This window comes from Pholis gunnellus (assembly GCF_910591455.1).
Source record: "Pholis gunnellus genome assembly, chromosome: 2".
Classification (NCBI taxonomy): Eukaryota; Metazoa; Chordata; class Actinopteri; order Perciformes; family Pholidae; genus Pholis; species Pholis gunnellus.
Window position 1 is genome coordinate 25,752,165 of NC_136536.1, and position 144,179 is coordinate 25,896,343.

Consider the following 144,179-nt stretch of genomic DNA (forward strand, 5'->3'; position numbering starts at 1 on the left):
TTTGTCAGTCCAAGAATCCCAAACCATATTCAATATACAATGATACAAAACAGGTCAAAGTAGCAAGCTGGAACCAGGGAAGGTTTGACATTGATTGATTGATTACCCAACATTTCAGCACTGAGGAGGAGCCATGGTTTAGTCTGTAGATGATTCATGAAACTTGGAACATTCACTGATCTTTTCTGTGCAATACACACTGAGTAGGGTGCCCAGCGTTTGCTACACACTGCGTCAACTTGCAGCCCAGTTGCCAAAATGTTGGCTTTGTTCGTTTCTGCAAACCACAGATATGTAGAATGACGACGTTTATGCATTCGGTCAAAGCGAGTAACGGAGTATAATGAGCGTCCGAAAGTTATGCGGTATAATAACGAGTACAACAACCGAAGAATCCACTACAGCAGCGTTCGTGTGAAACCAAAAGTAATCCTTGACTTTACGCTTGTTATGGAATGCCACTTAAGAAACTCTGCAATTGTTTTTTATTTATGCTAGTTGAGTGTTACGGTTGTTAGATTACGTTTGGGTATCTGTTATGTTGTGATGTTACATTATGACCTTGTTAAATTGTTATAATGTTACGTTGTGATGTAAGTAATCCTTGACTTTACGCTTGTTATGGAATGCCACTTAAGAAAGTATGCTAAGGGAGGTTATTATTTCTTTATGCTCGTTAAGTGTTACGGTTGTGACATCATCACGTTGTGACATTGTTACATTGTTTTATGTTGTCATGCTGTTACGTTGTATTGTACGTTCCAGTGTTGTATCTTTTTTTAAATATTTTTTTCATATTAAGTAAGTAGTTGTGTTCCTTACATCTAACTGATTGTGTCACGTTAACCATGTGACAACTTGTAAACATCTATAGACTGACACAATTACAAATGAATAAATAATTATTAACAAATGTCTTTTTACCAAAGGTATTTACTGGCACACTTTTTTTTTAAACAATAAACTTGGTCCAAAAGCAACCAGAAGACAGTCCGACCCAATTAAATATGTGATTGACCCAAACAGAACTAGATCTTGTTGGCCTGTATAGAGAGTACATCAACACTAGTCAAGTTTCCATCCAAATGTTGTGCAAATTGCAGCCGAATTTCCAGAAAATGTAATGAATAATGAATGTATTACCATCCATTGCTGTTGGGTTAGGTCGATGGTTAAAACCTCAACATGAGTTTCCTGACTGAACTATTTATTATATTTCATTTAAAAAAACAAATTTACTGGTTTTGCTATTTCCTCAAACATAACAAACTCCTCAGTGCATTATGATGACCTTCTTGCTGTCTAGAAGATGGTATGAACAACAATATAGAAGCCATATGAATGAAGTCAGTCTCCATATAAAGATGAAGTTTGATTGTGCCTGTGTGTGTGTGTGTGTGTGTGTGTGTGTGTGTGTGTGTGTGTGTGTGTGTGTGTGTGTGTGTGTGTGTGTGTGTGTGTGTACACACAAAAGCATCTGCAAGATTGAGATCAGGCTTTCAAAGAGAAACCGTTCCATGCGTGTGCGGGATGGGTTATTGTGTGTTTGCGTGCACATTAGAAGGTTTCCAGGGATTCTGCTGCAGCTAATCTTCTGTATCGACGCCACACAAACACACACTCAGGCACCCGCCGCGGTGGTTGTCGTGCCCCTGCAGAGGTGAGCAGCAGGCCTTGGCTTCCTCTGTGCCACGGTGCCATCTGGCAGCTTCAGATGGTTTGGTAACTCCACACCAGGGTCCTGCTCTTTCATCCAGCGGGACCGAGTCAACTGAGGCAACGGAAACGAATGACTCCACTGAAAACACATGAGTCCCACGGTCCGCATGCAGCCATGGAGGAACTATTTCTACTGAAATAGCATTTATTTATTGATTCTTCTTGCTCAGAAACGCAGGATTTTTCTTTCTTGTGATGGTGAAATTCTCAGCTGATTTCTCAATAGACAATCTGGGATATGGCCGTATATATACTGTAAGGTATAAATCAAATAACGTACTATATATGATGATACATGTGAAACATGTTTATACAAACATATATTGTCTTATGTTTAGAAATCTTGTATATTGAATACATATGTTTAGAAATCTTGGCCAAATATGAATATATAAAACAGTATATACTATGTTTTAACATATATGGATGACTATTTTGATCACATATCTGTTAATTACATATATTAAACGAAACTTTATCTATATATATATATCGCAGAAATATTTATGTTCTACATGTGTGATATTATTTATGTCGGCATACATGTATTTCCAATATATGATGTTTCAATATACAGTGAGATTCAAACACAAAAGTTCCAACTATAAAGATATAGTTGACATGAATTTATTAGGTTCTAAATGTTTTAGGTAATAAATATACTAGTGCTGGGCAAGTTAACGCGTTATTATCGCGTTAACACATTAACTGATTAATGCCGACAATTATTTTATCGCGCGTAACACAGTTTTTTTATTATTATTAAGGGGACATTTTTAACACAAGAACCGGGCAGCGAACGGTGAACAGCTGTTTTTGTGGCGTCTCTTCCTGTTTCCTTCACCTAGTAGTCCTTCTCCTTCCCAAGTCCCTCCAGCTTCTTATCACCCTCTATGTACCAACGTACATTTATAACAAATCCCACACATATTATCGTAATCAGCGTTGCATATGTGACCAAAATACCAAAAAAGAAATGATTCATTCGTTTGCAATATGTATAATAAGCATATCATTTAGTTATCGCCACTGAGAATTTAACAAACATGACGTAGATATAGAACTGTATTTTAACTGCTACTGTTTAAGGGAATACTGCTGTTAAAAGGCACCTTATTTGTTTAAAGTGTTTGCAAACTAAATGTTATTGCACTTTTGTTCATATAGCAGTACTTTTAAAATAAAATTGCACAATACTCTACTTTTTAATTCATCATTGAATTTTGCACATAATGCGATTAATCGAAGAAAAATCATGAGATTAAAAATTGTAATCGTTGCCCGGCACTAAAATATACATTACTTAATAATGGTATGGGAAAATAAGTCTGCTCTTTCTATTTTTAGAACAAGCCTCTGTTTTGTTGCTATTTTAATCCTTCAAAAATGGTACAAAAGACAGCAGAGTGAAAAGCAAAAAGAAGAGCCTCTTTGTCTTGTGGTGTTTGTTTTGGCCAGCTCTTTCCTCACCGTTTCTCCTTCTATAAATGGACGGTAATATGTTGTTTCTTCATTTGACTCTGGCAGAGAGGATAAGAAAGGAAGGAGGAGGCAGGATGGAGTTTCTTTCTCTTTTTTCTTGTTAAAAGTGTGGGCAGCAGAAGAAGTGTCCCCTCTTGTTTCTGTGTAATGCACGTTGGCTGGAAGAAGCCATAATCCACACTGAGGGAATGTGGGTGGAGTGCGTACACGCACACACAAACACATGAATGTGTGAAAGTGGCAGTGGCGGGCCGTGCATTTTATACCTGGGCCTTCAGTGCTGTCCTACTACAGTTGAACCACCTCCTAATAACCTCATTATGACGCCACAGCTACGAGTTATTTGTTTCTAGGGGTGTAACACGTATTAAATTAAACCGTTCGGTACGAGGCTTACAAACCGACCAATACGTTTGAATAATACTAGTGCATTTGGAATATGCAGAAGCTTAAATTGTGGGAAATATAATGTTTTCGGTGGCCTACGCTCAACCTGGCAACATGCTGTCTGACACTCCCACCCCGGAACCACAACATTGTACTCTGGTGAGGCGCATGTGTTCTGGGAGGCACACTATGCTAAATTAGCTTAGCAGGAAAACAACAGCAGCACACAAGCTACACACTTTCCCTGCAGTGTTTAGCTGTTCCCTACTGATTCAAACTAAAGCAATCACAACACAATCCAGACCATAATTCTTGCTTTGTAAAAGAAAACAGATACATGAACGGACAATGCATATAGTCAAAATCAACGTAATTAACACAATGACAAGAACAAACTCACAAGAACCAGTCACATATATTTATATGACAACAAAGCATGACAAATCAATCCAGCAAACCTGAGGAGCTAATACACGTATTCCACTGAAACTGTTGTAACAAATATGATACAAATGGCTTTACAGGGTGAACAGCAGCTTTGGTAAGAGAACTGCTTTGTTTTTACATCTGCAGTAGCATTACTACTGTGTTAATTTGTTTTGGTTAATATTGTTCTCTCTGATGTGAATACTATTTGAATGGCTCGTGCTCTTCAGTGTTCGGAGACCTTTATGTAATTAACATGAGCAATACTTTCCTGGAAAAACGTATTGTATACAATCCTATACATGTCTGCTGCCATCTGGTGGATTTTCAATGCACTGCAGGCAGTAGCAGGCATTTCAATTCCATTTCCAAAATGGCAGCCGTCATGACGTGACTCGTTCCGTTTTCGGCAGGGTAATCGTTGCTAATTTTGAAACAGTTACGGTAAGAATAAAATTTATAGTGTTACTAATATTTCAATATGAATATTTACTGTATTGAAGCAACCTATAATTAATTAATGTTTCATTATTTTTTTACAGTAAAATCATGTTGAAAATATAGGTATCAAATATGAGACAGCAGGTACATAAAAATAATTCACCTGTAAATCCTTGTATTGTATTTCATCATGCAATCTGGATTATGCCATATCACAATGCCAAATACACTGTTTTGATCATTTAATTAAACTAATTAAGGTAGAAATGTCATAGTAAGATATGAGTGGAAATTTATGTTTTATATATATATATAATAACAAATCCTTGGCTATCATAATCTCTTGTTATATTGCTTGTTTTAAAAAAAGAAACTCAGAGTAAACAATTTTTTTGTTTTTACTTTTAGATGGCAAAAAGGTAGTGTTGTGGGACATGTGTGACGACCCTCTCTGCCCTGTCTGCCTGTTCGTTTGGCTGCCTTCCTTGCAGGTGTGGCAGAGGGTCGTCAGGCAGAGTGGAAACACCTGAGGCCATTAGCAACACTGGCCCTGTGTGCCAGAGCACCCAATATAAAAACATTCTGGACTCTCAGTTGGCTTCTCAGTTGTTCCAAATGTTCAAAAAGCAATGAACATCATTTGTTATTGTTTGTAAAGTAAAAATTGTTGTGATAAATAAATTGCTAAATATGCCTGATGTAGCAAATGTGATACAAAAATATCAAGATATCAAAGATATCATATAGGTAAATAAAAAAAAAATATTTCTTTTCTTTTTTTTGGACTAAAGGTCCAATAAACACTTAAATATCAAAAACTCTGAATTTTTTGAATATTATTTGATGGTTCAGGCTTCACAGGGTTTTAAAGACAAAAGTCCATCCTCCTTTCTTTGTTAACAAAGAGTTGACGCGGTTGTACAGAACATCGGTGCGGTTCAGTTCCAGTCAGAGGTCCTCCTGTGAACACTCAGGTCTCAGCAAAAGTTTTCAAAAGCACCGTAGCTTGTACGTGTCCTGTCGTGCTATGGTGTCTTGTTGCTGCCTTGGTTAGCAAATCTAGCGTAGCTCCAAACACCCAAGACGCTCAGTCGCTAATAAAATGCATTCTTAGCCATAATATGTGCAACGCTTCTCTGACGCTGTTAGTCAGAAATAGTGTTCATACATATCGTTTTCCTGGCCGGGTCACAGCTGGAGCTATGGGGTTGTCCGACCCTTTCTTATGATGTCCAGCTTTTCTGGAAATGTCCTTCCCCAGAAAGGTGTTGCCAGTAACTCCCAAATCCGTTTCTCCTCCTTCAGCCATTGAGTGTTAAAAAAAACAAAGCTACAGCAAGCAAAACGCTAAAAATGTCATGTCAATGTCATAACTTCTTATATATATATATATATATCTTTCAACTTGAACTACTCTAACTGTGATCAGCTGTGATCAGCTGTGATCAACAGCCGTCGTCATCAGAAACAGACGTCGCTTCACGTGATGCAACTGAGGAAAGGACGTCTCATCTCTCTCAAAAAATATTTCCTTGTTTCCTGTCTCCTAGCATGGTTTCCTTGCGTCTCTCCATGCATCCCTGGCAGGAGGGACTAAGACACAAGGAAAGGACACAAGTGAGGGAAACGGGGATGCAATTAAGAGACTTGGGATGTACCCGATGACTATGTCCACTTCTTATATACAGTCTATTGTGTCAATAAGGTGTAGGTCCAACCACGACCCCCCCACACCAGCTTCAGGGGCTCCTGGATATCGATTTGCCAAGTAAATGAAACTCAACGGGACGGGTGAACAACATTCTTCCAAAACATTCCCTCATTTGGTGTTTTGATGATGATGGTGGAGAGCGCTGTCCAGTATGTGGCTCCAGAATCTAACAGAGGTGTCATAAGGTCACGGCACATGATTCACATTGTGGCCATCATCAGATCGTTCGGTGAGCCACTGAGACCTTTTATGGACAAGAGGATCGTTGTCTTTTATTATAAACTACAGAATGATACGCTAAGTCCTTGGCAGAGCAGCAGATACAGCAGGCAGAGTTAATCAGAGTCAGGAACAGAAGGCTGGTGGGTTTACCGGAAGTCAGGCAAGACGGGTAGACCAGGGGCAGGCAGGGTCGGTAACAGGAGATCAGTCCGTGAGAGCGTGCTGGAGAGTCTGGCTTTGAAAAGCAAAGAACAATCTGGCAATGTGTGTCTGGGAGGCAGGAGTCTATATAGTGGCTTGATTAGTGAACAGAGACAGGTGAGTGAACAGGTGTTAGACCAGGGGTCGGCAACCCGCGGCTCCGGAGCCGCATGCGGCTCTTCGGCCCGTCTGCTGCGGCTCCCTGAGGCTGTGGCTCCCTGAGGCTACATCCACACTAATACGTTTAATATGAGTTTTAACAAACAAAAACTATCTCCGTCCATATGGCGCTTCAGCATTGTTTTCGAGATCCAGACTTAAATGCCTGAAAACGAATATTACGTGACTATTCACGTACACTGGGCATGCAGTGGGTGCCGGTCCTACTGGTTTTCAAACCTACTGGTTTCCTTCCGTGCGTCTTGTGTTCGTGTAACAGCAGCAGCTGTTTTCTGCCTCTGTTGCCAGATTCGTCACACATTCACAAACATATTGCTGGAGATCTAAAGGCCACATCTCATATATATTGCGGGGATTACGATTGTATAAGTGAGCACTACATCACAGCCACGTATGAAGAAATACATTGAAGAAAATATATTTATGGAAAGATCGCATCAACCTGGATTCGAACCCTATCAAGCAAAATGTTAGTTTATACAAAAACGGCCGTGCTACGCGATTTGCCACTTGCATCTTACGCCGCACTGCGCCTTTCCTTGTAACTTGGTGATCATGATTTGCAGACCTCCGCACTCGGTTCGCCCTCGGTAAACTATCAATGGATGAATCCAAAAGAAGAAAAGTCACGGAGGAAAATAGAGAGTTTAATTCTGCGTGGACGTATTAATTTGCTTTCACTGCCAACGATGCTGGCTTAACTGAATGCTTGATATGTGGCGAGAAATTTGACATCAAATAGCTTTTGCGGCTCCAGACGAATTTTATTTGGTGGAAAATAGGGCAAAATGGCTCTTTGGAGAGTAAAGGTTGCCGACCCCTGAGTTAGACTGATGAGGAGGGAGTGGCTGACAGGTCGAGTGAGGAGGGTGTGGAGCTGAACTGTGACAACATGTGTAGTCAGGTTTTCAGCCAAGCTAGCGAGGCAATAGCAGGTCGACCGTTCAACCACTTTTTTGTTTATTAATCGACATGCATGTCCCCCAAAGATGAATCCTACTAACTTTGGATATTTCCTGACTTTCTTTATTCAACATCATCATCTGGTCAACATTTTAACTAGTCCAACACATGATATTCCCATCAGTCTTTAGCTGTGCTTAGCGCATTTGCTCACTGCTGTGCCTCAGAGAGTCACTAAAGTGTGTTCAGACGGAGATATTTTTCTTTTTAAATTATTTAAACTACTACTAATTTAAAAATGAAAAAAGACCAAACCTGCAAACCTCATATGACAACTTTGTGACATGTCGGATTTAGTTGGTGCATGCACTTTGTAACGGATCCACATTCTGACTGCTGAAACCTATAAACACAATAAGCAGTAATAATGCTAAGCGCACTAGGGCATTATGAACTCCAGTCTGGCCTTAATATGATCTGTGGCCACGCAGAGGTTGATGTAATATCCCGCTCCTGTTATTTATAGCTACCAAGAGGGAGTTGATTACTCTTTCTGTTTTTTTTCTTTTTCTCTCTCTCCATCTCTCTCTCTCTCTTTCTCTCTCTCTCTCTCTCTCTCTCTCTCTCTCTCTCTCTCTCTCTCTCTCTCTCACAGACACACACCTACACACACACACACAACACAAACTGCTTCTCTTTCCATCTTTCTTCTTTTAATCTGGAAACTTTTGAGACTGAGTTTGTTTTTTTTAGAGTTAAATCTCATCTGACTATTGGTGCATCTTTCTCTGGGCTGGCTTTCACCTTGAATTGGAATCTCAGTATGAAGTGAGGCTGTTGCGTGGTTCCACCCTCACACTAATCCCTTACAGCAACCACCCAAGATGTGGATTCCTGTGCGCGCTGTATCGCTTTTGGAATCAAAGACTGGGTTCTGTGACCCTCCTGCAAATGCTCTTCCATTATTATGTTTCATTATTTCTCCTACCTGCTGGTTCCGACTTTACCAGTCTACAGGGAGGGATTGCATTCGTTACTTAGCCTGCAGGATGCCCAAATGAGACCAAATGATATAGCAGGTCATGGCGGAGGAATACAGTGAAGTATCATTACGTGGATCTACCTGTATTCTCACACGCTGTAGTGCCTGAGGCTACTTCATAAACTTTGCAGTCCAATCATTTACCGTGAACAAACCATATTGTCCTCCTAGTATGACATTTATTATTCTGTCACTAACAGAGAATGTTAGATAACGGTAGTGAACATACTGGTTCTTTTTCTTTGTGGGGCATGCTGCTCTGTATCTTTAGCTGTGGTTGATGGTCTCGCTCGTTGAAAAGCAATGGAACGTATTCATTTTTTGCAGTTCAGGCAGTAACAACAGATACACATTTTGTAACTGACAGCACTGAAGACATCACAACTCAAAATGTGTTCTACCAAATGATCGAGAAGACCATTATAGGGTTAAACATGAAGTTAAGTGTGCCGTTATGGTCCTGAATACAGTTTTTTCTACACAATTATCCATATTATTTTGTGTTTCACACCAAATCAACACTGGATCAAATCATTTTTGACGTTGTTGTGATAACATTAAAATAGCACAAAATAATAGCAGGGGATATATAAAAATATGAAACAAAACTACAGATATATTGACAGATGGGTGATTGATTAGCATACAGACCCTGACAAAGCATTCAATCATTTCTTGACTAAATCTATAAATGTGTACAACCTCTTTGATGAGGGTCAAGTGACTCCCTCTAGACTTAGATTATATCCCCTTCACATCTTCAATTGTAATAGTGTTGTGGACACACCAGACTAGAATTAAACACACCACTATAGATAAATATACTGTTTATATAGATCACTTCATGGCCAACTATAATAATGACTATTGTGGCTAAAGGGGCCTTCAGCATTTCAGCACCACGGCCAGCACACCTCCACTGAGCCTGAAGCAGAAGCTAGGCCACAGCAAACAGGTTGCTCTCTGTAAATAGTAAGTGCATGACAAACTGCTGAGATCCCAGAATCCCTCGGGGAGTGTTCCCACCGCTTGTCAACAGTAATAAGACCTGAAGGTCACACAAGTGTCTCCACTTTAATGGTCAAAGTGACGATGCCCCCTCACTGACTGCGTGACTCCAGAAGCAGTTATCACTATCACAGACCGACAACACAATGTAAGGAGACATGTCCCCCAGTCAAATTAGCCACCTGGGCTTTGGCTTACTTTCAAATAGCCTACTTATACCTAATGGGCATTATACAGTCTACTCTGCTGTGTAGGATTATGACTTGATTTATTGTCTCGAGGTCCAAAGTGCTCTTGAGGTCACTGGTGAGGTCCAGTAGTTCAACTTTTGTTCTACTAATATACTGCAATGTTGTAATTTTACATAGTGGAAGATTATAAAACAGACATCTACTGTCTATAGCTTGGCCATATTCTATATTTTCACTTGTTGGAACATCCACATCCAAAATCTTTACATTTTTTCTTCACATTTCTTGTTATGCAATTTCACATCTTGTAAAACCAAGGGGAAATAATTATTGGCCAGTTCTCAGATGTTGTACTTATTAAAGCGACCTGGGCCCTATTCCTCGTACGTGGCTAAGTGAGTTAGCCGGATAATTTCCAGGATGAGATTACATAAGTGAGGCTTTTCGGTTCCTCGAAGCAAGTTTGGAAAAATCACCATAGCAACGCATCCATAAGCCCAAACCTGCTCCAGAGCAGGCTTGAGCTAGATCCGCTGGATACGCTGCCACTCCCCCGGGGAAAAGTGTCAGCTCCCTTCCTCAGAGATCCATCGATGAGGAAGCGATATTAGTCAGATTAGCGTTTTATAGGGATGGAGTTCTTCGAGATCGCCAAGATCCGTTATCACATCATGATGACTTCCTGTACGAGCGCTATCAATTCTACCGACAAGGAAGCATTTATTTAAAGACCTTCTCGAGCCGTACATTGAACACCACACGCCATCTACTGTCTCACGGACTGTATCACAGCCTCGCGCTTTTTTGTGAGTGGTTCATGTTTGTACAGTGTCGGTGACGTGGAGAACATCGGGAAAGCCGCTGCATGCCGTGCTGTTCATAACGTTTATTTGGCGATTAAGAAACTTATGGATGTGTTCATTACATCACCATTGCACATATTGTACTGACTCACCATTCTAAATAATGTTTGTGTGCTTAGTGTTTACTTGCTCCCGTGTCCTCTTGATGGCTGGTTGAACTACATGATGGTTGAAAGCACTCATAATGATATGACAGTATTATTAGTACACCATAGATATCATTATTGTAGAACATGATTAAGGTGGACTCATGATAAGAATAGAGAGAATTACACTTAATTTATTTTTACTGCTTATTATGAATAATACACACACACTGATCCGCCCATACACAGATTCACACACACATATTCAAACTCCTATTCTATATGGTAATTTACACATACATGTATATACACACATATATATATATATAGTACATGATACATACGTGCATACACCTACATATATCCTCATAAGTATCTATTAATTCGTATCAGTTAGATTCTCTTTGGGCTTGTTTTTATCTACTTATTCTGAAAGAGTTGATATAATTATTTTCGCTATAGATCTCATTGGATGATGCGTTCCATTAAGCCTAAAAAGAAGCTCTTTCTTTGCGTTTATTTGCCGTTGTACTGTTAGAAAATCATGGTTTCGGTGATCGACGCTTCCCCCTTTTGAAGTAGGACGGACACGCGCAACGATCCTGTTGTCTGACATCTAGTTCAAATTAACGAGACTGTTTGAGCGGATCAGCCTTTGAGGAACCGAGATAGCCTGATGTCAATCATCGAGTTAATTTAAGCTGGATAATAGGACATTTGATCGACTTAGTTCAACCACGTACGAGGAATAGGGCCCTGGAACTTTCATTTTGTGTTGATTTTGGCGGTCACTGTGGACAAAAGACATCGTGTTTTTGAGCACCAGAGTTCCTTTAGAAAACCTCTTGGTTTACTGCAGCAGGGTCTGCTTCATAAGCAATTTAAAGTTCCTCACAGTAAGTTTAACAGTTCCATTGAGGACAATGGAGTTTTGCTGGGCAAAATTACATTCCGGAAAAACAAACAAAAAGAAAATATATAAAGAAGGCATTGTACCAGCATTTACCAGTGTTGGGATATACAATTCAAAGAAAACACTGGGTTTTTTTTACTGTTAACTGTATGAATAATATGACAAATTCAAATAAATAAAACGTTTTGATTGTTTGTTTTTTTGTTAGTATATGGTTAAGTTTCTGGAAGTGGGGGGTTGGGACCTCATTGCCTCATTCATTAGCATTTTTTTATATACATGACGTATTACAACATATCCCATGAGTAGCAGAAGCGCTGTCACGGTCTCCCAGGAGAGGTTGATAATTGGTCTTTGATAAAACGATTTTATTATCAAAATATTTTCATTATTTTTCCCCCCAAAATGGAGAAAATATCTTTGATAAATTACAGTGAACAATAAAAGCTATTGGAAAGGCGGGACTATGCGTTTAGTGTTTAAAGGACGTATTTCAAGCATAAAGAGAGAATAGGCGACTGTTTTTTATCGTAGTTGTCACATTCCCCATATTCTAACGCGTGCCCGAATGCGACACGGATGTGTGCAGGTGCGTGCTACCTGAGTAATGAGATCCAGCAAAATGTCCCCTTGTGATTTCACGTATTTCCGACGTGTTGCTATTTATGAACCCAATTTAAGACTCCACTGTAACATATCTATTGTTAATACCTTCATTATTGTTACATGAATGTTACCCTGAAGCGCTTTGCCGCTTTCGTTTTTCACTGTTTTTAATGAGAGTCCAGAGAGTTGAGTTGTTATGCCACAGATCGCGAGTTTCCACGACTCCGCTCATCTTTGGTATCTCAATGACAATTCGTCGAAAATTCTCATTTACGCCACTTGGACCCGGGTGCTAAAACGACACAGTAAACCCAACTTACTGTTTGAGGACTGCGGTTTAAAATGTCTGCCTCGCAAACGAATGAAAAAATACAGATCCCGGGGCCATGGTAAGTTTTTATTTGTACTCCTTCCCTTTGCTTTCATGTCCACACATGCGTTTCCTGTCCTCTGCCAATGATTTACCAAACTGCTTTAAGAATTCCGTCAGCTGAGTGAGTCCCTTCTCGTTTGCGTATGCGTCTGAGATAGTGACGTATGCAACTCATATTTTGTTCTAAAACGATCTTCTCATTAAATCGGCACTGAATTGATCCATCAAGTAGCACTTATTACATTGAAATGTTAGCTATATGGTTTACAATCCTTACCATGCTCTCTCTCTCTGTCTCTCTCTCTCTGTCTCTCTCTGTCTCTCTCTGTCTCTCTCTCTCTCTCTCTCTCTCTCTCTGTCTCTCTCTCTCTGTCTCTCTCTGTCTCTCTCTCTCTCTCTCTCTGTCTCTCTCTCTCTCTCTCTCTCTCTCTCTCTCTCTCTCTCTGTCTCTCTCTGTCTCTCTCTCTCTCTCTGTCTCTCTCTCTCTCTCTCTCTCTCTCTCTCTCTCTCTCTCTCTCTCTCTCTCTCTCTCTCTCTCTCTCTCTCTCTCTCTCTCTCTCTCTCTCTCTCTGTCTCTCTCTGTCTCTCTCTGTCTCTCTCTCTCTCTCTCTCTCTCTCTCTCTCTCTCTCTCTCTCTCTCTCTCTCTCTCTCCTTGCAAGGTGTCATTGTAGAGACTTTGTTAACGAGCTCTTGTATCAGATGAATGTTAACAAAGATATTCCGAGTTGAAGAGTGCACCTCGACGATTCAATGATGTGCTGCAGTCAGTGGGTACAGCAGCGGGTGTTGTCATGATGCATGGGGGTCTGGTTCGGATCCCTCCACACAGTGTTAGGTGAGGCGCTTCATTATAGAGAGCACAGTGGGAAGGTAAAGGTTTAACATCCTGCATTGGAAGTTGTTTAAGCTTCAGCAATGGGCGGAAGTTCCAAATTAGAGGCAACGTTCAGGATTATTACTGTAGCAGGGGGAAGGGACAAACAGATACACGTATATATCATTTGATTTAAGATGATCTAGCTGACTGGTTTGGTGACCCGTTGGATGTATTACCTATGGGCATTGCTGCACATGCAATGTAAGATAAACTGTGGTTGTATGGAAGTCAGTGGCCGTAAATATATACATGACACATTTGAATCAAATTGACATTTCAATTTCTCTTTGTGTGTGAATGATGCATGACTCCATTATAAGCTTTCAAAGCAATTACTGCCAAAATTAAAATGAAAGCTCCATTTACAAATAATTAGGTTTTGTATACTCCTAAACACAACACTACCACAGTGACAATGATACGTGGATGTGAAGTGGTCTTGTTGTTTTCTTTAAATGTTTTTCTTCTGCACAATATAACTAACCAGGAACCGTTGTTTCATGTCACCTCGCTCGGCTTTGCCCCTCCTCTTCTCTGTTAGGGAGCATCTCTGTCCTTCAAAAGCTCATGGCAGTCCAGCGTTAGCACTGCACACTCAGTGTTTCACGCCGCCTGTTGGTGTGTTGGTGGGCACAGAGGTGATCGGGTTTCTGTAGAGCAGAACTTCCTCTCATTGTGTGTGTGTGTGTATGTGAGCCGTACCCTGGCTTCTGCTGCTGCCGCCTCGCATTTAACTTTGGGCTTATCGGTGAGCGCATCATTTTTCTGTATTTGACATCCTAAAACCCAAGTCAGAATGTTGTGTTCAAGTACATGTGCTGTTACTTTTAAGGAATTTCAAGTAATGGCAATACTTTTCTACTACTAGTTTCTACTAATACAACTACCTTGCTGAGGTACAATGATTACACAGTGGTGGACTTCAAATTTAGACACAGCATACATTGTCTTTTCTTTACAATTCCAGCATTTTGATTCTTTTTCCAATACTATTGTATTTGTCTTAAGAGTTTTAAACCTGCTTTCTTTCTAATGTTCATCAGATTGTATAGAAGTCTATGAGATCTTGATTTATTACCTCAGTAAACATGAGTTTATGGTCTCAATCTCTAGTTAAGTCTTCTTCAATACAGCATGATGTTCATTTAGTAAATGATGGTCCATTTAGAGTCAAACAGACCATAATGCAGGGGATGCTTTAGGGCGGGGCTACACGGTGATTGACAGGGTGGGCGTTGTCTGGTCTGGGAGTTGTCTGTGTTTTTCTTGGAACTTTAACCCTTTCACAGTGTGTTTTCACTTCATTAGAGTTCATTGTAATATTTGAGTCTTTTCTTTGCTCCACCCTCTCGTGTCACTTCTGGTTCCAAAAAAACAAAACGGCATAGCTACGGCCAACATGTGGAACTCGAGAGTTCAAAACTTAACCCACAAACCAATGGGTGACGTCACTGACTAAGTCCACTTCTTATATACAGTCTATTCTTTTGAGTCCCTTCCATTGATTATTGGCTCACGTCCATAATGTGATGTTAAATGCAGTTTTCTTAAACCCCCCCCAAGAAGTTGTGCTTTGCCTCTGGTTCTCTGCGGTGGACAGATTTGTGTTGGCTCGTTGTCAGACTGCATCGGCTCCGTTAGAGAAACCGTTCTATATTCAGTGCCTGGCACCTTGTTTTGTCAAGCAGAGATCCAGGTCCTGAGGCCTGACACCGTTTGACACCGCTCCACGTGCTCAGACTCCAGAGTCGGCCTGAAACTCTATTTTCAGTCCACAGCTCTGCGTGGTTTCGGAGGTGGTGTTGTGATGGGAGTTTTTCAGCAGCCGGGGCAGATTTGACAAATGCATTGAAGGTTTGTTAGTCATAAAAAGGAACATAGTATATCGGCATCAACATTTGAGCACAGGGGGAAATAATGAGATGCTCGTGCAGTTAAATGATTTAGAAACAGTCGGTTCCAATCGGTACTAATAACGTAGAGCCAGATATAAAGAGAGGGTGCAGGGTAAATGAGGAGAGGATTGTTTCATGTGGAGCTGGGCTGCAGACAGGTGTGGGAATATCAGAGCTGCGTTGGCCCGGAGCCCTCCGAGGAAACGCCTTGTGACATCAAACGGACTCTTTAATTGGTCCTGGAGCATGAAAGAAGCCAGGTCTTTATTAGGGCTCTATCGTGTCCTACCAGCCTCCCTGTCCCTCTTTTTCTCTCTCTGGGTCATCGTGTTTCACTCCACACACGTAGCAAATCTCCTCGGCCCGGATTACTGCTTCGTAGGGATTTGGGATTTCCGCCCAACACATGTTGCACAGTTACCGTGTCTGTTGTACTTCCATGTGTTTTCTGCTCTTCCACCGGTCTTTGATGAGAAGCCAATCCGTTTCCAGCACCGCTGATGAAGAAATAAAGAAGTGATGGCACAGCATGAAGAGAAATTGTGGCTCTGAAAACCTGCATCTTTTTGGTCCGTGAGATGGAAGGAGACTCGCAGTAAGCAGGTTTGCCGGGGCAACGGCAGCACAAGATTATTGACCAACTGTTGATACCATTCAGAGGCTGAGAGGAATTCTTCCCTTTGCTTTTTTCATTTACTCCAAAGTACTTGAGGTGGATGTGTATTTTTTGCATCCGTAATTAACTCTAGAAACATTATTTTCCTGAAATGCAATTAGTTATTTTAGGCAGAAACTTGTAATCTCAGTCATTCTTAATGGACACAACCAAGAGGAGCAGTTTTTTCCCCATCGGCTCGGTGTCTTCAGCCCTGATGTGTTCCACCGCCACCGGAGATAAGCCCGGACCTCCGCCCAGAGGGGCTTTCTCCCCAGAGGGGGACGGGGACAAACCGAAGGAGGTGGCTGAGTGTAAGAGCCAGCAGCAGCAGCCCCCTCTGTCCCACGCAGTGGAGGAGCTCTTCTGGATAGGCAGCAGCATTGTGGCCTTCTCCAAGTGGAGGCTTGGCTACGTGGGTAAGCTCTGTCAGATAGTCTGAGTAGAGTTCCACTGGCTGATATCAGAGATATCAGCCTTTAGATGTGTGTTTGAGGGTGAGATCACAAGGTTTTATTTAGATCTGACAGCTGTTGTTGTTGAGGTGTTGGGTCATCGCTAAATAGAATGTTGATTAGAGAAGTTAAGAGACTCTCTGCCTTGATATGTACCATTAAAGTGTTATTGGTCATTTCTGACAAAAAAATCCAAACTTTTCTATTTTTCATCAGACAAAGTTCTGTCTTCATTGTGTTAGTGCAAGTGTTGAACTACCTGCTCGCTTTCAGTACTCGGCTGTGAATATTTTGCAACAAAGCTATTTAAAGCAGCAGTGATGCGAATCTGCTACAGTAGCAGCACTTTTTCCAACAGATGGACGCAAGCAGAGGACCAACTACCAGGGTCCTATCGACCCAGGGCAGCGTGTGACAGTAAACTGTTGTATAGCCTAAGATGCTATAAGATATTTTATTGAGTTAAATGCTGTGAGTGAATTTGAGTTCCCTCCAATAAACCGTTACATAGTGCATATGTCTAGGGCTTTTATTGTGAAAGGTAGTAGTCGATGAGGACAATGAGGGTGCCATTCCTTCCCCCAACTGTCAAAGTGTCTTTGTGTGTTTAACCTTTACACCAACATCAGTGTTCATTAGGTTGCCACTTTAACGTCAGCTAAACGGCCATCTGCACCATGGAATGACCTTTGTTTGTGTGTGTGGGGGGGGGGGGGGGGCTGCGACATATGGCCTCCAGACAATCCCTCTGGCTTAATTTGGTGCCCTGACCTGACAGTAGCTGGCTGATTCGGCTCGGCCCACATCGTGGCTGTAGCAGCAGGTTAGCCTGCCACGTCACTGAGGTGACACCCGCTCATCTCACCTGGACTCAGCCACCTCATAGCTCTCCTTATATGCCAAATATATGTAAAAAAAAGTAAAACGGTTTCAAATGTTTGACTCACAGTGCCTTTGTAGCTCTGTATAGCGTAAGCCCGCCCACTTTCTAGAGGTCCAATCAAATGCCCCAGATTTGATCTAAATGCCTCTTAAACCATCGTCACTGTACAGAAGATGAAGACTGCTAATGCTGTTAAGTACTGCAGCGATGATGTAGGTCAGCCCCTTACATGGCAACCGCGTCCTGCCAGGAAGTTCAGGTCGGGACATGGACAAGCCTGAACATTAGTGTTGACTATAACGGGTGTGGTTGAAAACATTTACATTCCTCACCAAACATATTAAGAGTTTGAGATGTGAAGGCAGTATTTCCAAACAGAGTGGTTCTTAACACTTAAGTATTAAGTCTATGTTTCAAGTGGTGTAACATTTTTATAGTGGGACCGGAGCATTTTGGCACCCTTCATCAGGGTCTGACCTTTCCCTCACCCTGCACCTTGAAAGTAGGTGAAGTTGTGCCCGAAATCCTTATGCTGCGGAGTACACAAGAGTACGCCAAGTTCAGGACAGACACAGAATAATATTATTCAGATCATCTAATTAGCCATAATCTGAACTGGCTAACCATTTCTGCAATGGAAAATAATTTCATGATTCAAATTATAATCTCCCTCATGTTATCTACCTCTTGGGTAGAATATCTAAGGGCAGCCATGAGTTTGCTGTTTCTGTCCATTTTAAGTTAATATCAAGTGCTACCTACCTTCACCATGATTCATTTGCAATAGCCATCATCTGTTGTTAAAAATGTAGTTATTGAATGTGATCTGGGGTTTTGCAGATTGGGCCGTGTTGTTGTTTTCTTTAATCTCTGTAGTATTAAGTCATAATTAACTGGATCAGATGCAAAGTTATTAACAGTGCTTTACGTGGTGGTTGCATTATTGAATGTGTTAAAAGTCCATGCTGCTAAATCAGAAACAATTTAACATCAGGTTTAGTAAAGAAAACATCGTGGTTTGGGCTAAAAGAACTACGCCTGTTACATGAAGTGTTACATAGCCAACGTAACTGAAAATAGATCCGCCTAGACTTCTGCTTTCATTGGGACACGGACTCCGGTATCCTGGGTGAAAGTCTTGTACTTTTAAAACATCCTGTGAGAAAGGATGGATCAGGCGCTCCACTGCGTTGTTCAGATGAAAATATTGTCTGTCAAACTATTTGCGATTTAAATGGGCACAATATTGCACATGCACCACTCTGAGTGTGATCTCCGTTTGAGATTTGTTGATTAGTTAGATTAGAATTAATCACTCTCGATGAGACTCTCATTAATGGAGCTGAATACCCAGTTAACGTTCAGTGTTTCTCCACGTCCACTCATGCTTTAAATCTGATGTTGTAACCACGGCAACGAGCCTAGACCCCCACAGTACTAGAGAGTACTGCCTCTCTGTGCCTCATGCTCCACTCTCTCTCTCTCTGTCTCTCTCTCCACACACAAAAGAATGCACTGATTTGACTTTGGGTGTTGGCTGATACAGAGTAGCATGACGTCCATAAGCAACAAGTTCCTCAAAAGTCTTCTAGTCCAATGAGTTCCTCAAAGGGTTCTGAGTCCAATGAGTTCCTCAAAGGGTTCTGAGTCCAATGAGTTCCTCAAAGGGTTCTAGTCCCTGGGGTAAGTTCTTGCAGTCAAAAGGGGCCTTAAGGGTGTAGAGAACCAAAGAAAATTGCCTACAGGACCAAACTGTGTGGACCAGCTGAGGATTTGTGAGAGTGAGGGATCCAGCCTAGACGTGGGATCAAAAGGCAACCTGTAACCTAGAGTCAGTCTGTGGGCACTTTCTAACACTAGCTAGTACTAATGACTAGATTTGATCAATACAATCTTTTATTTCCTAATCATTTGAATAGTGTTTTTTGTTGTTGCAGATAATCACTATAGATGACAATAACCACAAATGAAAGGATAACTTTTATATTTTGGACGGTTTGCACTGACTTTTGGACGGTTGAAATGATTTTTTTGGGATGGTGATAATAAATAAATAAAAATTGTCTGGAGCCTTGGACTCCAGTTGCTATAACAAAGCAACTAAGGTCTGTATCGGCCGATGCATCTCAGCAGAGAAACATGATCAGGTATCCAATCAGTGACTCAAAACAGTGATATAATACCTAAATGTGACCACAATTACTAAAAAGATGTCAGATTGCCGTACTTTTCACAATACACGTTCATCTTATAGCCAAGTGATTTACGTTGATGTGGTTTCTAAATTACTTGAGCGTATGAAATGATCAAGAATGAAAGAAGAGAGAAGTAGAGAAGTTGAAACTCTGGCTCCTTTCTCACCAAACAGCCGACTCATCACGGCGTGAGGTGGGTGTGAATGCTGGTTTGCAGATTTCAAAATGCTGTAGAAATGGTCAGACCCCCCCCCCCCATCGACCATCAGACAAGCAGCTCAGAAGACACATTACTCAGTGCTTCTTTTGCTCATCTCTGTCTTTGAAAATGGAAAACCTGGTCAGAGGTCTTAAGAGCTAAATGTTGACGGCCACAATCTGCACTTTCCTCCAGTGTTTCATAAAGTACAGTTTAAGTACTGCTACTTTTCCTCGAATATATCAGTGGTTTAGGATCAAAACGCATCTTTACATATTTAGTATTTAGATTTCAAAGATGCTCTGATTAGCCTGCTCTGCCCAAAAGGACTGCTTTCATTTATAGAACACAGAGCACACTGTATCAGGCCAGTGTTGTGTTGGCTCGTATTGTTATCCTAACATTGCTCTGGTCGTTTGTGGAGTTGTGCACTTTGCTGATTTGCTTCTGAGCAGGAGTTCGATAGCAGAGGTTAGCGGAACAAAACTGAACTACATTAACAATACCCTGAGGGGCGGGCTCTCCACAGCCGGCCAGAATCAATGCTCAGTAAAGGCAATCCATCACTGCTGGTTTACTCACCCACACAGCAGATAGTTTTGCATGTAGCATTCAGGTCAAATGAGTCAAAATGTGATCCAGGTTATAACTGTCAAGGTCCCATTCTCAGTGTTTTCAGCCTCATCAAACCTGATGAAAACCATCTGAACCCCAAACAGTTTTGGGGTGTTTTTGCTCGAGTCACATTTCACTCTCTGTAAGTCCTGCACCTCTATGGAAACAGCACAGTCATGGCTAGAAGTAGAGGGAACTCAAACATTGTCTTTTGTGCAGCATAACACAGATACAATGCCATAAATCCTTAAGAAGAAAGTTGGAAAGAAAGAAAATTGGAAAGCACTGGAATCTATATATCTAGCATATCACCACCTGCCCACAAATGTTAGCAATGTTGAAAACCTAATTGGAGGCTCTATGTTATATATTTATTGAACAATTTTACAGCCTCTCCTGTCCTGTCTGCTCTGCTCTGTGTGTTTTTGGTCACGTGACTGTTGGTCACAGGTGAACCAATCATGGCTTCCTAGTTACACTGAGAAGTGCAGAATTTAATGTTTTCTACAAGATCTGGTTAAAGCAAATGGTTTGTTCGGGGCGAGATTCTAAACGAGACATGTAGAACAAAATGTTTTTGATGAAATATCAACATTTTAGGCTTCGTTTTGGTTGCTTTTTAGATGGAAGCGTTCGTCACACATGATGTGTTTAAGGACCATCACAGATGAAAATCTGACAATAATGACGGCTTTTACAGCTCCTGGATGTGATAAACAGTGTAGTTTTAGTTGTTTAAAGAAAATATGCCTTTCAGAGTTAAATTCATGTAGTGTTGATACGATACGTTTGACTCTTAATGTAGGGTAGTGGAATGAAGGCTAAGAACTTCACCCACTCCTTACAGTGCAAGCTCAAAACATGCTCCATCTCTGCCTGTTGTCTGGATAAATTCAGTATAGCGTACATTTCCACTGCACTCAGTCCTTCAGTACAACAGAGTCCTGTCATACTCAACACAATGTCTGTTCGGGCTTTAGCAGGTTCAATTTGAGCATTTTCAGGAGTTAAGTATGTAATCTTCTCTGCAGCTAAGAATATTTCAAGTCCTTCACTCATCACAATTTTTTTCTTCGATAGATATATATCACGAGACGATATAAATCTCATCTGCTCAAGGGAGTGAGCAACAAGCCTCTTATCTGGGGCTGTCAGCGCGTGGAAAACCAGGGCTAAGATCATGTATCCTAATACATAATTCAAAGCATTATTTGTCGGTATGTTGTCGCTCATGACCCCAAGGAAGTTGAGAAGAGTTCGGTTAGGTTTCATTCCTACCGAGACGCGTCACCCGCAAAACATTTGTTTTCCTATGGGACGGTGCGCCCTGCGTGCCCTTCTGTCTTACACCGCATGCTGCTTTTTAGACACGCATACAAGTTAAAACCTTTTACTGCCAGAAGTCAATATCACACTTGACCGAGGCAGCCAATCAAATCAAGCAAGAGGCTACTTCACCTTTTTCTCCCTATTATTTATGTTTCATCACCTGGTTGCGCAAGCACCAGCTTTAATTGAAACTTATGTAAATCCTTTCTCTAGAGTTGAACTATTTGAGCTGCTGAGAAACTTGTGCTCAGCAGCAGACGTGTTGACAGTCATGTGTGCTGAGTTGGCCTGATTTCCTGCATGTTGCGTGGAAATAGTTTGATAGGATGTGACACACCGCTTGATGATTGATATTAGGGCCACATGGGGTGTAACCGCTGCCCAGGGGCATGTGTCTGTCCTCACCATGAGCTTCCTGTGCAGGAACTTTCAAATTCTGCCCCCAAAATAAAGGCAAGGACAATGGCTGTATTTTAGGTGCCACCGTTCGTCTCATTAAAGCCAACCTTATTTCCTAGGTGTTGGTTTGTTACTAGAAGGTATAGAATCATTTCAATTAAATGTAGGCCACTATAGAGATCCTCGCATCTAAAAAGAGCGCCTGGTTTTATTGATTTCCATCGTACTTGTTATGTCATAGTCCACAGTGTGAAGTAGAGATCTTGTTAAGGGGCTTTTGGTGGAGAAATTGCCTCTCGCTGTCGCCATCTTCTCTCCCTTTCTCTTCCTCCCACGGGACAAGCAGAACCCCTGTCAGCGGTGACAGGCATATCCAAAGCATTTGCTTTGCATTGCCGTGTGTTCATGTGAGTGTATGAGTAAATAACCGTGGTCAGAACGAGAGCCCAGATGGAATTTTGTGGAAAATTGCTCAGACGCTCAATTTGTTGAATGAACATGTCACGTATGCACATTTATTTTTATTTTTTTCAGTTGCACTGCACACACCATCAGTTTTCCCTTTTGACAACTTTGCAACCCTTCTTTTCTTTTTCTTCTCCTTCTGTCTGGCTTGTTCTCTCGCCTCCAGTGGAGAAATGTATGAGCTCCATGCAGATGGGGACCCAGATGGTGAAGCTCCGCGGCGGCTCCAAGGGACTGGTGCGGTTCTTCTTCCTGGACGAACACAAGTCGTGCATCCGCTGGAGGCCCTCGCGCAAGAACGAAAAGGCCAAGAGTGAGTGTCTTCTTCTTTGTTCTTCCAGTCACCAGGGAACAGCATATCAAATGTCTCTTTAATCCTGAGGATACTTGTGTTCATGGTTCAAACCTATGGAAAGCTGTTTATTTCAGCTCCCATGTGACGGGCAGAGGGCTCATTCAGTGTTGCCGGGCGTCCCATGAGCATCCTCTGAATCTTCATGTGTCGTCTTTCTAAGATGCTCCACCTAAACACACGTGTACGCATTTTCTTGCTTTTATTCAAAGGAAATGGTGACTCATTAATGGAAGAAAACATGCCCTCGCTCCGGTTGTTTGCTTCCTCTCTGTCTGATGTGGCCAGTAGCTTCTGTTAGCAAACAGTGGATACATTCTAATGCTGTTGAACTGATGCCACTGAGTCCATTTGCTGCCTTTGAATCTACTTGTATTATAGTTTGAGCATGTCCCAGGTAAATATTTCCATAATTTATTCACCAAAGGAAAAACACCTTCACTGAGTCTACATATTGGTGACCCGGGACAAGTCTTATTCAGCTGGTATTCAGCTGGCTCTTTTAGTTCTTGCTCCTAAACATTCCCTTTTTCTGTTCTTTAGACCTGGACATTTATTTCCTCCAGCACTCTGTATGAGCAATGAGCAGAACCAAACTGTTTCCCGCAGTGTTTTAGAATAAAGGGAGGCAGCTCTGGGGGTCTCATGGGGACTTAAGGGCTCAGTTTCCTGTTGCTCTCCCTCCTCTGTAGCCCTGGATGTAATAAGCTTCTTAAGTCGACTTAATTATTCATCAGCTTCAATCTGCCCAAACAGTGTCTTACACACACTTGCCGCTTAAATGAAAATGACAGGGGAGGGGGGCTTTCTGCAAAGATGCTGAAAACCAAGTCACAGAATTGATGCTATATCTCAAACCTTTTACGGTTGGATGAGTAAAACATGAACTCAAATAGTGCAATCTAGACTTTCTTCAGCTGATTGCATCTGAGAAGCGCCATTGTTTTTTTGGTGTGAAGGCACTCCTGTTTAAGCTGCTTTATCACAGCGGAGCGGGGGCCCTCCTCACAGAGCATTTATCTTAATCCAGCTTCCACACACATCGGATAATCTGACATTCAAGTAGGAGTGATGCGCTGTCTTCTCTTTGCTCTGCACCTGTAAATAGATGGTGACAGAGTCGAGCCTTCTGTTGAGCAGACGAATGCATGTTCCCAGCGTTTAGTCCCACCCAGAAGGACACTGTGTGTGTGTGTGTGTGTGTGTGTGTGTGTGTGTGTGTGTGTGTGTGTGTCCGTCGCCTGCATTCTTGACAGGTCTCCGTCACTGAAGAAGAAGACTGTTGTCTGGCAGCTCTCTGTGAGGCGTCTCACTAAGCGCACACTGGGACAGACTGGCAGACAGGAAGCACTGCAGGCTTCATGTCTGCTCTCACACTGACGGCTGTCCTGTGTATCTGGCAACCACATTTGTCCTTTCTGTCCCAAAAAATAACCAACACATCCAAAATGTACAGTTTGAGCATGAAAACCAGCTACAAAGCCCTTACAAACACAGTTAGTGTTCATTTGTGTTTGTTTGGTCAGCTGTTTTTAAATTTAGTCAGAAGCCATTTTAACATGAACTTAGATTTAGGGTTTCAAGTCAGAATCCACCTCACCAGCTTTGGTCTGAAAAAACATCGGTGTGTTTTTGATGTCAAAGAATTTTAGTAAAACTTCCAGACATGAAAGCATGTCCCTCCCTGGCTTACTGTTGTGACAGGAAACGCGTAAACATGCAGACTCAGATATCCCCCTCTTAGTCCTTTCATGGAAACTTTAGCAGTAAACTCATTGATATGACTGTACTGCATTGAAACTCATCAATGCTGGCGTCAATGTTGACATTTCTCACCAAATGTATTAGCGTACGGCTCATGGTTTGTGTTAAGTTAACATGAGCAGTCCTTTGGTAGTTGTCTAGCAGAAATATAAGAAAGACCCAGCAAACGGCAAAAAGCAGTTTGACTGGCCAACAAAAAGTCTGTTTTGTGTTTTCCACTCTGTCTGATCAGACCCTTCACGTGAAGCCACATGAATTAAATAACATGACACTGAGGGTAAAGGTTGCTCAGTGAACACACAGTTTGAGGATCCACCACGAGCATTTTAGCATTTAGCCAGACCCAGCATGCACCTGTTGGTCACGCAACATCGTGGGTGGGTTTTATTTTGGTCACTTAGCATGCTTGCTAGCTGGTGCATTTTTTTACTTTGAACAATGATGGATTCATTTGTGTACAGGAAGCTGCAGAAACTCCTGTTTTGTCTTTAACACGTGAGCTGCTGTTGTGCTTCTGTGAAAGAAGGTCACTCTCTGATCTTTGGAGGAGGCCGGAGATCCGCTGCACTGCCGTTGCTTTCTGAGACGCTAGATTAATGACATCGGCCTATTTGTGTCGTACAGTCAGCTGGCTTTGTGTCCGGCCGTCTGTTGTCAGAGCAACAGCGAGAGCTCGGACATTTGATTCTCTGTTTAGGCTTTTGTTTTCTTTAACAAAGCAGGAATTATGGTCTGGCAAAATAGGCTCATGAATGAGTAGTGTCACAGGGCTCAATAACATTAAGCATGTTAGTACAGCCTGGTTTTCCACTCTAGAGTAGGCTATAAATAAACCTTTAGCCGTGTTTGAATGAGTAGGAAGCAGCTACCGAAACGCTGCGGGGAGAGTTTGTAGCATGTGTGCTGCTGTTGGTTGTCCTGCTAAGCTAGTTTAGCATAGCATGTACAATGTTGTTCTTCCGTGATGGGCGTGTCAGACATGACGTTGTCTGTTACGTTGGGTGGGTTGCCATGTTGAGCGCAGTATATTTCCCACAATTTAATTTTCCAAATGCAATAGTATTATTCAAACGTATTGTTCGGTTCGTAATGCGTACCGAACCGAAAGCCTCGTACCGAATACGTGTATTGTTACACCCCGAGTGTAAATGTAACATTTCTTACCAAATGTCTAAAAAACTGCATTTTCAGCAGCAGTATGGCTTATTCTATGTTTCTCTAACAGAATCCGAGGCTTTTGGAATTATAAGTTAAGCAAAAACTAAAGCTGTAAAATCAGTATCATAAAGTAGCAGGAAATGGAAGTACTTAAAATGTGTTCTTAAGTTGTATTTGAGTAATTGTACTTAAGTCTTGAGTCTCTGAAGACTGACCACCTGACATCCTCATCCTACAGCTAGCAGCTCATCACATTATAAGGCAGTAGCAGTTGTGGTTATCTTTATCTACCAGATACCTGCTGCACACTCCTCATCATGTATGAAAGTTCTGCAGTGCACAGGCCTGTCTCCAGCTGCAGGGTTTGAGGACAACACTGACAGCCACATGAGAGCACGCACAGCTCAGCAGCTGCATGTCCAGTATCATGTAGAGGACATCTTCGACATCGTATATTTACACATACAACTGCCACAATACCACAGGTTCTATACCGTACAGCCCGAGGGAGGCTGTGTGTTGCTGCATTACTAATGAGCATGTATGTAAATAATGTGTCATCCATGTATCACTGCGAGAGACCGAGATAGATGTGTGTTGTGGTTATCTCCTCCTGGGAGGTTTTTTGGGGAATGAACCACCGCAGAATTTCCAAAACAGCACGCGGGCAGAACAAGAAGCAGAAGACCTTACCGTGCGCTCTGCCGTCATGGGGGAAAACTAATGAATGGCTCGAGGCCGTGTCTTCCCGTAAAATGTCATTACCATCTCATAAATGTTGCATCTTAATAAACAGAGCACTCTCTCTCTGCTCGTTGAGTTGACTATTTTTAATCCTGCGTATCATAAAGTCCCATTAAACTATCCCTATGCCCACAACAATTAATTCACTATCTCGCCCAGAGGGGTGAATTCTCAAAACCAATAGGATGCTAAAGACTGCAGAAGGATATGTTGGGTTTAATAAACTGAGTTTTGCTCTATTGCTTGTGTGTGTTTTTAAATAGGTTTTTGTTTTCTATCGGCTTCTGATGGCCCACGAGGCCTCGAGGTCTACTTCCTCTATTGAGACGTTTGCTCAATTAAAACTAGCAACACAGTTTAAAAGTACTTCATTACAACTGCAAGGCCTGTGTTGAAGATTTCCCTGACAAAGTACACAAGTATTAGCAGCAAAGATGTACGTTAAGTATCAAAAGCCAAAGCAGTCATGAGGTGTCCGAATGGCTCCTGTTAATGCACTGTTACAATCCAATAACGTAACTCTTTCTGTTTTCACCAAATGTTTGGTGTCTGAGGAGTAACTACTAACTGGAAGCTTAATGTAGTGCAGTAAAGAGTACAATATTTCCCTCTGAAATGCAGTGCAGATAGTACATTATAATTGTGCAAAGTAAAAGTACCACCAAATTGAAAAGTCCTGAAGTGGTAGTACTCTGTCACATTCCACCACTGACTAGCTGACATCCTGTTTTTCTCCGACAGTCTCCGTGGACTCCGTCCGGGAGGTGCGTGAGGGGAAGCAGTCTGAGATCTTCCAGCGCTACTCAGAGGGCTGCTTCGACCCCAACTGCTGCTTCAGCCTGTACTACGGAGAGCACATGGAGTCCCTAGACCTGGTGTCCGGAACCGGAGAGGAGGCGCGGACTTGGATCACGGGCCTCAAGTATCTGATGGCGGGCATCAGCGACGAGGACAGCCTGGCCAAGAGGCAGCGCACCAGAGACCAATATCCTTCAGTTCTACAGCTGGTTTGATAATCTGGCCGGTGAATTAACGTTACAACTTGTAGAAACTGTAGAGTTTCGTGATCAATATTATACGGGGCTGAAATCTGTGGAGTTTCATTTTTAGAGTTTGACAGTTTATCTGTTCCTGGATTTAGACTCTTCAGCAAAAGCAGCATCAGCACTTACTACCAGACTAAATGTCTTCACGCTGCCTTTCCTTAACCCAGCGTGTCATCACATGGCTGAAGCAGACCTTCACCGAGGCTGATAAGAACGGCGACGGCAGCTTGAGCATCGGCGAGGTGATGCAGCTCCTACACAAGCTCAACGTCAACCTGCCCCGACAGAAGGTCAAACAGATGTTCAAGGTACGGAAATAACAAGGGCTCAGCTACATCGGGGGGCTCCAGAGTGGGAGGCCAGAGGTGTAAAGGCTGCAAGTAAAAATCCTGACTTATTAAGCCAATCAGCAACTTGCTCCACTCAAGCATTTTCTTGTTATCCTTCATCTTTATCCTGTAGTCCAGGGAGAGAAAAATTCCACTTTGAAGCAAATCTAAAGATTGTCTCACAATCATACTGGCCAAATGTCACTACTCTGTGACATTTACAGTACCTTCTGTAAAATAACAGTTAAATATCCACAGAAGTTGTTACTTTTTAAGCTGCTGATTGCAGTATATCATCTATCCGCTCAGAGTACAAAACGCTGTTAATTGTTATTGATTAAAGTCTGGAGGTAGAGTCTAGGGAAACACTGCTACAAAGGGTTGAATGGCTGCTAGCGACATTTGTCAGCAACGAAATAGGTTAAATCAGAGACCTTCAGTCTGCAGTTTAGAGTTCTGCTATCCAAAATCCAACGTATACTAACAAAGACGCAGCTTGTTTAGTGACTCACGTTGTTGTCTCTCTCTGACTTTGCCAGTCCTCTGCATCCATGGCTTTCATTTGTTGTCAGTAGATAGAAAGGGAGAAGCACGGCTCTACTCAACTCGACATGCTTGCAACTCTTTTAGTTTTCCATCGGCAAAAGTTGTTGATAGTACCTGGTACCTTTTTTTGGTACCACCTCGGTTCGAGGTTTACGTGTTTTCGTCTTACAACTTTAACCCTCCAACAGTGTGTTTTACACTTCTGGTTCCAGAAAACCAAGATGGCGACGGTCAAAATGCCTGAACTCAAGGCTTCAAAACTGTAGTCAACCAATGGGTGACGTCACTGTGACTACGCCCACTTCTTACATACAGTCTATGACTCAATGACTCAACTATCTGCAGAGGAAAAACAAAATTGAGAAAAGTACTAGTCGAGTCAAACCATGCAGAGTAAATGTGGCATTATGGAGTATTGTAGAGTGTCAGGAAGTTTGGATTTCTAGAGCAACACAAGAACAAGTTGTTGTTATATATAGAAATCCGCTTTGCATTTGACTTCACAAGTGTCAATGTTGTCTAAAACTTCGAACATTCATAATAAATGATGTAAAAGTTTCATAAGACTGTACAGCTAATGAGCAGCACACAGCAGACAGTAAGTGGGCTTATCAGGTCCCTTGAGACTGCAGTGTGTCCTTACTTCCTGGCAGATTGTGTGTTAGCAGTTAAGACACTCTGACTGATTGCCACCGCTGCAGATGTTGGCAAACGCACGGCTCAGCCAGCAACTCTCCTCCTCAGCAGAGGGATTAGCATGCCGCTGCGCTCATCGTGTTCTAACCCTCCTCCAACAGAGCAGCTAGCCGTCGCTAAGTCCAGCGGCATGTTGACTGTCCTCCATATGGTGCTGCTGGGACACAGATGGTCTCCTGTGTAATGCTGGGTAAACACACCAGGGACCAATCTGGCCCCTTATGTGTCTGTGGACATTCAGGACGATTTTGTGTGTTGGCAATCTCTCGACCAGTTCTTTAGCCTTAACCTAATTACAGTGGAGAGGGGGAACCTGTGGACCGGACGTCTTTTCCAGTTTGAAGTCGGTACACGTACCATACATATTCTGATCATATTTTACAGCACATCGTTTGTACGTTTGCATATTAATGAGGTTAAATATCTTCTCAGTCCTGTGAAATGCAGAGTTCTCTCATACTGACAGAATTTTTTTAAATTTGGTCAAAAGCATTTCTGTCAATGAGGTGTAGACCAAATATCAGATAAACCTGCAGACTCCCATATGTTCATAAACAGTCAACAGCTCATTATCATAAAGGTAGTCTTTATTGTAGTGCTGTTGTATTGGACTGTATTAGTTGAATGAATGAACTGATTATATGTAATAACAGTTTATTTTAAGTATGAATGAAGGACAAATAATTAATGCTTGTAACACAATGTATGAGTAACTGCCACACGCATTTAGAAATGTGCTGAACGATAAACTAGTTCAAGAAGGCTGATATGTGCTGTCTTTGTTTTACTATGTGCAGAAACTACTTTAATTCATTAAACCACCCTTTGTTTACAACGTAGACATGCTTTGTTTGTAATCATGAAATTACATATTCAAGCTCATGAACAACTCATTATGTGAAGCATGTGAATTGAAAAATGGTTTTACTGTTCCAGTATTTGGGGGGGGGGGTGGGACGACGACACATATTGTAGGAGATGAATCAAACCAATTATAGTAGAATTGAATCACTCAGTCAGTAACTAGCTTCTTTCACATAAGAGTAAGAAAAATAATTAGAAAAACTTAAGACAGAAAGACAGTACTTTATTGATCCCAGAGGGTCTCACATACATCACAGACAAATGAGGAAGGAAGAAAGAAAATGGAATAAAAAAGAGAAACGATATGAAATACACCAACAAAGAAATTCAAAATAGGACCATAACGTTGTAACCCTTATATGCGTTGCACATACATGGTAGTTCCCAGTAATGTCCAGTACATTTAGTGCTAGTCAAGTTCTGTTGATATATGTTGCACAGCAGGGTAAAGGATTGTTCCAGCATAACTTTAGCTGGAATAGAATAGTATATATAAATCTTGCCAAATACCCATAGATTAAACCGTAAATGAACTCAACTATCCAATCCATATCTCAGCCTATGAAACCCAAATCCCTTTATCAGTTCAAACAATGAGAGAAATCACTGTTGCTCTCAGCTGTTTGCTATCAGGATGAAAATAGTTCAACCTGCAGGGAGAAATGAGCAACCAGAGGGAATAACTGACTTTAAATGCTGTTATTGTGGCAGTTATCCTCAATGACTGTCTTTTTTTGCTTTCATAATTTACAGTTTGATACTAAAAGATTGTTCCACAATCAAGCATAACCACGTCACCGTTTGCTTTGTAAAATTGTGAAATAATGAATGATATTGTCTTGGGAGATATTTAGTCCAAATTAGCTTCTTATCCTTGAGATGTCTAGCACATTTACGGGATTTTATGATTTTCCTACATGTGCACCAGGAGGCCTTACATCTCAATTGTTCCTTTTAAGATATGAACTCACAATAACATTACATTACATTACATTACATTACAGTCATTTAGCAGACGCTTGTATCCAAAGCGACTTACAATAAGTGTATTCAACATAGGTATTCAAGAGAACTACTAGTCACCAGAAGTCATAAGTGCATCTCCTTTGCTAAACAAGCATCTAAGAGCATAAACCAGAGCAAACGTACAGTGCAACATACAATAAGTGCAACAAACTAATACGATTACAATAAGTGCAATAAGCTAATACGAATAAAATAAGTGCTAAGTGGAAGGCTCAGGGTAGCACTTCTTGAAGAGGTGAGTCTGATGAAAGATGGGCAGCGACTCCACTGTCCTGACGTCAGTGAGGAGTTCATTCCACCACTGTGGGGCCAGGACAGAGAACAGCCGTGATCGGATCGATCGGCCGCAGAGACCTCTGAGCGACGGGGGAACCAATCGCCCTGAGGCAGCAGAGAGAAGTGGTTGTGCGGGGGTGCAGGGCTTGACCACGGCCTGGAGATAGGAAGGAGCTGTTCCTTTCACTGCCCTGTAGGCAATTCATACAATAACACAGAGGAAACAGAAGCAGGGCGGAAGGACTGAACCTCTCAGCTGTTACTGACTGGCATTTGAAATAGTGTGTCTCTGGCCACCTGACAATTTCATACAGTGTTATTTTAATGAAGTATACCTAAAATACTTTGCTCTTCAACCTACATGAAGTCCATCACTACATTTTCCATATAAGAGCAAGCTCATTGAGAGCTTAATTCCCTCTGGGCAATCAAAGGGGAACTCCGCCAGCCATTTTCTGATGATGGAAAGCCAAGTTAACACACACTGATCTGAACACACTGATCTGATGTGATTTACTGTGAGGAAGACTACATCATTGTTGTTGTTTTAGGACTGAGTTCAATAGTGAAGCAAAGTGCGTGGAAATGGATTTAAACTGCTGAGTTGTAAAGCATTTGATTTTTTCAAATCCTCTGGGGACCATGACTCTTTTCGGTAGCATATCTGTTGTATGCTACCATTGCAGTTTAATTACATTTTCTTTTACTTTTTCTATTGTTATATCATCACTGATAGAACTGATGGACACAAAAAGTCCCAAGTTTTAATACAAACTGCATTTATTTGTGTTCCACCTGCCTTTAGTGGCTCAGCAACAGAGCCTGGGTGATTGAGTAGAAGTTCAGTTCTCTACCAAAATGATGTGAACAGTCTTGTTCATTTGTCTGTTGATTGTTTTAACTACGATGTCAGTGTCATTGCTCATTAGGGCTGGGTATTGGTACTCAATACCTTTTAAGGTATTGACTGAAATAACCCTGTAACAAGTAGGATCGAAACTTCTCCAGTCAAACGATATCTGCATTTGATTATTTTTGTGCCAAGATCTAGAAGAAACCCCACTATTTGTATGGTTTTGCTAGCCGTCAATAATCGCAAGTGTTCTTAGATTTAATGTAATGTGTGATTGGCCCACAGCCGCCGCAGCTACAACCCATACCGCCAGGATCGCCTGGCTCTGAACACTGAGATGTCTGAGCTGGTGGCTAGAAGCTAACAGCGCTAACAATGGCAACAGTGCTGACAGAGCTAACAGTGTTTACCTGGGGGGTGGGACCGGAGGGTGGGTGTTAAACTTCCTCAACAACGCGGTCCCATCGTAGCGCGGGGGGGTCGTCGTTATCAGTGGTTACAGCTGTATGAGTGCTTTACACTGTGCCGGGGATTAGCTAAACAGTGGGACACACAAACAGCTTCCATTCATATGATGGGTGTGGAATGATTCTATTGGTACCAGTATTCATTTAGGGATATTGGTACTGGCATCGTCATTTTTTTAACAATACTCAGCCCCATAACTCATGGGAAATTACAGAAAAGTATCAATCCCCAGACCTTTGTTGTCCGAGTGTTTTTTGTTGGAGCAGGTTGGATGTGACAAAGAAGTTTGCTTCTCTAGCAGAGGATTCGTTCAATGATTAATCACAGCGGAGACTGGAGGGGAAGCTTTATAGGAAGATGAAGCTGCAATTCTAACTCGCGATTTAATCCACATTAGCTGTGGAGCTAAAGAACACAGGGCACAAGCCTGCTAACAACTTAAGTGGCAGGGTTCATGCATAATGAATGGGCGTGAATAAGGCCAGATTGATGTTTTCTGTCCAATAAAAAGACTCCGTTATGTAGCTGTGCTTCCACTACTTTGCTATCCTCCCGGTGCTAAGACGTGTCCTGAATGAGAAGAAGAAAAGAGTTCCTTCGCTTCACTTAACAGCAAAATGAATCTATCACACAGTGTTTACCGTCTAATAACTTGTACCATGTGAGTAATGCTGTCTGTATGCATCTGTGCCTGTCGCTCAGTCACAACTTGGTGACAACTAAGTGACATGTATGCAAAACCAACAGGCGGGTGTGGTGACGTGAGGTGTTTGTCTTGTGTCTCTTAGTCATTTAGCTTCTCGTGTATCGGCTGAGTCAGCATGGTGCTGACAGTTGGGAGGCTAAATGTGTCAGCTGAGCGAGTTTTGATTTAGGATTCAGAAGACTGACGCTCTTGCCCTGTTAGTGGAGGGGACTAATGAGTGTTTTCTGTGTGCCGGAATGCACTCCTTCTTTCTGCCATTACTATTGGTGTGTGCATCCTGCTGTAATCTCGTCCTCACAGGAGTTGCCACTGCACTCTGACATGGAAGTTGTCACTGTGGACAAATCTATAGCAAGCGGACCAGAGGGGCCAATGGAAAAAAGTGTACACATGTAGATTCCTTCCTGGAGATGTACTGATCGAATCCACTATCGTCCAGATGTGACCAATCTATATTCAGTTTAGTTTATTCATCCATTTTTTCACCTAATGCAGAATTTCCACTTCCATTCATTCAGTCACTTCAGGCTTAATTTACCTGGTTTAGAAGTACAGAGGACCTGAGTGGCAACTGAGAGAAAAACATTCTGGTGATCTATTTTTTGAAATCATCGGGTATTGTGCTTAAGATTCTTGTGGCCGAAATTGTTGTAACAACAACAAACACTAAAAGTATTCTGACAACAACAACAAAAGAAAATCACCCGCCCAAACAGATGAAAATAAAAATGAAGGTATTTAAAGGGGATATCCTGTCATTTTTCACCCTTTTGCTTAAGTCAGGAGACAAAACAAGTTAGATGAGATCCAGAAAATGGATCACCAGATATTTGTTTCCCTCCAAAAAGATGGCTTTATTTATATATATCATAGAATCATATTCGCCCTCTGTGGAAGATCTGATGTATCGCTCTCTCGTATGCTGTTGTGAACCCAGTGTGTGCAGAACACTGAGCTGCTCAGAGGCCAAGCCCGACTAGCACAGACGTCATCGCCCTCCAGTGAGTGGCTGCCTCCAGTGCTGCTTGACATATGGAGTCGGTCACAGTCTGCTCCAGTAAAAAGAAGGGGCAAGGATTACACGGGCCACAATACTCTCGTTAGGCTTGTCCAAGCCGTTTGTAGGCTGACTCAGTATTTTCCAGCTCGTTATAACTAGCAATCCAAATCTATCATTGTGAAATGAGCTGAAAACAGTGAGGAAAGTATTGCACAAAGATAATGATGTTTCTGTTAGATAATGACAAATTTCCCCAATAATATTTGAACAACCTTAATTTTTCATGAAAAGGGCGAGATGGAACAGGTTACATTTAATTTTTCAATTTATTTTAGACATGCAAAATAATATCCATTGCAAACACGGCAATATGACAATTACATGACAATATAACCTCACAAAACAGAAGGAAAAAAACAATGGGGCAAAACGAACCAAAAACATAACTAAACAAAATGAAATGTGCCTTCGGTAATTCAAATAATTAGGTTGTAGTTTTTCCAATTTGATGTTGTGTAGTGCTACTTTGTAATGGCTTGTAGTATTATTTTTCTCCCAAAAGAAATTGTCTTCCAATGTTTTTATTTTTAGGAAAGTTAGATTTAGAAATCATTCTTGACCGAACTTTGAACATAAAAATTGTACCCAACAGAGTCATTGTACTAATTATCTGGTGACAATTTCCCCCCAAATAATGTTTTGAGATGTAAATTAAAAATAAATGATTTTGGAATATTGGTCCACAAACTTAAAACATATGAGCAATAGAAAAACTAATGCAACTGGTCTTCTTCTCCCTCATTACAGAATCAACATAATAATGTTAAATGTTAAACATTTGGTAACATTGTTTTTTAGTGGCAGTAATCTTGTAGAATATCTTCAATTTAAAGATTCTGTTGAATATATCAATTGTTTTCATTACACTTTTATACATCGTTGATGAAATAAAAGTTCATTATAACACCAGCCAAAAAGGAAAGAAAAATAAATGACAGCAAAAGTGGGGCTTTAGGTTCATTAAGATTTATTTTGGCTCTTGAAATTCTTGTGGAACTCTGAAACTGGTTTGGAAAGATTCAGTTTGTGAAATGAATATTCTTTGACGAGGACGAGACGAAAATATCATGAGTTCTAGTCGTTGACTGTGACTAAAACTCACAAACAAAATCCAGTTATACATTCTCATTAAACATCACAGACATACAGAAAATAGTTCAGCAAATGTGATATTATTTTTGATATCAGTTAATTTCATGACATATTGGAAAGTAATGACATTTTACAAAATGCTCATTAAAAAGGACCTGCAGTCATTTCAAACTTTATTACTGCATTCATGACGTTCAATGCTAGGGGTCTAAGTGGCAAGCGAAACAGAGACTGAATTGCAAGTATTTATGTCAGTTGTTTTAAAAAAAGTCTGTGATTATTACATTTTGCCAATGTTGAGTAAAACCAAGAGAACTAAAAGTGTTTCTTGTACCTGGTGTGTAGGAGGCAGACACGGATGACAACCAGGGGACGTTGGGCTTTGAGGAGTTCTGCTCCTTCTACAAGATGATGTCGACCCGCAGGGATCTGTACCTTCTCATGCTCGCCTACAGCAACCACAAAGACCACCTTGACACGGATGACCTGGCCCGCTTCCTGGAGACTGAGCAAAAGGTACACACTGGGTCTGCATTTTAGCTTCTCAATTTCTACTGAGGTTGACATTTAAAAGTTACTCCAGTGTTTTATCATTGCTCTCCTACAACATTGTTGATTTGGGTTGGACTGGAACCCGACTGGAAAACTTGGGGCCTACATTGCCCACCATGCCAATGGTTTGGTCTGAGTTTTGGGTATGTGTCACGATAGTAGTTGCTAATGTAGCCTATAGCCTCTAGCCTGCAGTCGAGTTGAGGAATGGGCTACAGAGCTCTGGCAAGCTCACTTGTTTCTAACTCCACACTCAAGCCGGGCTAGCTGTTTCCATTTGCTTCAAGTCTTAATGCTAAGCTAGGCTAACCCCATGTAGACTCCAGCTGGCCCCTGGGAGGAACTTCAATATTACTATGAGATTAATGATCCCCCCCCCCCCCCCCCCTTTTGTGAATGTTTAAATAAAATTGTATAGAGAGTGATTTAAAAACAACACATGTTTATGAATTCCTACTCTTCAGAAAGTTCAGTTGCACATTTTCTCCTATAATTTTAATATAAGCTACAAAACAGTTGCTCTACTGAAAGGTTAAGGGAAAAACAGACGGCATCCCTTTAAGTATGGACATTTCTGTTTCTATCATCCCAATCTATAAATGCAGTAGTACACAATCAATGGCCAGTTGTTGCTCAAGGTGCTTTCTGAATACTGAACCAATGAAATTTAACAGCCACTCATGGGCTGCTTCAGAATCTTAGGCAATGATCACACAGAGACGAGTAACTACAGGCTTCCTAATCAGCCTTGGCAAAGCAGCGTGGTGCGTCTGCTTTTCCAACCCAGTGATCAAAGCTGGTTAAAGGAAAAAAAGTGGGACGCTTGCACTGAAAGTTGAGAAGAAGAAAAAAATATGCATATGGAGCAAGAAAGGAGCCCTCAGAAGGTGCACCGTACCGTGGGGAGATAATGGTTCAGCTGTTGCCCCGTGCCGTGCTTCGAGCTCGTTAGAAGCATTTGTAGTTGGAAGCTTTTCTAGTGGCACGTTTTTGTAGCTACAAACGTCTCTAGCTAGACGCACTTCTTGCTAAACGCGTTTCTAGCCAGACACGTTGCTAGTTGCACGTTTCTAGTTAAATGCGTATCTTGCTAGACACGTTTTTAGTTAAATGCGTTTCTGGCATTGCGTTTCTTGCTAGACAAGTTTCTAGCGGCACATCTCCTGATCAAGGCATCATTTTTTTGTTATGTCAGCTCTCCCACAGTTTTGCTGACCAAATACCCACGAGGATCCTTGTTATTACCTTCTGTGGGGTGGGAGGTCAAAAGCTTAAACGAGTGTCCGTTTGGCCCCTGAAGTGGTGCTTATTGGAGGGAAATGTAGTCAGTGTGGGCCCAACAGGGATATTAGCAATAGTACTGTACCATCACTGTTCTTGAGATTCAGTTGTTAAGAGATTTTAGGATGAAGTACATCTCCTCACTAATGATACCATCGCCAGAAAAAAAAAAAAAAAGCAAATCAGCATAACAGCTTGTTTTCATTGAAACACCCAGTGTGTGTGCGCTCCTACAGCTAATTTGCACTCTGGCAGGCAGTTTTAATGTGTAGAAGCAGTCACTTTAGAAGTAGAAGGCTCTGTTAGGATAGCCAGACGCCGTCGGCTCTGCTCAGGTGGGCTGTATTTTTCTCCAATTATACTCAGCATTTAGTTCTGGCACTGTGAATGAGATGACTATCCTTCTGTTAGTAGAGAACGGTGGAAGCAGTTCATTTGGAAATGATGCCACGATGCAGAACAGTCGTCTCTGCCGGTATAATTTACTACAGACTATCTGTTTCTTTGTGCCTCCAATAAGAAATAAGACACTCCGAGTTGTATATTCAAGTGTCCATTAGAGTGCTGCTGTATTTCTCTGGAACTGATAACAGACGGAAATGTGTTCTTGGAGAATAATAGCCAGTATCTGTTGCCAAACTAAACTATATTCTAAACTAAGGCTCAACGTTTGGATTCAGAAGTGAAGAGAACACAATGAATGTAGTTGGACCAACCTTGTAACTAACACATGATCAGGTTAGTCATCATACTTCATCATCTTAACATCTAATATATAAACGAGAAATCCTGTTAATGTATCATTAATAAAGAAACCCTACAGAACATGTCATTTCAGACCAACTGTTAGACTTTTGAATACCAATTGATGCATAACCTCTGAAATAATAGCTGGTATATAAATAAACAAACAATTGGCTGAAAAGCCTATTAAAAACCCAAAACATGACAAACCATTGGTGGGGTGGAGAAAGAGCCCTGTGTACAGCTGTAGCTGCTCTCAGAGGTGGAGCGGGTCGTCGGTGGTTCGATCCCCAGCTTCCCCAATCCTCCAACTGGAAGTGTCCCTGGTCCCACATTGTTTCCTGGTGTGCCGTCAGTGTATGAAAAGCAGAAAGGTACAATAAACCCTGCAAGAGGAGGGGTCTCTGTCCTAGTCTCAAACCTCAGTCCTGACAATGGAGCTGCTATAATGCAAACAGCTGGTGGTTCGCGTTGTGGGTTTGGTTGTTGATTAACACATTGTTGGGGTTGTGCGGTGTGGATTGGCTCTCATAACGGGTCTGGTGGGCGTGGCTATAAAAACACTGACCCACGCATCACTACTTGATAAACTTTGAGTGTAAACTTTTCAGAATTGGCATGTTTCATAATGTTTGATGCAATAAATAGACTTATGGTTTTGTTTATAATATAACTGCAGCCACGAAGACAGCTTCTGCAACTCGTTCTGTTTTCAGTCATCATATGAATGTGCACGCTGGTCAGCTTTGAGACATGAGTCATTAAGTGTAAACTAATTGGGTTAAAATGATTTAATATGCTGCAAATATGTATTGTGTTTGTGTATTTATAATTCATTTAGGCTACCAGGTAGTGGCTGATTTAGTTCATCTAGAGATAACATGCAGATTGTATTTCCCCATCGACCAATCACTTGCAGAGTTGGTCATAATTCAGTTAGCCAAAAAGCCATTTTCTTTGGCTGGCCCTAATGTGTATGCGTTCCCTCATAGTTGTTTCAGAACAGCTCTTAGAGTTTGTGTGTGTTCGCGTGTCGGTGTTGAGACGGCAGCAGCCTGTGAGCTCTCTGCTGCTCACCAAGCCTTTTGGTGCGTTTCCACAGTAACAATGGATTTGGGCTAAAATCGTTGAGTGTCGGATTTACTCAGCACACGGCATTCTCTCATCCAGAATATGATGAGACGGGTAGTGCTTAGTGTTTAGAAGAGGGATGGTAAACACCCTATGAGCTAAAGCCTGGTTCAAACAGTCACAAACACACTGACACACTATGAGAGAGTCCCGGCTGAGGGGAGAGACCTGGTACTGCTCCACCCCCTTTAAATGATTAACAAAGATGGGATCTGATTGATCAATGAGGCGGCTTTAAAGACCAACAACCAGACAAACAGTTGGATGATGCTGCCAGGATGGACAGGAGGACATGTAGCAGGTCTCATAACTAAATTATCCTCATAGAATCTCCCTGAGGAATTACCCATATTGTTATTTAGTTTTCAGCACATCCGTCGTATTGTTGTTTGACATACATTTCTGTAATTCGTAGATGACTAAGGTGACCAAGGAGCATTGCCTGGAGATTATCAACAAGTTTGAGCCGTGCTCTGAGAACCAGAAGGAAGGAGTTCTGGGAATTGATGGTAAGTCCACTTCCATTTCACAGTGTGGGATACGTCAAAGATTAGCAATTGCTACGTTTTTATTTATTGTGCAGTGTCAGATAAAAAAATAAATAAAAAAAACACCTACTTGTTACCTTAAAGGGAAAAAATGTCCTCATCCTAAAACTGATAGAAAATATTAAATGTTAATATTATTTTCCACTTTGAGTTAATTATTTAACCAACATCAGTCCTGATCATAACTATTCATTAATTGTTTTCAGCATTTAAAAAGCCCAAAATGTCATTCATAAGTTAAGTTGATGAATTGAATCACTTAACAATTTACATCTCTGTAAATAAATAAATGTGGGTGTTGTATAATAGGATTTGATTCTTAGCTGGAAGCGTGAAAATATAATCTGTGTAAAAATCGTTATGTTCCTACTTAATACCGGACACGTTTTCTAAAATTCTCTCAGACACACAGTTGACCACTTTTCAGGCTACACTTCAGAATGGATTGAATAGAAAAATAATAATTCAAATTCTTGTTAAATGGTATCTGTTAAACTTTCTCCAGGTATTACGAATTACATGCGCAGCCCGGCAGGGGACATCTTCAACCCAGAACACTACAACGTGAGCCAGGACATGAACCAGCCACTGTGCAACTACTTCATTGCCTCCTCACACAACACCTACCTGATGGGTGACCAGCTGATGTCACAGTCCAGGGTGGACATGTACGCCTGGGTGCTGCAGGCCGGCTGTCGCTGTGTAGAAGGTCAGCATGGACACGTGGAACATACTGATGTAGACATTATAGTATACAAGCACAGTTTAAAACAGGGGCTCAAAGCTGCAATTGTCAGCGTTTTCTGCATTAGGGATGGGGTTCAAGAGCATTTGATTGAATCTCTTCTAAATCTAAATTTATCTAAATCCTCTTGTTGATATTCTTTCAAATCTCTTATCCAATGTTTTTAACATGGTTAACAAACAAAAACAAACTATTTCGCTCAGTATCATACTGTACCTAAACCATGGAGGTTCTGCTGAGCCAAAGGAAGAAAGCTGCACAAGCAAAACAACACCTTGAAAATACTATTAATTCTACTTGATCATACAGCTCAACAAATCTCAGATTTAGGGATTTCTTATTTAATGGATGCTGGATGAATATTAAAGCAGGGAGGTTCCCCCCTTTGTCATGAATGGACTAAAAGTTTGGTGAACAGTGCAGGCTTGGACCTAATTTAGTGCATTCAGTTCAAAGTGATATTTTATTTCACCCAGCTGACGGTATTTAATTAACATGAGAATTATTTTTAGATGTAAAAACAAAGATTAGAGGTGTAACGTACACAGATGTCACAGTTTGGTTCATATCCCGGTTTAGGAGTCAGGGGTTGGTGTAAGTTTGCTACAGTGTATACGCCATATACGTGTATACAGAGAATACGCTGAGACTGCTTCTCCTCTCTGCTCTGACTGCAGCTGGGACTGCTGCAGTGAGTGCTTTGGGGCGGCTCACGGCAGCTGCTCGTTCACGACAGGGCAGAGCGGTACGTGCTTTCACGTTAGAGTCAAAACACCAGAAAAAGTCGCTAGATTTGTCACTAGTAGCTTTTGACAAAAAAAGTCGCCATGAGGGTTCGGAAAGTCGCCAGATTCAGCGAGAAAGTCGCCAAGTTGGCAACACTGGCACCGGCTAAATATGTCCCCAGCGCAACATTGGACGTAACAATGGTTCCTATCACATATAAAACCAAACAAAAATCCATCTTCATAAAAACAAGTTGTACAAATAATAATATATAAACAAGCATATTAAAGCTACTGCAGACGTAAAAACAAACGCAGTTAACTTACCAAATGCTATTCACTTAAGACAAACTCCATCCTCTTTTCTTTGTTGACAAAGAGTTTAATCCCACGGTTAAATCCAAACTCACAAATCTGTTTCTCCTCCTTCAGCCATTGAGTGTTAAAAAAAACAAAGCTCGGTAAAAAAAAAAAGAATCTACACCAAGCAAAATGCAAACAATGTCATAATTTCTTCCATATCTTTCAATATGAACTCTTACTACTCCGACTAAGCCGCTGCTTAGGTTTTGTTTTCCAATAGTCGCGTGCTCGCTCAGTGACCAATCACAGCACACGCTGCACCTCACTGCAGAGCTGCACCTGAAAACTGAGCTGCATGTAATGCTGACGTAGTTGTTGGCCAGCTAGCAGCTCTGGTACGTCAAAGAATACGCCCAACATGTCAAACTAAATATTTGATTGGTTGAAGACTATGACAATCAACAATATTGTCTCCATTCACTTAAACTGCAAAGGGATTCACTTGTGAGTCTGCAGGCCTCGGGCCTCTCTTCTTACCTAGAGACACAGAGGTGAAATCTGATTGGATAAAAGCTCTACTTAAAACAAGCTGCGCTGGAAGCAGAGCAACTGAGGAAGACAGTAGCTGTGCAATGAGAAAATAAGATAATGGGAAAAATATTTTTATAAATTATGATACATGTAGTGTATTTAAGAAAAATTATTACATTATAAAATAGCTTTAACTTTGTGATTCTGTTTAGGCCAGCAGAGAAGGCCTTGCTGGCCCTGACGGCCCACCACTTATATATATAATGTGTGTGTGTGTGTATATGTATGATCTAGCTAGCTAACTAGCCAGCTGTTTGCTAGTTAGCTAGCTAGCTTGCTAATTCCACCATGCTCTAATGCTATGCTGGTTACAGAAAATGAGCCGAACAAAGTTGTCACTCATCTGTTGATAGCAATATCGTTTCCTACACTGTGACAAGAGTGTGAATGAAGCAGGAAGTTGTTTCATTTTACTCATTTACTCTGACTTGCTACGCTTCATAATGTTACTCCACTGCTTGTTTTAGTCGTTGCTGCAAAACCTCACCTCAGTGAGTCTGCGACTTGCATAAGTGGATTAAGTTAAACAAAAGTTAGCCCGCTAAAACGATTGCAATGGCAACAGTACACAAAAAACTGGCCGCCGCCCTGAGCATCCAGCTACATTAATTTGAATGGGAATGTCAGATCCACTCCTATTTTATTGATATGATACGCACACTAGTACATACATTCATTGCCAGTTCATCGTTTAGGTCGTTGGCTCTCTAATGACCGTCTCTTCGTTGTCTGTCCACAGTGGACTGTTGGGACGGTCAGGACGGTGAGCCCATCGTCCACCACGGCTACACCCTCACCTCCAAGATCCTCTTCAAAGACGTCATCGAGACCATCAACAAGTACGCCTTCATCAAGAACGAGTATGTTCACACACACACACACACACACACACACACACACACACACACACACACACACACACACACACACACACACTGTTAATATTGTCTTCCATTTATTTATTTGATTCACTTTCATATTCACACATTCAGTCAGTCAGTGTGTGTGTGTGTGTGTGTGTGTGTGTCTGTGTGGCTTCCCCAGCAGTATATGGACGTGTACGCTGTCAGTACACATGGCAGCGTTGCATCACACAGGCTGTTGGATTGTAAAAGCATGGAGTAAAATGGGTTAAATGAGGCTTGGAATAGAATTTAAGGGTGGGATGGGTTTAACACGTCTCAAAGCTTCTTTACATCTGAAACATATTCGGGTGCCCCAGGTCTGGTTTTAAAGGCCTTCCCAGATAGGTTGGTGGTGGTACACAGTGAGAGCTACTGTAGATGTTTTTGCTCGTATCATTTTCTCATGTTATTTAGTAGAGTTTTGTATATTTGTCTAATATATATATTTTATATATATATATTTTTTTTTTTACCTTTTATTTGATAGAGACAGACAGGAAACACACGGACCTTTGATGTTGCCTTATATTGCATGAGTTTTAAAGAGCTAGAGACATTGCAAAAATAATGCAGCAGTATAATACATATTCAGTACAGGGTGTCTAACCTATTCAATAATTAAAACATGAATCAATGTAATATGTAATGTGCAGCTCAACTTAGACCTAAATTAGTCCAAATCAATGGTTCTTAAAAACCACATGTTCTCCTTACCCAGACACAGTTTCCCTAACAATGCATGAACAACTGAAACAAACAAGATGGGTATTTAGGATCTACTGCTACTCAAGCAACTCAACAGCTATATTTAGAACCAGCTGCTACTCGTCCAGCTCTTTAGAGAGGACCCATTCCACATAACTGCTGCTGGATAGAAAAACATGTCCTTTCACATACAGCTTTTGAATCTGACTACTGTGGACATCACTACCCCAACAAAAATAATTAGATACAAATTTGGGCACCACATCATCGACAATCATGTGAACAGTACACATTTTAATACATGTGCATTTAATACAATACACTTTCTCATTCTGTCTAAGGTACTTGATAAAATGAGCAGGGAGAATAGTTTAAGGCTCAACCTCACTAGTTTGTTCTGAGAGGTCTCAAGCTTCTTTTTTTTTAAGATCTATGGAATATTGTCATAGAAGGAGTCAGGAGGGGAGAAGAAATAATATAGTTCATTTAACCATCATCCTCTTCCTGCGGGTCTTACAATGCAGGTAAGGGAGGTGTGGGTGGAGGTTAACGGTTCCCTGCAGTTCCGTATCTCTCTTCAGCATCGCTGTATTTGAAGATGTGGCCGACACACACATTCAAACTCTGCCTTCATTTTGATCTCAGCCACACTCCTGTAAAGTTTTCTGACTGCATCTTGATCGGTTGTGACCATAGACTATATAAGAAGTGGACGTAGTCATCGTCACGTCAACCATTGGTTTGTGGACTGCAGTTTTTAAACCTCGAGTTCGGTGATTTTGCCGTTGCCATCTTGGATTACGGCCGTCTCTGTGTAGTTTTTCTCGCAACCAAAGAACGACAGTTATTATATTTGGAATGCGGAGGAGTGACGTAGAGATGCCGTAGTCGTCTCTGTAAGCGACAGCTACCTGTCAATCACAAGGTAGCCCCGCCCTAAAGCATCCTCTGCTTTATGGTCTGTTTGACTCTAACTGGAGCATCATTTACTAAATGAACATCATGCTGTATTGAAGAAGACTTGAAACTAGAGATTGAGACCATAAACTCATGTTTACAATGTTTACTGAGGTAATAAATCAAGAGAGAAGTAGAGTCATTTTCTCATAGCCTCAAACAAAAAGGCACATGTTCACTTACCATGGCCAGGTCATGAAGTGTTTGTCCTAGACTCTTGTGGGAGGCATCATTGGTCTCAGCAGAGAGTTCCCTTTTCATTGGTGAGTTAATCCTGCCTCCCATACTGAAGCCCCACCCCTTATAAAAACTAAAGGTTTCTTGCAGACATGTGTGGGAGGTGTGTGGATTAATGCATTCACGACATTCATGTCACTGTGATGTCAACATGCACGATAAACACATTGTGAAAGACAGCAACGTGTTTTTTAAATTTATTTATTTTTTATTGGTGCCCTTTGTGTTCAGTTCAATAAAATGAAAAAAGTGAAAGCAGCAGAAAGGCGTAACTGAGTAAACTTTCATATCACAAGTAATATAGTTAATGTTCAACAACATAATCGCATATCGCATTTTCTTAATATCATGAAGCCCTAGTTCAGCGACACGTTAATCTTCTGTTGCAGCTTTGTCCCATTCACAGCGCGTTTTTGAGCCTGTATGTGTCAACGGCTCATAGTGCGTCACTCAATAGTCTCTCATAGGTGATAAACTGGGTTGAGGTCTGCTGTCTGTGAAAACCATAGCATATGGCTTCATACACCAGCAGATCTATATCCCTGTAAGCCAACGTAAAATCCTACTCACACCGGTGAGAATTGAAAGTGCACACACACACCACTCTACCCTCCCCCTCCTCACAGAATCTGCATCAGAAGGTGATAATCTCATCCACATGCAGAGTCTGGAGGATGCAGAGAAAAATCTCTATTTTTAGATTCCGTCTCAAGTAAAATGAAGGAGCAACGCTTGCTTTCTTTGCCTGTTCATCCTCCCTGTGTATTTTTATGAAAACATACTTGTGGACACTATATTCCACAGATAATTGGCTAAAAGGAAACATGGTGAAAGGCTGCATTCAACATCAAAGAAACGACCAGATTTTCCGGGGCGCCGTATAAAAAGTGGGCTGACGGGGACAAAACTAGGACAAGAAGCTCCCGTCTGACCGAGAGAGGCCATGGTGACATGTGAATGAGGAGTCTGTGACAGCCGGGGCCAGAGGCTGTATGTTGTCTGTCTGGCCATCCGGTCCATTCTCTAAAATAGGAAATCTCATGCCTCATCGCCTGGAGGGAATTTTCTTCAAATTTTGAACACGTCCACTTGGACTCGAGGATGAACTCATTAGAATTTGTTGGTCAAAGGTCACTTTGACTCAATATAATATTTTCATTTGCAGATAAAAGAGCATTCGTGTTGACTCGCGTCTTTTTTTTTTTACAAGTGATACCAGCACTGAAGTGTTCTCTTGCAGAGGACATTTGAGGTGTCAACAAAGACTTGGTCCCGAGATGTTTATTGAGTTATAGGAACATTTGGACCAACTTGAATAAAAGCTTTAAAGCGTGGCATGCCATCATTTTAGCAGTAAATGTTTTAGTGTCAGCGCTAGAGAAATACATTTCTCTTAAAAGAAAATATAAGATTATGGAAGATAAATGGAACACTAGATCTGACAGAAGTGAGTTTCTACAGGCGTGGCCACTTTAAAAAACGCCTTGGAATAGCGATCGGGTAAGTGCGGTGCACCTGTGGAGCAAATGGGATTAAAAATGGATACAAGCAGTTGTTGGGTTCTTACATAGCTGTGCTATTGGATGAGGAGGGGGACAAAGAAGTTAAAAAAGCAGAGGTTTGGGACATACAGAAAAACAGGAAGTGGTAAAGTTGTAATGCCCGCCTCTTGCTTGATTTGACATTTAGAGAGTATTTGAACTTTTATGGGCGTCTAAGAAACTCGACACAAGAGGGTAGCGCATGCCAGGAGCACCGTGTCATAGGAAAACAATGTTTTTACTTGTCGCAGGTTTCTAGCTGATCGAGGCCGCAATGTGAATGAAATTACAGTCTCCATATTGAAAGATTTTACATGTCATTGAGGATATTCATAAAACATCAAAAGGCGAAAAAGGAGCTTGTAACAGAGTTAGAACAACTATCAACAAGACTAGTCCTCAGCGGCTCTCTGAGGCTACACTTGAGCTAACATGCTTACTACTTAACACAAAGTACAGCTGAAGTCAGGAGGATTCATCTTCTGAGAACCACGCATGTGCCATCATCTTCCATGTGGAGGATGAGCATCATGTTGTGTTTGAATGAAAAATACAAAAATACACTTGCCAAAGTACATTTTAAAATGTCCATCGAAGTTTAAGTACATTTATTTTATGGCAGTCAATGTCAATTGGGTTCCTTCTTAAGGAATATTTGACCTTTGTTCATATAATTTATGTTGTATTGTTTTTCAGCCCTGTGGAATTGTTATGTTGTAATTGTACTGCACAGTGCATGTTGTCTGTACTCATGGTTGAGACAACAAACATAACTTTAATGGTGACTTTGATGCATTCTAAACTGCTGCAGATTCCCAGAGAAATAAAACCATGTCCTCTTGTCCTTCCTGATCTTACGGCCCCGTAACTCCAATCTGTTGTGTGATTACCTCTCAGCTACCCAGTCATCCTCTCCATCGAGAACCACTGCAGTGTCCCCCAGCAAAAGAAGATGGCCCAGTACCTGACAGAGATCCTGGGAGACAAACTGGACCTGTCCAACATCAAAGCCGACGAGTCCGGACGTCTGCCGTCGCCGGCGACACTCAAGGGCAAGATCCTCGTCAAGGTAGAGTCAGAGTTGAAGCGTAAAGCCTCAGAAACAGAATTTGGATGTTTGAAAAGTGACTTACTCTCAGAAGCCGGTCCTCGGGCGAATATTTCTGCTCGCCGTTTCATCATCTGGAGGTTGAACCTCACAGAGCAGACTTCAAAGGCAGGAGATAGCAGGCTGACTGAAGCGATGTGATTAGAAAGTGTTTGAATATGACATGTTTGGGAGAAGAGAATGAAAAACAAAACGTAGCGTGTTGGACGGAATAAAAAGTGTTTAGTAACTGCAGACTGGCTCGATATATCTGTGCATGCTGGTCTGTGTTATCACAAGAGCAATATCCTGAGTCCAGCTGACCACAGATATTGTTAAAGGCTGCTCAGGAGCAGTTCTTTATAGTCAGCTTCATTTATTTTGCCTTCAATCAATATGGGTTGCTGTGAGTCAGGCGCAGTCTTTTTTGTTAAAGTGTTGGTTGTCCCGTTCCTACAAACGCAGTGGAAACATGTTGAAGTGTTGAAGTAGACATCCTTGTTGCAATGTAATGTCACATCTGATGTCACGATCGACAGCACTGCCGGAAACCCTGTAAAGTACCTGCACCTTGCATTTAGTACCGCCTGCTGAAAAGTTCCCACATTTGGCTCAAGGAGCTCGTCCCACTACTCTACTACTAAGTTCCTGGGACAAACATTTATGACAAAAAAATCTTAAATTTTGATTGTGTAGGATTTGGGGAATCCAAGAAGACTCCCGGGCAAGAACGGGCAAACCAAACACTGGTTTTAGAGACTCTTGGCAGCTTGAATTTGGTGTTGTGAATGCACCTCAAGGCCACCGTAGATTCTTCTTCACGCTTGGGTTATTCAATTGGTTGCATTCTGAGACCTCATCCCTAGATGCCACTAAATCCTGCCCCTTTAAAGCTTTTTATAGATGTATAAATATATAGAAGAACCCCCAACTTATTTGGATCCTCCCAATTACATTAAGGAAAACAGTTCTCAGTGTAAACAGTTTGCCACCAAATGTACCTTAAAATGACCTCAGAAGTGTTATGTGTTCATTGTGAAAGCTCATAGCTGATGTAAACCATCTGTCCAGGTTGGCACAGTTTAAACCATAAAGCAAAGTTGGTTTCACACACGGCGTTAACCAACAGAGGCATGTGGATGAGCGACAGCAGCAGCCGTCTGTTAGCAGGGGAGAGAACAGTATTGAGGTTAATCAGGCTTTATTGATGCCAGATGCCTTCGCTAAAGAGAAGGCACCTCGCCAGTACCTCGCACCGTAAGGACTTCTCTACCAGCTGTGAGGCACTGCTACCTGTGTGTACACTCAGCAGAGTGTTAGTGATGGCACCAATGTAGACGCACTGTGAGGAGCACTGACATGCAGCTTTCCCATTGCTCTGCCGCACTGTGGGTACCAGGGTCAGAGGGTATCAGCCACTAAATCCTCTGGTCTTTAAGAGGATAGATGATGCAAGACAACCATAAAAAGAAGGGGATTACAATCTTAACACTGATCGTGTTGAAAAGATTTTCTTGATAGAGAAATAGACACTTTGATATACTGATGTATACCATTGTGTCACCAATAATGTGGCATTGAAAAGACACAGCCCACACAACAAGCAGAGTAGGGTTGGTAGCGAAATGCACCACATGCTATTGTTTTAATACCCAAAGTCAGATATATGAGACAGAGCACTGAAAACAGCAGCTCACTCCCTGTGCACTAACCCCTACACTACTCCGTACACTACTCCATACACTACTCCCTACACTACTCCGTACACTACTCCATACACTACTCCCTACACTACTCCGTACTCTACTCCATACACTACTCCATACACTACTCCGCACACTACTCCCTACACTACTCCGTACAGTACTCCGTACACTACCCCATGCACTACTCCATACACTACTCCCTACACTACTCCATACACTACTCCGTACACTACGCCATGCACTACTCCCTACACTACTCCATACACTACTCCATACACTACTCCATACACTACTCCATACATTACTTCATACACTACTCCATACACTACTCCATACACTACTCCATACATTACTTCATACATTACTCCATACACTACTCCATACATTACTTCATACATTACTCCATACACTACTCCATACATTACTTCATACATTACTCCATACACTACTCCATACATTACTCCATACACTACTCCATACACTACTCCATACACTACTCCATACACTACTCCATACACTACTCCATACACTACTCCCTACACTACTCCATACACTACTCCGTACACTACGCCATGCACTACTCCCTACACTACTCCATACACTACTCCATACACTACTCCAAACACTACTCCATACATTACTTCATACATTACTCCATACACTACTCCATACATTACTTCATACATTACTCCATACACTACTCCATACATTACTCCATACACTACTCCATACACTACTCCATACACTACCCCATGCACTACTCCCTACACTACTCCATACATTACTTCATACACTACTCCCTACATTACTCCATACACTACTCCCTACATTACTCCATACACTACTCCATACATTACGCCATACACTACTCCATACATTACTCCATACACTACTCCGTACACTACTCCGTACACTACCCCATGTACTACTCCCTACACTACTCCATACACTATTCCATACACTACTCCATACACTACTCCATACACTACTTCATACACTACTCCATACACTACTCCATATATTACTTCATACATTACTTCATACATTACTCCATACACTACTCCATTCACTACTCCATACACTACTCCATACATTACTTCATACATTACTCCATACATTACTTCATACATTACTCCATACATTACTTCATACATTACTCCATACACTACTCCATACACTACTCCATACACTACTCCATACACTACTCCATACATTACTTCGTACATTACTCCGTACACTACTCCGTACATTACTTCGTACATTACTCCATACACTACTCCATACACTACTCCATACACTACTCTATACATTACTCCATACATTACTCCATACACTACTCCATACACTACTCCATACACTACTTCATACACTACTCCATACACTACTCCATACATTACTCCATACACTACTCCATACACTACTCCATACACTACTCCATACACTACTTCATACACTACTCCATACATTACTTCATACACTACTCCATACACTACTCCATACACTACTCCATACATTACTTCATACACTACTCCATACACTACTCCATACATTACTCCATACATTACTTCATACATTACTCCATACACTACTCCATACACTACTCCATACATTACTCCATACACTACTCCATACACTACTCCATACATTACTCCATACATTACTTCATACATTACTCCATACATTACTCCATACACTACTCCATACACTACTCCATACACTACTTCATACATTACTCCATACACTACTCCATACATTACTCTATACACTACTCCATACATTACTCCATACACTACTCCATACATTACTTCATACATTACTCCATACACTACTCCATACACTACTCCTTTCACTACTCCATACATTACTCCATACATTACTCCATACATTACTCCATACACTACTCCATACATTACTTCATACATTTCTCCATACACTACTCCATACATTACTCCGTACACTACTCCGTACATTACTTCGTACATTACTCCGTACACTACTTCGTACACTACTCCGTACACTACTTCGTACACTACTCCGTACATTACTCCATACACTACTTCATACACTACTCCATACACTACTCCATACATTACTCCATACACTACTCCATACATTACTCTATACACTACTTCATACATTACTCCATACACTACTCCATACACTACTCCATACACTACTCCATACATTACTCCATACACTACTCCATACACTACTCCATACACTACTTCATACATTACTCCATACACTACTCCATACATTACTCCATACACTACTCCATACATTACTTCATACATTACTCCATACACTACTCCATACACTACTCCATACACTACTCCATACACTACTCCATACACTACTCCATACATTACTCCATACACTACTCCATACACTACTCCATACACTACTCCATACACTACTCCATACACTTCTCCATACACTACCCCATGCACTACTCCCTACACTACTCCATACATTACTTCATACACTACTCCCTACATTACTCCATACACTACTCCATACACTACTCCATACACTACTCCGTACACTACTCCGTACACTACCCCATGTACTACTCCCTACACTACTCCATACACTATTCCATACACTACTCCATACACTACTCCATACACTACTTCATACACTACTCCATACACTACTCCATATATTACTTCATACATTACTTCATACATTACTCCATACACTACTCCATTCACTACTCCATACATTACTTCATACATTACTCCATACATTACTTCATACATTACTCCATACATTACTTCATACATTACTCCATACACTACTCCATACACTACTCCATACACTACTCCATACACTACTCCATATATTACTTCATACATTACTTCATACACTACTCCATACACTACTCCATACATTACTTCATACATTACTCCATACATTACTTCATACATTACTCCATACATTACTTCATACATTACTCCATACACTACTCCATACACTACTCCATACACTACTCCATACACTACTCCATACATTACTTCATACACTACTCCATACACTACTTCATACACTACTCCATACACTACTCCATACACTACTTCATACACTACTCCATACACTACTCCATACACTACTTCATACACTACTCTATACACTACTCCATACACTACTCTATACATTACTCCATACATTACTCCATACACTACTCCATACACTACTTCATACACTACTTCATACACTACTCCATACATTACTCCATACACTACTCCATACATTACTCCATACACTACTCCATACACTACTCCATACATTACTTCATACACTACTTCATACACTACTCCATACACTACTCCATACACTACTCCATACACTACTCCATACACTACTCCATACATTACTTCATACACTACTCCATACACTACTTCATACACTACTCCATACACTACTCCATACACTACTCCATACACTACTCCATACACTACTTCATACACTACTCCATACACTACTCCATACATTACTTCATACATTACTCCATACACTACGAAGTTCCAATTGTTTTCCTTTTTCAAACATGTTTCTGTATTCAGTCTCTGGCTGTGTCTGTTAAGGAATTGCTCCTTCTCAGGCTAACTTCAATTCGTACTTCACTTTTTGGAGTACATTTTTCCATGATTACATGTAGTGCAGTATAGGGAGACTAAGAGGATGGTCCCTTCCTCGACTTAAACTGAGTGATTGTAGCACATGGTCAGTGTCTTAAGCCCCCCTGACACCAGGATTTGCCTCCTCTAACCTCATTTTTCATGTTGCAGACACTTTTTATTATAATGCGAAGCTTTGCTGACTCGTTCTTTTCTCCACCAGGGGAAGAAACTACCTCACAACATTGATGAGAATGCAGAGGAGGGAGATGTTTCGGACGAGGACAGTGCTGATGAGATGGAGGATGACTGCAAGCTGATGAACGGAGATGTATGTACCTTGTTTGGTCTGTTCCTTTACTCTGCCACATGTATGTCTCCTATCTACCAGAGTTACTGGCAGCCTTTGTGCTATTGTCCAGCAGATGAAATGTGAATTGTGCGTGTATTTCCTGTTCTTGATGGTTCATGTTTAAACTGAGCTCTGGTGAGTGTTCTTCCTCTACTGTCTTTTAGTGTATCTCCTATATTGCTATCCCTGCTTTTTGCTTTGGTCGCTTTCTTTCTGTGTGGCTATTTGTTCTCATTTCCTGCTCTTCTCTCTTCCTGTTTGTCCCTTCTTCTTTTTCTTCTCTTCAATTGTTGCTTGCTTCTGTCAAAGTGGAAGGTACTGTATACAAAGCTCATCCTCCACCAACTCAGAAACCTCACCCAGTCATCTGCCATACTCTGTCATCCTACGTGTGAATGTTTAAAGTAATACTGCAGGCCCAAAAACACTTTGCTATATTGCATCTTGAAGATGCTCCATAACTCGTGGTGAATAAAGATTCTTTATCTGGAACCAAACATGCACATCGTTAGTGGTCTTGTTCGTCAGTTATGAGCAGTAAAATAACAATATTCAGTGCTGTTGGTCCCAGAATTTTTTAAAACTTGGTAGACAGCTACATGATGGCTGATGTTTCAAGTGGGATAGTCACATAGACTCAAATACATGGAACTAACTGATGAATGATGAAGAACGTCTTTTGTATCTAATGTCATGTAATTGATTGAAAAACAGCCATGGAAGATGAGCAGCTAGATGTTGCAGTTTGAAGGGATAGTTCTGATGTTTTGTGGTGTGGCTGTGTCAGCTAAATCTCCATACTCGTGTATATATACTCAGTGTATTACTACAATAGGAGAACCATCACAGGAGCAAAGCAATGTACTGTTGTGGACGTATTTCACTCACCTAGAAATGTCTATATCGGTTTAAGTGTAGCTATATTTAGAATATTTTCACAACTTTACCTTGCAGTCAGACAGACCTTTCTGACGGGGACTGAAGCTGTGTTCTGTGCTCTCTTCAAAGCCACAGGAGTCCTTTGACAAAAGACTTTGGTGAATCTGAACTAACCCTTTACCAACCAAAATCACACAATAACAAACAACATTAGTCCAACAACTCTGTGTTCTGTGAGGTAAAATTATTGTTTTTGTCAAAGGAGTCTCTGGCTCAAAAGAGAGCACAGATAACCGCTTCAGTTCCTGTGAGAAAGGTCTGTCTGAGTACAAGGTAAAGCTGTGACAATATTCTAAATATAGCGTACACTTATAGATCTGCTATAGATATTTTAGGTGTCTAAAGTACGTCCACAGCGGTACATTGCTTTGCTCCCGTGCTGGTTCTCCTGTCCTAAGCTCCATCTACTGTAGTAAAACGCCCTCAAACAACCCCACTACGAAATATCAGAACTATCCCTTTAAGTTTGGCTCTGGTTATCGGTGCTGATTATGTGAGAGAACATTCTAACACGGACCAATGTGGTCAGTGGTTAACACATCAATGTTGTTGTTGGTCTTTGTTTTTTTTTATCCTATTGCAACTAATGATGCTTTGATGAGACATCTGTATGGCAGCATGTGTGGGCTTTTTGTTCATTTTACAGAACAGATGCACTCACAAAACTCTTTAAGTACTGAGGCTTCAGGTGTCGTCCAGATTTTTTTCAAAACCAAATATTCAATTTCTTCCCAAATTATATTTCTGTCTGAAACAACCAGATTTCTTACCTGAAAGTTCAAAGTAAGAACTACAATGCACAATATACTGTGTGGAATCTGATCCGATTAAATGTAATGTTTATCAGTTCTATAATAAATATGTAATCCCCCTGCATCATATCCATCTCATCAGAAGGACAGCGACGACTGGAACACGTTCGTTAGTAAGAAAACCTCAATATTGTTCCATTTTGACACATCTGCACCGAGTACTTAAAATAAGTCTTCATGGAGCATGTTGCCTGTGGTCTGATCACTGACTGAAGTGGTTTATAGAGACACTCTGCCACCATGTGGCTGAACTGAGCATGTGCATATTATTGTCAGCGAGGCATTGAGTGGTGATCTCTCGATAAGCACATACTTCATCTTTATAATGTGTGTCCCACCGCCATCATTCTCTGTCATGCCCTCACATGTGGAAATTCTTACATTACTAGAAGGTCCATTCATCAACCAGCCAGGGAGGTTCTGCATTATGTCACATAATGCATTGCTTCATCTTTGCTTCCTTGTGAAATGTGAGTTCTAGTTGGATCCTGCATGATTTGTTTTTCTTCTTCTGGTCGGACCAAAGTGAGAGATCATCATCCATACTTATCTTCTACAGTGCAGTACCTCAGATACAGCCAGGCGACTCATTGGTTCACCTAGATCAGGGGTCGGCAACCCGCGGCTCTGGAGCCGCATGCGGCTCTTTGGCCCCTCTGTTGCGGCTTCCTGAGTCCTCTGTCCACACGGGTTCGCGTAACAGCAGCAGCTGTTTTCTGCCTCTGTTGCCAGATTCGTCAAACATTCACAAACATATTGCTGGAGATCTAAAGGCCACATCTCATATATATTGCGGGGATTATGATTGTATAAGTGAGCACTACATCACAGCCGCGTATGAAGAAATACATTGAAGAAAATATATTTATGGAAAGATCGCATCAACCTGGATTCCAACTCTGTCGCGCAAAATAGTAATAGATTCAAAATCGGCCGCGCTACGCGAAGTCACGGAGGAAAATAGAGAGTTTAATTCTGCGTGGACGTATTCATTTGCTTTCACTGCCAACGATGCTGGCTTACCTGTATGCTTGATATGTGGAGAGAAATTTGCAAACAACAAAAAATGTAATGTTGAAAGACTCTTCCAGAACAAACACAAAGCATTTGCTGAAAGTATCACGCTGGAGATGAGCGACAAAGAGCGATTCCTCAACTGCTGCAGCAAACTCTCCTCTTCATCAGACTTTGATATTGTTATAACACGTAAAATAGAAATAAAATGTCAAAACAAAACAAGTGTCTTTATTCTTGTTCTATAATTTCATAAATACAACAAACTATAGTTTTTGTATATATAACTATATGTAAAACTTTATAAACTGTGACATCAAATAGCTTTTGCGGCTCCAGACAAATTTTATTTGGTGGAAAATAGATCAAAATGTCTCTTTGGAGAGTAAAGGTTGCCGACCCCTGACCTGGATTATACAAACGCATCTTTTCTACCCTACCTTTGGTGATGTGCACAATGCAAATAGTTCTGGTTTTATTTGCCCAGCTTTTCAAATCTGTAATTTCCAGTGTGACTGAGGGTTTGGCTCATTTGCTGTAGTCTTCACTGTAAATACACTGAAATATTCTGTCCAACTTCAATCATTCGTTTCGTAATCGATTCACCTTTTCATCATTTTCTTTCCCAGTTAATCGTTATGACTATTAACCATCAGAAAATATTAAAACATTACCATCACAATCTCCCAGAGTCCAGAAAGACATCTTAAATCTTTGTATTTTTTTTTTGTTCAAACAGTTCAAAACAGAGAAAAGTAGTAAATTCTCACATTTTGAATAAATAAGAGCACAGGGAATGTTTGGCATTATTCATCGATGGATATGATTGATAGATTGTAAAAATCGTTGAGCCAAGTACCTAACCTCCATAGACTTTGCTCACATGAGTTGCCCAAACCTATGACCTTATGTCAGTATTATTAGACAGTTTTATCAAATGTAGTTGCATAATAAATTTAAAAAAAACGTCTTCAGTTGTGGAGCACACAAATTTACGGAAGCCCCGAGAGGCAAGTGAGAAATCAATGCAGGTGAACTAAATTGTTTTCTCTCCTGTGTTTGACTTAAGAACAGGTGAAAAGAATGTTTAACTAGGATGATCTTTCTTAAGGTGCGTTCACACCAAATGGCAAATCGCGTCATTCACGCCACGATCACTCGCCGGGGACCATTTGTGGTCATTCTCGTGAATCACCCCATTCGCCCCGGAGAGAGGGTGTGGCTTATCGCCCTGGAAGCCATTCGACTGTCGGCCGTTTATTTCCACCATCAACCATTGAAAAAATAACCTATTTCTGCTTAGTACGTGTTGTGAAAGTCCCAGATATCCTGGGAAACTAAACGCCGTCTTGTCTGGTTTTCATAACATAGTCCGGAGGAGCTCCGTGGATTTTATCGAGCTGTATTCTAGCAAGCCACATGTTGGCTGTTTTACTACAGCTGTATGAACACAAAATAAACAGATTTTGCTGTGATTTAACTGCAATAAACGGACAAAAAGGGACTCCAAAATAACTACATAATGATGCCGATTTGTAGAAAGTCTGAATTCATGTTTTGTTAGTTCTCTCCGCAAGACGACAACCAAATAAAATATTTGTTTTCTCAATTGAGCTCGGATCGATCGGTGCTAGGCTATGCTAACATTGTAGCAGCTCCATCAACACTCAAAATAACGTTGTATAGATGTAAATACGGCAGTGTCTTTTTCATAGTTTGTACCATATGGTTTACACCAGTGGTGGGCCTTCAGGGCCTTCTCTGCTGGCCTAAACAGAATCACAAAGCTATAGCTATTTAATAATTTAATAATAATAATTTAATTTAATAATACACTGTGTATTATAATTTATAAAAATATTTTTCCCATTATCTTATTTTCTCATTGCACAGCTACTGTGTTCCTCAGTTGCTCTGCTTACAGTGCAGCTTGTTTTAAGTAGAGCTTTTATCCAATCAGATTTCACCTCTGTGTCTCTAGGTAAGAAGAGAGGCCCCAGGCCTGCAGACTCACAAGTGAATCCCTTTGCAGTTTAAGTGAATGGGGACGATATTGTTAATTGTCATAGTCTTCAACCAATCAGATCTTTAGTTTGACATGTTGGGCGTATTCTTTGACGTGCCAGAGCTACTAGCTGGCCTACAACTATGTCAGCATTACGTGCAGCTCAGTTTTCAGGTGCAGCTCTGCAGTGAGGTGCAGCGTGTGCTGTGATTGGTCAGTGAGCGAGCACGTGACTATTGAAAAACGAAACTTAAGCAGAGGCTTAGTCGGAGTAGTAAGAGTTCAAATTGAAAGATATGGAGGAAATTATGACATATTTTGTTTGGTATAGATTGTTATTTTTTTACCTAGCTTTGTTTTTTTAACACTCAATGGCTGAAAGAGGAAAAACAGATTTGTTTAACCTTTAACATTTAACAGTGGGATTAAACTCTTTGTCAACAAAGAAAGGAGGATGGACTTTTTCTTTAAATAGTGAACAGCAGCTCTGGTAAGTGAACTTCTTTTGTTTTTACAGCTGCAGTAGCTTTAATATGCTTGTTTATATATTATTATTTTGTACAACTTGTTTTTATGAAGATGGATTTTTGTTTGGTTTTATATGTGATAGGAACTATTGTTACGTCCAATGTTGCGCTGGGGACATATTTAGCGTTACCAACTTGGCGACTTTCTCGCTAAATCTGGCGACTTTCCAAACCCTCATGGTGCCTTTTTTTGTCAAAAGCTACTAGTGACAAATCCAGCGACTTTTTCTGGTGTTGTTGGAGACTTTTCTGGTGTTTTAAGCCCCAAAGCACTCACAGGTGGCTACTCGCGCAGCAGTCCCAGCTGCAGTCAGAGCAGAGAGGAGACGCACTCTCTGCGTATTATCTGCAGTTAGTGTATTTTTGTTTCAGCTGCAGCACAGCAGTGAAGGCCCAGGTATAAAATGCACGGCCCGCCACTGGGTTACACATACATTTATACACAGTTTAGTCCGGTTTCTAAGTGAACACAGACGGCTACAGTATTTGTTTCCCGACTTCAACAACGGCAGGACGTCACTGATGGAGGGGAGCATCTCAACGTTGATAGGCTATCGCGCTTGCAGCGTCACGCCATCTTTTTCGCGGCGTCAAACGCGCCATCGCAAATTTGCATCAATCCAGTTTTTTCACCTGTCACTAAGTCATGAACACAGGAGAGAAATTTCCAACCTGTAAAATGTCAGAATATATATATATAACTCCCAGCAGACAGGAGTTGACATGTAATCATCATATATCACAATCATAATCTTCTGTGTTACTGTTCCCTCCTCCTCCAGACATCAGCTAACAGGAAGCAGGTGGAGAACATGGCCAAGAAAAAGCTGGACAACCTGATGAAGGAGTCCAAGATCCGAGACCGAGAGGACCCGGACAGCTTCACCATCGCGGCCCTCCCTCCTGCTGGGAAGCCCACGGACAAAAGTGGCTCTAAGGTGAGCACGGACGGGGACTCCTTCAAATCCATGAGCTGGAACTGAATATGAATGTATTATTTGGATGAAAACGGTTCGCACTCTGAACCGATGCAAACAAAATCCAAACTTTTGCTCCAGTATATACGTAAATATGCATTCGAGCCATACTGTTTGATTCAAGAGACCCCTAGTAGTGTAAAATTCCTTTTTGTGCACTTAAAGAAAAGAAAAGCCAACGTGGCACATGGAACTTTTATTAGGACTTACTTTACGTTTTGCTGCTTTTCTTTAGTTTCACTGCAAATACAGATTGGTTTTTAGAATTTGATTAATGAATGAATTGATTATTATGTTATTTGGTATTTTGTGACGTGTGAATACAGATAGAAATGTAGATATGTTTCATCATGTTTTAATGGGGCTGTTAGTGGTGTGAATGTGCAGTCGCTAGAACTGTGAGGTAGAGCACTGCTGGAAAGAGTGTGGAGCTTTCCCCAGTAAACATGGCCCCGAATGAAATGTTTCTCACCTAATCTGCTCTCTCTGTCCACTCGCCCAGTCATCTGGGCGAGTCATCAACCATCTTTGCTTCATCACTCAACATATACAAACAACAAGGCAATTGAGAAGAGTCATCAAAAACTACATTTCAAAAGACAGTGAGGCAGAAAAGGAAATCAAAACTCTTTATGATAAATATGGAGGGATAGTTTATATGTGGAAAGAAGCTCAAGGATTCTAATTGCATGTGAAAGATTATATTTCAGTGTGAAAGAGGGAGTATTGTTCAGTGGGGAAAAAAAGTATTTAGTCAGCCACCAATTGTGCAAGTTCTCCCACTTAAAAAGATGAGAGAGGCCTGTAATTTTCATCATAGGTATACCTCAACTATGAGAGACAAAATGAGAAAAAAAAATCCAGAAAATCACATTGTCTGATTTTTAAAGAATTTATTTGCAAATTATGGTGGAAAATAAGTATTTGGTCACCTATATACAAACAAGATTTCTGGCTTTCACAGACCTGTAACTTCTTCTTTAAGAGGCTCCTCTGTCCTCCACTCGTTACCTGTATTAATGGCACCTATTTGAACTCGTTATCAGTATAAAAGACACCTGTCCACAACCTCAAACAGTCACACTCCAAACTCCACTATGGCCAAGACCAAAGAGCTGTCAAAGGACACCAGAAACAAAATTGTAGACCTGCACCAGGCTGGGAAGACTGAATCTGCAATAGGTAAGCAGCTTGGTGTGAAGAAATCAACTGTGGGAGCAATTATTAGAAAATGGAAGACCTACAAGACCACTGATAATGTCCCTCGATCTGGGGCTCCACGCAAGATCTCACCCCGTGGGGTCAAAATGATCACAAGAACGGTGAGCAAAAATCCCAGAACCACACGGGGGGACCTAGTGAATGACCTGCAGAGAGCTGGGACCAAAGTAACAAAGGCTACCATCAGTAACACACTACGCCGCCAGGGACTCAAATCCTGCAGTGCCAGACGTGTCCCCCTGCTCAAGCAAGTACATGTCCAGGCCCGTCTGAAGTTTGCTAGAGAGCATTTGGATGATCCAGAAGAGGATTGGGAGAATGTCATATGGTCAGATGAAACCAAAATAGAACTTTTTGGTAGAAACTCAACTAGTCGTGTTTGGAGGAGAAAGAATGCTGAGTTGCATCCAAAGAACACCATACCTACTGTGAAGCATGGGGGTGGAAACATCATGCTTTGGGGCTGTTTTTCTGCAAAGGGACCAGGACGACTGATCCGTGTAAAGGAAAGAATGAACGGGGCCATGTATCGAGAGATTTTGAGTGAAAACCTCCTTCCATCAGCAAGGGCATTGAAGATGAAACGTGGCTGGGTCTTTCAGCAGGACAATGATCCCAAACACACCGTCCGGGCAACGAAGGAGTGGCTTCGTAAGAAGCATTTCAAGGTCCTGCAGTGGCCTAGCCAGTCTCCAGATCTCAACCCCATAGAAAATCTTTGGAGGAAGTTGAAAGTCTGTGTTGCCCAGCGACAGCCCCAAAACATCACTGCTCTAGAGGAGATCTGCATGGAGGAATGGGCCAAAATACCAGCAACAGTGTGTGAAAACCTTGTGAAGACTTACAGAAAACGTTTGACCTCTGTCATTGCCAACAAAGGGTATATAACAAAGTATTGAGATGAACTTTTGTTATTGACCAAATACTTATTTTCCACCATAATTTGCAAATAAATTCTTTAAAAATCAGACAATGTGATTTTCTGGATTTTTTTTTCTCATTCTGTCTCTCATAGTTGAGGTATACCTATGATGAAAATTACAGGCCTCTCTCATCTTTTTAAGTGGGAGAACTTGCACAATTGGTGGCTGACTAAATACTATTTTTCCCCACTGAACAATACTCCCTCTTTCACACTGAAATAGAATCTTTCACATGCAATTAGAATCCTTGAGCTTCTTTCCACATATAAACTATCCCTCCATATTTATCATAAAGAGTTTTGATTTCCTTTTCTGCCTCACTGTCTTTTGAAATGTAGTTTTTGATGACTCTTCTCAATTGCCTTGTTGTTTGTATATTTTGAGTGATGAAGCAAAGATGGTGTTCCTCATTTATTTGAATCTAACTGTTGATCAAAGGAAACTTCGGAAGCACTGAGGGGCGAGTGAGAAAAAAGAGTTCAGAGAGTGATGCATAGATCTAAACTTTCTCCCTCTGCAGCCAGTGAATGTGATTCTAAAGGCTTTTTTCATTTTTGACGGATGTCTAACTGTACACATGATTTCAATGTGGTGAGGGAATACGTTAATAGAGACCTTCAATTAGAAAAGTTGTCTTTTGGGAGACGAGGTGAGGAAAAATAATGTTTTTTTAAATGTTTTATACAGGATCCATTTTCGAAGGAACTTTTTTTTCATCTGTGAAAGCAGTTAAAAAGTTTTGGCGGGTGATATAAATTATATATTATTTATATATATATATATATATATATATATATATGTATATGTGTGTATATATATATATATATATATATGTATATATGTATATGTGTATATATATATATATATATATATATATATATATATATATATGTATATGTGTATATATATATATATATATATATATATATATATGTATATGTGTATGTATATGTGTATATATATATATATATATGTATATGTGTATGTATATGTGTATATATATATATATATATATATATATATATATATATATATATATATATATATATGTATATGTGTATATATATATATATATGTGTTTACACATATATATATATGTGTTTACACTTTATACATCATTATATAAATCATACTAAAACATTCTTACAATAAATGAGTCTACATGATAGAAATGCAGCACGAACATACAACGTCAGGGTGACGGAGGAAGATCTAATCCGTATTTTTTTTTTCACTTACAAATCTGTAAAATGTTTCATAACAAAAAGGTTTCTCCTCTGGCACAGGGTAAAAGTGAGGACGGGACGGACACAGCGGACGAGGCCAATCCCAGCAGCAACAAGCGTACAGGACGCTCCTTCATGGGGAGCTTCTCTAAACGCAAGGTTGGCCTTTTTATTTCTCCTCTCTTTGCTCTTAGTCTTTCTAAGTTCGTATATCTACCCAATCCTCTATCTATTATGTGACGTAGGGGCTTGTTGCATCACCATTGCATCAAACAATAAAATCAGCAAGTTTAATAATAAGTTGAATCGGTCTTCAAACTGTACTTGTGTGGATGCTGGTCATGTGGTCAAAACCCACACTTTCCTGTTACTAAGTACAGGGAGAATGCTGTTTGACTGAAATATGCAACCACAGCATCCAACAAGATGTGTACAAATCCAGATAATGATCAGATTACCATGGACAACATTTATCCATGGTAATCATGGTCATTTATTTGCATGGTAATTGTAAAAATAGATTTTTTTTAATATGTTTTGAGAGGCCATCAATTAATCATTCAAGTAAATTTCAGTTGAAATGATTTTCTGTATTTATTACAATGAACTTTTCTCATTTTGCTGTGTTCTGGACCTTTCTGGGCTTTAACCTCTATAAAAACGTAGCGCCCAGGTGTCAGAGCATAAGCACCCATCCAACAGGGAGCTACGAAAATGGCGGAACACAAGGCTGTAAAAATGCCTTAATAGTGAGCTTTGTCCACATCTCTCCAGTATTCTTTGCTCTCTCATTCGTCAATAACTCTGTCCTCTGCAGAAAAAGACAACCAAGCTGAAGAAGACGTTGAGCTTTGAAGATACAGACACAGACCAAGAGAGTACAAGTAGTGCCTCCCGTGCCCCATTGCACCACAAGTATGCAGTACACACACACACACACACACACACACACACACACCCCTCTAGTGCACTATGTTATACAGACACATGAGTGTGTAGTCGTCTTCTACAGATGTAAATTCTAACACTTTTTCATATTATCATGTGAATATGATGGACAGATATTGATACCTACTGAACATTTCAGGACTCAAATGCAACAACAATACATTACATTATTATAAATCTGTAAATTCTGTCATGATGTATAAGATATAAATATGCTCTGTCATACTTTATTATGTTATAGGCCTGTAACCTTTGACCTTTGTTGACCCTCCAGAAAGAAGAAGACCATGAAGTTATCCAGAGCTCTGTCTGACCTGGTCAAATACACGTGCTCTGTGGGTCTTTATGATGTCGAGGCACAAGGTGAGCAGTTGTGCTAACCTTATATGGTCAGTGAATATGTGGGTGTGGTCGGGATATGTCCCGACTAATGCCCAGCGATGACCCAAGTGTCATTTCCAAACATTTTAATTTAAAGTGGAGATAAAAAGAAAAAGGCCTTTTTAACCCTTCAGATCACATCCCCGGTCATATTGTGCACCAATTAAATAATAAATGCATTTATTTGTATTTAATATAAAAATACAATCACTTGTTTCTTTCTGTTAAACAAAATATGTCGTCTGCTTACATAAGCTAGTAACAACTCATTTCAACTAATATTGATCAATCTGCAACTTTCAGTGACAACTAGCTACACGCTGAGCCCGCCCACCTTTTAGCTGTCCAATGAAATGCGAAGGATTTGATTGAAATCCCTCTTGTAACTGTACGCCGCTCAAATATTCTGTTTCCCTGGGACTTTTCAATACAACCTTGTTCTCAAATTCTCAGAGAACACAGACATGCGGGATATGTTTTGAATGCGCAGAGAGTTTTGAACATGAGCAGAAATCTTGCAGCAAAACATATGAGCTATTTAAATTCAGTAAAGTAAAAGCATGTATCGTTGAGTTGACAAAGTGCCACCTGCACATTTCAAGAGGTTGATTCAGAAAGGTTCATTGGAATGCCGGAAATGAAGTGTTTGACACTCAAAATGTCCTGTGGGAGGACCTCCAGACCTACCCCCCCCATATTCACAAGATACAGGTCTGTCAGTTGAACCCTCTTACCATCTGAGTCTGTTTGTGTCGCCCCCGACAGCCAGCTGCAGCTGGCAGGTGTCGTCGCTCAGCGAGACCAAAGCCCACCAGGTGATGCAGCAGAAAACGGCGTCCTTCATCCACTTCAACCAGCAGCAGCTCTCCCGCATCTACCCGTCCTCCTACCGCGTGGACTCCTCCAACTTCAACCCCCAGCCCTTCTGGAGCGCCGGCTGCCAGCTTGGTACGAGCTCCACCCGACCCAGCGCTTGCGCCATGTTCCTCTAAATTCAAAGTGGTCAGACGCCATCCGTGCTGCTGTCGCTGTTGTTATTAATGCTGCTTCTTATTGCTCAAATCGTTACTATATCCTGATGGCAGTACATGAGACATGTAATCTGCCTCCTTTTATTACTCCTAATGATATTTAGAAGATTCCGCTGCGTCCAAAGTTAAACGACCAATCAGAGCCGAGGAGACGCAACTGTGAATCACTGGTCGTAAACTCTGTTCAAACTGTCAAGCGAGGCATCGCTGATATACAATATGAAATATTTTGATCCTGCATTGCCATTTTTCTCTCATCAGATGTTTTCAGAAACATATTTTGGTTTCTGTTATTAAAATTAGAAAGTTTGCTCCGGTCGGTGGGCGGCGCTTGTTTTTAGCCCGACCGATTTCAACATGGCGGCAGGGTCACGGACTTTCTCATTTTACAGCTAAACAGTTACTGCAATATGTTTTTGAAAACATTTGAGGCAGAGCTCACAAGCTTCACCAGCAGTGACTGACTGCTTCGTTAGAGACTCCTTGGCTCTGATTGGTTGTTTTTCCTTCAGGTACAGTGGAACCTTCCAAATGCCATTAGGAGCGCTAAAAGGAGGCAGAGGAACCACATTTCTTCACAGATTATCTGTCTCCTGTACTGCTGTCAGGATATTGCAAATAGGACAGAGTTGTTTTTATGAAAGTGACCCACTGTAGCTTTAAGGTAAATGTCAGGCTGCTGACAATAATGAAGTGAACTGCTTTGATTTCAGTCGCACTCAACTACCAGTCAGAGGGCCGAGTCCTGCAGCTCAACAGAGCCAAATTCTACAGCAATGGCAACTGTGGCTACATCCTCAAGCCTGCCTGCATGTGTGAAGGTCAGCATATACCTGTTCATTCACATCATTTCAGTCAGACATATGGGTTTGTTTTTAACGTAGACCTCAGGATAATAATAAGATTTGCATCCTTATTAATAAGATATCAATGCTAATGTGTTCTTATGACGACACCAGAGAAGGGAAGTAGTATGAAGTTGTGCCAAGGTGCATGGAGAAAGGAAAAAACTCTTTGCTGTTGTCTTATTAATCATTATTAATGTTGGAACATTAATTTCCACCATATCGCTAGTAGATAGTCACTTTGCAGTTTGCAACTAATGTAATTTGCAACCTCCATTATTATATTAAAAAGCTGTCTAAATGTGCACTGCCGTTGAAAAGTTTGGGGTCACTTAGAAATGTCATTGTTTTCCCTGAAAACATACATGAAATGAGTTTAATTAGGAAGAAATATCATTGACAAAGTTAGAAATAATGATTTTTAATTGAAATAATACTCAAACTTTGCTTTCATCAAAGAATTCTAGCTGTCAATTTGTTGTGTTTTGCAGGTACTATTTAATGAAGCTGCCAGTTGAGGACCTGTGAGGCGCCTGTTTCTCAAACTACACACTAATGTATTTGTCCTCCTGCTTAGTTGTGCACTGGGGCCTCCCACTCCTCTTTCTATTCTGGTTAGAGACAGTTTGCGCTGCTCTGTGAAGGGAGTAGTACACAGCGTTGTACGAGATCTTCAGTTTCTTGGCAATTTCTCGCATGGAATATCCTTCATTTCATACCTGGGCCTTCAGTGCTTCAACACTTCTAATAACCTCATTATGACGTCACAGCTACGGGTTATTATTTGTTTCATGTAGAAGCCGCATATTCACATAACACTGCACCATTTGACAAATGAAATAAAATGTTACATGAAGCTCAACACCTGCAAAACACGAAATGCAGAGTGCAGATACATGAATACGAGCATGACGGGACGCTGCGTCATTAACGGACAATACAGTCCAAATCAATGTAACACAATGACAAACTCACAAGAGCAGTCGCATATATTCGTATGACAACAAAGCATGACAACTCAATCTCAGCTCTGGCACGTCAAAGAATACGCCCAACATGTCAAACTAAAGATCTGATTGGTTGAAGACCATGACAATCAACAATATCGTCCCCATTCACCTTTTGGACCCGATGGTGCCGAAAAGGTCTCCGTTCGGTTTCAAGGCTCGGTTCCGAATGTCGCAGAATGGACTTTTCATAAAGAAATAAATAAAAGAAATAATAACTTCTTTTTTTTTTCGGAAAAAGTCTCCTTAATTTAATCATGTTAACCATTTTACACACTGCAAACACCATTATAAAGTATTCTACTCACTAACTAAGAAGATCCGCCACAATATCATGCATTTGACGCCAGAGCCGGCAAGACAACAACTCAGAGAATGCTTTGTTAATTGCAGCCATAGCGTCTCCCCCGGCATATCACACAGCTAATAGCATTAGCGCTTCACACCGATTTCAACGGTATCGTCCCAATTACTCTCCATCAAAGCGTTCAGGAGTTACAGCCAACAAGCCACAGAAAGCACAACTCCCACACTGCGAAATATTAGAACTGTATCATAACTTGAGTCGGTTTTGAGGGCCAAAACGGTGAAATCCGCAATTATTCCTTATTAGTAATGTGTTCTTCTGCTAAGTGTGTACGTCTGGAACTTAAAATGGCATTTCTCCGTTCATCTGAGCCAAAATGGTGGTCAGAATGCCGGCGGCAAATCATACAGGGGGCTTGGGGCTTGGGGGCTGACCGCGGCACGATTCTGGAGTTTTATTGGCTGAAAATTCTGTCAATCACTTCATGGAACACACAAGTGTGTTCCCAATGAGCACCCGGTTGTAACGCGTGGTCACATGACAAGATCCGCCCGGCAGAGCCTGAGCAAGGGCTCCAGACAAACAGACAGAGACGAGGAAAATGCATCCAGGAGAGATATGAGAGGTCAAAATGGGTCAGAATGATGCCAACATGATGCCAAACAGCTCTGTTATGATAGATTGTACAATATGAGTGATAAACAAAGTGAAATGTAGTGAAATATATAGTTAAATAGTATATAAAAGTACAATGGAACAGCTGCAAATTCTGGTTCGAAAATGAGAATTTGGCATGTTTTTTTTACATAAACACCTATAACTGGGGTTTGCTTCACTTTATTTACACCAACTCTTTTTGTGAGGCACCTGCACCCTTTGTGCTATGAATTGGGAATGTTTTTAGGCTAGCCAGGGCCTCATTTAATAAATTACAGTGCTTTTTCTTCAGATGAACCTGGGAATTTCCCCTGTTTGCTGTGTTCAGTCTTCAGCTACTATTAACCAGTAACATATACACAATATTTACTCATCTCATCAAATCTCACAATCCCTAGTGTTATTCAAGCATCAACATTTTCAAAATAGACCTTGCAGTTACAGAATTGTAGTCTCTTTTGTATGGGTTACAATTTTTGAGAAGAGGCCTAAAAAAAGGTTTAGGGTTCAACTGCAAAGAGATTCACTGGTGAGTCTGCAGGCCTCGGGCCTCTCTTCTTACCTAGAGACACAGAGGTGAAATCTGATTGGATAAAAGCTCTACTTCAAACAAGCTGCACTGGAAGCAGAGCAACTGAGGAAGACAGTAGCTGTGCAATGGGAAAATAAGATAATGGGAAAAATATTTGTATAAATTATAATACATGTAGTGTATTTAAGAAAAATTATTAAATTATAAAATAGCTATAACTTTGTGCTTTTGTTTAGGCCAGCAGAGAAGGCCTTGCTGGCCCTGACGGCCCACCACTGGAATAGACTGACAAGTTTCAGAAGAAAGTTCTTTGTTTCTGGCCATTTTGAACCTGTAATGGAACCCACAACTGCTGATGCTCCAAATACTCAACTAGTCCAAAGAAGTCCAGATTTGTTGCTTCTTTAATCAGCACAACAGTTTTAATGGTTTTCTGATGATCGGTTATTCTGTTGAAATGATCAACTTGCATTAGCAAACACAACTTGCCATTGGAAGACTAATGGTTGCTGAGAATGGCCCTATGTCGATATTTCATTAAAAATCAGCTGTTTACAGCTACAGTAGTCATTTACAACATTAACAATGTCTACACAATATTTCTGATCAATTTGATGTTATTTTAATGGACAAAACATGTACCTTTCTTTCAAAAACAAGGGAATTTCTAAGTGACCCCAAACTTTTGAACGGCAGTGTATTTTACAAATGTAAAATTCCAGGGTAACAAGCACTTTAAGGATGCTTTCACACCTACAGTTGGTATATTATTGAACTATATTATTATATTGAACCCAGCACATTCGGTTTCATAAAAAACTGTTCCTAGAAATATTTCTGAATAGATTTGCTCCCAGATGACTGGTGTCAACGTCAGTGACGTGACACGAGGAGCCGTCTGTGCAGTAATGATTCATGGCCTGTTATTGGGGGATCACTGTCGAGCATTTTTGAAAGGACAAAGTACACACAGTCGGATACAAGCACAGCAGTTTTAACTGACGTGCATATGTGTTGCTTCCAGAGTTAGTTCTAACCGAACCACACAGATTAGGTGTAAAAGCACCTTAAACATGATTATGATTGGCAGGGTTGATGGTTATGATGAATTTGGTTATTTTGGTAATTTACTTGCTTTCGTCCAACTGCAGGTGCCTTTAACCCCAGCCTGGAAGACCCTCTGCCGGGTCAGATGAAGAAGCAGCTGGTGCTGAAGATCATCAGTGGACAGCAGCTGCCCAAACCTAAAGACTCTATGCTAGGAGACAGAGGAGAGGTAGGACACACGTACAACTGTAATTAAACATCCGATAAGAATATATATATATATATGCATGCAAGTAAATGATGTGATATGTTATGCCTGTTAAGTATTTTGGTTTTCTAGTACTATGTGTGTGTAAAATATATTAACTTCACTCAGCGTTGTAGAAAGCCGTCGTACAAAGTAGTCCTGCTACAACTCTACACAGTGACTGAAGGCATTTAAACCACAGACACTGACATGCACTGTTTCAATGTACAACATGACCTTGTCTGTGTCTAATGTTTGTCTGCTTTTTATGTTGTTTTTGGTGTGTAGTGAACTGAAGACAAATCTTGACCCTGGTTGACGATAAAGATCTATTCCATCCTGTTCTAAGCAATAACTCGATACTGTGTGACGTCTCTGTTTCAGATCATTGATCCCTTTGTGGAGGTGGAGGTCATCGGCCTCCCAGTGGACTGCTGCAAGGAGCAGACCAGAGTGGTGGATGACAATGGTGAGTTGATGGAGAGGTGAATTACCCGGGTTCATCGTCCTCATGAACTTCAGATACTGTGTCATCAAGTTGGTCCGTTACCTTAATTAAAAATACCCCAAGTTACAATCAATTAACACTAATGCAGAGAAAACGCATCATTTCATTCAGTTGTCATGACAAATATTCCCATTTCATTTATGTAGAGTTGTCAGTGAGATATTTCTCTGCTAAAGACCAGGCCTCTAATCCAGGTTACGCATAACAGACTTTGACCTTAATCAGGGTTCCAAATGAAGCTATTTATGGAAGTGAACAACTTGCAAAAAGGTTGGAATGTGTTTTTGTACTCTACAAGAATAAATGTGAATTGACAGATTGTTTTTAAGCGATATCAACAGGTTGGTTTCTCTTCGACTTTGTTCCTTCCATCAGCTGCTGTTGCCATGAATTGACCTCTTCCTCCTTGCAGCCATAAAGATATATATTTTACAGATATGGTATAATGTCATTTCTCACCAAACATGCTCACTGGTAAAATTGTCCCTAGTGTTTTCGGAGGTGTGAGGGCCCGCTTACCAGGAGACATCCATGACGTAGAACTCAACCATCAAAATGATCAGTATTTATATTTAATAAGTAAATCTAACTTATTAAATTCACTTTGAAAAGGGAAAATGATGATGAATACCAGATGAAGCAGCGAATGGTATCTTTGTGTCCTGGAAACACAGGAGAACACTAATTGGATGATAACTTGATCATAAGTTTTACTTTGGGCGTCCGCGAGGGTCCGCGTGCACATTTTGTCTTCTCTCCTGTGGTAATCTATAGCATCAACCCCTAGTAAAAGAAAAGTCACGTTTCACCTGATGAATCAGACGGCCAAGGGGAAAGTTGCTGAGGAGGGGAGGAGTGGGCCACTTCCTGGAGCTCTCGGGCTCTCAGTAGGAATCCGAGGTAGTTACAGGCGCAACAGAATATGGCAAGCCCTTCAAGCATTGACTTAGAGATGATCCAGTGAAACCGTTTAGTTGGTAAAACGGTTAACCGAGCACTTTTCTGACCACAGCAGTCAAGAGGTTAAACAGCCCGCAGTCAAGTCACTCTTTAAAACTGGAATTTTAGAGCAAAACCAAGTGAATTCAGTGGAATCTCTGGCCAGTGTGCTGTGGATACGTGTGGGCCCTGAGCACACACTGGCTCTCAGTGCTGTTTTCTGTGAACTGAGACACACATGATGTCCTGGTGTGTTCATGAGGAGAGCTGTGGTTTGTTGTGGTTTGCCTTCGACATGTGACATTAATGTATGTATGTGCTGATTACAGCAGCGCAACGGTGGAATGTGACCCTGTCTGTCTGTCTGTCTGTCTGTCTGTCTGTCTGTCTGTCTGTCTGTCTGTCTGTCTGTCTGTCTGTCTGTCTGTCTGTCTGTCTGTCTGTCTGTCTGTCTGTCTGTCTGTCTGTCTGTCGTGATCTATAATTGATGAGCTCAGCATGAGGAGACCTGCATAGGCAGCAGTCTGCTCACACACACACACACCCTGAATAATTGATGAGTGCTGAGCTGGCTCTCTGACACACTCTATTTATCTGCCTAACTTCTCTCTTCTTTTTATTGGTCACACTTGTTGTCCTTCTGTCTCTCTTAATCTCTCTTTCTGTCTTTCCCCCTCTTCCTCTGTCCACCCCTTCCTCCCTCCCTCCCTCCCCTCCACACCCGGCCTCTCTCGGGGCGGTCCTCGTAGGGTTCAACCCGATGTGGGAGGAGACTCTGGTGTTCACGGTCCACATGCCGGAGCTCGCCCTGGTGCGCTTCCTTGTGTGGGATCATGACCCGATCGGCCAAGACTTCATTGGCCAACGCACCATCGCCTTCAACAGCATGATTCCAGGTAAGACACGATGAAGCACCTGTTTTAGATGGAAGTGTTGGGTGCCCCCCACCTCACCCGTGTCTTCCACAGATCAGGATCACATCTAAATGCCTTCTTTTGGAATCTTGTTTCACATGTTGGATATAATTTCCATAGACATTGAAATTCTATTTGTTGAAAGTAAGAGAATTTACAGAGTAAGATGGAGGTAAATTAAAAGTCAGGCATGGCACATTGACGGTCTCTAAAATGATTTATACTATGCAGCTTGATAAGATTTATTTATTTAAAAATGAATAGGTTTGAAACTGGTCCAATTTCAGAAAGCTTTGAATGATACTGTTCGGCGCACCATACTGTGCCATTATGAGCGACTTAAGCAGAGTTTATTAACGCAGCAGTCAAACATTTTTGGAACATATGCTCATTTGCATTCTTTCGGGGAATAGCAGGAGAAGATGAATCAGTCTCATGTCTGTGTGTGAAGTACAGAGCTGGGGTAGGGATGTGGTTAGCATAGCTTAGCATAAAGACTAGAAACAGACAGCTGGCCTGGCTCTGTATACAATTGAAAAATATAGCCACCTACACGTCTAAAGCTCATTATTTAGATATATTGTATCTCAATTGTTTAGTCCATACTAGAGATGTTAATGTAACCTGTCCAATAATCTCAAGATTATTGGACACGTTACATTAACTTGAATATGCTGTTGTCAGCTGTGTCATATAGCTTGATTTAAGTAGTAGCTTGGGCTCATATTGGCAGATATTAAACGACTCAATTCTGAGCCCAAAAAAGCTGTATCGGGTCATCCTTAATTCATACATAAATGGCTACATCTGGAAAATATATTAAAAAATGTGGGGGGTATCAAGTATAGATGTCGTAACTGTTTTGTGAAGATCTAAAGTTCTTTCAGTTCTTTTCAGCTTTCTTTGCCAGATTTGCCAGTTTGTTGCAGGGATACACCTTATTTCACAATAATGTGCCGTCGAGTATCATCTGTGTACATTACATTACATTACATTACAGTCATTGAGCAGACGCTTTTATCCAAAGCGACTTACAAGAAGTGTATTCAACATCGGGATTCCAGAGAAATACTAGTCACCAGAAGTCATAAGTGCATCTCCTTTTTCAAACAAGCATCTAAGAGCATAAACCAGAGCAAACGTACAGTGTAGAAACAAACTAATACAAATACAAACAAGCTAATATGAAAACATACTTCTGTATGAGTGTCAAACCTTGAGGGACACAACACCTTACTGTTAAGATGACCAGTTATCTAAACTTGTTTGTTAGATAGGATCTATACCACGAGAGTGCTGCATTATGAACTTTCAAAATAGTTCTGATAAAATGATCTGATAGACGGGGCTTGTGAGGAGCTTGAGTTGGATTCAGTGGCTAGAGGTTGAACATAGAACAAGTTTGTTTCAATGCTAATTGGTACAACAGGTGTTTATCTATAGCCATTCCTATCTGCCCTGTTGTATTTGAATTGTGGTGTTTGTGTGTGTGTGTGTTTGTGTTTTCAGGTTATCGCCACGTGTACTTGGAAGGTATGGTGGAGGCTTCCATCTTTGTTCACGTAGCTGTGAATGACATCACTGGTAAGGTAGGTACTACAGAGGAAGCTAGCTGAAATCATGTGAAAAATGTTCCTTTAAATAAATGTTTCCTTTAAAATTACATGAATTATAGTACAGTAAGAATCTGTATTAATAAGAGCCCAGCCGATTTATAATTTTTTGAATATCCAATAATATTTCAGTCAATGAAACGCATAGCAGAACCTTTTTTGATAAAGAACTTCTAAATTGTTTTTTAGTTGTCAAATACTTCATAGTTCAAATGGCAGATATTCAATATTCTTAACACCACATGTTGGAGAACGGGTTTGAGTGTAGTAGACTCCGAGGCTTACCAACCACAGATCGTGGGAGCCTAACAGGAAATCCATTCAAGTAATATAGTTTCCCTTGCACAGAATGTCAGGACGTTAAAACTATTCTTTAGAACGTTCATTAGTAATGTGCATACTAGGACGCGCAAGGAGAAGCGATACTGGGTCCAGTTCAAGCATGTTCTGCATTTCAAACAACAGTTTCCAAGTGTGTTAGTGGTTTGGGACAGGACCAAAGACTATGTGTAAGGCTGCCAGTATTTATTTTGGCAGTTAAGGCACAATGAGGTGGCGATGATGGTCTTAAATTTGGATAGATGATGAGGGGATAAATGGTTCCCTGGTCTGGTTTCAGATTTATTTTCCACATATCTTCTGTAATCCCTCTCGGGTCTGTCCCAGCTCCTGAACACGAACAGCAGAATGTTGTATAAGGCACTGATGTATCTCCTACATTACAAAATACCTGCTTTTCAATATCAGAGACACAAGATTCTTTTTCTTTTTTCTGAAAGAAGCAACAAAGGCAGATCTGTATTTATTTGTTGTACTATCTGATTGAAGACCATAAGGACCCCAGCGTCTTGGAGAGCTAATGTTTAAAACCTAGGTATAAGAAGTATTAACTATTGAAGTAAGAGTGGATGTTAACACGGATCTTCCTTCAATACATCTCCGAGCAGCGCTGTAATAGTTACTAAATACTAAAAAGGACATTTAGACAGTGAGGCTTCAATATCTAGCCAAGTAGAGGAGGTGGTGTTCTGGACCCAGTCAGTTACATATTGCAAAAGGGCATTTCATCGATATTTGACAACGCTCAATGTCTGATTTAATTTATTAAAGTAATGGACAGAAGTTGGCCTTGAACATCTGGTGGAACTCTGGCGTAATGAAAATGAAAAAAAACACAAATCCAGTGGGGGGACCATCAGAGCCGATAACCTAAAGGCATAGCTTTCAATTTCAAACCAGTGTTTTCTATATGCAGAGAAAGCTCTAAATTGAGTGAGCTTTTGCATAGAGCAGTGAACTGATGCAGCAGGGTTAGATATGAATGTTAAAACAAATGTATGAGCTTTTTGGCCAACAACCAGGTCAGATATTACCAGGTCATACCAAGTTGCCTCAGCCAACAGCTTTATTACCGATGCAAATAGCAGTGGGGACAATGGGTAGCTATTCCAAATATTAAAGCACAAAATGATGAGCGCTGAGCAGTTATCCTCAATCAGAGAAAAGCTTGGAAACAACATGGACTAAATGAAAAGTATCTAAAACTAATTCAGAATGATTCAAGGTTCAACAATCAAGCAGCTGTGTGATCCGTTTGATTTGTTCCCTGGTGGCTGCAGGGCTTTCTGTTAATGGACCAGCAGGACTGCTGATCATAATTCCTACTGCTCAGGGCTTTAAACTAAACGTACTAAGAGCGATCAATCAGCCACCAATGCTATTTTAAACAACATTTTGCATCCAACTCTGTGTCAGTAGTTTGGGTTTGTCCCTTTTGTTTCAATATGACAATGTCCGTGAGCACAAAGCCAGCTCCATAGAGCGATAGTTAAGAACTCCACCAGCCCCTCTGGGATGAACTGGAACACTTACTCAGCATACGTTTCAGCAGAAACAATTGCTCAGCAAAATAGAAATGGTGCAGCTACAGATGTATTGCTCTTGTTATTTCAGTTTCAAAATGTTATTCTTTGGTCTTTGATGATGCAGTCGTCGCTATCACCACACAAGCTTTGATTTTATTTCCCTTTGCCGTTTTAATCTCAGCCGTCTCCAACCACATTGTAAATGACCGCTCTGTTGTTCACATTGTCCTTACTTTGAACTTCCTCTCTCTCTCAGCTGTTGCTGTGTGCCTCTGGTTGTGATTTCTCTCTTGCCCCCCATTTGTTTCTCTCCCTCATCCTCCCCCTTCTCTGATTCCTGCTCTCTTCCTGTGTCTGTTTGTGATTTCAGTGGACCCCTCTATTTCCAAACGCTCCATTTAGAAGCAGGACATTTTTAGGAGCCCTGAAGCGGCCGCTCAAAACCCAGGTGTAGTGACACCCAGTCGGCATCTTGCATGAGCCACATGCCCCCCCACAAACACAGCCCCCTCTTGTCAGCAAGCATTAAAAACTATAAGGCCAACTCATGCCTCGCATGAGTTATGAAGGCTTGACCCACCTGCATCTTCACTGACCCCCCAAGTAGATCCAAAGTCATCAACCTACACAGTTAAAGAGAGGCTGCAGGGCCTCTTTGTAACTCCCTGGTGTTTTTGCAGAGAGCATTCTTTTCCTCTTAACTCTCTGCAGGGTATTACATTCCAGGCTTTTGAGGACATTTATACCTCTTGTTATCTCTACCCTTTCTTTTTAATCATTGTCTGCTATTTCAGTTTTTTTTTTTGTTTTTTTTTAACATTGTGTAGAAACATGTTTTTCTTAGCAGGTGACTGACGTGTGTGCTACCCACACTGTAGACTCACACAGCCGGGCATTAGTCAGTCACTGTGTTGTCTTGACTCAACCAGGTTAGATTGTGGATTTGGATTGTAGCTGCAACCACAAGCTTTCAGTCTGCTTCTTTTGTAATTGTTTACGTGAAATGATTTTGTAATGTTGTGTATCTAATGTTTGCTGTATTTCATAGAATCAAATTCTTCAACATCCACTGTAGCTGGGGATGTAGTACCAGTTGAATGATGGATAATTGTCCCCCCCCTTTTGCATCTCAAGAACCATGGCTCTACATAAAGAGACCCGTCTGTCGGTTAAACACAGAAATCCAGAATCCAACATCTTAACCTTTTGGTAGATTGTTCTAAAAATTAGTTGGGACATGTTTTGGGAGTGTTGGAACACCTTACTTCCAGTTTTTTACCTAAAATGAACATGCCTGGACTTGTATCAGTCCATTTCCCATCATGTTGGACTTCTGTTCTGTTTCCCAGTTGAAAGATGTTGCAGTTCAGAGGCTTCCCAGGCAGCAGCACATGATCTGGGTCTACTGGTAGCTTAACATTTGTCATGTTCAGTTCAGCCAACATGTCCCTTTTGTTCCACAAATACTTCTACTTATTTTCTTTATAAGCTTGTCTTTTTGTCTGTGCTGTTGCTTTCACGTTGACAGTTGTTCAGTCAGCGTTTCACCAAAGTGGTCAACAGTGGGACTATGTGGATCTACTTCTTTCACATTGTTTGAAACTTTTAATAATAGCAAGGGTTTTAGGTAGCGTGATATGAGGCCTTGTCCCGCTAAAGATCCATTTGGGTTGACATTTCTTTGGGGTGGTCCAGTGACATTTTGCAGGATTGTCTTGTCAACATGTCATCGTCTGATTGTCCTCATCACTGTCATCATTTGTGCCCCAGTCTTTGTGATGTTTGTCCATTACCATGCAGCCACTGGAGGCACAGCAAACATCATGCAGTGTTATTCACTCTTGACGTCTGTGTTAACTGAATGTTAAACAAGAGAAGTAAAGGTCAGCCTTAAGACTGATCATTTTACACTCACCTCTTTACTTTGGTTCTACACAAAAATAATTCTCAGGTATCTGGATTTTTTTCTTTCCTGTTGAAGCCAGTATTTTCAGAAAGTCTGTGATTATAGCATCTTTGTTATTCAGATTTTTGTATGCAGAAAAACAAGCCAACCCACATGAAAATAGTTTACTTTGAAACAATAACTGCAGTATCAGAACCATTGTTGTTCTACCACGAGGGAGCACTAACATGTCTTCCTCCACACAGCACTAATTGTAGTCACTGTATTTAGTTGCAATCAGCTTGGACTGCTTTTTGTGTGTTTAACTCTGACACGCATGTTTGTTTAACCAATGATGTACTACTGGAACTACTGCTGTATACAGATATATAGGTGCTCAAAATGACAGGGTTACACTTTGAATCCAAGTGGCATTCAAAGAGAGGCTGCATGGATTACAGCTGAATGATCATGTTAAAGACTGAGTGATCATTCACACGTGTTATTACAGGGAATTTCTTGGGTGAATAGGTATTGGTGGAATTTGTTTCTGTGCATGCTCACGGTACAAAACCTGCCTATGTATAATTGCAATAATACAGTGCGGACCAGTGCCCACCTGCATTATCGCGACATTTTCTTGTATGACCTCTCTGTGAGTTATTCATTTTGCTTTATTATTTTGTGTTTGACAGTGATGTTTTGTTGTGTTTTTGCCAGGCCAGAGCAGCCACCGGCATAAAAGGGCTGTTTCACAGAAATCCAAAGCAGGCTTCCCTGGACAGCCATGCTGCTGTGCATCACAGCCGTAAGCACCCGTTCGGTGCCCACCTTCTGCGCCGCACAGCCAGCGCACCCACCAAAGGCCAGCCCAAAATCAAGAAGGGCTTCCCAGAGATCGCCATCGACACCAAAGACTACAGCTCAGAGGGCGCCAGTGAAGATCGAGAGTCTGAGGACAGGGACAAGGCCTCTGCTGCCACCTCTCACCAGCCCACACCACCACAAAACCGCAACAGGGAATCGCTGGCATCCCACCAAGCCAAGGGCCCCTGGGACCGTCCTGACACCAATGGGGCTTTTCACCCTGAGGAGGGTAAAGGTAAGAGTCCTCTTCTTGCTCAACGAAGACCCGAGAGTGAGCCTCTGAAACGAGCCAGTCGGCTCCGCTTACATGACCCGCTGGACATGAAGCCAGGGGTGTTCGCCCGTGTCGCACTTAATAGCTCAGGCCGGGTAGGGATGTCCTCCAACTGCATCACATGTGTGATCGGCTCCAAGGAGAGTCCAGAAGCCGAAAGAAAGGGTCAGGTTAAGGAAAGTCAGGGATGCAAGTACAAAAGGGCAGATGGGGAACGACAGGAGAGAAGTAACCTCCCCTCCTCGCCCAAGAGACCAGTTCAGCCAGAGCCTGTAGCCAAGCCCCAACAGCTTGCTACCCAGACTGAGTCACAGCCGTCACCTGCCCTCCCCAAGTCATGCACAGAGGCCCAGTTTCAGTACTCACCCAAGGTTCTCCGCCGACCCATCCCCTTCCCTAGAGCCAGGCAAACTCTGGGAGCCCAGCACATCCGACTTCGGCCCGTTGCATCACAGAGTAGTGCCCGATCTTGCAGCGTTCCCCGAAGACGCTCCCCCAACACCGTAACACAGGCACGGAGCCTCACCCCAGACTGCAAGACCAGCCTCCGATGGCAACAGGCACCCCCGCCCAACTACGGCACTGTTTGTGGCCCAACGCGCGCCCTGTTCCCAAACGGTAATGGGAATGAGGGTCTCTCGCTCAGTGACAGCAGCAGCTGTGACAGCTTTGGCAGTCTGAGCAGCTTGGAGTCGCCTCCTATGCTGCCTCCATGTTCTGTCCTCGACAGCCGCAAGAGGGCTGTAGGCACCCTGCAGCGGGAGATGAACGCCCTGTTTGCCCAGAAAATGGAAGAGTTGCGGCATAAGTCCCCAATGTTCTTCTCCGGTAAGATGTATTTGAGGCAGCATTAGCAGTAAACCCCGTAGCTGCTGCTTAGTGGCTGTAGAGGGCCTTTTATGTTCTGTAGACTGTAGATTTGCAGGTAACCTCCGTACATGCAGGACCATGAATGTTTGGTAGCATGATGCTGTCAGAATTATCCTGCTGTGTGCCTTTTAGTCATCCCACATGTCCCTGGTACTTTGAGGAAAAATCTAGACTTCCAGCTATTCTTTTCCATTGTTATTGTTCAATTCTAACTTTTGTAGCTTTTATCTCAACTTCATCACTGATTCCTATTTCAATCAATTGATTTCAATGTTTTCCAATTGTTTTTCGCTGTGCCTTAAAATACTGTGAATGTGGTACTACCCCCATGCTTCACAGAGGAGAGAAGTGGTAAGTTTTGAACCTTAAATGAATACAAGTAGTTTCCTGCTCCTTCTTTAACCTAGTTAATTTGAGGCATAAAGTCTAAATCAACATAATTAGAGAAAACTCAAAGCACACCCTCATATGACATCGAAGACATGACCTACAACATCTGGTCATAAGGTCACAAGGAACTGACATCTGTACTGCGTCCAGGAGAAAACCCCTCTTCCTCCCTCACATGACATATTTCAGGGGAGTCCATTTCCTACCAAACGCCAGCTGCACTACCCAAACCTACCCAGCACTTCATCATGTGATGGCCATCAGTGTTTTTACTGTGGGAATCAATCTAGTGGGGAAAACCAAGTGTGTTTATGGAGTGGAATTTGAGTTATCTGGCCTCATGACAGTATCTGATGAATGCTGACATCTGTTATTCATATAATGCTGGCAGATCCTCTACATGCTAGTAAGCTTTACCTCCCGTTTCTTTTCACGATAAAACAAATGCTGTTTTTCCTCATGTGGACTCGGAGGATCGATTTGTGATAACATCTGTTGAGATGCTTTCTCTGTCCTGTAAGCTGTTTCCTTGCCTCCACTCACCCTCTTCTTTCCAGTTTTGCTAAACTCCTTTTTTCCTCTCTTTCCCTTTTTTTGCACGCTCTCTGTTACTAGTGCAGAATTGAGGGGATGACCAGAGCCAGGTAAAGCCTCTGAATGCATGCAACCTTTTAAATGCATCCTGTGCATCCTTCACTTCACCCGTCAGTCTCTCTGTCTCACCAGACCACGTGTCACACCTGTGGTGGTTTGAAATCCAAATTCTTCTTTCTTTTCCAAATATTCTTGAAATTGCACTAACTCAAAATGCCATGAGTGGGAGTATTGAGAGCACCATGCCGGTTTGTCTGGTCACATCATCAAATAGAAGAACGGAATCCATCACTTTGCACTGTGTTGGGGCTTGTATCTGAGGGTAAATCTGGTTTATTACAACTTGAGTCGTATTTTAATGATAACACTATTGTACTCTCCCTGTTAATTATTGAGTACTTTTCATTAAAAAGAGGGCTGAAAGGTCAATAAACGCATGTTTCACAGGTTTTGCACTGACTTTTTGTAGAGTAAACCGAGGTGAATTGTAAATTCTCCAAATAGTCAGCTGTAAACATCCATCACAGTTAACAGACCTGCCTCCTGATGGTCAACATGGTTTCATTAATATCTAAATCCCTTTTACAAGAAAGACCTGAGACCAAATTGCCCACATTACAACAAGACAATGCAGTCACACAAAGAGATGTAAGTTGTAATAAAATACGTGGACCTAAAGAACAGCACATCGACTAAATCACTTCAAGTTAGGTCCTCATACGACCTTTTTCAAAGGCGTCTCCCGGCTGAGCCCTCTCAAGGACAACTGACTTCAGTTGTTGAGGTAAAACAATCAGGTAATGCACTTTGTTTTAAGGCTGTTTCGCCACATTTTAGGAAGTGGAACCATCCAAACAATCCCAAATTCTGTTTAAAACTGATTTATAATATTGAAATGATAGCATGAGGCTGTACCACCTCATTAGAGATCCTCCATTCACATCAGCAAACTACCGGTTCAATGTAGCCCTTTGCAGTATTTTAAAACCTCTTGAACCCGAGAGTGCCCTAAATGGGGCTCTAGAGGGGGGGGGAGAGTGTACAAATGTAGTACAAATCACTTTTGAGAATGAATGAAATTATATTTTAAAATATTTCAAAAACGTACATGACGAAGAGATTCTGACCAAATGGACCATGTAACCTATTTTAATCACTCAAAAACATATATATACACAAAGTACTACAAGTACTACCACAATTTCACCTATTTCTCGCCAGGAGAAGGCGAGCAATGTTCTCCGTTATCGGTCCCAGCATATCCAGCAGCACGAGCACAACAAACTGCATCGAACTATCGCCTCCAAATTATTCTACTTTAAACCGTTATAAAGTTACTATTGATCTGCCACAGATATCAACTCAGCCCATCATCATAAACATTGAAACGCTCCATACCTTTTAGATGTTTCCTGGATGAAAATCGAAAAAAAAAAAAGAATAATCCGTGCCGGCATATCGAAGCCGTCTCTCTGCTGTGCTGGTAAAAAAAACTGAGCCTCTGACGAGCTTCTATGACGAATGAATAATAATTTCAGTTTTGGCCAATGGGTTTGACCCATGGGGGCGGATCACAGTTTTTGATTATTTTATTGGCTTAAAATTCTGTCAAACAACTCAAAGAACGAATGACTGCACTGCCCAGAGTCTTCCAGGTTCAGAACTGTGGGAATTGCGCAAATCGGCCAATCACAGGCTGTGTTAGGTTCAAATACATCACGTAAAACTGAAATTCTGGCGAAAATTAGCCATATTTTACAAGTTTTCATATAGCCCAGGCTCTCAAAATGATGCCAAACTTCTGTATTAGATAGATTGAACACTATTAGTGATAAAAAAGTGAAATATATAGATATATAGTATTTAAAAGTACAATAAGACAGCGATATATGCGCCTTCCATAATCAGAATTGACGTTGGCTGACCAAAGCTGACCTGTACACCGGCATTGATTTCTCAGGCATACTTCACTCTATCAAAGCCAATTTTTTTTTTTAAAAAGGACTGCTGACATGTTGAGAAATGATTTGGGAGAGTTTAGGCCTGGCTGTGCATCATTTAAAATCACTGAAAAAAAAAACGAACCTGAAAATTCTCAATTTGAGCTGTGTGTAACATTCGTTTCAGCATTTACCAGTAACATATACAATGATATATACACATATTAACAAAGCTCACATTTATTTGTGTTGTTTTGCCATTTCAATTATTCAAATAGACCTTGTAGTTAGCGAGATAAGCCCCTTTGCGTAAGGGTAGGACATTTTAGAGCACAGGGCTAAAAATAGGCCTAGGGTCCAAGAGACTCCTAAAGATTTGCCATTCTCTAGCATTCGGTTTTGTTTAACAAACGTCATGTGTCAAACCCTGACCCTGTCAACACCTCCACTGCCTTCACATCGATATTTATTGTAAGTAGCAGTAGCCTTACACATGAAATTTAGCTCACCACATAACAGCGAACTGTATTACGCCTAATGTGAATTGGTCACTTGTAGCAGATATTCCCTTAATAAGGTCAGTATCTAAGCTGAAACCAATCAACGGATTGGATCAGCGCGTCCCTATTTTTCAAGCACATACAGTTGTCAATTGTTTAGGGACCACAAATGACATTGGCAGTGAGACATTTTCTTTGTTGTCTGTCTTTCCGCAGATTGTTCCACAGTGCAGAGGCCAGCTCCTCTTCCACTGAACTCTGACGCCGCCAGAAACCCTTGTGTCATCCGTTCTGTCTCCACTCCAGAAGGCAGCCTGTCTTCACGTCACTCCTCATCATCACCACTGCACTCTCCATGCACAGCAATAAATGCAGACTGCCCATTGGCCATTCCTTCAAATGGGGCTGTGCACAGTCCAATCAAGGTGAGTGGAGGCCCTAAGAAACCTCCTGCCCTTTCCAGAAGCGCATCTCCCCATCCGACGAACCCTGCTGACAAAACTGCCCCAGCACAGTGCGGTCAAGACCTCCAGGCCAACCGAGGCATTGAGTCATTAATGGAGCACACGCCAAACCAGAGGGGAAACCAAGAAACTCTGACAGAAAAGAAAACTGATACAGCAGAGGTAAAGTCTGTCCACAGACTGGAGGCTCCTGCTGCAGCAGTGTCCCCTGCAGTCCCTGGTGCTCCGACAGCCCAGGCCAGGAGAGCCCTGTTTAACGATCAACCATCACACGTACCAGTAAGGAGAACAAAAAGCAAGGCCCATGTTCTGGTGGCTGTAGCCTCAGCTGGGCATGACCAGTCAGCCGTGCCAGAGGTCTGCACGGACGCTACTATGAACGACCGTCTGTGGAGCAAGCTGGAGCCAGGCAACCACAGAGATAGCATGTCATCCTCCTCCAGCATCTCTTCCAGTGACACCGTCATTGACCTTTCCCTGCCAAACCTGGCCAGGAAGAGCCTCACCACCCTGCCCACATCGAGCAGCACCTGCGATCCTCACTGGGTCACATGCCGTCGCTCAGCGCTGGTCTCCTACGATGCCCTCCGGGTCAGCAAGAGCAAGTCAAACCCCAATCTTCAGCAAGGCGACTGCCCCAAGGATGAGCTTAAACCCCGCCCCCTACAGGCTCCCCAGGAAGCTTCCGTGGACTCACCCGGCAGACTGACTCAAAGGAGGCACACCTGGAGTCGGCTCTACATGGAGGGGCTCAAGCTATCGTCAGCCAGCAGACCGTCCTCCGCGCCCACAACCTCGGCAGCTACTGCCTCCATGTCCAAAAGCCTCGGGGACCTGACCTCCGATGACATTTCCTGTAACTTTGACAGTAAGTACCACAGCATCAGCCGCAGCTTCATTGTTAGGCCAGCCAGGGACCAGCTCCGCAAGGGCGGCCTCCAGAAGTCTCGGCCGCCCAGCGACCTCACAGAGCAGCTACGGAAGCTGACTGATGTAGAGCCGCTGACCGCCAGCGACTTCGCCCCGGAAAACAGGCCTGGAGAGTCTCAGGAGGAGTTTGTGGATGAGAACCTGATGCGAAGGACCTCCTCGAGGAGCAAAAGCAGGGTGCGCTACATTGCAAACAGGGCCAAGAAAACCCAGGAGAGGCAGAGGCTCCATGGCCTGGTCCAGGGCAGAAGTGCAAGCTTCAGCCTCAACGGTAGCATTGGTAGTGGAAGCGGTGCTAGCCCCATTGAGGAGCGGGGGAACCCCGAAGGCGCGTGTTGCGTGGCCCAGAGTCCCTGCTCCAGCCTGGACCTGCTGAGTCAGCTCACCCCCCTTGGAACCCCCTCCACTAGACAGTCCCAGTACCCCCCAGACCCAGAAAACAGTGAAGTCTTTTTCATGCTCAAACTCTAAAGAACTGACTGACTTGGAACTGAGTGTGAGAGGCGCAGATAGAAACTTGTTTGGAATACGCTCCAGTTTTTTCTCAACTACAAATCTTTTTTCTTTTTTTTCCAAAAAAGTTGCATATCTTGCAGAATTTCTCACAGATTATTTCCGCATCTCACAAAAAAACTGAGCTCCACTGAATTAATGATCCATGAACATTCACTTCTACTGCTTGAGTTTGTGCAAGATCCATTTTTGAACCAGAAAATATAAAAACTACTGCAGCTCTGCCATCCTTTTGCACTAAATGTTAGAGAATTGACAGAATGTATTTAGTGAAAGATAACCGTTTTTATATAGCTGTGTATGTTGACTGTGGACTACTCCTCTTTTTACACGAGCATACAGTAGCAAGGGGTCTACTTGAACTGTAATGGTTTTAACTGAGCTGAAAATGAGATACTTCATGTCAAGGCGTTATTGTCAGCCCATCCATCCACTAGCAATGTTTAGAAAATGCTGGCATGGTATCATATTGACGTTTGTTTGACAGTTTGATGCTAGAAGCTGAGGCTTGTTATGTCTTTGCTGAACAAAAAGGAATTATCACAATGCAGGATAAGATTTCTTTATTTTTAGTATTCTTTGTGTAGTGGTTACATGGTCATTTGACCAAACTGCCAATATTTTGCTAACCTACCCAGTTTATGGCATGTCACAGCACTGAGATCATGTACTTCAAAGCAGTGGTAGACTACTCCATACCAAGTTTAGCCCTTTTTAGTTATCTGCATGTCTTTAATGCACTGTAATGTTTATCCTAAGGCTGTGCTTTTATTTCATTTTACAAAGACCTTTTTTATATGAAGATTTGTTAATATCCCTAACTTCTTTTTTTCGTCCGGCGGCTATGTGCTCCCATTGGTCCGAGGTACTAATACAAGATGAGAATGATCTGTATCTAAGCACGTTTATCTGTCGACCTGCTGTATCGGTTGCACTGCCGTGCCAGTTGTTTGTGCAACATTTTAGGGACAATGTGTAATTATGACCTGAATAAATCTCAAATGAATATTACGAAAAGCCTCCCGGCTCATTTTGTTTCATTTACACTTCGTCTACCGACAGCTGTCTCAGTTCAGAGATGAAGACTAGTCATTAGCAAACCAGTGGAACTGAGCCTCATGCGAGCTGACACTCACAAGCCTTTGGTCTTGGTTTTGGCAGGGTCTGCTTGATGCTCTAATTTGGACCCCGCTTGGGTCTGTGTTTACCAGCCATCACCTCTCTCAACCTCTCCGGCAAAAAACAAAAAACAGCCCCCCTGCAGGAAGGGACAATGTTCCAGAACAAAGACTCCAGGCTGCACAAGAGACGACAAGCTCAACTGGTCTTTAATGGAGAAAAAATCTTTTCAGTGTCACTTGCCACCCAAGTTCCAATTTTTCGACTACAAACCTATTTACATAAACTTTCTTAGACCCTAGTGTGGTATGTGGAATAAAACCCAGTCATACTTGTAGGTTCCCTGTAAATATTCTAGGAAGTCAGTGTTTCCTTTGGAGACATTGAAACCCTTTTGAAAAAGCATGCACGCTGTGGGACACCTAATATAATGATCAGATTAGTAATGGATTCATGCATACCTTTTTGAGGCAGCGAATTAAAATGTGTTGGTATTAGCTTCCTCTGACAACCGCCTGTACCTCTTAAAGCACTTGTTACCCTCTTAAGACGGTCTTTCTCAGGACTCTGATTTGCCAGTGAAAGGTTTGTCCATTTTCTAGTCTGCAATAAAAAAAAAAGAAGAAAGCTGATTGCCACCTATGGCGAGCTGTCAGACACTGCCAGGCCTCTTCCTCAGCTCTGTAAGACCATGTGAAGCGCGACACGCTCATTTGAGCACCGCAGACTCCGCTCCAGCCAGTACACAAACACAAAAGACGGCTTCATTAGGATTCCGAGAAAACCACAGAGTCCCTCTCAAAGCCATATTTATCTAGACAATTTGGCGCGGCTTGGCCTCTCAACTGAAAACCTCCAAACCCTGCAGCACAACAGGCCTGAGAGAAGGTTGTTTGTCTCAGAGTGAATGCAGCCCCTCCTCTCAAGATGAAGTCACTGCTTGTTTTTGAATTTTTTCAAATAAATCAATTTAGTTTGTGAGCTTCTGCTAAAAACTTTTTTTTTTTTTTCTAAGACAAAGACACAGGGCATGCTATGTGGATATAGCTTTGATGTGTGTTACGGTAGATTGTGTTTTATGAGTTTGAGGAGTCCTAACCATAGACCGTATATAAGAAGAGGACGTAGTCGTCATGAAGCCCAAAGTTTAGGCAATTTCTCCATCGCCATATAAACTTTTTGCAACTGATGAACAGAAGTTACTATATTTGGAAAGCAGAAGAGTGACTTATAGACGCCATATACGTCTCTGATAGCGGCAGCGACCTGTCAATCACAGTAGCCCCTCCCTAAAGCATACTCTGCTTTATGGTCTGTTTGACTCTAAATGGACCATCATTTACTAAATGAACATCATGCTGTATTGAAGAAGACTTGAAACTACAGATTGAGACCATAAACTCATGTTTACAATGTTTACTGAGGGAATAAATCAAGAGAGAAGTAGAGTCATTTTCTCATAGACTTCTATACAACCAGAGGAGTCGCCCCCTGGTGGACACTAGAGAGAATGTAGGTTTTAAGTCACTTCTACATCGGCTTCACTCAGCAGAACCGGATGTTGCCGTCTGGTCCTAACGTATACCAATGACCAATGACAGAGACAGCCATGGCGTTATGTTTTCAAGTTGTCCGTCCGTTCCGTTCTCGTGATCTGTATCTCAGGAACTTTATTTAATTTTGGCACAAACGTCCACCTGAACTCAAGCATGAACTGATAAGAATTTGGAGATCAAAGGTCACTGTGACCTTACGTCCGTCCCGTTCTCATATCATCTCGGGAACACCTGAAGCAAGTTTCTTCAAATTTGGCATAAAGTGTCAATTTTGGAATCAAGGATGAACTGATTGGAGTTTGGAGGTCAAAGGTCACTGTAACAGGTTTTTGGCCATAACTCAAGAATCCATATGGTAATTATGACAATTTCAGCAAAATATTTAAAATGGTAAAATGATGACATTTTGGACAGACAAGGATGTAGACGACAACAACAACTACAAGCTGTTTCATTCTCCGTTACATTATCAGATGTTCTCACCGTTACTGTATTACAGGGAAGATTGAGTAGCCCCCCTGTGTTCGTCAGGAGGGAGAGGGAATGTGTTCCAAAACCAAATGTCTTCCTGTGAGCCCCAGGGACCTCCTGTCCATCCATCAGTAAGCTCATCATCAAATGTAGTTACACTTCACTCTAAGAGGAGGCTCGAAACTGACCTACACAACATCTAGAATAATGACTGAAACAAACAACTCTGTCTCAGCTGTGATGAAGGGATCTCCATCATTCATACAAGCCTGAACATGTGCTCCAGTAATTTCAAATCTCAAAGATTTTGTTCTGCATAAACCTCTGGCCAACAATCACGAGTTTGTTCTCCCTTTGCGGTTCTATCTCCTCCCTCTCCTGCTCCCCTATATAAACCCACACTACAGTATTCTGCACACAACCCCTCCCCACTGCCCTCCTGCAACACTTGTTGTGAATTTCTTACACATTCTCCTGGAGTCGTCCCACACACAAAGGTTTTTAATTCACATCGCAGCTGACATAACTGAGGTAAGGGAACTTTTGTTTTGATAGCATAGTGTGACAATCTGTGTCAGCATTTTATTATATATATATATATATATATATATATATATGTATATATATAATGAAGCATATCATCCCTGAGGTTATTGTGCACGTTAGATGCTCTGGGTTAGAAAATATCTGAAATTGAGATAATCATGTTTGAAGGATCCGTGTCGTTTCCAGAGTTGTGGAAACATGACGGGCTGCGTGGCTTTGGTCTTCTGCGTAGCAGCCCTGACTGCATGGAGAGTCACTGCAGGTAAGACTGATACACACAAGCGTGTTGGAACATGGTTCACTTGGATCATTGCATCACATTTCTATATAAATATATATATGGACAGAAAATTGCAGCATATATTTGTTTACATTTTTTCTAAACTGCTACTATTCTACTCCTGTCCAAAATATAACTTTTTTTCCAATCTGCTCAAAACCTTTGAGTCTGCAGGTTGGCATGTTCAGTGTGCTGTTGCCAGCTGTGTGCTTGTGGTTGTTAGATCAGGAGGTGAGGTTTGTTATTCCAGCCCAGTATCTCTTGGAATCCGTTCATATTGGACAGTTTGCACGTCCTAATATACGTCCGTCTTTGTGTCTTTGCAGTAGTGTCCTTAAGGTGTCAAAGTGGAGAGGGTGTGGAGGTCTGGGTGGTGGATGGGGCCTGTAGCGCATCAGATTTTGAGTCCTTTCAAAGAACTGCACTTACTTTTTGCACGTCTAAAAAGATCTTTGACCAAAGGTTCTGAACATTGGCATTAACCATTACTCATGTATATTATCAATGACATTATAGAGGGTTTTACAAAATCGTTCAATATCAATGTTGTCTGGATAGGATTTTGTTGTATTACTGAACAAAGTATATTTCTGAAAGGAAGAAAGCTTTTTTGCACCTTTTTAAAAAATATATAAAAAAGGATTGTTTCAAAAAATTCTTTGATTTATATTTAGGCTTCTTTTGGGTCCCACTAGTGTTTTGCCGGCATGTAAAGCACATTAATGTTTTATAATTTAATTTAAATTTATAATTTGAGAAATTTCTGTGAAACATTTCATCCAGTTAGTCGGCTTACATTCTGTAAATCTCCTCCAGAGCCTCAGTTAACTGTCTGCAAAGTCAAAGCCAGCGGGCTCTGGCTGACCCATGAGACCGGGTCCCGCTCCCAAATGATTCTTCATATTTGGCTCCCTGCCCTGCTGGACTGCTGGGAGTCCCCGTTTCTCACCAGTGGAGGGGCTACTGCCTTGCTGAGGTCCAGAAAGCACTGTGATGCATCAATTAACCATGTTTGAGGGGGGTGGGTGATATACTGACAGGCATCTCCGCAGATCGTAGCTCCTGCCGTCTTCTCTGGAGGAGGCTGATGGGGTGTCATGGGCTTTATATAACCCAGCCGGGCCTGCTTTTGTTATTGCATGCATTTATGAGGAACTTGCACCCCTGGCACCTCCGCTACCCCCCCCCCCCCCCCCCCCCCCCCCCACCTCCCCCACCTCCTATCTGTGACCAAGCCCGGCCGGGCATGTTAGGGCCCGCTGGACACGCTGTGAATAGCATTGGTCACAGTTACAGCAGAAAGAAAACAGTTCTGGGTGTCATGGGTAATGTCAGGGGATGGGATGGGGGTTTGAAATCCTGCTGGGATTACACAGAGGGGGTGGGAGGGGGGCGGGTAGACTGGGCCGTCAGTAGCTCAGCCACCCCCCTTGTAATACCTTGCAATAGTCTCCTCAGTACTTCTCTCTGGGCCTTCTGAAAAACAACCAACAACAAGACGCTCATTGTCCTCTGGTTGGCTGTTTGGCTGATTTACTGCAGTGGCTGAGAGAGAAAAACACATGAAGACTCAAAGCAACAATGGGCTTCATTAGGCTTTCAGAGGCCGTTCTGCACTTAAGCTTGAAGACATGAAACCCAACTGGCTGAGACCAAATCCTCTCATCTTTGTGCTGCCATACATGCTCCATTACATTTGACTTGCCTCAATACAGGAATCAAGACATTTATTGTGGTGCTTGTTTTCTCCCCTCCCATTCTAGATGCCAAGGAGTTATCCATCACCACTATAAAGGTATTCTCTCTTTGAGCCTCTCTCGACACCAGAATAACAAGGTGGCAGTGGCCTTGTGCTGCCGGGACATATTAACTCTTTATTTATTAACTTTAAATAGTTGTGGTTCATCACAAGAAGCTTCTTATTTTTGTAGTTTGGCCATGATTTCTATAGTGATTATAAAAGACCACACAAAAGTGGCTGAATATCTAAAGGGCAGTCAGACGATCCCATTTTGAAATTCTTCCAGAGATAATGGTCTGGATCTTGAAACCAGAAAAATGAAACTTGCAAAATTCAGGAAGCGAGGTGATTTGCATTGGGAACGAGTAATATTATATTTGACTGATTCTTCCATTTGTTTCAAGAAAATGATAATAATTGGGGGTACATGGGGGGTAAAAATGACCATGTGACATTATCATACAACACAGGATTTTCCTTCATTTTTAATACATTCTGCTCATAAAAATTATTTAATCTGAAATATGACAAGTCAAGGAGTATAAAAATGGAGCGTCAACCATGTTGGGTACATTGTTATTGTTTACAAATCTTTTATACTTCCATGTCCTGAAACCTATAAATGACCTGTTAGCCGTGCTAGGCCTAGCATTGGAATGATCGTGTACTCATGACTAACAAAGTTGACGTGACCCGACTGGGATCACTGGGAAAATATCCGTTCCCATAAATATATTTTAAAGCTCTTCATGTTTAAGCTTTGCAGTCGTGGATAATACTCTGAAGGAATATTTTAAGCTAAACCACTGATTGTTTTCATTTAGAAAGCACATCACTTTTGTACTTTCATAACTACGTGAAATGGATTACAGAATGACTCCACAGACAAAAATCACTTGAGCAGAAGAACATTTCCGCAGTGAAATGAATAACTGAATTATCCTTTAAATACTGCTGCAGCTGGTTGCACACTGCACATCCTGTGAACATTACACTGTGATTGTTAAACGTTCTTTCCCTGCTCTTTCATCAAAGCACTGCATGAATACAAAAAAATCACCAACAAATGTTCACCCAAAGCAGCAATTTGATCTCATAATTGATTTCCTCTAAATACAAAGAAAGAAAAAAAGAATCCTCATCATCTTCAAAGCCTGGTATCACCTTCACCCGTTTGTTCTGTTCTCCTCAGCAAGAGCCGTACGCCATGAGCCGCGGCTCTGAGCTGGAGGGCTACTGCATCGACCTGATCTCTGAGCTCTCCAGGGAGCTGGGCTTCCAGTACAAACTGAACCTGGTGAAGGACAACCGCTACGGAGCCGTGGACTCCAGCGGCACCTGGACCGGCATGATAGGTGAAATCATCAGAGGGGTAAGAGTGCAACCGTCCTGGCTCTCCTTCAAATGTGATGCAGGACAAGTATGTTAGAGTATGTACAGTGACATGCTGTCTGTAATTCCATGTTTAAACAGAGAGCTTATGTACACGTTGTCATGTAAATCAAAGTGTATGGATATTTAGAAATAGCTCTATTTCTAAAAGGATCTCTTGGTCTGCTTATGGGACCATGTGGGATCCCATTCTGAGAAATGTTATGTTAAGACAAAGGTGCCCTCAGTAAAACCTGATATGAAAACCTGTGAATGGAGACCAAAAGGTGATATTTATACAATAAAATATTATATCAATAAACAAAACTTCATGAAATAGATATCCACGTTAATATATGGGGTGCAATTTATAACCAAACCAATTCATTAAAATAATAAATATTTAAAACTCAGGTCAATAGCGTGAGCCATTTAAAATAATAGGAATAATATAACATTTCATTTAAGTTTAATAATTTATTCTCTTATTTTAGTATTTATTGTGTTTATTATATATTACACTTTATTTTGTATTTTTTAATTGAATAGTTTGAAGGTGTTTTGCCCGCTGGAAACAGTTTCATCAGATACTTTGTTTTGGTTTTGATCTCATGACAAACATCAGTCCTGACACAAACGTTGTTGAGGGCAAACATACAGTATCTGACTTGAGTGATATGGACCTATTGTACAAGTGAATGAGTCTGTAGTCTGATACGTCTCTGTCCCTGCATCAGGAGGCCGACCTGGCGGTGGCTCCGCTGACCCTCACCGCGGTCAGAGAGATGTTTGTGGACATGAGCACCCCCTTCATGCAAACGGGAATCAGCTTCATCCTGCGCAGAGACTTGGCCTCCGAAGAGAGCAGCTTCAGTCTGCTGTCGCCATTCTCCACCAACATGTGGGTCGGCATCCTCATCGCCTTCCTGCTGACAGGTCTCTGCATATTCCTGGTGGGCAGGTAAGAGCCCCCCAGAGAAGGGGTTGTTACATGCATTGTTTTTCTCCAGTGTACGGTAGAGACAGGGTTGTGTACCGGGACATGTCTTCAGTTTATATTCTACAGTTACAGACAAATTACACAAGATATGTTTAGTGGGGATTTTAACATTTGTCATTATCTTCAAATATGAAAACCGTATGAAGTAAAATGACAAAAAAACTTTTTTGGTGTCTAGTCAAATACAGAAAACCAGTAATGTGTGGCCAGCGGATGAATGTAAGTCAGCTCCAAAAATAACATTTGTAAAACTCAACAGCAATGTCTCTTTCCACAAATCATGACCCGGTTACTGAAGATAATCCACAGACCTTGTTGGGCGCAGTTTCATGTAGGAACTATTTCCTCTTTACAGAAGGAAGCATACTTTTATAGTCGATACTGCTAACTCAACTAGCACCACTGAGCTAGCTAACGTTACAGCTCAGCCGTGTTTACGTCTCGCGCTGTCACAAGCCTCTCGTCCATGAGCAGATGAACGCTTTCTTCTGCAAAATTCATTGTATGTGATAACCTATGTGGCAATAAACCTGATTCTGATTCTAAATCTGATTGGCCATCCAGGCAGCCCCCCGATGTTCCTAAACCATACATCTCCTCCGTCTCATTAACCCTTGAACATTATTACACGATGTTTAATGAATCCATTTCATTCATTTACTGTCATGGTCGATAGGGCTGAGTGGTAGAGTTGTTACACATCCATTTTTCCACATCCTGATGTATATTACAAAATTATAACTTCAAAAAACACATGGACTGCATTGACATAAGGCCTTTCTAGAGTTTTGTAATAAACATTAAGACACTCTTCGGCATGTAGACTGCAGGGGTCGAACTCCTGATCTTCTGATCAGTGATGACTACTTTACTTCCTGACGAACAGCCTTTAAACCTCCTCCCAGTAACTCCACAGACACCAGAGTTATATATCAGACACCGTCTTGTTGCTGCATGTGGTTCTGAGGCCTGTGTGTGTTTTTTCTCCTGCAGGATCAGTCCCACTGAATGGGCTGAGCCTGACACAGAGGAGCACAGCTTCACATTGCTGCACAGCTTCTGGTACATCACAGGAGCTCTCACCCTGCAAGGTAACGCAGCTGTCTGCTAAACTGAACCACAGAGACTCACACACACTGCTGGCCGTCTCTCTCTTTACTCTGTCAGAGAATCAGCTGCACTGCTAACCTTATTATTATGCGGTATGGCCTTGGACAAATATTTCACAACTTCAATGTGCAAAAACTCTCAAAAGCCAAGAGATGTTTAGAATAAAAACACAAAGTTAGTGGTGGAGCCGAAACAATCAGCATCTTATATTTTAGATTCACAGTACTGTAGTGTACCATTATCCTCTAGAGTGCATTATCTATTTTCACAGTCCCACAATTTATTCAATACAACTGAATTGTTCCTCTACATCATTTCAAATAACTGTATTTATTTCTTTTTGCTTTGTATAATCTTAAATGAAAATACTTTCTTTTGTCACGGATGATAATTTCATTCTAAATTCAAGAATAAATCAAATTCAGTGATGAACATATTCAATGTGGTGATGTTTTGGTAAGCGTCATGCACTATGCGTTACTTCCTTTTACATCGTCAGCGGGCCGGAAAAGAGGACATTTTGTGTGAATTGTGAGTCAGAGGAATCATGACATAATGTAATACTCTACGATAATGACACCAGTGAAGCTCGTTCGCATCGTGAGTATGAAGCTTTTAAAGGAGCAGGTTAAGTCCTGTCACATGACTGCTGGTCTGTGTCCCCTCAGGTGCTGGTCCTCACCCCAAAGCTCTGTCTGGACGTCTAGTCAGCGCCATCTGGTGGCTGTTTGCTGTACTGCTTCTGGCCTGCTACTTTGGAAACTTCAACTCCATGTTGCACTCCAACGACAAACACGTCTCCATCAAGACTTTCGAGGACCTCGCGAACCAGGACGTGATGGACTATGGCACCGTCGAGGCTGGATCCACCATGTCTTTTTTTAAGGCACATTCCTAATGAGTTAATAGTCATTACAGCAGATTCTGTGACGTCTGAGTTTGATATAGTGTAACAGGTTTTATTTTTGCAATGTTTTGTTCCCCAGAATTCCAACAACCCCATATATCGGCGCATCTACCAGCACATGGAGCGCAAGAAGAGCTACGTGTCCAGCATGGAGGAGGGCGTTCGCCTCGCCGAGGAGGGAAACTTTGCCTTCATCGGTGAGGCCGTGTCCTTGGACTTAGCGGTGGCTCGCCACTGTAAACTGAGCCGCTCAGAGGAGGCCATCGCTATGAGAGCCTACAGCATCGCGGCACCTCTGGGTGAGTGATACGGCCTCAAAAACGGGATTTAAACCTCTCCAATTTTTTAAGAGAGAGCAAATTTTCTTATTGATTATGCCTGTGTAATGCCTGTGTATTATCAGTGACTTTTTGGAATTCATGAATCAAACTGAAACTCTACTCCCCAGAGTAAATTACACCCCGATTTAGCTTCTACTATTGATATGATATTCATTTCAGGACTTAGATCATATCTGAAAGGGTTTACTGCCATCTTCCATCACTGCCAGTACACCACAGAGGAAGAGAGAGGAGGAGGGGGTGGACATGAGGAGACTGTGATGGAGAGTGGACATTCAGAACATTAACACTTTTGCCTTCAGACGTTGTGAGACAACACGTTTAATGCACTAGGTCATTTTGAAGTGTACTTCAAGGACCAAATATAATATTCATTTGAAACCACAAGACGCCGCCTGGTGTTCTTTGCTCCTTCAGCAGTGATTCTCCAGCCCAGGGACCTCCAGCCATCCGTGACACTTGCAATAAATTATTTTCTATAACATATCTACAGATGGCGACCATTTGTGCAAATAAAACAAACACATTGTGTGCAATACTCCCACCCCATAAGCTTTGGGCCAATTGAAACTCACATGATTGTGATACACAACAGTAAGTTCATTATCTTGAAGTTGAAGCACTGACTGAAGGTCAGCTTTAAACTGGTCATTTTAACTGTCTAGATGCATCAGGGCTATGCCAGTCTTGTACTGTTTTCTGAAAGCTTGTAAGATCAACTACTTGAAAGTAAAACTCACTTTAAAAGTATATAAATGGTACATGATTCAAATTAAAATGGGTTTCTGTTCATCACTATGAAACAGGTCTGAAGTATTTCGGTTGAAAAGTTTTACAATACAAAATGGTTCCAATGGCATCTGATGGTTGTAAGCGTATTCGGTGTTACGATAAAGACGGGGTCCTTGGAAACTCCCTTGTAAGTGGTCCCTGCTCCTCTGTCGTAAAGTACTGTTATTATGGTAAGGATGGTGTCTGAGAGAGGCGAATGGCGGCACCATCATGTTGCTCTTGGCGGCTCTCGTTACTGCACTTTTGTTCTTGTAGCTGAATGAGAGCAAAACCGTGCAGCCATGATCTGACATCTGATGGAAAGTCTGAAACCAAAACCATGGAGGACGTTACAGAAGCACGTTAGTTTTGGTTTCGGAGTAAGACATTAATCAGCCTCTCTTTGATCCACCAGGCTCCCCCCTGGTCAAAAACCTGACCCTGGCCATCCTCAAGCTCAGTGAGTCTGGTGAGCTAACATATCTGCGGCAGAAGTGGTGGGCCAGTAGCTGCGCAGCTGCCGGCAAGGCCCACACCTCCGAGGCCCTACGGCCTCACGATCTGCGGGGCCTCTTCCTCCTCCTGGGCCTGGGACTTGCCGTCGGGCTCCTGCTGGCCCTGCTGGAGCTTGTATCCAGGGCCCGCAACCAAGCTAAGGATGGCAAGGTGGGGAAGAGTTTCACCCAGTGTTACTTTGGTGACCCCCTCTAGCACCACCAACAGCCGTTTCTGGCTTTTACTGAAATATCCCAACACCTATTGGATGGATTTGGTACAAATATCCATGGTCCCCAGAGGATGAGTGCTTCGGATGTTTGTGGTCCCCTGACTTTTCCTATAGCGCCACCATGAAGTCAAATGTTGTATTCGTCCAATACTTTGGTTTATGACCGGATACCTGCATAACTAAAGACATTCCACCGCCGCACTTTTTGTTTAGCACTTAGCACATGTTAGGAGGATATAGTAAGCAAGTTAGTATTATCAATGTAACATGTTAGCATGCTAACACAGTACGCAACAGCGATATAACTTTATATATATATATCTGCTAAAGGTCCGCATGTTAGCATTGTCATTGTGACATGTTAGCATGCTGACGTCAGTATTGAGCTCAAAGCACCGCTGTGTCCAAATACAGCCTCACAGAGCTGCTAGCATGGCTAATTTAATGTTCATTACCATTTCCTCTTTTCTTTCACAGAAATCGTGCTGCTCGGTGTTGACATCAGAGCTAAACCGGCGATTTAGCAGCAAGGGGGAGAGTGGAGAGCAAGAGGACTCAGACAAAAGCAAAGCCTGAAGGAAAGGTTTCCATGTTAGCTTTTGATAGATAGTCAGATGTGAGAAGCCTCTGTCCTGTTCCATCAAACACACTAACTTTCTTTGTTGCCATAGTAACAGCTATGTGCTGTCAGTCAGTGTGTTTTGTACTCCCCTCCAGAAAAGCTTGTTGACCACATGGAACAACTGAACTAGCAGAGCTGTACAGTGTATTAGAACAAACCAAGAGACTTAGAGTTTCTCAGTGCAAATACTAATCACTGATTTGTTCATGGTGTCATTGCATGTTATCAGATATCCACATCCCATCTCCCTACTTACTTCTTGTTGAACTATAATGGTTTTATAACAAGTTTATATTTCCTTGTATGTTCTAAATAAATCACACAATACCCAGAATTCTCTCTTTTTTCAAAGTATACAATACAACTATACTGTTCATGTTGGAAATTTGAGTACATCTTAGCAGAGCGAAACATTATCAAGACATGCAACATCAGAGACAACAATATGCAAAACAACAAAGCAGACAATCCCTTAGATTACATGTTAAAAGCTGCCCTTTTCAATATGCGTTTTGTATAAATAATGGATCCGTGAAAGGTGCCACTCAACCCTACAGAGAAAGAGCTAGAGACCTGTGTCTTTTAATGTTGCATATCTGTATTCCTATGATGGAAGTCTCTTGTACTGGAAGCTGTTGTGTAAAACACATATTGTACACAGGAAGCGCAAGCAATTGTGAATCAATTTCACCTGCTTTGGAGCAGATGAAAGCGTAAAGGGAATGGTTTTGCAGGTGGTGGCCACAAACCATTTCTTATTTTCTAGTTTTGCATTTGCAACACATTCATACATCACAAGAAAGGTTTAGTGTGTCCCCAAGCACAGTCCCAAGAGCGAGGAGGAGATACCAGGAGATGGGCCCTTACATGATGAGAGCTGGACAGGGCCGTACAAGGACAACAACCCAGCAGCAGGACTGGTACTGTATCTGCTCCTCGGTGTGAGGAGGAACAGGAGGAGCGCTGCCAGAGCCCTACAACATGACCTCCAGCTGGCTACTCATGTGCATGTTTCTGACCAAACTGTCAGAAACAGACTCCATGAGTGTGGCATGAGGGCCCGAGGTCCTCGATTGCGACCTGTGATGAACCTTGCTACATCATTTTGCTCTCGACGAATTACACAATGAAGATCAATACACCAATAAAGATTTCCAACTTGAATATTTCGTTCTTCGAAATCAGATATGTGATTTAAGGGTTCCCTTCATGTATTTGAGTAGTTAGTCAAGTTAACGTCAACCACCAGTGGCGGTTGGTGGACAATGTTCTTGGTAGGGCTGTGCCACATCCAATCAATTTCAGCAAACATCCCAGTATGATTTAATATATTATATATAATATAATAGAACATGTGTATTTATTGAGATGCCCCTATGGACCTTGTTATAGGAGGTACAGATCAGGAGAAGTAAACATGAAGTGTAATTAGGAATAATGGTGTTAAATGAAGCTATGATGAGTTTTCACTGTTAATTTACCATCTCAATTAAATGTTGATGCCTCCATGACCAAGTTAAGCAGATGAGACTGAGGACAACTATGTAGAAGAACAGATGTTCACTTAGTCTGATATGTAGCTTGACAGAGTTCTCATGTGTGCCCTGGTGTTCTCATGTTTCCTTACCTCCTCCTGCCTCACTCCCTACCCTGGTGTTCTCATGTTTCCTTACCTCCTCCTGCCTCACTCCCTACCCTGGTGTTCTCATGTTTCCTTACCTCCTCCTGCCTCACTCCCTACCCTGGTGTTCTCATGTTTCCTTACCTCCTCCTCCCTCACTCCCTAACTGTCCGTGCTGGATCTGTCTCCGTTGTTTTAAAAAGCTAAATAAGTTATTAGCATGACTGCATCCAGCTAGCCAAACCTGTCTGGTACAGCTAGTAGAGAAGCTTCATGTACTGCTTCCCTTTCCCGCTAGTCTGTTCCTAAACGTAACTAAGCTGTTTTGTTGCCTAAACTTATTTTCCTGTGATGTCGGAAGTTTATTTTGAAAAGACACTATGCATGTATGGAGTGGAAACAGACTAGCCGTCCCTGACATGGACAAAACTGACTCCAGAAGGGTCAGTGTCCCAGAGAGGGGATGGGTCCTGGGTCAGCCTGGGCTAGACTTGAACCTGGTCCGCTGCGGGACTGGCCAGACTACAGCCTCCATTCTCTGACTACTTTTAATAACATTGAGCCCTCAGTGTGAGTGTGGGTGTAGGTATGTGTGTGTGTGTTAGATACTAAAAAGATATTTTAATATGAAATATGTGACTATTCAAAGTGGTGAGGCTCGACAGCAATACTGGATTTGATTTGGAAAACATGAAGCACTACATCTGAAACGCACATTTAAGTGTGTGAGGAAGACGTTATTATGGGATGCCACTGCTCAGTTCATTGTAGTGCATACATGTGACTGTATTGTTTATGTCAGCTACTGTACAGACACTGAGTAATATATCACAGTTATCTGATCATCGACTTCCTGTTGAACCCTGTAGCATGCTTTCTTCCTCTGCATCGCCCACTGATACGATGCACGTATAAGAACTTTTGAAGCATAAGCAAGGCCTTGGAGTGAATCTGCTAACGTACAGGTTTACAGCTGGAACACAGTAGATAATGTGTTGCTGCATGAAGAGTTCACAATGAACAAGGTTTCCCAGATTCCCTAACTCTGGTTCTACACCTCACCTTTCATTGCACAGCTTGCCATGTACCCGTGTGTCCACTTGGAGGTGCTATTGGATTTCTATTGGTATGAAACTCAGCTGGGTTTGACGCGTGATAAATCCAGTGCTCATTTTCTGGAGTGCAAAGTAGTGCAGTAACACACAGCCCTCTCAGCGTGCAGGAGCCTTCCATACAAACAAGTTTGATGAACAATCACAAATATCACATGAGTGAAAACAAATGGTTCACATTAGTTGTAGCTGTAGCTGATATAATTCAGTAGCTGGCACCAATGATGTTGCAGTAAATGAAATTAAAGGTGAGCTCTGACAGGAAGCAGGAAACTGCCCTCCAACCTCCACACATCAACAACATTCCTGCACTTGCAGTGTGTAGTTACAGTATGTTCTTGGGTTAAAGTTTTCCGTGGCTGTGTGAAATGACCCACACTTGAACCTGCTAATCAGCTTCGGGAGTCATTGATTTAGTGCCGGCAGGAGAAGCTGAAGGGCTGAGGCTGAGGAGGCATGAGAGAGAGGAAGAGAGGAAGAGGAGGGGGGAGACCGGTATTGATTTGGTGGCAGGCGGCTCCTGACAGCTGCGCTAAGCTAGCACGTACTCCTCTCAGCCCCAGTCTGAAGCTCGGCAGACAGGGAAGTGCCTAAGAAGATTAAGCTGTAAATCCCGCAGATTTCCACCCCCCCCCCCCACCACCACCACCACCATCGCATCTCCCCACCAGCAAACACCCTCACTCTCTACCACAATTAAAAGCCTGTTGATGTGTGGATGGTTGAATCTCATTGTGTGGATGAAATTAATTAAGTCGTAAAGGTGCAGAAGTTTATTTTTTTTGTTCCATAAACTTTCCTTCCATAATGGTAACAGGAGTCTTTGACCAGTTCAGCTGTAGGCCATCATTTTAGTTCATAACATTCAAATAATAACATTATTAACTTAAGAGGTTTCAGTGTTTGCATTACGTCAAAGACGTCTATGTGTTGTGTTGCGGAGATATCTAGTGAAATGAGCATGCTAACCAGCCACCCCCGTCTTGTCTTGTAGTACCACTTGTACCTCTAGAAGCGATAGAGAGTCTCTGTAGCGTCCAGTCTGTCCTCACTCCAACATGAGAGGATGAAGAAGTAGAGTTGCCTCGAGGGCTTGTGAATAATATTGTGTAGTCCAGTAAGGACCCCTTGGTAAGGAAAGCTACGAGACGTTATCTTACTTGTGGTGTTTTATTAGCGGACAGTACACCGGCTACTGTGGGCCGTAGCCTACGCCAAAACAACAGTCAACACCGTTAAACGTTCTCAAACATTCTTAACAATCTGCTCCCAGTCATAGACTAAGGCCCAATCCCAATGTCCCGCCTCACGGACTCACGGACTTTAAGGCGTGCTCCCGCGAAGTCTGTGAGGGTTTAGGGCTGTCCCACTGTCAAATCATTGAGTGTATGAGGGCTCTCTAGCAGACATTTTGAGCCCTTTATGAACCCTTTCCGTATGCTGACTTAACCTAAGGGAATTACTCCCAAATCATTGCAATGTGACGTTAAACACGGGGTAACCAGTGGACGCATGGAGACGTAAAAAAAAAGTTAAACAAAGAGGACGGCTCACGTGCGTTCAGCCTGGAGTATTACATTTACACAGAAACATTAAGGGTTAAAGATGGAACAAAAAATAAACATGAAATCAGAGGATATTTATTTATTTATTCATCAAATATTAGATTTTGTTATTGAAGCTGTTTTGACAAAAACGAGTAAATAGATTATATGAAGTTACCTCTCATGTTGGGAGGAAAGAGCCTGGAAGACGTTCAAATCAGGGAGTATAAAAGTATACAGTAAAAAATAAATAAACAATTGTACATCGTATTTATTCTCGTTTTCATGGTAACGTGATATGTTGCAGCAAAGTGCTGTCCCATTTCTATTTACACCATTTCAAGCCCTCACAGTCTCTCACACTCAACCACTTACCAGGTGACGTGAATAAGTCCTTGAGGGTTCAGGGTTTTAGGGTTTAGGGGGGATTGGGCCTAACTCTCCACAGGCTAGCAGCACAAACACAACATCCCACCTCACTCAGTCCGTTACAATATTGTGACCATATTTTAAAAACACCCAAACCGGGACCCTTATGTTTTAAACTATGCGTTGCCTCCCAAAATCCACTAAAACATGTATACTAACTAGTAAACACAAAACATATTATATTGGTTTAATATATTGAGGGTCAGAGGGTCACCTTTTAAAACTAAACAAGGTATTGTGAGTGTGCACAAGCCCTGGTTGCTGACTAAATGGCCCACTGCAACACATTCTCTACCAGCTATTGTATAATGTACATCTGTCCGTCTGAATATGATCTTTTAATCAGCATTTCTACTGTGCAATGTGCAAATGTGCAGAGCGTAGCATTTTCCGGTTCTTTCTCTGGAGCTCTTCAGAAAAGACTTACTCTTCGGCATGACAGCTAACCGTTAGCATTCTGACAAGTTCCGTCAGAAAGAGCTGCAAGCGTCATAGCAACAATATACATAAGGCTTTTAAAGCATTAACCCTAAGGGGAGTTTTTGTAATGTTCTGACCCAATTCCAGTGGGTACCACGCTTGGTAAAATGTGTTGAAACAGCTAAGATATCATTTTGACAAGTACCATACATTTTGATCAGTATGCTACCATAGTTGGGGTTTTCCTTTTCAATTAGTTTCTCAGTACTTTTCCATCGTATTTTACTGTTCCCTTCTGCTTATGATTAAAAGGAAAAAAAGATTTAGCCTTTTTTTGTTGCATCCTTACTATTTCTCAAACTTTTATTGGTCAAACGACCAGTATTCAGTTGAAGTCTCAGAGATGCATCTCTTTTTCTCATTAGGTCTCATACAGTAGGTCACAGTGGCAGGCCGCGCATTTTATTCCTGGGCCTTCTGTGCTGTCCTACTGAGCTACGGTTATTTGTTTCTATTGGTGTAATAACACACGTATTCGTATTAAACCACTCGGTACGAGGCTTACTAACCGAAAAATACGTTTGAATATTACTAGTGCATTTGGAAAATGCAGAAGCTTAAATTGTGGGAAATATAATGTTTTCGGTGGACTGCGCTCTCGTAACAGACAATGGGATGTGTGACCTTTTGAACCCGGAACAATAACAAAAAACAACTGAGGCCCCGCGTGTGTTTAGGGAGGCTAAGCTAACTAGCTTAGCGGGGAAACAACAGCAGTTAGCTGTTCCCTACTGATTCAAACAGAGAATCAAATGTCCGAAATAACCCCGCGATGACGGGATGCTTCGTCATTAACGGACAAGTCAGAATCAATGTAATTAACACAATGACAAGAACCAGTCACATAAAATGTCAAGCATGACAAATCAATCCAGCAACACTGCAGCACTAGAGTGCGAGCCATTCATATTATTCATAAAAACGATACGATAGACAAATGAACTGTTACTGCAGATGTAAAAAACAAACACAGTTTGTCACTTACCGAATGCTGTTCACAGACAAAGTCCATCCTCCTTTCTTTGTTGACAAAGAGTTCAATCCCAGTACATCGTTTCAGTTCCAGTAAGAAGTCCTTCTCATTCATGGACGAATCGACCGCCCGCCGCTGGACCGCGGTTGTGGAGCTTCGTTTCCCTGCGAACATGTTCGTTGATCTGTAGATCCACTCGGGTTTCTCCAAAAGTTTTCAAAAGCACCGTAGTGTCCTACCGTGCTATGGCGTCCTCGGGTTAGCATAGCTCCAAACACCAAGATACTCAGTTAAAAGGAAACGCATTCCCAGCCATAAAATGTGCGACGCTGTCAGCCAGGAACACCGTTCATACAAATCCTTTTCCTGGCTGAGTCAGGCATTGGGTGTTAAAAATACAAAGCTAGGTAAAAATAATAATAAACTACACAAAGCAAAACTCTAAACATTTTGTAATTTCTTCCAAATCTTTCAATTTGAACTCTTACTACTCCAACTAAGCTCTGCCAGCTTCCTTACCTTTTAACCTCTAAGCCTATTTTCTGCCCTCCGCTCGAACATTTCATACCCACACTCTAAGGAGCTTATCTCGCTATCTACAAGGTCTATTTGAATAATTTCAATGGTATTATAACACTAACACGTGATCAGTGTATATGTTATTGGTTAATGCTGAATGAATACAACACACAGCTCAAATAAAAAATGTTCAGGTTCGCCTGAAAAAAAAAGCACTTTTATTGATTTGAAATGATGCAGACGAAGGCCTAAACTCTCCCAAATCATATCACAACACGTCAGCAGTCCTTTTAAAAAAACAATTGGCTTTGATAGAGTGAAGTATGCCTGAGAAATCAATGCCGGTGTACAGGTCAGCTGAGGTCAGCCAACGTCAATTCTGATTTTGGAAGGAGCACATATCGCTGTCTTATTGTACGTTTATATACTATCTAACTATATATTTCACTTCTTTTATCACTAATAGTGTTCAATCTATCTAATACAGCAGTTTGGCATCATTTTGAGAGCCTGGGCTATATAAAAACCTGTAAAATATGGCTCATTTTCGTCAGAATTTCAGTTTTACAGGATGTATTTGAACCTAACAAAGCCTGTGATTGGCCGATTTGTGCAATTCTTACAGTTCTGAACCCGGAAGAGTGTGGGCAGTGCAGTCATTCGTTCTTTGAGTTGTTTGACCGAATTTTAAGCCAATAAAATAATCGAAAACTGTGATCCGCCCCCATGGGTCAAACCCATTGGCCAAAACTGAAATTATTATTCATTCGTCATAGAATCTCAGAGAAACTCAGTTGTTTCGAAGAAAGAAGGACAGAGAGCTGCTGCAAATGCAGGAAATGGATTAAACATTTTTCGGGCCGATTTTCTTCCAGAAAAACATCTAAAAGGTACGCAGCGTTTCAATATTTATGCTGTTAGGCTGTGTGTTGATCCGAGGTAGAATAATTGTAACGTTTTAATGGTGAAAAGTAGAATAATTCGGAGGCTATAGTTCGATGCAGTGTGTTCTGCTGGTCCTGCTGGATATGCTCTTTGTCTGAAAAGTCCCGTAGATCGCGGCTGGGATCGATAACGGTGAACATTGCTCGCCTTCTCCTGGCAAGAAATAGGTGAAATTGTGGCAGTACTTGTAGTACCTTGAAGTACTTTGTGTATATATATGTTTTTGAGTGATTAAAATAGGTTACATGGTCCATTTTATCAGAATTTCTTCGTCATGTACGTTTTTTAAATATTTTAAAATATCATTTAATTTGTTCACAGAAGTGATTTGTACTACATGTGTACACTCTGTCGCCCCCTCTCTAGAACCAAATTGGGCTCCGCTCGGGATCTAAAGGTTAAATTTCACATTAGTCACATGCTCGCCCACTGACCAATCACGGCGCACGTTAATGCTCACATACTTAGCAGACTACCTCGGTGCCACTGGCACGTCAAAGACTATGACAATCAACAATAACGTCCCCATTCACTTAAACTGCAAAGTCTACCTAGAGGACATAGGGCCTCTCTCCTTACATAGAACATAGGGGCTGAATCTGATTGGATAAAAGCTCTACTTAAAACAAGCTGTGCTGGAAGCAGCGCTGCAGGCTGGAAGCAGAGCAACTGAGGAAGACAGGAGCTGTGCAATGAAAAAATAAGCTAATGGGAAAAAAATTTATAAAATGTAGTGTATTTGTGAACAATTATCAAATTATAAAATAGCTATAACTTTGTGATTCTGTTTAGGCCAGCAGAGAAGGCTTAGCTGGCCCTGACGGCCCACCACTGGTAGGTCACTATTAAACCAGGGCAAACTCTATTTTGCATTAAGCTTCCAGTCTTTTTGTATACTTACATTAAATCAGTTTCAAAGCTGACACTAAGTCTTTATTTGCAATACTACTGTCATTCACTTTTAGTTTGCTTTATTTGGTTCTCAATGAGCTCTAGATCTTTCTTTGGAATGAAAGAGATGATGGGATTCTTTTCCATTTCATTTTGATTCATGTGTTGTGTCTTCGTCAACTTTCTAGCAGCTAGATACAGATTATGATCTGAAAGATCATTAAGATGCATCTTTTATGTTATCTTATCTACTTTATGTATACAAGTCTGTCTAGGGGTTGGGAAGATGTTGGTCTTGTAGGTTAATCTTCAATTTGTGTCCTCTGAAATGTTTGGCTGATATCCTTAAGCCTCGTTCTGCGTGCTCTGGATAGCCAGTTTAAATTGACAATTCCAATAATAACTTCTTTACCGTCATATCGTCTGAGAATCACAGATTAAAAGTCAAAGAAAACCTTTGTCTCAGCAGGTGGTCGATGAAGTACAAATACAACAATGGTGACTCCAACACACTTACAGGTGTTTTCATCGTTTCTTTGCTAGGAATGCTCTCTTGAACGTGAATAAGAACTCAATGAGAACTAAATTATATACAATTACAAAGATGAAGTATCTCTTCCAGAGTATGCTTGAAGTTTTTTGGGACTGAAACAGTATGAAGACTTTTCAATAATAAAGGGATAATAAAGAACAGTATACAGTAATCTTTCTCTCTGCATTGGCCTAGATTCCTCTCAGCCCGTCCTCTGCTTGTGCTGTAGCCGTAGGCCTGTCGATGCCATCAGAATTAGAAATTCTAATGGACGTGTCACCACTTTGAACTGTGGGCTTGAAGAGCTTTGAGTCTGGCGCTCACTAGGATATGCCAGGCGAAGTCTTTGCATTGATCCCTCTGAATTTGTTTGACTTTGACAGTCTCTTTCTTTTTACTCTCTCCCCTCTCACTTCGTTCATTTTCTCGCTGGCTCATTCTTTTTCTTCTTCTTTCCGCTGCACTCACTGTTTTTAACACAGGAGCAGTCAAAGATGTGAACACACACACATGCACACACCGCTCGCATACAGTACAGGTGATGTGCATGCTTAATTATTTTTACTGAAGCGCAGCTCTCATATCATCATTCAGGGAAGGTGCTTCCTGTTTGTGACGTTAGACTAGGACGAGATTCCACGATGGAAATAAGCCTCCTTATTGCGCACACTCTTTGACTTTTAACATTTTAACATTGACTTTAGAATTCCATGGTTTGATAATGGGGGAGAACAGTCTGCCGTCATAAAACACAAAGTTATAGCTAATTTATAATTTTTCATAAATACACTACATGTTTTGTAATTTTTTTTCCCATTAGCTTATTTTCTCATTGCACAGCTACTGTGTTCCTCAGTTGCTCTGCTTCCAGTGCAGCTTGTTTTAAGTAGAGCTTTTATCCAATCAGATTTCACCTCTGTGTCTCTAGGTAAGAAGAGAGGCCCGATGCCTACAGACTCACAAGTGAATCCCTTTGCAGTTTAAGTGAATGGGGATGATATTGTTGATTGTCATAGTCTTCAACCAATCAGATCTTTAGTTTGACATATTGGGCGTATTCTTTGATGTGCCAGAGCCTTCTAGCTGGCCTACAAGTACGTCAGCATTACGTGCAGCTCAGTTTCCAGGTGCAGCTCTGCAGTGAGGTGCAGCGTGTGCTGTGATTGGTCAGTGGGCGAGCATGTGACTATTGGGAACCGAAACTTAACTAGCCAGCAGAGATTAGTCGCAGTAGTAAGAGTTCAAATTGAAAGATACGGAAGAAATTATGACAGATTATTATTAGATTATTATTATTTTAGCTTTGTTTTTTTTTAACAGTCAATGGCTGAAGGAGGAGAAGAAATTGATTCGAGAGTTGGGATTTAACCGTGGGATTAAACTCTTTGTCAACAAAGAAAGGAGGATGGAGTTTGTCTTTAAGTGAACAGCATTTGGTAAGTCAACTGCGTTTGTTTTTTTACATCTAATATCTGAATGGCCCTCGAGTGTGTAGGTGTTCCGCTGCAGGTCTGCTGGATTGATTTGTCGTGCTTTGTTGTCATATGAATATATGTGACTGGTTCTTGTGAGTTTGTTCTTGTCATTGTGTTAATTACATTGCATCTGACTATATGCATTGTCCGTTAATGACGAAGCATCCCGTCATCGCGGGGTTAGGGTCCGGACATTTGATTCTCTGTTTGGGTTGTTGTTTTCTTTTACAAAGCAAGAATGATGGTCTGGATAAATGGGGATTATGTGGCGATTGCTTTAGCCCTGTTTGAATCAGTAGTGTTGAGGCTGAAGCTACTGGAGGAATCGCAAGGCCGCTGCTGTGTTTACTTCTTTCTGCGCAGGCGCATCTAAAAGTAACTTGATCCGGTCCAAATTCAAAACAGTATTTAATTAAACGATGACAACTGTAAACTGATGATGACAATTACAATCTATAATACACTATCGATAGTATGCATCTCGAGAGCAGAGACCACGTGCAACTCCACTCACAGGCCCGACCTATTCGGGTCCTGCAAAGCGAACTACCATGGCCTGGCGCACGCCCTCGCAAACAGTCCTTTTATGTCCTTTGATGGTCGGAAAGTGTCCGAAATCTGTCGTAAAACACAAAGGCCGTCTTCTGGGGTCAGTGATTGGCTTCCAATCGCTCTGACGCCTCCTTCATCGATCCGCTGCTCATCTCAATGGCTGGCTCCTTGTGACATCACCTCTGACCTGCCCTCTGTCCTGCGGCCGCATGGTGTTACCCAGGAGTCCTCTCTGTTGTTTTATGGCAGTCTGCTTCCCCTCAGTTGTCTCCGGTTCTCCTCCCCCTCTGTTGGTCATCTGTCCAGCTCCTCTGTGTCCCCTTTGATGTCCCCTTTGATGTCTCTGGTCCTCGACCTATTACCTTATATGGTCGTGAAGAGCCTGTCCTCTGCATTCCTCACTGACCCTATCTCCCCTTTGATCTCTCCGCCTCATGGCTCAGAACCCCCTAACCTATGTGACTGTACTTTGGTTCAACACTTCCAATGATTATGTTAAAGACTCCTACAAGTAAACTTATTGCAAACATATAATATCTTCTATAAGTAAACATCCTGTAAACCTATATTACATTCCATAAGTAAATATATTGTGACTCTTAACATAATTTACATTCTCATCATTGTGACAATTTTATTCACCACTAGGGGTGCTATAAATTCTACTACTAATACTTCGAATCTTGTAATTCTCCACAGCTAAACACTGTGGGGAGAGTGTAGCGTGTTTGCTGCTATTGTTTTCCGCTAAGCTAGTTTAGCATCACGTGTAGAATGTTTTTCTTCCAGGGTCGGAGTGTCAGACAGCTGTCTGTTACGTCATGTGGGTTGAGCAAAGGCCACCGAAAACATTATATTTCCCACAATTTAAGCTTCTGCATTTTCCAAAAACACTAGTATTATTCAAACGTATTGTTCGGTTCGTAAGCCTCGTACCGAACGGTTTAATACGAATACGTGTATTGTTACACCCCTAGAAACAAATAATAACCGTAGCTGTGGTGTCATAATGAGATTAGTAGGAGATGGAACTGTAGTATAAGGCCCAGGTATAAAATGCACGGCCCTCCACTGGTATTTATGCATATACTCTGTAAACCATAAACATCCACTCTGTTTTTACGTTTGTCTTTACAGATACATTTGTGACAAATGACCTACAAAGCCCAGTGAAGAGGAAAACATTTGTTTTAAAGGGGTACAGAGGTAACGTGTAGGGTGTAGCATGTAGCAGACTGTGTGATTTAATCACTTGCAGTAACTATCAGGACGTGGGGGATGAAAGTATGGTATGAAACAATAGAAGATGTGAAACATTAGTCAAGCAATTATTTAAAAAAGTATCAAAGTAATAGTATAGTCATTACTTAGCAATTTCAACATTTCTTGTTATTGTGGTTGTATAAATGTAATTTATGGTGCTGTTAGATTGCTGCTAGACCACTTAGTTAATACAGGTGCAGACCTCCCTTTGTGTTTATTGACCACAGTGAAAATTTTGTTTTTGAATGGCTAAACGGCCAGAAATATGGATTAAAGGAGGATATTTCGTTGGAAAAAAACATGTTGTTAATTTGGGAAATCATTTATTTCTCAAATCAATTTTGACTTTTGGACTGAGGAGTGAGACACAGAGAAGACTGAGCACCAATTTGCCTGCTGTGAGTCTGAAAGAGAGAGGGCAAGAGAAGGCAGATGATGGAAGGTGGATTTTGCATGCAATTTTTCTGTATTTATTAATAATAATGATAATAATGTGAATGTCAACATTATGAGTGAAGCTTCAAACTATTTTGTACAACCCTACACATTTTCCAGGTTTTTTTCCATTGCTTCTTGCTGCTAACAAGAGAAGACGTTGTCTTTGCTCAAACGTTCAAACTAATTTGTCAGAATTCGATTTTGACTCAACTTTACCAAAACCACATGGTCTTCATCAGCAAATGGAGTTTTATGGAAGTGTAGTTGTTTTTCTGAGATGCTCTTGGATGTCTTGACCCTTTTGACTAATAAGTTGAGCTTAAACATCATCATCTGCTGATGAAGACCACATGATTTACTCAAAGCGAGTATGTGGACCTTAAGTTCTGTCAAATAATGTTTTGCAGTTTGCTATCAGGCTCTTACCATTTCAAACCTTTTATTGGATATTCTTTTCATATTTTCCAACTTTAAGATCCAAGAAATGTATGCTTTTCAGCTTTTCTCTTTGGTGAGTTTAGAATCTTGTGAATCTAATGGAAGGAAACATCAGACCAGTTCTCAACATGCTCTGCTCCAGGCACGTCTCCAAGCGCTCTTTGGCCTCCCTCCTGTCCACGTGTCTTAGAGAGGCCCCTCGCTCTTCTCTTTAACCCCCATCGGGTGACTGACAACCGCGGCCAAACAACAGTGAGGAGGCGCTGCTTGTTGTTGGAGCCCCAAGTGAAAGGCTCTTACAGCCTGAGGGGGATCCTCCTGACACCATATCCACCCCCCTCGAACCTCTGCCTCACTTATTGATTTCTGCAGATGTGTCTGCCTGCATGATAATGGCCTCCACTGGAGGAGCCCCTCACAGCGCCCGTCTATAAATCACACAGGGGAATTGAACCTTCCGTGTGTGTGTATTTTCAAGACCGTGCTTGGGCCTGTTGGTGTGCTTTCATGGACTTTGTGTTTGTATGCATACACTGCTTGAGGAGCTCCATGTTGCATTATTGATGGCCCTTAGGGAGGGATGAAAGTGTGAGTAGTGGGAGGGAGGGGGAGGAGGAGGTGGGAGTGGCTGGAAACAGATATCAGAGTGCCTGGTTGCATTTGGAAGGCTCGCTATACATGGACATCAACGTCAAGGGACAGCTATAAGTTTCTATTGAATCTAATGCTGACAGGTGAGGCCGCTGGAGAACAGTGGGGCAGGGAGTTAAACAGGAGCAGGGGCTCTGGGATGTACGCTGATGTGACATCTGCTTGGCAGGTTGTAGAGGAACTGGTGGTGACGCTGCTATCTCAAGATGGCACCGCGGACGGCTGCCTCGGTGTGTTGGTGCTTATTGTTTTTGTTGTAAATACTGTTTTCTGCTGTGATTCCCGGAGCTCTTTCCCCAGAGATGAGCTCATAAACATCAGGGGAAGAACTCCTGCAGACTTACTTCCAACTCTGTTAACTTCTGTGAAATTACTGGACATTCTAGTCAAAGGTGCTCTCACCTTAACTCATGCAGTGAAACGCCGACGGAGAGGCAAACACGCTGGTGCGCTTGTGCGTCTTAGCACATGGGGATTTCACACACCGCTGCCGCGCATATTTCTTTCCAACGTTCGCTCACTGTGCAACAAACTGGACGAACTTCAGCTACTGGTGAGGAAAGACAGAGCATTTATTTTATCCTCCATTTTGTGTTTTACTGAGACCGATACCGGACTCCACGCTCCAGCTGGCAGGCTTCCAGCTGTTCAGAGAGGACGCGACTCGGAGCTATCCGGCAAATCGAAGGGTGGAGGAATCTGTTTCTACTCCAACAGTGGCTGGTGCAACGATGTGACAGTGATTCTACAGCACTGTTCTCCTGATCTGGAATCTTTCATCATAAACTGTAAACCCTTTTACTCCCCCCGTGAGTTGGCTTCATTCATACTGGTCGGTGTTTACATGCCGCCGCAGGGTAACGTGTAGGAAGCACAGCGGACACTCGCCGACCAGATACTGTGTGTGGAGCGGACCAACCAACTCTTTAGTTATTGTCCTTGGTGACTTTGACAAAGGAAACCTCAGCCATGAACTCCACAAATACAGACAGTTTATTAAATGTCCAACCACAGAGGAGAACATTTTAGACCACTGTTACACCACAATCAGCGGGGCTTATCACGCCATCCCTCGTGCTGCACTGGGACTCGCTGACCACGTTATGGTCCATCTGATTTCTGCATACAGGCAGAAAATTAAAGCTCTGTAAACCTGTGGTGAAGAAATTCAAGCAGTGGATCAGTGAAGCTCTGGAGGATCTTCGGGCGTGCTTAGACTGTACAGACTGGGACGTTTTCAGGACTGCTACCAACAGTCTGGATGAGTACACAGAGGCTGTGACGTCATACATCAGCTTCTGTGAGGACAGCTGTGTTCCAACAAGCACCAGGGTGAGTTATAACAACGACAAACCCTGGTTCACAGCAAAAATAAAGAGGCAAAATACAAGTTTAGCAAGGCGGTGAGAGACGCTAAATGACGGCACTCTGAGAAACTGCAACACCAGCTCTCAGCAAGTGACTCTGCTTCTGTTTGGAGAGGTCTCAGATATGTAGATTCTTATTCTTATGTAGATTTGAAAGATAATGCGACAGTCCTGACCCCACCCCCCACGGCTCCATCAACCAGCCCCAGACCACCAGGTCCCTCTCCCCCAGCCCAGCAGTGGCCCATGCCTCTGTACCACCCTTCCCAGTGCCCCCTCCAACCCCCTCCCCACAGGACTTAATGACTACAGGCCCGTCGCCCTGGCCTCTGTGGTTATGAAGTCTTTGGAGCGCCTTGTCCTGTCCCACCTCAAAACCCTCACTGACCCACTCCTCTCTCAGCTGTACATGCCTGACTCCACCTGCAAGTGGATCACAGCTGCACCTCCAGTCACCAGTCCGTCAAGCTCCTGAAGTTTGCGGATGACACCACCCTCATTCGACTCATCTCTCGCGGGGATGAGTCCGCCTACAGGTGAGAGATTGACCATCTGGTGACCTGGCCTGAACAACTTGGTGCTCAATGCTCTAAAGACAGTGGAGATGGTTGTGGATTTCAGGAAGAACGCAGCCCCACCAGCCCCTATCACCCTGTGTGACTCCCCCGTCGACACTGCAGAGTCCTTCCGCTTCCTGGGCTCCATCATAACCCAGGACCTCAAGTGGGAGCTGAACATCAGCTCCATCACCAAGAAGGCTCAGCAGAGGATGTACTTCCTGAGGCAGCTGAAGAAATTCAACCTGCCAAAGACAATGATGGTGCACTTCTACACAGCCATCGTTGAGTCCATCCTCTGCTCCGCCATCACGGTCTGGTACGCTGCAGCCACAGCCAAGGACAAGGGCAGACTGCAGCGCATCATTCGCTCTGCTCAGAGGGTGATTGGCTGCAATCTGCCGTCCCTCCAAGACTTGTTCGCTTCCAGGACCCTGAAGCGAGCAAGAAGGATTGTAGCCGACCCCTCTCACCCTGGACACAAACTGTTCATGCCCCTTCCCTCTGGCTGGAGGTTGCGGTCCATCAGGACCAAGACCTAACACCACATGAACAGTTTCTTCCCATCCGCAGGCTCATCAACAAAGCCCGGGACCCCCACTGACTCTGTCATCCCCAGGACAATTTCCTACTGGTCACTCCCCTGCACATCCCATCTCTGTTTCTCTATTTAAACACACTCGACACTTTTATACTCCACTTCATCATACTTGTTCATAGTAGTTATCTGTTTGTGCACTTTCTTTTATATTTCTATTCTTTTATATTCTGTTGTAAATTGAAATGTTTCTATTTCTTGCACAATTGTTGTCGATTGTTATGCACCACCCGCCATGACATATTCCATATTCCTTGTATGTGCAACACACATTGGCAATAAACGGTTCTGATCATCAGAATCAGAATCTGATTGTATATATAATTTATACTTATGTGTTCAGCAGGTGAATTAGCCTAATAATCAAACAAAGAAAACAAAGTCTCTAAAAAATATTTATTTAAGTTTGAATTCAGCAGTTCCATTTTTCCATATCATTTATACAAAAACTTGTGTCTTGTTCCTGAAACACATCACAAGACATCAGTCAAGATTGCCTCATAATATCGATGTCTGTATTCAGAAACTGAATGATTTGGTGTAAACCCTGTATTAGACTGGTGCTCTCCTGCCTCCTGCCTCATGCATGCTGGGATAGGCCACATCCACACATATGGATGAAAATATGGATGAGTGGAACTCAGTTTAGGAAACATGAGCTGAGATTATTCCCCTCTGAGGATATGCGCTATCAGGAGTGCAGGTGCTGTGTGCATTGTGGGTATGCATATACATGTACTGTGTGCCCATATGGGCGATGCAGTGTTGTACAGAGTTTGACTGACTGAGCGTGTGCATGACAGCAGTATGTTAATTCATCCTGGTGCATGAGTGTGTGTGTGCACCTCGCTCCGCTAGTTGGGCCACATGTGCTCAGAGAAGGTGTCAGGTGGGTAGTTCTGCACCGTCTGATTCGTTGGAACCTGCACAGACCTGACAGGGGTGTAAATTGCACAGATTAGGCTTCCGGCAGCTGTGGCATCTGTTGGCACTTCACGGTTAATGACTGCTGTCAGCCAGGAGACCCCCCCTGCTCCCACCCCTGCCCTGGTTATTGATCTCCCCTCTCATTTGGTCCGTCCCCATTGTTTTACAGCCTCCTCCCCCTTCTCCAAGCCCATCGTCATTGCTCATCATGAGCCCTAACGTCTGCTGCACCTGTTCTACTCACTGCTCGTGACAAAGTTGCTGCGAGGTTGGCAGGTTTATCAAGTCCGGACTTTTTATGCTGCTCTCAGTCATCCTTCACCGCTGATATGGAGTGTGTGTGTGTAGCCAGACTGGTCGTCACCTTTCATTGTATCCTGGATATGTGCCAGTGTTGGCCTGCTCCTGTGTGATACGGCTGTTTGTCTGATTAACTACAGTTCTCATTCTATATGAATATGTGAAGGTGTGCTGTACTGAGATACTGACACTGTGACGCCCTTCTCATGGCTGCAGCTGCAACGTAGCTGCCAACTTCTCATGGTAACGCATGATCTTGAGAATAGTGTTGCTTTCAAGCAACTTTCAGACTTTGTATCAACCTAGATAAAGACAGAAGCTTTGAGTTTGTTTAGACCGGGGCCAGATTTACCAGCTATTGGGCTCTGGGGCAAAAATTTGGTGCTGGGCCCCCTAAACCAACCCGTTCCTCCCCCTGTCTGTACAGTGCAGTTTTTCTATGCTAGTACCTAGCCTTAGGTTTGCTGTGTGGTTTGACTAAACACAGATTCAGAGGAATGTGGAAGAACAGACAGGGCCTCAATTACCATTATAGTTGATATTGTGTTTTAATTGTACATATTGATTCACAAAATGTCACTTGAATGAGCACAAATTAGTTAAAAGCAAGAAACCTTCAGGGGCTCCTGGAGTTCCTGGGCCAGTTTCCCGCTTTTTCCGGATGACAATCAACTAGTAGTGTGCATGAATATGAACACATTATTCACATATGCACAGATAATGCACTCTGACCAGATATGAAAAATATCTGAATTTTTTTGTACTGAAATTTAGCCCCCCACCATCATTAACCCAATTCACCACAAACATCACTCTGCTTCTTCTCAGAGTCACAACTCATCCTCATGAAAACAAACATCATACACACTTTTTTATTATCGGCAGCATCAACTCTGTATAATGTTGTGTGTTTGGAAACCACATTAAAAATGCACTCCCTATAACTTCATCAGATTTTGTCTCATAATCATTAGATTCAATTTTTTCTCCATATCTTCATTATGAACTTCTTCAGCTTTTTCTTCTTTTCCAGATTGATCCATTCTTCAGTTGTCGTCACAAGTTGTCAGCAGTCACTAATGTAAAAAGTTCTTTGTAGCAAAATAATTGTGAATGTGCCTTGGTCCATCAATCAAAAACAAAGTGGACTTAACACTAAAAGGTCAGACTGTTATTCAAGGGGAGTTGGTTTATGATGTCACTTAATGTAGGATTTAGCGGCATCTAGCGGCAAGGTTGCAGATTGCAACTAAATATAACAACTAAATACCCGTCTGCTCACCCCTCCCTCTCCAAGTGTGTCGGAGAACTACGGTGTCATGAAAGGCTCTCTAGAGTCAGTGTTTGGTATGTCTGTTCTGGGATTTTGTAGTAACATCGCGGTGAAACATGGCGGACCCCGCTCCCAATGTACACATGGAGGGCTCATTTTTAGCAAACGAAAATTGTTAGTTTCAGGTCATTATACACTAATGACATTTTTTTAATAAATATTATATTCAGTTCTTGCCAATAAATCCCCTTAAATGCTACACTTTGCATCTTTTAAATGCAAAGCTTGCCACGTCTTGATATCACTCTGTCACATGTAATAACACTTGATGTAATCAAAGTTTGACACTTGGAAATATCCCTGTTGGACAGACATATTGCCAGAAATATTTGCCAGGAATGCACATTTTTCGAGATCACACAGAGTGACACTAGGCAAACTGTGATTCTCGTTGACAGCTACACAATGTATCATGATGTGATAACTTCATACACAACATGACATGACATGACACAACATGACCCATTCTGTCAGGCGGATAACTGGCATGCATGTTAATAGCACTTACAGAGAACACACAGTACAGTGTATGCATGAGCTGGGACCTGAGCAGCCTCCTGGATCCCTCTGAATACCCCACGTCTAATGTTGTATGCTAATCTGCTAACCTTGAGGGCACCCAGACTGAAAACCAGCGAGGGGGAGCAAGAAAGAGCTGTCTTCTCTGCTCGAAACGCTTTGACACGATCCTCTGAGTTTCCAGCTTGCACTCAAGGGCTGTTAATGAGTGTGCGGAGTTGTATGAAAATTCACAGTTGGTATAGAAAAGGGGGTTTTGAAAGTGTGTTTTTTCAACGTGAGTCATGGGGGAGAATGTGAATGGTCTTGATTAGACATTGAAATCTTTTTGTATATGACAGGTGGCGCGTTAAAAATGGCGGAGGGAGGTGACATCTTGGAGGTCATCCAGGGCTCCCCATTTTGTGCTGGAGCGCAACTGTAGACAGAGAAAGAGCAGAAGACAACAGGTGACAGACAAAAGAGAAGCCCATTGGGGAAGTGATGAGCGGAAATGGAAACAAGTGAAAAAGCACACAACAACCTGGCAACTTCTGAACATAAGCTTGTGATTTATTTGTTTCAGTGAAAGAATCTGAGTTTCTGAATACAAATACTCATTTGCAATAGCTCTCATGATATCTGAATACAAATTATTAACCGTACCTTTGCAAACCCAACAAAACAGCCTGAAGGACTTACTTTAAAGTGAACATTAAAGGATTGGGGGGAAGAAAACTGGAGAAGAAATTAAAATTGAATTCAGTCTACAGAGGTTTTATAGTTTAAAGTGAACCAACCTGTTATCCTTTAAGTGACTTGAAATCACTTTGGCTTTGTCTCATCCAGGATCCTTTCTGTTTAACCTAGTGCGTTTCCATCCGATTGCATTAATGCGCATTTTCAATTTGTGCATTACATGTCGAAAAGCTTCAAAGTTGGTGTATTGATAAAAGCAAAATGTGATGAAGAGCAATGCAAACTGATTTAGCGCATACATTATGACGTAGTTGAAGCATGTGACTTCAACGTCCTCTGACGCTTCTGCTCCGCTGAAGAGACAGAATGAGCGAGGGATAAACATCCTCATCACTGCACGCTGACCTTATGTAACCTTCCTCACATTTAATACTTGAAACACAACACAAATACATTTATATACAGTTTTCTATACCGTTTGATATTTCACTGGCATTCTTTTAATTATGTCATCTTGTTTTTCTTCTGCAATGTAATGGTTTAGCAACCCACTGTTTATCTCCATGAACCAACTCATAATTATCACACATTTAGTGGAAGAAAAAACATATTCATTCACATTTTATTTTTGCAGATTTTCTCAAAATTTGGTTGAAATTTTAGATACATTTAGATGAAAACCTGTTTACTGATGTAGTGCTGTCTACTGCCGTCACAAGTGATGTCATGATGATGTCATAAACAACTGGGTCCTGTATTTATGGTGTACAAGCAGAGGTTTTAAGGGGTTCAATTGTTTGTGGTAAGTGCTACTTAAGGTTCGGTTGAGGCAAGAATACAGTCCAGGACGTCTAGATTGAGTAACAGATCCTTTCATTTTAAAGGTTTGGGATGCACAGAGTTTTACGATGTTATGATATGTTGATTAAGAGTAGAACATAACAGTAGAAATGATGTGTTTATGTTACGAAGCAATCCACCAGGAATGTGTTCTTGCATGTCTGTGATTGGCAAGCAAATGTTGAGCCAGGTTCCACTGCTTTTCCTCTCAGTAATAATCACATCATTCTCACCAAGCTGATCACTGAGATCTGGGAAGATAGTGACATTACTAAAAAGAAAAGAAAGACTTTACATTCTTGGTGCCTGCCATTGATTGGACGGACCATTAGTCTGAAAAAAGTCCCACTTTTTCCGAAAGCTAATTTGTCCGACAGTTAACCACGAAAACAAACACGCAAAAGGCCCATTACTCAGAAAATACAAACTTTCTGTGTAACAATCAGAAGCACATGGATTATCATTATGCAAAATCATGTCATCAGTCACAATATTTCCCATTCGCATTCTTTCAGTTTCCCTCTGAAATTTGGAGATTATTAACACATATTTGGATTTGCTCATTTTCACTTCAAACAAAACATTCAAACTTAGATGTTTAACAAACTGTTTAATCGTCTGGCTGCTCATGTTTCTTGACCCATCGTACCTCCTTGTAGAAAGCCACCAGGTTCCAGATCTCAGCAATCAGATATCATCCTAACTTATAAGAAAACTAAAAAAATAAGACCCAGGTTGTGACAAACCAGAATGATCCTATGAGAAGTACTTGTATGTGTGCGTTGAATTGACTGGTTTTTATGTTTCCAGGTGAAAGCAGCGTCCTGCAGATATCAGCTGGCATCCGACTGCCTGATGTCTCTCCAACATGGTCTGCCAGCTTGCTGGAGATAGCCAAGGACATCAAAGAAACCGCCATCCAGACGCCCTCGCAGGTGATGCCATACCCAGCCTGCACGCCAAAATGACACAACCATTCGAACTGGAAACCTGACAAAATCCCTTCAGTATGTTCATAATGGATTAGCAAAAATCACTGGATTGGTGTATTCCTCCAAGCCCACACTCAAACTAATTCAATGCTTCTAAATCCATGAGAGGTGGTGAACAAATGTGTGTGTCAGGAGAGAATGGAACCTGGTTTGAATGCCTGCCAACCTACGGTCCTATGCTCTAGTCGTGTTTGTTGGTGACTAAATGACAGTGACAATATCCCTTCACGAAACCACTTAGCATGTCTGTAGTGCCATCTTCTTTTAGCTCTTCAGACATGGCTGCTGTATAGCTTCCTGACTTTAATCCTTTTTTTGGCCCCATTCTGTTCTGAACACATCTCACAGAGCAGGATGTACTCAGGCTAAAATGGTATTGTCTCTTGTCACGTTAGCGAGAGGGATTTCAACAGAATCTAGACAGAATTGGTTGCTGTATATGTGCCAGATATGTAGATTGGGTGGGAACGATACGTTGCATTGCCAATAACAATTCCATAATTCGGTGGTCCTCCAGAGTTCAGCTTTGACTTGAGTTGTCAGTATGTTTGAAACTTGTATGACGTGTTGTTAGACCACACCTGGAGGTACAAGTGTTTAGGAGGGTCAAATTACAATACTTGCACATCGGCGTTCACTTATGGCCAGTCTTTCTTTGAAAGTATTCATGGTGTAGACTTTGGTTGTACAATCCTTTCTCACCTCCTCACAACTGGTCTTCAACTTGTCAGATTTAACAAAGCCACACTCACAAGTAAACACTTAGTCATAGAAATAAAGGTCGTTACACATTTAGTCATAGTTTTCGTTAACGACATTCACACTGCCTGATAACAACACACTTTTATTTGCAAATTTGAGGGAACATTTCAGCCTGAAATTTGTTATTTAAAACTTACATTTTCAGCTTGTGTGGCTCCAAAACCGACATCAGCCAAACTTTTGCTCTCATATTGTCATTGTCTCTGTCTCTATCGCCCACGGTCTCTTGTCCTCCACACTCATCTCCCGCTCCTCCACCCATACATGCATCACTCCTCTCCCACTATCTGCATTACACATGCTCGCTTTCTCTGCCTTCCCTCAGTGGCTTTTAGGTTGTCATTCAGCCTTTGATAGAGAAAGCCTTTGAAAGCTCCGGAGGACTGTCAGCTCTCCCCCACTACCGCTAAATCGAGCTTGTGGCGGAGGCTGACTCGTTGCTCCTGGAGGGTGAGTGGGAGTCTGGAAGCTGATCAGACGGCCTGGTGCTCGGGGGCGGAGGAGCTGCCACCTTCAGCTACCTGGACACTGAGGGGAGATAGTGGTGCCTCGGGAAGCAAGCCCTTTAGTCACAGTCTCACTGACTCACACGCAGGCGGCTGCGTTCAGTCACCCACTGAAAAATAAAACCGTTATATAGCTGTTCAGCTGGTATGGTTATTAAAAAAAAGATACATTTCCAAGTTATGACACTTTGTCCCTGTGTTAATTGCTCTGTTACCCCTTGTGTTAAATATATGAGTATTTATATATCATACCCCCTCTTTTACCGTGATATAAAAGCCCTTTTGGTTCATCTATTACTTCACAAGATCAATAGAATGCTCCCTTTATACATCAACTTACAGGTTGGAGACCCCAGTGAATCGGTACAGAAATTAAAAATATATAAACTCTATATAAATTCTGAATTGTTTTTGAAAGGAGATTTTATTTCCGCATTAAAAAAGACTAACCCGATGTGAAGTCAAAGAAGAGCAGCTGAGCAAGTTAAACTAATTTTAATCTCAACGTTGAATTCTTTCAATTATCCAATTTTCCATACAATGATAATAAAAGCCCAGTGGACCAATTAATACATTTTAATGCTGAATGTGCAGAAGGTATCTAAACCCAGATGTCATTGCTTTTAAATCATACCTTAAATCATATATTTTATATGAGGTTGACCTAAACAATTGGAACTTGCAAATACTACAGCTACCTTATGCACCACCCGCCATGACAAATTCCCTGTATCTGAAACATATACTGGCAATAAACGGTTCTGATTCTGATTCTAAGAAGAATTTCTTGTGGTTAAATACATTTATATAATGTTACTTTATTATGAGTTGCCAATATTTACATTATAACTACCACACTGATGTAATTACTAAAATTATTCTGATTACAAAGTGTCTTACTGTATGAAGGTGGGTGGGATGGGTGACATATGTTGTTGTTGTAACTCTGTTATGTTGTTCATTCTGTACACATGACATCTATCACACTTCTTTCCATCCTGATAGAGGATCCTCCTCTGTTGCTCTCCCTCAGGTTTCTCCCTCTTTCCTCCCCGTTAAAGGTTTTTTGGGGGAGTTGTTCCTGTTCTGATGTGAGGGTCCTGGGACAGAGGATGTCGTATGTGTACAGATTGTAAAGCCCTCTGAGGAAAATTTGTGATTTGTGATTTTGGGCTATACAAAAATAAATTGAATTGAATTGAATATGGGTAAAAAAGAAGCAGGACGTGCATTCAGGAGACTGCTTTTCCTGTCCACTGTGAAACTAAAAGTCAACATTGACTTGTTTTGAGTCTCTAGTCAGGTGACTCGTTAGAAACCTGGTAGTCACTGTGTCATCAGTCGGTGAAGTTAACGTCAATCACGAGTATACAAGAATTCGGTGGCGGGTCGTGCATTTTATACTTGGGCCTTCACTGCTGTCCAGCAGCTGAAAACACCTCATTATGACGCCACAGCTACGGTTATTATTTGTTTCGTGTAAAAATGAAGCTCAACACCTATAAATACATTAACTGCTCTGGCATGTCAAAGAATACGCCCAACATGTCAAACTAAAGATCTGATTGGTTGAAGACAATCGACAATATCGTCCCCATTCACTTAAACTGCACATGGATTCACTGGTGAGTCTGAAGGCCTCGGGCCTCTCTTCTTACCTAGAGACACAGAGGTGAAATCTGATTGGATAAAAGCTCTACTTAAAACAAGCTGCACTGGAAGCAGAGCAACTGAGGAAGACAGTAGCTGTGCAATGAGAAGATAAGATAATGGGAAAACAAATTACAAAACATGTAGTGTATTTATGAAAAATTATTAAATTATAAAATAGCTTTGTGATTCTGTCTAGGCCAGCAGAGGAGGCCTTGCTGGCCCTGACGGCCCACCACTGCAAGAATTGGACATAATCCCTGTGACGTGATTTTTTTTAATCATATTAGTCAGTCTCAACACAGTGGCTTCTCAAGAAATAACATCCACATCACCACATTCTTTATCATGACCTTAATTAAATTGATTGTATCTGATATAATTGTTTCTATTTTAGAATCTTTCCACATACCTACATCACACATTGTTTATCATGGCCTTACAATTATCTGAATGTATCTGGTATAATTGTTTCTATTTTAAATCTTTTTGTAGATTCTTCCATGTCTGAGGTGCATATTAGGAGAATGCAATCTTTCCCAAATCTGTCAAAATTAAGAAGCTACATGGAGGAATATAGCTGGTGAATACTAGTACTAGTTTTCCTATGTAACTTCAATTACTGTCCCCCTCCGCCAACCAATCATGTTGCAGTTTATATCCAAGTCTGTCCAATATGTCATCTGTTCATCTTTTCATTTTTGTTACGTGCCGTGTTGTGTTTTCTCTCTCTATCTCTCCCCAGTCTCCATTCAGGTGCCACCCTTTTCCCTGCCTGGCAGCTGCAGCTTGTAAGCAAACGCCACTGGGCTCAATCGCCGATTAGTGCCGTGGTGGTTAAGAGGCTGGGAGATCCAGACATGTTGGTGGAGGTGTTGGTGTGGTGGTCTCCTCTACTCATGCCGTGTGTGTGCCAGTGTTGATAGTAAATGAATGGCAAAATGGACTGTACTTGTAAAGCGCTTCTCTGGTCTTCCGACCACTCAGAGCACATAAACACTACATGTCATCATTCACCATTCATATCATGCAAGGTGCCACCTGCCCATCAGGACCCAAACTAATCATCATTCATCATTCATAACCATTCATACACTGCAGCTTGCGGGAGCAATTTGGGGTTAAGTGTCTTGCCCAAGGACACATCGACATGCGATCGGGGATCGAACCGCCGATCTTCTGATTGAAGGACGACCCTGCTCTACCACTGACCCATAGTCTGACTAATTGTGTGTTTTCTAGAGTGGTGTTTTAAATTAACAAGTGACCTTGACCTGAAACTTACTACTGCTGTGAATTAGTGTCGCTTTCATTTTAAAAAAAAAGTAGTTTTAATTTTCAGTTGTTGCCTTTGCCTTTTTGTTTATTCATCTGTTTCCCTGGGTTATTTACTCTGTTACTCCCCTCATCCCCTATACTTTAATCAGGGAACGTAACAATCCTATTAAACATTCATGTGAAATTGTCATAATTAGCATATTCATTATTGTGTTATGGCCAAATGTGTTTTGTGAGGTCACAGTGACCTTTGACCACAAAAATCGAATCAGTTCATCCTTGAGACCAAGTGGACGTTAGTGCCAAATTCATAGCAAATTCACGCGACAGTCCTGAGATATCACGAGAAGTGGATGGACGCAGGTCACATTGACCTTGACCTTTGACCTTAAAATTCTAATTAGTTCATCTAATATGTCATCGTAATCATTCACAGAAGGAAAAGGAGCCTCCAAGTTTTTTTTATTGGCAGTTAAAGTAAAGCAAGCAATCCTCGCTCTGAGCTTCCTCACCAGATTAGCAATTTTGACATGAATTAAAAGCTTGCCGTCCATCCATATACACCAATACTTGTACGAGTGCATCATTTCAATGAATTTACCAATGGACACATAGCATCAGTTGATTGTGAAAATGTCAAAAAATGCTCTGTTGAGAAAACCTTTTGATACAAAATTACAAAACTATCAGAATCAGAATCAGAACCGTTTATTGCCAATGTATTTTTCAGATATAAGGAATTTGTCAGAGCGGGTGGTGCATAAACAGAATAACATAGACAATAACATTAAACAATAGTATTAAACAAACAACAACAATCAACAGTGCAATAAATAGAAACATATTAAAATGTACAATAGAATTTAAAAGAATACAAAATAAAGTGCACAACACACAGATAACAGGACTGTAAACAAGTGTAAATAAAGTAAAAGTGACAAGTGTATTAAACACTCGGTCCTTGGCCCAATTGTATCAAAATCTAAATCTCTGACCAGGTTTTTGAGATATCTCACAAGTAAACATGTTGGCCTAAGTTAGTATCTTTATGAATTTTAGACTTGATTTCACCTCGTCTTGACTTAAAATTAACTGTGAATGCTGTGTAAGCTACAGACCACCTGTTGCATCCTTGGTGATCTTCTGGGGACAAAGACTCTTGTAGAGTATTTTGTGACCTGGAGGATGGAAGGAAGGAAAAAAAGGTTTGGATACAATTCATATAGTTGACTTGCCTAATAGATGATATTTAGGGTTAGTATGATGGCTTCTCCTTGATTCACCATTGCTGGTTCAACAACCTCTTAGTTGCCATCATGGTTGAAAAGCAGAGCTGCCAAGGGAAGCCTCTAGAAAAAGCAGATAATTCAGTTTAAAGTTGTACATATCTGACTAGAACCAGAATTAAAATGTGTAAAACCTCATTTTTCTTGTACAGTGTAAAATGCTGAGGCAATGATGGCACCATGGACCATTGACAGGACAGAATACTTAAATACACTGACATATTATTCTCTCTCTCTCTCTCTCTCTCTCTCTCTCTCTCTCAATTCAATTCAATTTTGCTTTTTTGGCATGAACATTTAGAAACGGTATTGCCAAAGCATCACAAAAATTAAACATACAATAATATTAATAAACAATAATATTAATACACAATAACATTAATATACAATAACATTTATATAACATCTAGATTGATTATTCATTTTATATATACAGTGTATATATATATATATATATATAAAGTGTGTGTGTGTGTGTGTGTGTAGGTCACTCACTGTCCCTCAGGTTGTGGCATGTTAACACGTATTGGGCAGCAAGGTTTGCCCGATCTCCTTCTCCGAGGAGTATTTTTAATTTTGAGTTGTCACTAAATTTTTTAAAATCTGAAATTACAGAGTCAAATTTTTTAAAGTACATGTTCCTAATTGTATTGAATGTTTTGCATTTTAGGAGGAAGTGCATCTCTGTCTCAGTCTCACCTGTCCCACAGTGACCACACATTCTGTTGTCTTTTGGTTGCCATGACTTCTTGTGTCTTCCTTTTTCGATTTCCAGTGTGTGGTCACTGAGCCTGTACTTGGTGAGGATCTGTCTCTGCTTTCTATCTCTGACAGTAGAGACATATTCTGCCAATTTGTAATTTCTTTCTAGGGCCAGATAACATTCTAATCTACTTTGGCTTTTAGTTTATTCTTTCCAGTGTTCCAGATAGGTTTCTTTACATCGTGTTATAATTTGTTTTACTCTGATTGGTGTTTGGAGAGCAGTGTTGTTGTGAGACTGGTCCCAGTGTGTCTGAGAGGAGGTAGTTAGTCTCAGCACCAACTGACATAGGGGACTCTTCTCTGGGCTCAGCTCTTGGGTTTGGAGGGCTTTGGAGTGGAGGGTGTCTAGGGGGCTGGATTTAAGGTGATTGAAGACCTTAAGGTCTTTTAAGGTTATTAAACCTTATTTTATTTGACCTATTTTAACCTATTTTAACCTCATTTTTATTTTAACCTTTATTTTAAGGTTATTTAAGGTGATTGAAGACACCTCTCTCTCTCTCTCTCTCTCTCTCTCTCTCTCTCTCTCTCTCTCTCTCTCTCTCTCTCTCTCTCTCTCTCTCTCTCTCTCTGAGGGGCTTATTTGAGGGATACCAGATCATTTCAGTGGGCCAATTGCCGTGAGAGCCTGAGGCTGGCTGCTTTGAAAATCAAAAAGAAAATTCCTCGAGTGCCACCGGCTCTGTTAGTATGCAACTTAAAAGGCTGCTTGGTTGCTGTAATACACTTAAAGGATTTCCCTCAAGAACCCCATGAGTTTCGGGAGGAAGATGCGACTCTATCAGGATTTGCAGACATCTCAATTAGTCTAGGAGGGTAAGTCCTCGCAGCACAGGGATATCACTACTCCTTGTGGAGTTCAGAGCCAGTGGGCTCGTTTGTCAACAGGAAGTGAGAGATGAGGGTATTCAAACAGCATAAAACAATTGGCGGAGAAAATGAATACAGGAAACCGGGAATTATTAGAACTCAAGAAAACATGTTTAATCATGGTGGCCTATTGGAAACGTATTGGATTTCTTATCCAACCTGAGACATAATATGTCATCCAAAACCTTTATTCAATTCATTATTTTTGCAGACTACACCGAGTTCAGATAGGCAAAGTATGCCATAAGAATGTCAAAAAAGTAATGTATAATATGTCATATAAAGGTCTCAGTATGCCATGAAGCAGTGGCGGGCTGTATGTTTTATACCTGGGCCTTCAGTGCTGTCCTACTACAGTTGAACCACCTCCTAATAACCTCATTATGATGCCAGCATGACGGGATGCCTCGTCATTAACGGGCAATGCATATAGTCAAAATCAATGCATTTAACACAATGACAAGAACAAACTCACAAGAATCATAACGACACGATAGAAAAATGAATACAGTAGTAACGCTACTGCAGATGTAAAACAACAAAAGCACTTCACTTACCAAAGCTGCTGTTCACTATTTAAATACAAAGTCCATCCTCCTTTCTTTGATTACAAAGAGTTCAATACATCGGTTCAGTTCCAGCAATACATCGGTTCAGTTCCAGCAAGAGTTCCTTCTCGATTCATGGACGCCAGTGAAGACAGTCGAGCCTCCCCAGTTGTATTTCTTGAATATGTTTTAATGCGTTTGACGGCTGAAAATGTCCGCTCAACAGAGGTAGTAGATATAAACATGCTAAAACGCAAAAAATGTAATGTCCCGTAAAAACTTCTTACTTATCTTTAAACTTTAAATAGTTTAGCTTTGCTATCTAGTTTCATAACAGTCACGCTAGCTGCACGTTAATGCTGATGTACTTGTAGGCCAGTTAGAAGATCTGGCACGTCAAATAATACGCCCAACATGTCAAACTAAAGATCTCATTGGTTGAAGACTATGACAATCAAAAATATCGTCCCTATTTACTTAAACTTCAAATTAATTCACTTGTAATTCTGCAGGCCTCATGTAGATTTCTTTACTTAGAGACAGCATAGGGGCAAAATCTGATTGGATAAAAGCTCTACTTAAAACAAGCTGTGCTGGAAGCAACGCAGCTGAGGAAGACAGTAGCTGTGCAATGAGATAATAAGCTAATGGGAAAAAATATTTAGAATACATGTAGTCTATTTATGCAAAATTATTAAATTATAAAATAGCTATAACTTTGGGATTCTGTCTGGGATTGCTGGATCTGACGGCCCACCACTGCCAAAAAGTCATATTATAGTACAGCAAAGTATGCCATAAAAATGTCATATCAAGTTATAGTGTAGAATGCCATTAAAAGTCCTGAAAAAGTAAGAGTTTAGTATGTCGTCCAAAAGTCATAAAATAGTATCAATGAAAAAGTCGTGGTAGAGTATGCCATAAAGCAATCAAATTATAGTTTGCCATAAAACAGTCATAGTAGATTCTGCCATAAAAAAGTGATAATATAGTAAGCCATAATAAATAAGCTGTCCCATAGTATGCCATGAAGTAATATTATAACTTGAATTGTAATGTGTGTCGTGGATTAGAATGAAAGTATTATGTCAAAAAAGTCAGTCATAGTTTAGTATGCCAAAAGAATAATATCAAACATGAATATCAAACTCATATTTTACTATGCTTTAAAAATGTCACAATAAAAAGAGTATAGTATGCCATAAAAGTGTAAAAGTTATAGTATAGTTCATCATCCTACAGTGTGTCATACACGAGTCATAATATAGTATGCCATGAAAATGTCAATAAATGTCAGTCACATCAAATGTCATTGTATATTATGTTGAAAAAAGCTAAGTAAAAATTACAGCATCGTATATCAAGAGTCATAGTATAATATGTCGAAAAATTCAAATAATATATCTCATAATGTAGTTTGTAAAAAATAGTCACAATATAGTATATAACAAAAGACATACTGTAGTATGTTAAAAAAGTCATTGTATAGTAGGTTACATTTTCAATTCAATGCCTGATTTTTGCAATGTTACGGAGGTAGTCCTTGAAATCTGTTTTCAGTGTGAGTTAAAGGACATATCCTGATCAAAGGGTACTCAGAGATTCTTTACAGTGGTGCCGTATGCCAGGGCAATGCCATCTAGATAAACTATTTCATTAGAAAATTGATTTCGAATAACACTTTATAACACTGCATATGACAAGAAAGGCAAGCGGTGCAGCGACATTACAAACGCAATAACGATCCAGCTATGCAAGGACATGGTCGAGAAAGATGGGCTCAGAGCAATCATTAACACTCTGGATTCAAGGTATGTCTTACCGGGGTGAAAATACTTCAGCCAAACTGCTATCCCAACATTATATGAACAAACGAGCACACCCTATACCTTTTAACCCATAGGCCTATTTTTAGTCCTCTGCTCGAAAATTGTAACCCATACTAAAAAGACTATAATTCTGTAACTACAAGATCTATTTTAAAAATGTTGATGGTTGAATAACACTAGGAATTGTGAGTTTATTTGTTGAGATGAGTAAATATTGTGTATATGTTACTGGTTAACAGTAGCTGAAGACAGAACACAGCAAACAAGGAAAATTCCCAGGTTTGCCTGAAGAAAAAGCACTTTAATTTTTTAAATGAGGCCCTGGCTAGCCTAAAAACATTCCCAATTCATAGCACAAAGGGTGCAGGTGCCTCACAAAAAGAGTTGGTGTAAATAAAGTGAAGCAAACCCCAGTTATAGGTGTTTATGTACGAAAAAACATACCAAATTCTCATTTTCGAACCAGAATTTGCAGCTGCTCCATTGTATTTTTATATACTATATAACTATATATTTCACTATATTTCACTTTGTTTATCACTCATATTGTACAATCTATCATAACAGAGCTGCGCCTAGATATCCTGTCCATGAAAATCACGAACAGGACCGGTGACAAAGGGCAGCCCAGGCGAAGGCCAACACCCACTGAGAATGTGTCTGACTTATTGCCGAGAATGCGGACACAGCTCCTACTGCAGTCGTACAGAGACCGGATCGCCCGTTGTAACGGGTCCGGCACCCCATATTCCCGCAGCACCCCCCACAAGAACCCCCGAGGGACCCGGTCGAAAGCCTTCTCCAAGTCCACAAAGCACATGTAAGTTTTTTTAAATGTATTATTTTGATAGTCCATTGCTCACTGGCAGCGGTGGAGGAAGTCTTCGGCAAACTACGTTGGATGCAGCGTGTGGGAGAAGTATAGCTAAACACAGCGAAATAGCTACAAACTGCAGCTGATTAGTGTTATGGAAGATGTCGGTCTGAGGAACATTCTCAAGGTGCGTTCGCGTCACGTTTGGTGTGAACGCACCTTTAGGATCACAACGAATGACGGCACGTATGAGCCTCCCTCAAGAGGCACCATCTCAAGAAGAATACATGAGTTGTATGAAAAGGAGAGGACTTCAAAAGCGACGGCGTTACAACGAGCACCAGCTGTTGCTCTCACTGGAGACTACTGGACATCGCTGGGTAACCATCATCACCTCGGAGTTACAGCATTATATTGATGAACAGTAGAGCTGCATTCACATGCTCTGACTGTCATGAAAACAGAAGACACACATTTTGCTGAAACATTTTATTCCTGTTGCACAGTAGTGGAACGTTTCACATACAGTCAGCACACTGAGCACAGATAGTGAAGAGATACGTATAACTGCTGCTGTGTAAAGGGAATACTGCTGTTAAAAAGCACCTTATTTGTTTAAAGTGTTAAACCAAATGTTATTGCACTTTTGTTCATATAGCAGTACTTTAAAATAAAAGTGCGTAATACACTACTTTTGAATTCATTATTGAACTTTGCCATAACAATACGATTAATCGCAAAAAAATCATGCGATTAATCGCGTATATATCATACTATGATACTTACTATCATAAGAAAGTCAGAGAATGCCCTTAAGTAATTTGAATATTGCATACAAATTCATAGTTAGTATAGAATGCCATTCAAAAAAGTCATAGTATAATTATATACTATAAATATGCATAAATATTGTATTATTTCATAAAAAGTCATAGTATGACAAAAAGTAATATTATAGTATGTTGTGAATATAGTATAGTAACATATACATAGAGTCAAGTCAAGTATGGCAGTATAGTATGCACTAAAAAGATGACAGTACAGGATGTCGTCAAAAAAGTTATAGTAGATTATGTCATACAAAAGCTATATTGTGATGTGTCACAACAAAGCCACAGTGGAGTATGCCAATACAATTCATTGTGTATTATTTCATGAATAGTCTTAGTATGACAAAAAACAGTAGAGTAGAGGAGTCCAAAAATCATAGTATAGTATGCCATTAAACAGTCATAGTATAATGTCATAAAAAGATGAAAGTATGGGACGTCATGAAAAAAAGTGAAAGAATAGAATGCTATTCAAAGTCAGTCTATTATTTCATAAATAGTCACTGTAACCAAGACAGTGCAGGTTTGAGAAATGACATTCGTCATTTGTCCGTTTCACCAAAGCCACTGATTTGGGAGCGAGCTAAGATTATAAATCAGTAGGCAGTTCATGTGACACTGCCTTATGAAGAAACTTCTGCAGGTTGTATCTCAACATGAGATGAGTAAGGGCAGTTGCAGACGAGGGCTGATCACTGTCATTAATGTCTTTTCAAATGCTGCTGTACATACAGGCTGTCAGGTTAATGATAATTTAACCTCAACTCTCCAAGCCCTCCTCCTCAGCCTCCTCTTCCTCCTCCTCCTTGCCGTCAGCACGCCTCAGATGATTACTGCGCTCAGGATCACAGCCTGTTCAATATTTCATAGAGGTCCATTAAAGGCAGGAAAGGCTCCTTCTCTCTCTCTCTCCTGGGCTTTACGTTCAAATAAGGCTTGATTGCCCGCTGTTGAGAATGTTGATGACTGTGCCGTAGTAGCTGTAGGTGTGTGTGTTAAAGTGTGTGTGTTTTGAAGGATATTTTATGATAATTGATGCAAACTGTGTGTGAAATAAATCTTTGTTAAAAAGATTTAATGACTTGATTCAAACTTAGCAATACATATGAAATATTTGATTATGGAGAGCAGCACTGAATTGGCTTTTTTAAAAGTTCACAATGATTTGTGAGTGGCAGCAAACCATGGCGGCTGTGCTGTTATATTTACATACCTTAGCTCAGCATTTGATCCAGTCCATCATAAAGGGGTCATAAGTAGACTTGAACCATGGGTTGGGATCCAGGGAACGGCCCTAAAGTGGTTTAAGTCGGATATATCTGGAAAATAGAAGTTCCTCTGTTTGTGTGGGAATGCTTTTTTCTCCTCATCCCCTTTACCTACGGGGTCCCTCTGGGCTCTGTTCTTGCACCTCTTCTCTTCTCTCTATATACTGTATGTCAGGGGTGGGTAATTATTTTTCCAAAGGGGCCACATGAGAAACAGGGACTGTTGTGGAGGGCCTGACCAATAGACTGAACTCAATCCTGCTCAATATTATTCCACCTCTTTATAAAAAGCAATAAATTGTATGATTTTGATAAGCTGTGAGTGGCAAGACAGTGTATAAGTTAAAATGAGCTCCACCTGAAACTTCTGCAGCAGGAATAATGATCCAAATATACATAATATGTAATATCCATATATAATAGTAAAACACTGACAGGGATCATGTTTCAGCACAATTAGTACTTTAATCACTATTGTTTGTAGTCCAATGAACTCATTTTCAGTTTTTCAGTTCAGTGCGAGAACTAGTTGTCACGGGGCATGGTGGAGGACTCAAACGCAGACCAGGCAGAGTAGCGTGAAGAAGGTATCTTTAATGAACAATATCAACCGACAGCAGACTTACAGGACACGATGGGGAATCCATGGACGAGACAAGAGACGAGGGGGGGAAATCCAGCAGGACGAGGCAGGGTAGGCAGTGAGACGAGAATAGGACAAGCCGAACGGGCGGGTAGACATTACAAGGATCTGGCAGTGAGTGAGTGTGTCAGGGGTCTAAATAGTGGCTAGAACAGGTGAGGGGAGTTGTGCTAATGAGGAGGGAGTGCTTGATTAGCTGACAGGTAGAGTGAGTGTGGTGCTACACAAAGACAAAGAACACAGAGGCAAAGCCTAATCGTGACAGTACCCCCCCCCCCCCCAAGGGACAGATTCCAGACGTCCCAATAAAACAAAAACAAAACATAAACGTCTCACAAGGGAGGGCGGTGGGGGCCCGGAGGAGACTGGGCTCTAGAGGCCAGAAATCAGACCGGGAACAGGGCTCTAGAGGCCAGAAATCAGACCGGGAACAGGGCTCTAGAGGCTGGATCTCGGGTGGTCGGCCGGACTGCAGGACTTGCTTCCGACGCGGGGGCTCCGGCGGACAGCCGGACTGGGGCTCAGAAGAACAGGGCTGTGCGTTCACACCAAACGCGATGAACGTGGCGAGATTACATACAAAGTCTATGCACAGACGCGATGAACGCGAATTTGCGATGGCGCGATTGATGCGTATTCGCGTCAAACGCTGAATCGCCCCAAACTTCTGCGAAAAAATCGCGTGACGCTGTGGCGCGATAGCCTATCAGCATTGAGATGTTTCTCCTGTCATCACTGACGTCCTGCCGTTGTTGAATCAGGAAACAAATACTGTAGCCGTCTGTGTTCACCCAGAGCTCTACGATCCCTCATATCAGTAGAGACCGGACCAAACTATGTGTATACATGTGTGTGTGTAAACCATATAGTGCAAACAATAAAATAGACGCTGCCGTATTTACGTCTATATGACGTTATTGTGAGTGTTGATGGAGCTGCTACAATGTTAGCATAGCCTAGCACCGGTCGATCCGAGCTCCATTGAGAAAACAAGTACAAATCGGCATCATTACGTAGTTATTTCGGAGTCCCTTTTTGTCGGTTTATTGCCGTTAAATCATAGCCAAATCAGTTTATTTTGTGTTCATACAGCTGTAGTAAACAGCCGACGTGTGGCTTGCTAGACACAATGAATACAGCTCGATGAAATCCACGGAGCTCCTCTGGACTATGTTATGACCCAGACATGACGCCGTTTAGTTTCCCGTGATATCTGTGACTTCCACAACACGTACTGGGCAGAAATACAGGTTATTTTTTCCACGGTTGATGGCAGAAAGTTGAACGGCTTTCAGGGCAATAAGCCGCACCCAGCGCGATTCACGCGAATGAACACAAATAGTCCCCGGCGGGACCGGCAGCGCGAATGACGCGATGAACGCGATTCGTGCCACGTTCATCGCGTTTGGTGTGAACACAGCCCTGACTGAGGGCTTTCCGCCATCCATGAGCCTGGAAAACATCACACAAGAGAATTGTGTGACATGGACAGAGAAGTTTCATCAGCACAGATGCAAGGATGCCCAGCTGATAAGGTATCAGGCCATGAGAGGAAGCTGAAAGACGGGGCACACACCAACTGAAGACTTTGGGTGCCATAAATGTGGCAACTTGACAGAAGACACTGCTCATTCTCCATGGAGCAAGGAGTGAGAGAGGGATCGACAATCAGCCATCAGACTGGAGGGGGCAGCAGGCAAGCGAAGTGGACCCTAGTGATGGACCAACGACGCACACACAATACAACACAGAGGGTGAGTTAACCTTAGATTCTTTAGATGACAAACTCGTACATTTATACACACATTAGAAACTACACAAACATCACTCACAACCACATAGCATGAACGTGAACTAGATGAAAGGTTAGGTGAAGTATGATTTAGAGAAGTGGAAATGTGTTATAATGGTATAGTGAGAGTTTATTGGACAGAAAATATTGCTGCTGTCTCTGTTTCTCTGTCTCCCACACAATCTGAGTTGTAAAAGGGGGAGATTCAACATGTGTTCTGGTACAAGGCCCAGGAATGCTGTAAAAGGACATGTCTGTCTGGCAGCAAGTCGGACTCAATTCACTGACTTCAGAAGCACAGAGGATCCTGATAAACTCTACAGTAATAAAGATGGAGAGATGCATAACAGTTTTGTTTCTCTTGAACAGGAAATTCTGCAGCAGTTGCTGCGATTATGCAGGCACATTTTTGTTAGGTTAAGTGTGCCTGCAGAAATATTCCTTACTTGTGATATTCAATTATTATAAAACTATGAATGAATAAGCCTTGACAATTGCAACATTCCAGTTACGCTAAATTAGCTTACAATAGAGATAGCGTGGCAAAGGGGGGGGGGGGCTTCTTCTCCTCTGTGGGCTGCTTTTCAACATGCGGCCTTCCACAGTTCTGAGAGGTTCAGGACCTAACACTGGCGAAATACAATGGTGGAGGCTCGACTGTCATCACTGGCGTCCATGAATCGAGAAGGACTTCTTACTGGAACTGAAACGATGTACTGGGATTAAGTTTCGGTAAGTGACAAACTGCGGGTTGTTTTTTTACATAGTAACGTTACTACTGTTCAAAGGAGCATAGACAGCATTTGGTAAGTGAACTTCGTTTGTTTACCTCTACTGTTCATTTGTCTATCGTGGCGTTTTTATGAATAGTATTTGAATGGCTCGTGCTCTTGTGTGGTGGAATGCGTGGATCCGCTGCAGGTTTGCTGGATTGATGTGTCATAATGAGGTTATTAGGAGGTAATTCACCTGTAGTAGGACAGCACAGAAGGCCCAGGTATAAAATGCACGGTCCGCCACTGCCCGCTATACCTCCCACTGAAAAGCCAAACGGCCTCTGTCTGCAGGCTCGACTGTTTCCAAGGCATTAAAGACTGGATGTCTGAAAAGCTCTTGTTGCTGGTCAAACTGAACACTGAGGTGGTTCTCTTTGGCGCTGCTAAATACACCAGCTTTCTGTGTAGGGAGCTCGGCCCACTGTCAACCTTTGGGAAACCATATGCAAAAGACCTTGGGATGATTTTGGATTTTACGTTTGTTTGACATAAATTCCGTGGCAGCACGTCTTAGTTAAAATGAAAAAGTAATCCATGCTTTAACCACCGCTCGTCTTGACTACTGTGACGCCACCTCTTTTCTTTGTCTTTTGAATATACTTAATTGCCAATACTAACTGGCCCTTCATAACAGTTTTTTATTAGTTTTGGCAAAACTCATTGATTTGACCTTGATCTCTGCATGTTTTTGTTGTGTGCTGTGTTGACCTGCTTTAATCTGCCTATATGTTTGTAAAACACTTTGTTCGGCTCATGATGTGTATAAATGAATCTGACTTGGTTCGGTATCTATAAATATCTGACCATGCGTGTATTCATCAGGTGGTCGTACAGATTATTGCCAGAGGAAAGAGAGGACGTGCAAGAAAATAAAAGATAAAAATGAAATATATGTTTGCTCGACTGGAAGCAACAAACTACATGATACACACTTAGAGCTTCCAATCCTCATTAGTGTTTCACAGATGCACCCACACACATATCGTTCATGATGGCACCCACCCCCACACACACAGTTGATACACACAATAAGTACAGACAGCAACTAAAACAGAGGGGTAGAGAAAGAAAAGATAATCATTAACATTCCCAACAGCGGGAGGTTTAGTCTCTTGTGTCTAATGAATAAAGCAAAACCTAGAATGAATTTCTTTGTTTAAGCCTTTTTTAAATTCATGGGACCTCACAATGGGTGTGTCGAGCAAGTTGTACTTGTTGTATCTGGATGGGTGTTGTACTTTTTTTATAGGTTTGTCTGTGGTATATAGTATTACAGACTAAGTGTAGAAATATTACTGTATCGGGACTATCATCCTGACAGGCGTGTAATCGATCACGCCCCAACCACAATTAACTGCACATGGATATTTGCCCCTCCAAATATTTGTAGTGAGCAGTCATTAAATACCACAAAAAGCTAAAAAAAAGCCAGATTTTTCAATATTGTCGAAAACGCATCCTTATATCAGTCACTGCACTGCTCCTGCGTTATGCTGGTCTTCATGTCAACCAGCCAGTATGAACACAACAGCTTTGTGAGAGTCACCAGTGCAACCTTTCCTTATACAATGATTTGTATAATATCTTACAAAATGTTACTTCTCCGGTGCGTTTTCCTATGGAAATCCAGCAATCCTTGTCAATTTCAACTTGTTACATACATGGAAATAAACATCCGTCTTCACAGAAACAACTCAATTAGATTTAGGCAACACAACTACTTTAGGAAAGGTTTAGGAAAAGATCATTGTTTGGGTTACAACAAACTACTGAAGTGCTGTTACTGAAGTATGCAAATTATGTGACAAATAAATCAATGTTGACTTCTCATTTCACACGGGGAACGAACAGAGGTCTCCTGGGAGAAAGATCGGGGTACTGACGAATTATAGTGCACAATTATACAGCTATAAACGCTGGTGGACAGCCTGATGTGCTAAAGTTTTGGGTGTGTGCTGAATCCTCTGCATCATGCCGCTGATTCACACAAGATGATTTCTGTATGTTTAAGAACTGTGAGGAAGTCTTTGACAAATAACAGAAATGTATTACCAAGCACTGTTTGAAGACGATGCACTCGCTTCCATCATAGAAGTAGTTCTGGTCTATGATGCCACTTAAGGCCACCCCTGAGGTAAACTGTGAATAAAGTGCACGACTTTTTCTGGAAATTAATAACAAGGAAGACATTGATTAAATACCTAATTTCAATTTCATCAAACCTCACAGATTTGATTCAGTGGACCAGGTTACTGCTTCCAAATCAGAGGCTATGTTCTTGTTTATCTCCTGCCTCAGTTACTGAGCCTTCTCTTCCTCCACGTCTTTCTCTTTTCTATATCTCTGACATCACCCTCTTTGCTCATATGTCTGAGCCACTTGTGCTTCGTGAACAGCTTGGGAGTGAGAAGAGGCTTCAGTCAGTGAAAGTTCAAAAAGCACCACACTCTCTGTCGAGTGGAAATCCTCTGGAGGGATAATCCTTGCCTTTGCCATGCTGGCTGAAACAGAGAGCGAGAGGAGAGAGGGAGTATTAGCCATCCACCAGGCAGGACGAGAATAAACAACAAGGCAGTTCACAGGCAGGCAAAGTCAATGTACAGAGACAGACCGCTTCAATGAGGAGTTTAGTGCATCAAAAAGTTCCTCTCCTGTTTACAGAAGATAAAATACTCAGTTCAAGTGCTGGACACCATGTGGTCATTCTCAATTGCATCACCTTTCTGATATATATGCACCATTTCACATGATTGCAACAGAAATCACCAAAATGTGTGACCTGCAAAACCTTTATTTTTTACTTTAAAAAGGGGTTTAGATTCCGTGAAGAACATAACAGACCTCTTATACTCCACTGCTAGCTCTTTCCATACCTTTACGTCATTCAGATCACAATATGAAAAATACTTTAAAAAAACTTACCATTTTGTGTGACATCAACAATATTTATATCCCAATAGTGAACCCACCGACTTCTTGCACCATTTTTTTAGAAACTTTTACTGTTATTTCTGTGTTAAAGTTGAAAACCTGACTTTAATTAAAGTAACATTCTGGTTTGGGACTCTCGTGTGAGCCTGGCTGTACACACTACCACCACAGCAGCATTAACAAGAAACACTTTAAAGAGAGCCGACATCAAGCCTAAGACAATAGAAGTTATGTCTCATTAATGGACCGACACTAGAGATCATCTTTTGCACAGTGAAACCATTCCGTCTTAATCATTCACACTAGGCCCAGGGCAAAATACAGCGGATGGCATGATTTCCGTATTGAATGTGTTGTCTTTCCTTTAAAAATAGGAAGAACCATTTTATCATCACTTTTTGAGCTATGGGAATAATTAACAAACATGTAATGCCAATAGGACAAACTGCAGGCAAAACAGAAGTTAAGGTATGAGTACAAAGTGGACAGTCTGGATAGGTGGTAGAAAGTCAAAAAAACGAACAAAAACATTGTCAGCACACTTTAATATTTCATGGAGGTATTAAAGTCGCCTCAATTTTTATCTGCTTTCTTTTTCCCTAAAATAAATTTACTATAATTTGGAAACCACTACTGACCACTTTTGGCTACAGTGTTCTAATGCTAATTATCTGTCATAGCCCATTTTCCTCACACATTTGCTGACTTGGCTTGACTTAGTTTGACTCTGCACAGCAGGGATTTTCAGGTAGCCCTGTTGTAACCACACTGGTAAAAGTGTGAAAAACATATTTCATTAACTACTAGACTTGTTTTTATTGAAGAATAGACGTATCAAAGCTCCACTAATTCGGTGATTAACATTTGATATCCTATAAATTCTTCACAAAAGAAGAACCTGGTTATTTTTGTTATGGAATCTAAACACCTTGGGCGTGACTCGGCACAACTCAGAGCAAAAACTGGTGATGGAACGCAAATCAGCGCGGGATGGTTTGACTTGACACGGCCATAAGAACCAATGGAAAACACTATATGTGTTCATGTGTGGCTCAAGATCAACACCACCTTTAAAAGTGTCCCGTGGAGTTTTCTGTAATCAAACAATTCCTGTTTACATTCAATATTCACCAAAATGTACTGTGTGCTTCCTGGGCGTCTAACAGTTGTGTTGAATGCATTTCCTTCCTTCCATCCTTTTAAGAATATTTCTAATCAAGACAATTTCAAGTCAACTGTATTTATATAACCTAATATCATGCAATCTGCTTTGTTTACATGTTAGATGTTTTCCAGCTTGCAGCATTCTTCTTCCCTGCCTTTTCTGGCTCAAGGCTTTTTTCTGTGTGCATCACCAACTGTTAATCAGTGGAATAGTGTGAAACGATTTGTGATAGTACATGGTCATATGCTGCAAACACCGCCCCTTTTTGCGAACATAGCCAGATTGAGAAACCCTGGGTGGATTTACGGACTTCATAACCACCGTTGTGGGATCGCAGTTAGTTAGGTCAGTTAACCTAAGGACACCCTGGGTATGTTGAACTGGCTTCATAGTACAAGGCCCAGGTCTCCATGGAGTAGAGGAGGTCATGTGACCTGGGTCTGTTTGGCGACACCTGAAGTTGCTTATCATCCTCCTGGATTGTTTACAACTGTGATTTTATTACAGTATGTTGCAGTGGCGGCTGGCCAATAGAGGGCCATGGGACGTGGCCCCACCTTGAGCGCCCCTCCTTGAGCCACAAAAAAATATGGAATGTACCCAATAAAATATATCTGCGCAAAATATATGCATTTCCTGCACGTCCTCTCCGCCTGTCTGCTCGTCCTCTCCGCCTGTGTGCACGTCTCAGCAGCGCTGGGGCCATCGAGAATTGGCCTAAAAGAGGCGGGTCTATGAAGCAGTTTAACCAATTGCTGATTAAAGATATAAATGAGTGACATACAATTTAGCCAATCAGCATCATCAAATAGATTCAGCTTGGGGCCAAACAAATTTCTCTGCGCATTCTCGTCAGAAGTCTCGACAGGCGAGCGCGAGCACCAGCGCGAGCACTACTCCTCCAAGACCCTTTCGAGAGGAGAACTTTGGCGGAGATTCTTCAGGCCAAAGAGCTGATCCCAGATCAGCCTGACCTCACAATCAGACAGCAGACTAGCGGGAAAGGGAAGCAGTACATGCGAAGCTTCTCTAGTAGCTGTACACCAGACAGGTTTGGCTAGCTGAATGCAGTCATGCTAATAACTTATTTAGCTTTTTAAAACAACGGAGACAGGTCCAGCACGGACAGTTAGGGAGTGAGGGAGGAGGAGGTAAGGAAACATGAGAACACCAGGGCACACATGAGAACTCTGTCAAGCTACATATCAGGCAAAGTGAACATCTTTTCTTCTACATAGTTGTCCTCAGTCTCATCTGCTTAACTTGGTCATGGAGGCATCAACATTTAATTGAGATGGTAAATTAACAGTGAAAACTCATCATAGCTTCATTTAACACCATTATTCCTAATTACACTTCATGTTTACTTCTCCTGATCTGTACCTCCTATAACAAGGTCCATAGGGGCATCTCAATAAACACACATGTTATATTATATTACATTATATATATATATATATATAAGTATATGCCTGCAAGGCCTTCTCTGCTGGCCTAAACAGAATCACTATTTTATAATTTTTTTCTGAAATACACTACATGTATTATAATTTATAAAAATATTTTTCCCATTATCTTATTTTCTCATTGCACAGCTACTGTGTTCCTCAGTTGCTCTGCTTCCAGTGCAGCTTGTTTTAAGTAGAGCTTTTATCCAATCAGATTTCACCTCTGTGTCTCTAGGTAAGAAGAGAGGTCCGAGGCCTGCAGACTCACCAGTGAATCCATGTGCAGTTTAAGTGAATGGGGACGATATTGTTGATTGTCATAGTGTTCAACCAATCAGATCTTTAGTTTAACATGTTGGCCGTATTCTTTGACGTGTCAGAGCTGCTAGCTGGCCTAGTGATTGGTCAGTGGGCTAGCGTGACATGTTGGGCGGTGACAATCCCACTATTCAAGAAATACAACTGGGGAGGCTCGACTGTCTTCACTGGCCATGAATCAAGAAGGACTTCTTACTGGAACTAAGTAACAGATGTACTGAACAACCATGAGATTAAACTCTTTATTAACAAAGAAAGGAGGAACAGCAGCTAAATAGTGAACAGCAGCTTTGGTAAGTTAAATGCGTTTGTTTTTACATCTGCAGTAGCTTTAATATACTTGTTTATATATTATTATTTGTACAACTTGTTTTTATGAATATGGATTTTTGTTTGGTTTAATATGTGATAGGAACCATTGTTACGTCCAATGTTGCTCTTGGGACATATGTAGCCGGTGCCAGTATTGGCAACTTGCCGACTTTCTCGCTAAATCTGGCGACTTTCCAAACCCTCATGGCGACTTTTTTTGTCAAAAGCTACTAGTGACAAATCTAGCGACTTGTTCTGGTGTTTTGTGGTGTTTAGACTCTGACGTTAAAGCACGTACGTTCTGCACTCTCGTGAACGAGCAGCGGGTGCTGCCGTGAGCCCCTCCGCCACCGCCCCAAAGCACACACGGATGAGTGACGGCTGACTCGGCTGTGTTCCGGCTCGATGCGGCCAAATGTGAGCCAGCTTTGGCCCATTATCGACGCGGGCCTATTCTGGCTGAGACATGGCAGCCGGGTTAACCGGCAGCTGGCACTGAAACAGGCTCTGGCCCGTTGATGGATGCCGAATCTGGGCCGAATCTGGCACTATAGAAATGGGCCTTAACTGGCTGAGACATGGCAGCCGGGTTTATCGGCAGCCGGCACTGAAACAGGTTCTGGCCCATTGATGGCTGCCAAATCTGGGCCCAATCTGGCATTATAGACACGGGCCTATTCTGGCTGAGACATGGCAGTCAGGTTAATCGCCAGCCAGCAGAGGCTGTTCACCTCTGTCATCGTTTATTTCAACTCTCACAAACATTTCATCCCGAACACTGCCATCACCTCCTTTAAACTCAACATGACGTCACGTTCCCATGGTAATGCCACTCCCGTAGTCCTGCTGAATTATGTCCTCAAGTGTATTCATAGAGTCCACTACATACCCCCCCCCCCCCCCCCAGAATTCATCAAGACTAGAGAAAACTAAAAATAACAAGAATAAATGTCTCAGGGCCCGGATCAATCAACCAGCAGCAGGAGCCTGGGCAGCCGTCGGAGGAAGCTTCGGGCCTTTTAACGGTGTGCTGGAAGGGTCGGAGGACGCCATTACCGGTTGGTCCAGATGTGCTGGTTTCAGGCGATCTACCAACACATGGTCCAGTTTCCCGCCAATGTCCACTTTGAAGGGTTTTTTCCCCAGTCTCTAGTGGCTCTCGTACGGAGCTTTTAAAGGATCCATGGTGGCCGTCCTGGCGAATTAACACATATTCTGCTGCCTTAAGGCTGGACAGGATATGCGACTGTGGGAGGCTGTGTTGCGACGTAGGCACAGGTGTGAATACTGTCTTTTTCCAGGAGAGTGGCCCGCTGCTGTGTCGCAGACCAAGGGTCTGTGACCTTGGGGATGAACTCCCCAGGGACCCGCAGCGGCTGGCCATAAACCAACTTGACGGATGAAGCTTGAAGGTCCTCCTTGGGGGCTGTCCTGAGCCCCAATACGACCCACGGGAGCCTGTCCACCCAGCCACCGTCCTTGAGGCTGGCCCGAAGAGCAGCTTTTATTGAGCGATGGAACCGCTCACACAACCCATTAGCCTGTGGGTGATAGGCAGTAGTGAGGAGATGGGTGAAACCACGGGACTGAGGAAGAGGTCGAACCAGGTCTACATTAACATGATCGAAACCTCCTTTCTGGAACCGAGAACTGTGCCAATGGGGCCTTTATGTGGCGGTGCACCTTGGAGCGTTGGCACACCACGCAAGTCCCGGCCCACTTTCGCACATCCTTCTTAAGCCTGTGCCAGACAGTTTGCTGCCACCAACATCTGAAAGGCCCTCTTACCGAGGTGTGACAGACCATGAATAGCGTCAAAAACCTGCCGTCTCCATCTGGTGGGAATGACCGGCCGTGGCTGACCTGTGGAGACGTCACACAGGAGCGTGGTGCCTGTTTCGCCTAAAGAAACCTCCTTCAACCGCAGTCCCATTGTTGCCGTCCTCAATGCCTGAACGTCTGGTCTGAAACTTGATCCTCAGCAATTCTTGCATAGTCCAGTCCCAAGTGAACAGGCCCAATGATGGCCCTGGACAAACAGTCCAGTCCAAACAGTCCAGGTTTTGCTTGCCCGCCAAGTCTGTGGTAAACTCCGAGATGAAGGAGAGCTGGCGCTGCTGGCGTGCGGACCATGGTTCGGCCCTCGTACTCATAGTGAATGTCAATGGCTTGTGATCCACAAAAGCTGTGAATTTCCGAGCCTCTAGCAGGAACCGGAAATGACAAATGGCAAGAAAGAGGCCAAGGAGTTCTCGATCAAAGGTGCTGTACTTCCGCTCGTTAGGACGCTACTGTCGACTGAAAAAAGTGTATGTATATATATATATATATATATATATATATATATATATATACACACACACACACACACGTGAACATACACCTGAAAATGAACTTAAAATCAAATTATTGCTTTCCAAATAAATGCAAATATAAAATGTGTATCCTGTATCCTCCTGAGACTCGGTAAAGCGGGAACAGTGGACTGCTTTGACCAATCACAGTTGAGCTATTTCAAATGTTTCAAGTAGCAACCATCAAACTGCCCCAATCGCTGCTGGCTGCCAAAGAAGATGGACGTCTCAGAGGAGGACATTCCAACACTACCGGTGAGGTTGATTATATTACAAAAACAGTGGCTCCATATTTTAATGGAAGTGTGTGTAACAGTGTGTGCAGTCCAGCGGCGCTTGGCCAAACTCTTCGCC

The 144,179-nt window shown here is 41.7% G+C and overlaps 2 protein-coding genes across 2 annotated transcripts; both read left to right on the top strand.

Annotated features, from left to right (window-relative positions):
- The first annotated feature begins 16,393 nt into the window (after positions 1–16,393).
- On the top strand, positions 16,394–86,149 carry plch2a (phospholipase C, eta 2a). The gene is given in 23 exon segments (XM_079180983.1): positions 16,394–16,601; positions 22,889–23,035; positions 27,482–27,750; positions 27,752–27,784; positions 27,954–28,094; positions 36,048–36,218; positions 39,826–39,919; positions 40,464–40,667; positions 43,062–43,182; positions 47,565–47,736; positions 53,304–53,411; positions 59,512–59,667; positions 63,137–63,235; positions 63,894–63,991; positions 64,299–64,387; positions 65,171–65,353; positions 66,150–66,257; positions 69,936–70,060; positions 70,463–70,547; positions 72,275–72,421; positions 73,949–74,028; positions 78,523–78,904; positions 83,454–86,149. Coding segments are annotated over 23 exon segments (4,863 nt in total). The 5' UTR covers positions 16,394–16,399; the 3' UTR covers positions 85,103–86,149.
- A 2,885-nt stretch (positions 86,150–89,034) lies between these two features.
- LOC306710794 (glutamate receptor U1) lies at positions 89,035–98,033 on the top strand (the record flags this gene model as incomplete). Its single annotated transcript, XM_079179486.1, has 9 exons — positions 89,035–89,098; positions 90,880–90,911; positions 92,050–92,229; positions 92,966–93,189; positions 94,222–94,319; positions 95,007–95,224; positions 95,325–95,544; positions 96,773–97,023; positions 97,562–98,033. 9 exons carry the CDS (start codon positions 89,035–89,037, stop codon positions 97,658–97,660), a joined length of 1,386 nt encoding a protein of 461 aa, XP_079035612.1. The 3' UTR covers positions 97,661–98,033.
- Positions 98,034–144,179: the final 46,146 nt, after the last annotated feature.